The sequence below is a fragment of the Cygnus atratus genome, chromosome 2 (assembly GCF_013377495.2).
Source record: "Cygnus atratus isolate AKBS03 ecotype Queensland, Australia chromosome 2, CAtr_DNAZoo_HiC_assembly, whole genome shotgun sequence".
NCBI classification, from domain to species: Eukaryota; Metazoa; Chordata; class Aves; order Anseriformes; family Anatidae; genus Cygnus; species Cygnus atratus.
The window spans coordinates 87,713,451-87,857,629 of NC_066363.1; positions in this window are offsets into that span (position 1 = coordinate 87,713,451).

Sequence of the window (144,179 nt, forward strand, 5' to 3'; positions counted from 1 at the left end):
AGGCTGCCCAGGGAGGTTGTGGAGTCTCCTTCTCTGGAGATATTCAAGGCCCGTCTGGACGCCTACCTGGGCAGCCTGCTCTAAGGAACCCGCTTTGGCAGGGGGGTTGGACCCGATGATCTTTCGAGGTCCCTTCCAACCCCTGTGATTCTGTGAAATCCCACAGTACTGGAACCAGGGGACACTTGAGGAAATTAGCAGATGGGTTTGGGGTGGATAAAAGGAAGTACTCTCCTCCTTATTCAGGGAGCCTCTGTGATGGGAGGACTGGCAGGTGTGTGGTATCAGCAGTATCAGTGGGTATCAGTACCCACATATTTGGGTAGGCATTCAGATGCAATAGATTTACGCACTAATGGGAGTAAGCAGGGATGGTACCCTTCAACTAGCCTCACTTAAAAAAATATCACAAAAGGAGAAATAATAAAAAAAAAAAGTAGATGTTAGGAAGGTGTGTGGAGGATACACAGCAGAGAGGGGTGGGCTTGCATGCCTTCACTGAATAGCACCTGCAACTACTGAAGACCAAATACTGGGTAGGATAGACCATTGGCCTGATTCAGTAGGGGTTTTCTAATATTCTGCATCTTAAGTCTCACACATCCGTTTACTGGAATAATGAATGTTCATCCTTTAAAGATTTTTTTCTCCTCCTCTGTCCAAAACTATTTCAGGGTGTTTTATAATGCTGAAGAGAGACTGATCAGCTTAAGATGAATCCTGCCTAAACTTGAAGGAGGTTAAATGGTTTACTTCTGTGTCTTTGAATCTGTTCAGAATCCTTCTCTCTTTTTTTTTAAAAAAAAAAAAAAAAAAAAAAGTTTTCCCCTTCGGGGATATATCTCAAGTTATATCTTTGTATCTTTCCCAATATTTGAAGTCACCACAATAACAGTGGCACATCTGGGTCATAAACTTCTGTAATGTTTGGGATTTTCTATTCTGGAGTGAAAGTTTTATGAAATTGTGGATTTGACAGATATTTAGACCAGGGAAAGAATAGGTATTCTTTCTACTGTGGATTCAAGCAGAGCAATTTCAACACATATATGGTTAGACAGCCATAGTTATCACATGGCTCCTTAGAAATCATGCCTTCTTTTGCCTCTTGTGTCTAATTTCAGATATCTCAAGAATATTTCTGTGCACAGAATATTAGAAAGTGATTAACAGCTCAATGTGCTTTCATCACAAGGTTATTATTTTCAGTTCTTTGCTTGCACAAAGCACGGGCAGCTGTGTCCTATTCTTCAGTGATGTAGCAATGCAGTGTCTGGTCATTATACTGTCTTAATATGTCAAATTATACCAATATCATAAAGCAATAGTAATTTAAAAAATAGAACTGTTCAATAAAAAAAAAAAAATCCTCCTCAACAGCTCCCCAAGCTTTTCAAAGGAAGCAACAGATGTTAATGGAGACTGGGAGCCTAATTTGGTCAAACACTCATTTTCCAAATCCTATTTTAAAATAGGATTTTCTTTAAAAGAAGAAGAGGGAAGGGTAGCAGACGACTTCGTGTCCTAGATCTTACTTTTTTTTTCTTTCCTAAATATTCCTAAGCCTCCAATTTTAGGATGCTGTATTGCATTGGTGTCTGGAGTGACAGCCAATTCACATAGTTGTGCTTTCCATTTTGGGTTAGCTTATCCATGCTGTCTAAATTAAGAGAAGGAGATGGCTTCTGCTTTGACATGTCAGCTGGCTGCCCCAGGAGGTAAATTCAAGCCTGAATGGGAACAGATGTCTTGCAGTTAAGTCTTAGATCTTCTTCAGCATGCACAACAGTTCTGACCCCTGTGTCCTGCCATCTCTGCCAGGCCCCTGAGCTTCTGTGCCATGTTATCTAGAGCTCTTCAACTGATATTCCTCATGAGAAATGATCTGATGAGATAGATATGGCTGGATACCTAAATATAATTAGAAATGACCTTAAACTTGCACCTTTGTGAGCCAACTGCATGTACTGTGTTCCTCAATGATAGAATGACATTACATTTTTTTTTTTCTGGTGTGGAACAGGAAAGGATGGAAGAGTTCAGGAGGAGTTACTGCTTGTGCCTGTGAAGATATCGCAGCTTACACAGTTGAGTTCTTTCATGCCAACTCCTACTGAAATGAAGGTCCCAGGGACTTGGCTGGTTGAAGCCATTGCACCCACGTGAATGGAAATTCAACATCTGTCACAAGGAGCTGTTCAAAGAGTTAGGTAGTATTAGGATGGTTGTTTTCAACCTTGTCTTCACTTCCTAACCAATTCTTCACTTTTAACATAACCAGACAAAAAGCCAAGCGGTCAGGAAGATAAAAGCTTCGAATAACAGTCAACTGCTGTCAGATTATCAGGTATTAAGGGGAAGGGAAGGAAAAGTTAGTAGTGTAAGCACAGCCATGTGTGAAAGAATTCATATTGCTGTTCCTAATGCTGATTTTTTCCACTGTGTGGGTTGCTACTTAAAAATGTCTGAATGCTCCTTTTGACTAAGTTACTAAACTTCAGTTGTAAATTTTATGTAAACCTTTGTCAGGTCCAAAATAATTACTAGTCATAATATAAACATGTTTTTGTTTTGTTTTGTTTTGTTTTGTTTTTAAGAAGGTTTCAGTTAGGTGTTTTAATCATAAATTTTCCTGAAAAGTTGACCACCCAAAAAAGATACTGGAATGTATTACGTGTAATAATTACTAATGTTGTTACTAGGCCAGACAAATGAATCACATGTTTTTCACTTCTAGCAGTTTTCTATTTGATTTGGATTTGAGGAAATCAAAGTGAAAGCAAAAAGCCATAGCTGACTGCTCCTAGAAGTACTGAAGGGCATGTGTAAAGAAAGTTTTTTTTTTTTTTCTAAATTTATATATATATATATATAAAGGGGTGGGGTTCTGGTAACTTAGGTGAGTCAGCTCTGCAGGGTATTATAAGAGAAACATGCAAGAGAAAAGAGATGTTATTGGTTTCACAGAACTGGAGAATATTGACGTAAATGGAGAGTATGTGCCAGCGTATTTAATTTTAAAATCATTCTTAAGATCTTCTGTAATTAGGGTTAAAATTGTACCATGATTCTGAAATAGAAATAAATTTGAAACTGCATGTTTTCATTATTAAGTATTGATAAATACTGAAAGATTAAAGAGAAAACAATTTGTGAAAATTAGTTTCCTGAATCAATGCTTTGTTTCATGTGTAGTAATTCAATGGAATGAAACACTTGCCGTTTTTTTTGAGGATTTTAAAGGACCACCTGGAATATCATGAACATGCAGTAACTATTCACTGCATGTCCTATTGAAGAACAGGATTAGTGAAGGAAGTAAAGCAAAGAAGATTTGACTCAGCAAGCGAGAGCCAAGTATAACCTAGACCATTTGCAGTCTTCTAGACAACTATAAAGACATCTTGTCAGTGTAGTGGTATCAGTTTCCATTGAGTTGGATGATCCAGAGCAGTAATGCTGTTCCTTCTTTCTCTAAAGTGTTTGCCAATGGAATGCCTCAGAAAGAATCAGAGTACTGATATTGCTTCAGTAGTTATTTAGAGGAGGTGATACATGTATTCAAATTCAGGCTGCATATTGCTGAAAGAAAAACTTTGTTTATTTTTCAACATTTTATGTAGGCTGTTTTCCTGCTTTTAATTGCTGTAAGAATATTAGAGTTCTGTTTTATGGCTGCCTGGAATGCTGAATTCCCCCTGAATACAAATTACAACAATTATTTACAGGTAGCCTTTAGTACCAACATTTAGCCATATTCCTCTTGTAATTATACTATGTCTGCAGACTAGGGCTTTCTGGATTGATGCACTCTACCAGACAGTTTCAATCTAGCAGTTGTCTCTTGGTGTGCTTTAAATACTAAGATCTTAGATCAGCTGAGGATTATCCTCTTCATGGATCTACCAATAAAGAGATTATTTTTTTTTTTGCTATTAGGAAGTGTTGCTGTTGTTTCCCATCCATAGGAGGCTCATCTTGTTGTTACTCCCCCTACCCCCTGAATATCTGCCTGGAATATCTTTTTAAGAGTGAACACTGCCCCAGGAACCTAGAAAGGCACTTACTCCCCTTAGCAGCTTTTGCAGCTCAACACTTTACATAGCAAAGGGACCACTGTGACTAGGAGGAGAGCTTAGAATTGTCATAATCCTATTTTTTTTTGTCAACAACTCTCTGAAAATAGATATTTTGGATCTCTTTAAGGATTAAAAATGTTTTTTTCACCTCACAGCATCAGTGAAATGCATTCCTTGAAATGAAAAGTAGCATTGTACTTGGTACCAAAATGTGTCACTGGTCCTTTACCATTTCATTAACATCAAGTTACCATTATCTCTAGAAGTATCTCCACCAATGACTGTGTAAATAAGATGCAGGAGCACCAGAATCTAATCACACACTATGCGGAGCATTGTAATGAGTGAAGTCTTACAGGAACTTGTACAGTCACTTCGCAATTAGTGCTGCGTTTGGGAGGGACCTCCAAAAATTACTTCACTTGGCTTCTTCTTTAGCTTGTTTTATAAGTGCTTTCAAGCATACCTGCCACCTGCATTTGATTCACTAATGAATAATGCTCTTCATGGTGTTACTTTGATTTGCAGGTTCATAGTTCTGTAATCTTTTTGTAGGAAGGCAGAAAGAATTCTATTGCAAACCTTAAAAGAACAGAGAAAGTTTCTGCAGTCAATACATACTTAAATATCACTTTTAAGATGTGAAATTTAGCTCACGAATTTGCTTTTAAAAGATTTACTAAGGTTAGTAAGAGGCAGATGAGAAATGGGAATTGGCATTTTTTTCAAAGATTATATGCTTGGGGGAAAAAAGTCTCCTTTTGATAGTCATCTTGCCAGTCTAACGTGCCTTTCAGACTTTGAAACTTTGGAAACAATATGGATGTTAGTACCATTCTCTGCATCTGTGGATGAGGTGGCTGTTATCTTCCTGTTAAGAACTTAATGTTGTAACTGTTCTCATAGTGCAGGCTTCTCTAGTCAGAAGCTTTTGTGCTTATTATACAACTGTTGGGTGTTAAGGTGCTTCTGTCTGACTTTTCATTGAAGATGATGATTCTCAGCTGGAGAAAGTGAAAGATTTTAGAAATTCTTATCACAATCTTCATCTGAAGACAGATTGCTACAACATCTTCATGTGTATTCACAGTGAATTTTCACAGGTTCACAGGGAAGGACAAGTTAATCTTGAATCCATTTACATGAGTACTGAAGATTTCTGCATACTTGCAGAGGGCTGTCACGTCTGGTATCTCCTGGTAATTCACAGATATTCATAAGTGTGATTCAGTAATCCTGGTTTAGTCGCAGGAAATTTCTCTGTGGGTTTCTGAAGTACAGAAATATTCTTTCTGAATGAGCCCAACTGTGAAGGCTTGTGTCAGCATCTCGTATACACAGTTTGATGGGAGTGGCACCTGCAGTATGGTGACTGTGCCTAATGTGGCAGTGTTCACCAGCTAACTATCAGTAATTCGTTGTTCCTAGTCAGGGTTGTGAATGTTAGTAATGTCATTTGGAAAACCAGACTCAGCAGTGGGTAAAGATGGGGATGGGGGGGTGGGAATCAGCACCTGAAATTTTTTATTAGAGGGATCTGGTAACCAGAGAAATACTTTCAAGTTTAAAACTGGATTCAGACCACATTTTGAGCTGTTGCAGCTGTCAGGCTGCCTCTTTTCCTTATACAATGTTGGTGCTGAATTTAGTGCAAGCTGAGTCTGGGGTGTGCAGCCTAGGGTAACACAAGATAGCATCAGGATGAAAATGTGTTTTCTTTCACTGAACTATTAATCTCTTCTTTTCTACATGCTCCACTAAATTGTACACAGTTGCAAGTGCTGCGTTATGCTCAGAGCATTTGCTGTGTGGGATGGGGAATGTTTGTCCTGGTAGTGAACAGAGGAGAAAGCGTGTGAAAAGAGATGGGGGTTGTTAGCCAGTGATTAGTTTGCCTGGAGTAGGAAAAAGTGAGAAGGCTGAACATGGCTGCTGGTCCTCAGTGTCCCTCAAAAAAGAAGGATCAGGCTATAGATACCCTCCTCGGGAGGCTTTTTGCTGATCCTCAGCACAATGAAACACATCAAGTTACCCTGTAAGCAGGAAGGTGAGCCCACCACAGCACATTCATAAAATCAGCGAGGATAAATGAAGCATGGCTTCGTGCAGTGCCCACTGAAGCAAAAATAAGAAACATACAGGATTTATTGGCTTTTCCTTGGGGTACGTGAATGTCTGTTTCCAGGATAGGCAGCACAAAGCGTTCAGAAGGGAACGTGGACTCCTGGGAAGCTCTTAAAAGCATGTCTCTGCCATCCAGTGTACTGCTGCATTACTCAGACTGATAAAACTCAGACTGACCTCTGATTGAGGAGGTGAGTAGTAGTGATGCCCAGCAAATGGCATGGCTTGAATGTTGATATATGATCAGCACATCAGTGTTTGTCCTTTGTATCTCCAGTACCCAAGAAAGTGAGGCAAAACTGGACAGAACCAAAAAAGTCTCATGCAGATGGATGGGGTGCCTTCCAGATGCACACAGAGATTATTTAGTGGCCCTGAGTATATATTAAAGCTTGGTTGCCTAAAGCAGCATGGTGGAAGAAGCAAGAGCTCTTTAGTTACTTACCTGAGCGGCTGCTGCTTCTATGCCTTGAAATACATGGCAGTTCTGCTGGCTGGATAACAGTGACTTGTGAGACCCTTGCTCCTGTAAGCAGAAAGATGTATAAAAGGTGACCAGTCTGTGCATAACCACATTTTTTATTAATTTCTCCAGGGAAAAAAAAGAAAAAGTTTTTATACTACTTAGAACTACTGAGTTTTGTAGCAGTAAAGCCTTTGGTTCCTTTGTCAGAATCACTTTATTTCATATTCAGGGCACAAAACTTTTTCCTCAACTGTATTGGCATATTGATCAAGTCTGAAGGCACGGTTCCCACCGGTACCTCTACGATGAATAAAACCCAAGGATGGCTCAGCAAAACAAATTCATACCAAAAATGCTATGTTTTTTCATTTGTGAATATAAGCGCATAGTTACTTTTAGTTACTTTCATTGTATTTTGCACACTTCAAATTTGTGTTTTTGTTGTTGTTGTTCCGCTGTAATGTGTTTTACTGTTGACCATGAAATCCTGTAATATACTTGTGTATCCTGGTACAACAGCATACAGGGACTATTACCAATGACGTGTTTATATTTTAAAGTTCACACTGCTCCAGACATTATTTCCCTAAGCCTGCAGCTAAAGGTGCAGATTGGATTGTTTTGCTAGTTTAGGTGTATGTGCATGTTTACTCTGTACATAGCATACTGGAAAGCAGCAAAATGACTTTGCAGTCTGCAATTTTTTTGATTTTATGGCATTAATAATTTCTCAGAATGATCCATCAGTCTTGTATTTCATGTGTCTTATCTTTAAATGCTAACTATAGCTTATGCAAAAATGAAGATTATTTCCCTATCTTGCTGCACCACTTATCCATACCCTCCTCCTCCTACTCATACTCACAGTGACATTCAGAAGCTTGCTAAACACTTTTAGCCTGACAAGGTACCCTAGAATAACATACATATATACCCGCCAGCATGACAAGCCTCCTTTCAAACTCTGTTCTAATCTGTAACAAACTAAAAATGCTGAAGCACAAAGTTATGTTTCCAATAGAAATTTCTAAAACAAATTTATAATCTTAAACTTCATCTTGGAACCAAGTAATTTACTCTGCCTTAAATTAGTTGGATTGGAGTCCATGGCTTTTACTATTAGAAGAAAAATAAAAACCAACAATAAAAGATCAGCTGCATGGCTGATGAGATTAGTTTATCAGCCAACATTGTTACTCCTCTGCTAATGTAGATCAATGTAGATCACATGCGTCTCCCAGGTACTGCTTCAAAGAGTTATCATATCTGGGAGTAAAAGCAATTGTTACAACACAATAGAAGGTTCTGCTCAACAAACAAATGACTTAGCTCATGGGGGCCTGCTAATGAGAAAGCTTTACTTCCCGTCCATTCACTTATCAGTGAGATACGGTTCACCATAATGTTCAAATTCGTATTGAGGAGAATGGCAATGAAACTGTGTTATTACCAATATAAATGCTAAATTTGCCTTTTCAATTACAGGCTCATTCTTTCCAGGTGGGAGCAATAGAGCAAAAACGATGATTAATGGGCTCACAACAATGATGTACATAAAATATTCAGTCAAAACCCAAGAGGAGTATGTCTTAAAATGGTTCTGAGAAGCATGTGAATTGCTAAAAGAAACTTGGATATGTATTTAAGTCAATTAGAAGTCCAAGTCCTGTTTTCAAAGGCAGTAAGGTGTTTAAGAGTTTAAGCCTCTTTAAAAATCAATGGTAGTTTCTAGTAAAGGCCTACTACAGCTTTTTTGATGTTTTGACTCTCTTCCTTTAAAAAGCATAATTTCACCTCTACCAAGCTAGAACTAATGACTCACCTAATCTGGGATAAATTCATTGAATAGCAGAACTGAATACTGAAGTACTGAATAGTTCAGCTGAGATGTTTGCCTGGCGAAATGGTGTAAAAACAAAGAAATAAAATTAGAGAACTCTAGTACATTTTTTTTTTTTTTTTGGAACAGCTGTTACATTTCCTGGATTCTAAGTTAGGAACGTGTATTTTGTCTCTTTGAACCAGGCATTTTTAGTTTTTGACTGCAAATTATAGAAGGAGGCAGATTAAAGTTATAGGTGTGCGCTGAAGAGGGAGGTTATTTGACTCTGTCTGTAAAACCAGAGCTGGGGGTTAAACTGTTATTGATATTGAAGAGACAGTATCCCTTTATCAACCCAACTTTCCAAATAGTGTAACAGTAAAGGTGGGTTATTTTGCCACATTCCTTAATGTGCTGTCCTAAACAACTGCTACAGATACAAGAAAATTCAGTGTACATGAATGCAATTGATCTTTCCATATAAAGCTTATTTTGGTAGATACAGTGGTTTCTGCTATTGTATACAGAAGCAAGTCCTTGCTAACCATATCCTGAAAATGAGCATGGGGCCTTTTATTTATGTATTTTTTTTAAGACAACAGTCACTATCAAAAATAGGTACTACATTCCAGATAATACTACATTCCTTTTTTCCTTCAAGTCTCTCAGACTAAAGTGCAAAGTTCAATTAATCAGTTTTGCACCCATGCGAGATACAATGGTAAAGTATCTAAATTTGTTGGCCCTAACTCTGTTTAGGGAGATGCTGCAAAAAATGATTATTTCATCTAATGTCTTAAAGAATCTTTCTGTTAGCATTAAGGAAACTTAATTCAGTTATTAATCTGGACTTACTGAATATGAATAAGTAACAGACATGGCACAGGAAGGTGAAACAAGCAGTGCCAACCAGGAATCCTTTTCATATCCTATGACTACAATCTGAAAAACAGAACTGTTTAGCTAAATATGCTTTCTTCACTCTCCTTTTTCCACATATATTTAAGCATGATTTATTACAAAAAACTACCACAAATGCACACCTTTTTTTCCTCTCTGGCAGGTTCTGTCATGCAATTCTAAACTACACAAAGGCAGAGTATTTCATTTCTTATTGTTGTCCATGTTCCTTTGGGAAACAGCTTATTGTTGTAGAGGAGCTTTCATTACACTTCCTTTTAAACATAGTCTTGAATTCTATAATTAGTGAGCTTGCCTATCACCTAATTTCTTTGCCTTTGAAGCACAGAGTTTATCTGAAGTAAGTTCCCCTGTATCCCTTGGAGAACGTTGGAAAAAGTTGCATATAGAATACATGAAGTGTTTCCTTTTATATCTAAAAAAAAAAAAAAAAAAGTTTGCCTTATTCTACAGCAATCCGAAGTAGACAAAAGGGTTTTCCACTATAAATTGATCTTCATATAGTTTCTATAGGCCTTCACCCTGTGGAAAAGACTGAACTTATGTTTTAATATTTTCTATGTTTTGCTTGGTTTTCTTCCAACTACACCTATTTTTAATCTCACGTCTTAGGTCTCACATTGTGGTTCAAGCAATTACTGTGGATATTTTGCATATCTGTTTCAGAGAATTTTGGAAGAAACATGAAACAACAAAATATATTGAGAGCAAAGGCTTGCAAAGAAAATACATTTCCCAGCAAAAGCTATTTTTCCTCTACAGAAGACAGAAGGTTTTGTTTTTTGAAAGCAGTATGCCTCTGTACTTGTTTGAGGCATTTGCAGAAAAAGACTTAAAACAAAAACAGATATAGAATATTTTCCTGTCTATGTAACGTCCTTATACTTTGTAAATGCTTCATTGCCAGGTTTGACTGAAAAAAAAATGAATATAATAGGAATAATTTATCATCTTGGATGCTTATCTGAATCCTTGATTTGTTATGTAATTGAAAAATTTTCATAAACCATATTCTATTGAGTGTGTGTGTATGTATATATGGTGGGTGAATGGATGGCAGTTTTGGTAATGCATTTTCTAAGCTTTATTAGAACTGTTACTGGAAGTGGGGAGAGCTGCTGGGATCACAGTGAATTTGTCGTCATTTATTAAAGGGTTTGGATCTGTTAATCATTTACTAGCCTTCAGTATAGAAACAGCAATGAATTGGACTGCTTTTTCCCTCCCTGCTTCTGATAACAAGACTGAGACCATTATATAACCAAATTTCATCAAAACCACTGTTTTGATGGTGATTTATTTCCAGTTAGCGGATCTAGAAAATTTAGGTTTTTCCAACAATATTCAATACAACCTTCTCCAAGGAAGTTTCTGTTGTCGTTCTTACTGCTTGGAGTAGTAGTCCTGTGATCAGAACTGCAAAATTTAACAGCAGAATCATATTGCATGCATGACTTTACTACAGTCTGTCTGGTCTCAAAACTTTGTACATTCAAAATGATTTCTTAGTCTTCTAGTACAAATTTAATTCAGAACTAAGATAAATGGAACACTTTTTAAAATGGCTATTTCCCAGAAAAAAAAAAAAAGGTATATGCCCTACATTACTGGAAGGTTTATTATGAATAACTATTCTCCTGAAAGATTTCTGCTTTGTACTTGACCATTTCAGACCTTCTTCTGTAATGTTGCAATAGCTCAAAACAACGTATGATGAAGTAGAAAGTTTAGATGAAGTCTTGTGCTTAAAAAGCAGAAAATACTGAGATTAAAAACTATCGTCCTGCTTTAAAAATTAATGTCTGTAATATTACTCAAGTACACTTTAGAGAAGTGAACTTCTGACAGGTGTCTGCTTCCCTGAAGAGACATCACAGTGATATGAAAATAATGAACTAAACAGCAATGATTAAACAGTTATTTTGATAAGATTCCAACCATTCCAGAGAAATAATGTCATTTAAGAAAAATTAAAGTTATATAAAACTGAATATAAGAAAGATGGTGTTAACATAACACTGAGGTACACCAGATAAAATGCAATCTTTATGTAAGAAAAGAGCAATAAACTGAATATTCAGAACACACAGAAGTTTGATAAGGACTCTGAGCTTCTGTTTAAGATGAAAACTAGCATTTAACAACAGTGCAGTTGGATTTCCCTATATCTTTTTCCTTCCTTACTCTTAGAAATACTTTGAGACAAATATTAAAAAAAAAAACAATACATTAAATTAGTTTTTGAAAGACTGGCATTCCCTAGACAATCATCTGCTAAAATCCTCCTAAGCAGCTCCTGACATAAGGCATGATAATAAAGTATATTTAAATTACAGTTGGCAAAATACTGTAACCAGACATGGTGGATATCATAGCTTACTGTCCTCACTCCATTGTATTTAGTTATTAGTTCACTATTTCTCAAATTGTAGCTATCTGTGATATGTTTTCTAACTAATCAGTGTGATTTAATGAAAATACATGACAATTTTCCCTCAATAAGTCAAGCCTCCCCCAACCCCCCAAAAAAACTATCTCACTGAAATGTGTATCTTTGGGCACAGATTAGATAAGAAAAATGGATGCCAAATATCTGTGGAATGTTCTGTAAAATTATGAGCTCATAATAACAAATTTTTTTCAGCCTTCTAACATCATTGGTGATGCCTGTTTCACCTACAGTTTTAATCCTAAGTGCTATATGGAAAAAACATTTTTTTTTTGAAGCTGGCTGCATCCATTAATATTGTCAGAAACAGATCTGTCAGCTTTAGCTAATTACTTATCTATGTGTCTATTTTTAGCTAATTATGGATGAGGTATGAATATATATTTTTTTGCTATCATATCGTTGCTGTGCTACCTATAATATATAACAGTCAGTATGATTGTTAGTGTAGTTATAACTACTAAATTCTTACACCATACATTTTTTAAACTGAGGTTTAAGAGAAGCTCACTTTCATGGATTCCTGCCAAGTATAATAGAATCAGTAAGTTGCTTCTATCCGGAAAGAAAGGGGAAAATAGAATCATTTTGTATTTTTTACATATATTCTGATGACCTGCAATAATATTCTCTTGCTTTATGTTTATTGATAGAATGCTTTTTCCCCACTAAAGCTTACAATATTTCCATGAGAATCTCTATGAGGTTCACATTCCTCACAAAACAGATTTCTAGGGTTCTTGCAAAAAAGTATCTGAAAAGATACTGAATATCTCTGCTCTAAATCATTTATTCAGTCATCTTGAAGTCCTCAGGAAAATCTGTCAGAACAGATAAGGCCTGGCTGGCCCTGCTGTGCGAGTTGGACTCTGTTGCATCTAAAGTGAGAAGCGTTCTTCTGCAGAGAAGACTCCCCTGGCAGCCATCCTTCCTTAAACTCAGACGGCTGTGCCAGAGGGATCAGTGAAAGACTGGTGATAGGCATAAACTGCAAAATATTAGCTAGATCTCTCGGTCAGTCATGGATATCAGTTTAACTTATCATTTGTTCCACAGCATTCATTTTTCACAAGACTGACTTCCATTTTCTCTGTGCTGAGGTAGGTGGGAGAGCTTTCAGCCAAGCTTCTTTGAACTCAAAGGATGAATGCGTTTTTTCTCTACACTCTCCAGCATACTCAGAAGTAGAAAAGAGACGCATACTGAGAACATGTAGGGCATACCTGCCCTAGGCACCCAAAGACATCACAGCTTTGTGAAGTTATTGGAGCTCCTTGGGGGGCCCTTGTTTTCTTTTTGGTGCAATTGCAGGCCCGACTTAAGCATCCTCATTGAACTTGGATTTTGCAGGTTCTCCCTCTTGCTCGAGACGCGATGATTAAAGAAGTAATGTTGTATCAGGACAGATCTGTTTCTGAGTTCTTAGCACTTGTGGGCCTGATTTTCTTCTCATTCTGACCTACGTAATTCCACGCACCAAAGGGGGTGACTTTTGCTAGCTGAGGGAGAGGAGAATTAGTCTTAATGCATTTGTCTTACTGCATGGGAAGTGTTGATGAAATGGACGTTCCATAGCTAGTAGTGCACCTTCAAAGGCATGCTGCCTTAGAAATATATCAAAGCTAGTTGTATCATCTTGCATACTCAATCAAATCCGAGCTATTAAATCTATCATCAAGCAGTTGCTCAGCTTGCCAAGAGGACATCTTGAACCAAAGTCCAGAGAATGGAGCACATAATTGAATCAGTGCTGACCAGCTGTCACAACAGTCCCCTCCTCCCCCAAATACTAATGAAAGGAAGCAAATGAGACTGTGTGTTTCAAACTCTTATTCTGACGACATCCCATTGTTGTGCTCTAGCACTGAGCCAAGTGGAATTGAAGAGAAATCATCCTCATTACATTTTCCCAAAGATTATTAAAAGCACTTGTATGCTGCTGATATCACTGCAGGAGCTGACTGAAACTTCAAAGATGAAGCCAATGTGTTGTTTGAGATAATGATAATGTATGCAAAACAGCAAGAAAAAGATATTGTCCTAGGAGCCTGAAAAAAAGAACACAATTTTCAGCACACCTGAAGAATCAGAGAGATCTGACTGTTGAGATATTTGTGATCATGTGTACATTGACCTTTATATTATGATACAGTGTATGACCTTTATATTATGGCCTCTCTATAGAACATAACTAATTAATTACATCTCTGCAAAGGCTTATTCTCTATCTACATACCCATATAGAATTAAATACCAGCCACAGCATAGATCTGCTAGAGAATATACATGGAACTCAGACCTACAGTTATGATGCTCTCCGCAGTTATGATGCTGTCCACATGGAAGGTAAGAAGCATCCTTCCCAGAATAAATACCTTGTCTCATCTACATTGTTACTATACAATCCTATTGTATCTGTAATGTAAACTGGCTGGCTGTTGTCATCCTTACAGAAACATAGATTATTTTATTTTATTTTTTTTTAATTTTCCAATGCAACTGGAATATAACAGATAAATATATATATATATATATTTTCCCAAATGCAATTGAGCAACCAAGTAGAGAATCTGACAGCATCATTTTATAACAGGGCACATGAGGTATAGGCATGTCTTCAGAAGGGACAGTCTTTATTTTCTAGCTTTGTGGAAGTCTTGCCCTGCTGATAGAAGCTACATGGCCTTGGAACAGACAAAGCCTTTGGAAGCCACAGCTCTGAAACAGGCTTGTAAGAACAACTAGTAGCTCATGGCGGAGAACTATACCTTTCAGGCTTTGAGAAAAAGGGGGAGAAGGGAAGGACATAGAGAATAAACAACAGGGATTTTTAGCGATTCATATAGTGCCTCCATCAAGTGCTATCTTATTTTTGAAAGGATTGATTGAAAATGGTAACTTCAACACTACTGAAGCTGAACAGATGAGAAAAAAACTGGCAAACTATGTGGCCATTGTTTCTGTTTCACAGAAGATTTAAAATATGAATCTATATCAAACTTAACAAAACAAAGAACTCTGATGTCATTCAACAAAAATGGTTTGAAAATGCACATAAGAAAAACACATCCTTTCTGCTTGCATTTTTTTTCTGACAGCATATTCTGATGCAGATCCATTATTGAGTCTTCTGACAATGAAGGTAGATTGTTTTTAATGATTTATGTCAGTTCAATTAGAGGTGATTTATTACTGTTTTCTTTAAAACAACTGGCTCTAGAATAAGAAAAGGATTCTTTTTTTTTTTCTTTTTTTTTCCTTCTTTTTTTTTTTTCTCTGGTCAGAGAAAAATCATCGTGTTGGTGAATTCACAGTGCTGAGACCACCATAGTACTTGTGTGATTTCAGTCACTTCATTGGACTTTGATTTTAGTGTGTGGAAACTCGGAGCACAGTTGATTCACCGCTTTTCTTCACAAGGATGCACATACTACTTTATCAAAGCAAAATGTGACATTTAGCTGAACACTTGTGAAACACCTATGACATGCAAATGCAGGCAGAGCTATAAATGAGCCAGTTTTATTAGTGTGATTATTTCATCTGAATTTTGTCAGATTTTAGAACCTTACTCAAAATCTGCTAATAAATAATATTCAGATAACGTGAAAATCACTCCCCCCCCCAAAAAAAAAAAAAGTTTTTTTTTTTTTAAAAAGATAACCTGACTTCTTATGGAGTGTAAAAACATGCTTGCTTCCCCCCAGTTTTCAGATTACACTTTTCCACTAACACCCGGTTCCTTTTTTATATAACCTGAGCAGTGCTTACTGTTTAAGAAAATAATTGCAACCATCTTTATTTGTGAGGCGAGAATTCAATTTCTGCTGAGGAATTTAAATAGCAAGTAAGGATAGTTATCCTTCTGATATTTGATAAATGGAAAAAAGATTTAGTTATCTTGAGATGAGATTGCTTTTCAGAGAGGATGACATTTATTACCTCAAGGACATATTTCAGAAAATCCCTATCCTTTATCCAGAGGTGATAGTTCTGTTCATCAGAGAGGAATGCAATTGGGAAAAGAAAAGATTCATTATATTTTTGTGTGCTTGAGCGGGGGCTGCAATTGGTTTATTTCTGTAAAGGACATCAGTGGAATAGCGAGTGTGTTCTGCAGTGAATGAAGAGTTTATCCAGTGAGTCTTTTCCCAACTTCTTTTCAGTTCTGTAGTAAACTTGCCATGCTATAATTCTCATCTGGTAATTCCTTAACAGAGAAACAACCCACATACTGGCTAGTTAGACAAGAATGAAATCACATCCCTTCCCCAGCTCATTACAGGAGCAGCATAATTAATGATTTTCTTTGGTTGCGTGTCCTGTCCACTGCCTCCCCCCTCTCCCCTAATAATTCCAGCCCCCTGTTGTGTCTGCCTTTGACCCTCGTCAGCATACCTACAGCTCCCCTTGCCATCCCTCCACTACCTTCTGCCATTTCTGTTATTATTTCTCCTCTGTGATTCTGTGATCTGCACCCCAAGTTGCCTTCCCCATCCAGCCAAGCCATCAGCCGCAGGTCCTGTGCCTGATCCTGCACTGCGAGAGTGCTTAGTGACTGGCGCTTGCTGCTTGCCCAGTCTACAGGGGAAGATTGCATCGTTGAGTTCATCTCTTCCCTTGCTTTGACCATGGAGCACTAATTCAGTTCTCCACCTTCTCTCAGTCATCTATTTCTCATCTCTGACACAGCTACCTCAGTCACATTAATTGAAATTGGCCAAGACAATAAAAAACATTGGGAGAAAACTGTCAAATGCATAAATAGTACTGTTATGTAACCCTCTCTGTTAGAAATTCAGCCTAAAAATACAGAAAGAAAAAAAATAATACCTTTCTTAGTGCAAGAAATTTATCAATTTCCATGTAGCATGAAATAAAATTGATATATTTTCAAGATGTGAGTAAATATAGCAGAGTAAGCTATCATTTTAGATGACTACTACCTGCATACGTGGTGGTGTTCTGCAGGCTAGTAATAAGCCTTTTGAATTTAGTCCTATTGACTTCATTATACCATGGGAGATGTGCCTCAGGGCTTTCCAGAATACAGCTTTCAGTTTCCCATGGAGCCCAGAGAAGCTGCAAGAGAAGTATACTACTGGCTCAGCAGATTTCTCCCTAACTCATCCTGCATTATCCTACTTTCAAAGCCAGTGTCACTTAGTTTTTGGCCCTAGGTGTCCTCTGCATGATCTTCAGCTGGGGAGAGGTTGCTGTCCCTTTCTGTTGAATACCTTTTCTATAGCGAGATTTCCTGCCTTCAGCATGTATGATGTGTTAGCAGGCATCAGTTCAGGTTGCACAACCTACACGACTTCTCTGTTGACCCCAAGGCTTGCTAATTTTTGACATGTGTCAAGGTCTTCTTGCTATGAAGAGTGAACGTGGCCCAGAACAAGCAAAAGCCATCTTCTGGCTTCTGTTTCTGCTGGGGATGAGCAGTGGTGAAGCTATCTCAGCAATCTCAGGTTGCAACCTCAGGTTGAGAAAGTAAAATAAATCAGATGCCTGCTAATAAGGGAAGTTGGTTGTGAAGGGAGTAGCTAATCCAAGACACCTTTGTAAACAATCTCTAAGAGGGAAGAGAAAAGCTGAATAAAGTCAGACAGGTTGTTCAGTTCTTGATGGTGAATGTTCATAGGATAGATGTGTGAGTAAGGGCTGTTTTATTCCTCGTTAAACTATAATCTTGTGTGGCTTGATAGAATCAAAGAAAGAAATAACGTGTGGGTTTTTTTTCAGTCCTCTCTTAGGAATGAAGGCCTCTTAAACCTGTTTGAGAACTAATAAAGAAGCTAACTGCTTCTCCAGAGGTTACTTAGAAATGACAAAGAAAATATCTGGGACTATTCCAGAGTCCAAAATTACATAGCCGATCTTTTTCTTTGCAAATATTTTGTCATTATAGTTTTAGTCATGTTACTATTTACTACTTTCTGATTCTAATTAGTTGTGTTTTAACATTGTGAAGGTTAATTTTATGCTGCAAACATCTTTCTTTGCAATATTATATCTATTACTTTTTTTTTTTTAAGTTTGTATAGTATTTAATTTAATAAAATACTAGGGAAAGGGACTTTGACATTTCAATAAGCTATTTCCTATTCCAAACAAAACAAAACAAAACAAACCAATATGAACTTATGTTTATTTGGCACCTCTGAAAATATTGAGAGTCAACACACTGCTGCATGTGTTTAAAAGCCAGACTTTGTATTCTGGCCTACAATTCCACGTGAAGAACCTACTAAATATTCTCTCACTTTAAAAATTCCCACTTCAGGTTCTTGGCTGCTGAAGATCATTTCTTCTTAACAAAACTGAAACCAATTAGATCAGCTTTTGTACAGCAAAGAGAATTAACAGAAGACATTTACCATATAGGAAGAGATACTAATAGTGTAAATGAAATAATTATGTAATGTCACCTGCCCATTTTGGTATAACTATCATTGCTCCACCTTTAGTTAGGACAAAATTTCTTCAGCATCTTCATTCTCTTTTTTTTTTTCAATATATATGTCTTATCTCCTTTTCTTACTCTGAACAGTTAATTTAACACAGTGCTTCTTCATTATTTTATATGATATTCAGAATATTTCTGTTTGGTTTAAAAATAAAAGATTAAACTTTTGCTTGAAGAATAAAATGAACGAATCCTTTCTTATGCTATCATATATGTGTTCTATCAATGAGAGTAATAGTAATATCCATTAAATCAATTTCTTCACTCAGAGGGTGGTGAGGCACTGGCACAGGTTGCCCAGAGAAGCTGTGAATGCCCCATCCCTGGAGGTGTACCAGGCCAGGCTGGATGCGGACCTGGCAAACCGGTTCTAGTGGGCAGCACCCCTGCCCATGGCAGGGGGTTGGAACTGGGTGATCTTTAAGGTCCCTTCCAACCCAAACCATTCTGTGATTCTATGAAATCGTCATCATTACTTTCTCTGTCTATACTTTTATATTGTTTCAAACTACTATACTATCAGAATGGGTTCTGTGTAAAAACTGTGTGCAAAAGTGGAATACCTTGTATAAATTCAATTGTGAGACAGGGGTTAAAGTATGTTTGTGGAAGCGATTAATTGGGTCCTCTTTCTGATAAGCAGAGGAGCCTTGCTGTCTCCTGTGAAACTGCAAATGAACAATGCAGGACACTTTTGACCTTTCTCCACTGCCTCTACAGCCTCCCCTGGTTAAAGGGAGTCCCAGGTCAGTGTTTGCAGAGATCTGTGGGTATCGCAAAGGCAAATAGTTTAAAAGCCCTCTAGATAGTGGGAACGTAGAATAAGTTCTCTGTTTTGGAAGACCATTTCAGGTCTACCATTTCAGGAGAGCAACTGCAGGTGCAGCAGAGGCTGGAGGAGGAGGGAGAGTCTGAGAAAGAATGGATGGGATTCAGGGGAGAATCATCAGCTCCGAGATGTCTCACGTGAGGCACTGAAAGCAGAGCTAATCATTCCAGGCTCCCTTTACAGAACAAGGGCTGTTGCTTCCAGGTGATGTCATTTCTCCTCCAAAGACAGTTATTATTAAATGTCTTTCCACTGACTCTCGAGAGAGCCTGGATTGACTAGCTTAGACTTTGTCTGAATGTTCGGAGACTGAAATGAAAACAAGTGAATCTCTCCCAGTCCCAGCACTGCATGTTCTTCTCCTTCACACTCACTTTGGACTCATCTGCTTGCAAGTTTTTGGATGGTTGCTTCAGCACATTCTTTAGTAAGCACAGCCTTTGGTCATTACAGTAGCAATTATTCCCATATAAGAATATGTGTTTAATGGGAGGAGAAAAGTAACAGGGCCATCCTTTCTCCATCAGGAAGGTGATATCATAAAATCATGAAGTTGTGCTAATGCTCAGTTTCATGGGATAATGTTTTTTTTGTTTGTTTGTTTATTTTCTTCAATATTTCTCTGTATTGGGATAACTAATTATTAATATATCAATGTTAGAAATATGCAATTTATGCACCATAGGGCATGGGAAGAAGGCAGAAACTCTCCTTTCTTTTCTCCCTCTGAGAAGAAAGAAGAATTCAAAACAAATGCAGACTGCCACATCACAGGGAGAATTATTTCACCCTTGAATTTATAGAGTTACCTCTCCAGAAGTGATGAGGACTGCAAGCTGCTCTAGCCAGGGAAATTTAGCACCTGTGTTTGGATTTACTAACTGTTTCAAGCTGACTTACTAAAAAAAACCAAGGTGGGGTGAGAGAGAACAAGCATTTGTGATATAACCTTGTGCCTCCTATGCAGCTCTGCTCAGTGTCATACCTGGGTACTATTTTAGATGGCTAGTCCTGATGTATCTCTGTAAAATGCATTTTTTGCTCCCTTGTGGGAGACCTCCACAGACTTGGCGCAGTCTTTTTGGTTATATAATCACCTACATAACCTTGGATACATTAATAGCAAAAGCAGCCTTGAAGGGCTAGCAGTGTGCATCAGTGAAAGCCTCATCATCTCCTTCAATATATATCTACATTTCTGAAATGGCTATAGTAAGATGGATAGGAAAAGACAACTTTGGCTTCCATTTCATTCTCCAGGTCTTCCGTGCATAGTGCTTCTGATGGAAGACTTTCAGCCAGAGTCAAGAATAATTTAATGTCCTTACAAAACCCAAGGTTAGAATTATACCTGGTGTGAGAATTTTTGTGTGGTTTTTCTAACCCACTGATTTTATGCAAATGTATCACACAAATGTGACAAGAATTGTATGGAAATTTTTCATTATGCTGTGATCCTCAACAGGAGTTATGAACTATTAAATTGCCTTGCACAAGAAGCCTATATAAAACATTGGACCCCCAGCATCCAATGCTTTAACACATTTATAGCAATTCCCTTGAAAAATCTTTCTTCACCTCATGTGAAGTAAGGACAGGGGAATAAACTGTGCATGCACTGTTACGTGTGAAACCCAGACATATTATTTCAGAATACTTGGTGATGTTGAGAACTCAAACTGCAGATGCATCTGGAGAGAGACGAAGCACTGCCTATAACCTCAAAGAGGATACTTGCTACTGTTTATTTTATGAGTGCTATTTGTGGTTATTATAACTATTTTATCCATATTTTCTAAATTCTTAGATGTAAGAATACAAACATTTTGGAGCTTTTGTCCAGACTCTTCCAGTTAAAAAATACTCATTAAATATCTTCCTTTGTTGACACCTATTTCTCATCATCTTCACTAATTTTATTTACTTAATCTATTTTGTTATCATCTTCTTTTCTGCAGCATTCAGTGAAGTCTCATCTAAGACAGAAAATCAGGAACAGCTAAACTTGGATAAGGTTTGAATATACCAGTTGCCTCTTACTTTAATTATATTATCAGTTTTCATAAAGAAATTATTATATTTACTTTTTAAAGAGAAAAGGAAGATATGACTACTGAGTTTATTTCAGCACACATCAATTTAGCAGGACATGCTAGTTACTAAACCTTTATCTGGGAACATCTTGGTGTTTGTTGCTGAGATGACTGTGAAGTATCCTATTGATCTCCTTTAAGGTAAAAGTTGGTAAGATCAAAGATGAAAGTCATGGCATAACTCATTCTCCCATGTATGCCCCACAGGGCCCACTGGCCAACTTCACAGCTGCTACTGTTAGAGAAGGGAAAGCACTACTGGCAAGGGAAAAAAGGGTGCAGGAAAAAGGAGTGCACTGAATTTACTCCTTATTGGCGGAGCACAGGGTTGATGGCAGCAGCACCAGTCCAGTTTCCAGGAAGGAATCAGAGGGAGGAGAAATGAGGCAGTGTTCTGGAAATGGAAACACGACTAGGCTGAAAGGTTAGCCCAGTGATCTGCACAAAAGTGGCATCACAAATCCCCTGGTATTATAGTGAAGCCTGCGCCTGATCATTTTAATTGCCATTCATTAGTCTGTAATCCATGCTCTGTGTCTACCACAAGTAATAGGAATGACTTGTGCAGCTCTTTCCCCTGGTCAGGGTTACATCCATTTTGAAGGTGGCGTACATTTAAAACAAGATCGTAAAATTATAACTTGACAGAGGTAATGAGATTTACTGAGTGCCAAAAATACATGCACAACAATTTGCTGATGAAAAATCATGTGGGAAAATTGAAGGCTTTTATGGGTTAGTTGAAGTTGACTTTGCATAGCTTTGCTATCAAGGAAGATATTTTATTTTTTTTATTTGCGTTATCGTAGAGGGTGAAACACTGTATATTACAATTGCATAGTACTGTGCAGTAAGACACTGTCAGAGCAGAGACACAGTATGCACGTTTAAGGAAATGAGGCACTAATATCCTATTAACGACAGATGATTATGAACAAATGTATTCCCTGAGGCCATGAAGAAAGTCAAGAATGAAAATGAGCAATAATTCTCTAGTTAGTTATGGATGCTTAAAGAGGGATCCTAAGAGGAATATCTCACTGTTTCTTCAGCAATAGCTGTAGATACGGTTTTGTCATGAAGGGGCTTTTTGGTAAGAGCCAGAGATTTGTCATAATGTAATGAGCTAAAGTCATGTAAATAAAAATCTGCTTTCATGCAAAACAGAGTGATAATGGTATCATCAGATACAAATATTCTGGTAAAGAAACTGGTGGATGGTAACTTCTATTAAATACATTTTCTGGGAGTTTCAATTAGTTAACATTATGTTCCAGGCTTGGCTTGTCAAAGGTTGTAACTGAATGCTTCAAAACTGGCTAAAGGGAACTGGGGAGTTCACAACCATAGGTTTCTTAGAAAATCAGAAAAAATAATGGCAATATTAGTGAAACACTTTGCATTTGAAGAATTAAGGTATGAGGTAGAGAGGTTAAAATTAAGAAGGAAAACTGCTTTTCCAAAGATCAATGTAATAATCAGTATTTAAATCAAATGACACATTATTAAATTAAAGTGGCATAATAATATGAAATTTGTAATTAGGCTACTTGATTAGTGAAGATGTCATACTGTATTTCTAAACCTGATCAAGGTGCATATTATGATTAAACTGCTACAGGTGGCCTAAATTCCACTTAAGACCCTTGACTTAGAAAGCTGTGTGTTTCTGAGTATCTCTCGGGAGGGAGTCTCATGGTCTAGATGAGATGATGACAGTCACCTGCTAAACAGGAGAACATAAGAGGAATGGGGATTGTCTGGTCAGGCTTTAGTTCTCCACTCCCATTCTTTACAATACAGCATTAAATACAGCAATGCCCCTTACATTAATCTACATTACTATTAATATGCCAGATGTTGTTTTCCTAAATGTAATGCGTTAGACATATAACTTAGTACTATCTGTTTTAATCAATTTAGTCTTTAGCATAACAGAATGTACAAATTTGTACATCAATGATCGAATAATAGTAAAGTGGGGTAAGCATTACGCACTTGCAGATAATTTCTCTATTACCATTTGCCTGAATTAATCATTACTTCTGATTTTATGTATCTACACTTCTTTTACATTTGTTTTCATTTTCATTCTATATCCATGCAAAGATAATTGAAATGGATGACATGCCTCGCTATGGGACATGAATTTGCCATATCATCTCTATACTGTGTTGCATGATTGAGGTCTTAAATCACTGGAAAAAGTAGTTTCTTTAGAGGAGTTTCTATAAACTCTTACAATTTTCCCAATAACGGCAAGAGATCAACAAGTGTCTTATAAGTGAGATGACCAGGGAACATCACTCTGGATTCCTGCTTTTTTAACAGGTTGATGTTTGTTGCTGTGATGGCTTTGAAGGGTCCTGTTCATCTCCTTTGAGGTAAAATTGGATTGGAAGGCTAAAAGATACCAGCCATGCATTGTTACCTAACTGTGAGTCATTTCACCACATGAAAATCATTTTTCCTGTCAATGATCTGCTAGTGCTGCTGTAACACTGGTGTTTTCTAGGAGAAGTATGCAGTTTATGGATAAGAAGGTGGAAGTGCAGGCCACAGCAAGAGGAGGGATCTGCATCTTGGGGAGATAGAGAACTTGTATGTTTAACTCCATCATTTTCTTACATGATTTTCAACTCCTTCCCAAAAGGTGGTGGAGAGCTGTTCTTACAAAATGTGTTACTGATGGCTGTCATTCCAAGAGCCTATGGTTATGGTGTAGAAAGACTTCAGGAAGCTGGTGAAAATGGTACTCAGTCTATACTATGAAGCATGTGAGACTCACTTACTCATCAAACTTCTGCAGCTGTTCTCAATAAATACCATAATTTAATGCCTGTGTCAGAAGGATTCAGGCATAATGGTCCCTCTGCTTAAAGGCTCCTACTGAAGATTTTCCTCGTCAGAAGGGCTCAGTCGTGTTTTTTATAATGCATGTTGACTGAAATGGCAATTACACATTATCTGCTGCTTCTTCCTTACAGCGGTTTCACTGATATGGAGCTATGGGAAGTTTGGAATAAAATGACAATCATTTTATCCTTTCTTCCAGAAAGTCATTGCTTTTTCTTCCACAACATATAGTAGACTTCTCTGATGGTCTGTCTCCCTTTCTCCCTTTCATCTACCACTCTCTGGAGCATTTCTATGTAATGTCATTCCTTTTTGGTGTCATAAGACCAAGGAAAGTCATCTTGTGGCTTATGGACACATCAAGTTGTCATTTCTAAAGCTGTTAATGTGCACTCCCAGACAATATTTGACAGAAAAATTCTAAAAAATACTGTATATTTTCTTTAAAGTACTGGTGTATATACATATATATTATAAATAATGCGTTATATACATATTTTTAAAGCATTGTATACATAAATAAATATGATAGAGCTGATAAGGAGAACTTGAAGAGACTTCATCACAACCTGAAATGTAACGAACCCCTATGGCAAATAAGGACAAAGCTTCCCAAAATTAAAGTCTAGGCATAATGCAGGCAAAACCCTTGTTGTTCCATGTAGTCACCTGAACTGAATTTGACATCTTGTATGCTCAGTGGTAAGAAATGCCCAGCAGATTATCCATTATCTGTAATAAAAGTCATTATCATTAGAAAGGATTCCCTGTAATCATGAACGTCATGTAATACCTAACAGGATTCTTGATAGTTCCCACGTAGCTCTGAGCTCCATTAACTTTTCTGTGGCCAATCAATGCCAATTTTTTCTTACTGCAGCAATCTTGGTTATAGTGTGGTGGTTTTACCCTGGTGGGTAGCTGCGCTCCAGCAGAACCTCTCTCTCACTCCCCCTCCTCAAAGGAGGACAGAGAAAGTATGATGAAAAGGGCTCAAGGATTGTGATAAGGAGAGGGAGATCACTTACTAAGTATTGTCAAAGGCAAAACAGACCAAGCATAGGGGGTTTAATGTAATTTATTACCTACTTCTGACAGGCAAGAACAGTGAGAAACTAAAAGCAAACAAAGAACACCTTCCCTCCCTGTCCCTCCCGATCCCCCTGCCTGCTGTCTCCTCCCCAGAGCAACGCAGGGGAAGGGGGACTGTGGCCAGTCCGTAACACTTTGTCATCTGCTGTTAGTTCACATTCACTCTCTGCCCCCACAGGATGCTGTCTTTCCCAAACTGATCCTGTGTGGACTTCCCACAGGCAGCACCTCTTCCAGAACTGCTCCCACATGGCTCCGTACCACGGGGTCTATCCACCAGGAGCAAACTGCTCCAGCACGGGTCCCCCACGGGTGGCAGCTACCCCCAGAGCCCCTGCTCCTGCGTGCGCTCCTCTCCACGGGCTGCAGCTCCAGCCAGGGGCCTGCTCCTGTGGGGGCTCTCCACGGGCTGCAGCCTCCTCCAGGCCACATCCACCTGCTCCACCGGGGGCTCCTCCACAGGCTGCGGCGTGGAGATCTGCTCTGTGTGGGACCCATGGGCTGCAGGGGGACAGCCTGCTCCACCAGGGGCCTCTCCACAGGCCCCAGGGGAACTGCTGCTGCCTGCCTGGAGCACCTCCTGCCCTCCTACTGCACTGACCTGGAGGTCTGCAGGGCTGCTTCTCACTCCTCTCTCCCAGGTGCTGCTGTCCAGTAGTTTTTTCCCTTTTTTAACTCTGCTCACCCACCGTCACTCCCTGTCTCGGCTGTGGCCAGCAGTGGGTCCCTTTTGGAGCTGGCTGGAGCTGGCTCTGCTCTGACATGGGGCAGCTGCTGGGCTCTGCTCACAGAGGGCGTCCCTGCTACCAAACCCTTACCAGGTAAACTCAATATATATATAGTACCTTATATTTCACAACAGAATATATCCAGAATAAAGTGAACCGCTTAATGACATCCTACATTTCTTCAGTTAGACTGTAGACTGTCTTTATGTATCCCTCAGTATAATCATGATTTCTTCAGTAAAAAAAATGACTCAGATTATTGCTTTTATTGTGGACAGGGGAAAGAGTCAAATCTCATAGTTTGACATGCAGAATCTGAACACGTACCAGTAATTATAGCCACTTCTGTTTGCTTCTCCTCTTAAATATCTTTGGTAAGGCAGCATGGCCTCTTTAGCAGAATACTTTATGGAGACTCGAGAGATTCATTTGGATACCCAGGTCAATGTGTGGGTCAATTTTTGGAAGTTATTTTTCTCTTTCTGAACCACTTTATTCATCTGAAAAGCAGAGGTAGTGATGCTGACTTCATTGTATAGTAGTTTGCGACCAAGTTGTTGAAAGGACTATGCAAGAGCTGGGTGTTAAAATTATGACTGTTCTTCAAAGACTGCATTTTCTTTCTTTAACCAAAACAATGTCAGTAACTTCTAGTTTTAGTATTCTACCTTTTATATTTTATTGCCTTTTTTTTTTTTTTTTTATGGTCAGTTCAATATTCTGACATTATCTCTTAATTTAGAATTCTAGCAAATACATTTACTGTCTTAATAATGTGTTAGTCTTAGAAGAACTAAATAGAAGATTAAAATGCAGATGAGGTGAACTGCCTGAAGAAGTCATTTAATGAACTGTTTTATTATTATAATACAGTAGTTTAGAAACAATTTCTAAAAGTCTATTAATATACATAAAAGCATTGTTAATTTTGTGTTTAAAATAATTCTGAGACCTGTTTGGAAGTTGATGATTAAGAGTTTAGGTGACCTGGGTGAAAATTCTTGGGTTTTATGATTGCCTATTTATTATCTGCTTCTTGTTTGTTTTTATCACACTTCTGGACATACTTATTATTTAAACACATGGCTAACACTTGCAGAATCCTGCTAGGATCTTGGAATTATTCATATGTTGCAGTACTTAGTTTCAAAAGTTTACAAGCAAAATGTCAAAATGCTTCCTTTGTGTATGCAATTTTTGACTTTATTGATCATTTGCTCATTATTTTTGAAGGGAGAAAACATAAATACAGCTCCTAATTTATGTTTTCTGTCTCACAACTACTCTGATGTGAAGTAAAATGCATACTTCCCTGATGATGGTCATCACGTGCCTGTAAACTAAAGGTGATACTGTTTCATGGAGTTTTATAATACCATTCTCTAGAGAATTCTTTATACATCAGTGAGGACATGAGGTTATTAAAGAACTGGTTATATATGTCTGTTTTTATATATGTAATTCATACACACTACTCATACTGTGTAGGAAGCAAGGTAGGCACCATCAGAAAGAGGAAGATGTAATTCGGGTGTAATTTCCATATCAGAGAGGCGACAGGCTTGTGAACGGGGTCAATAGGAATACAGAAAGATGAACAAAAACACAAAGATGAAAACACAAATATGAAAACACAAAGATGAATAGACACAACCCCATCTATACATTACTCAGTCAGCAGCCTACTCGGTCACCTCTTTGTCTTTTTCTCATGTAGTACATCTTACGTGAAGATGTCCGATTCCAGATTTTGTAAACAAAGCTCGTAGCAAACCCTTGTGAATTCAGTTTAATTGTGTTAGGAGGAGAAAAGTGTGAGTCGCATCATGAGGCATTAGCCTTGGATGATTTTTTCTACTCTTCATATTACATGGAGGACAAGTTTTTCAGAAGTTTTCTGTAAGGCCCTGGTGCCTGGCCAGCCCTGCTGGGAGGCAGCCATGGGTCCTGGGCCCCATGGCTGGGAGGAATCTGGGGGGGGAGGGGACTGTGAGGAGCCCCCTTGGGAGCTCCCCCCTGGCTTGGGGGCTGCTCTAAGTTCAGCCCCCGGTCCTGGTGTGTACTGGTCACCTGTCTGGGTGTCACAGAGCTGCAGTCCAGGGGTGAGCGCCTGCCCGGTGGCCTTGTATCACCAGTGGCCCTTGCTCCCTTGCCCAAGGCCCAACCTGCTCCTCTGCTTTCTGACATTTTCTAACTAAATGTTTTCTTGATGACTTTGGATGCAGTCAGCTGGATGTTCTCTCCTGGTAGATATGCAGGACTTGATTAGATTACCTGATTCTACTGCGTTTGAAAAAGATGAGTTTGAAAAATTGGTCAAAGAGAGCAGATCATCAGGAAGGCACTATCTGTTGGAAAGCAAATTTGAAAAGAAACATTGGAAATATATTAAATTTACAGAGAGGAATTTCTCAGAATGTTTAGTTAACCTGTTTACCAAAAACCTCTTGCTCCAAGCTTCTTCATAAACTAATATCCTCAAATTTGTAATGAAGAGATCTGTTACCGAGCTCAAGCATCACGTTTTAGATTCAGTCTCTTAGGAATTGCAACAGGAGTGGACAATAACAGTGGAGTATAATTTAAATTATGAGAGATGCAGTCCCAGTAGGAAGCATGAGGTTATGTCTCCTACCTTACCAATGTCATGAATCCCAGGACAATTGTGAAAAGCCTGTTAAGTATTTTTCAGTCAGAGAAGATCAGAAAATAAGGTGAATTAAAATGCCTCCCATTTTCTGAGGAATCATTAATAGCTCTAGTGGACACATTTATCCCTCACACAGGAATAGAAAATGAAATGATTTAACTAGCTTTTCATTATCAGTAGTTGAAGGAAGGGTGGAATGAATGAAAGAATAACATTCCAAATTGGTAAAAGATTATCTCATCTGTTTTCCTTAATGTTTCCTTCCCCTTTCCCCTTTCCCCTTTCCCTTTCCCTTTTCCTTTTTTCTTTCTTAGGTCTAACCTAATATCCAACAGATAGAAATGCTTAAACAATATGAAAATGTATGGTGGAATCCAGAGGTTTTAAAGATATTTCAAACTAGAAGCTACCATAGGAGTTATTTCAAAGTGAAATGATTGTAGAGGTGAAAACCCCTCCTGAACAGCAGCAAGCAGCACAAGTAACCTGAGTGGGTCAGTGGACCTACAGTGAGCATTTTTCTTCACTAACATAAATGATGGACCCACATACGGGTTTTATGTATTTGTGTTAAAATGCTAATCTTGGTTAGAACAGTTGTAGACATGAAACAAAATTGAAATTACAGATGTCTTCACTGTTTTAATGCATGTGAATATTTTCTAGAAAATAGTGACAAAAGGGAGTATTTGCTCACAGATGTGTCCACTGGAAAAAAATCAGTTTTGCATGTATCCACATTGTACGTGCAGTGTTCTCAGCATATATACACATTTGGGCCTCATACAAAAAGACCTTGTGGTAGATACTTGCAGTATATTTGCACTTGGGCACATAGCAGCAGAATACTCTTAATATTCTGAGATTAATAGTTTTGCCCTGAGATCAGTGTGGAAAAGATGAGATCTACATCTACACCCTGCTATACCACACTGGTGGTATCGTCACCACAGCTGTGTTGTCCAGTCTGTACCAGTGCCTTTGGAGCAAGAAGGTTCTCAAAGCCTGTACCCAGCATCTCTGAGCCAGGGTAAGATTCACCTCCAGCAAGATGCTGGTAATCCAGTGAGACACACCTGGTGTTTGGTGTGCTCCCGTGTCGTGGTTTCTGAGGTGTAACAGCCGGATGATCCCAAAGACCACATCCTGCTGCCCATGGCACCTCTGTACGCATGCCTGTACGCTCTAGCTCCTCTTACCCTTCTCGAGTTCATGAGTGCTCAAGAGGACATGATGGGTTCAGGAGGCTGCAGCAGTGTGGGCAAGAGAGATAAATGAGGTATGATATGGAGCACTTGATAAATTTTATTATAGCGTGCTGCAGGGATGGGGGTTTAGGTGTCACACCTTGGTGTGATCCAGGGGGAACCAAGTGTGGAAGTGAGCAGGGTAGTCAGAAGGCAGTTTGGCCAACAGTTAGGGGGTTATAGGGTTGTTTTGGTTCTTAATTGTCTTCCCTCTTTCCCTCCTTCCTTCCCTCCTTCCTTCCCTCTTTCCTTTGAATAGAAGCTCTTGATTTTTTCAAAAAAAGAATAATTCATATCATTATTTCAGCCATTTCCTGTAGTCAATATTTAGACCCTTTGCCACATGGAGATAGGAAAAGATGGTTTAACCTGAAATTGATGGAGATTGCTGCTGATTTCCACTTATAATTGGAGAGTCATTTAAAGAGCTGAGATATAGTTGAGGTGCAGCCAATCTGTAATTATATTAATTAGAATAAAACCACTAACTCATTATTTATCATTTGGTTCTTTCTTGTCCTTTACATACTTTAGAACAGCTCAGAAATATAGGTAGGAACTGGGTCCAACAAGTACAGTTTAATTACTATAATACATCTTTTTTGACACACACAAAAGTAAAACGGTCAGCAGGCCATTACATTTCCTTTATTTAATAAAACTGCGTATAAATGACAAGATGAAAAATGCCTGCAGGTAGTTTCTTTAGGAGACTAGTAAAGGATGTCAGATGATGATCTCAGGTGCACATTTGGAAGCTATTAGGAGAAGACAGACATCAGAAATACACTGTATAAAACTATATTTCCTTCTTTTCCACTTGTGCTATATTTTTCCCGGCATTTACAGAATACAGTTAGATGGTTTAAGGTTCAGATGCCAGGGAAGTTAATTTTTATATTAATAAAACATAATTAGGATTCTAATTCCTCTATATACCACTCTATGAGTATGTTGAGTCTTTCAAAACTTCTTCAAAATTTCACTTCTGCAAAATGATTCTTTACTGACTATCACCTGGGCAATCAACTTTTGTTTTGTTTTGTTTTGTTTTGATTTTTAAACTGACTTTTAGATTTTGCTGTACATCTGCATTTTCCCACACCGCAACAATAAGGAAAACAGTCCTCGATGAATTGCCTGAAAGTTAGTGGGGTGAAGGTAAAACGAGTGTTTAGATCTTCCCCATCAGCTGGGGCAGGTTTGAAACACGCTTTTGCAAGGTTTAACGCAAACATAGTATTTCAGAGAGATTTGGGCTGTCTATCAGAGCAAACGTAACTGATTTCTTTCCATTATAGAAACCAATCAGAGAACATACCATGCAGAGGAACAGACACCATACACCATACACAGAAGCTTTCATTTCAGAAGTCTTAAGCCCCAGGAGTAATTCATTCTCAGGAACTGATTTTAATCACAGTGGAAGACAGCTGTCCTGCTGCTCACAGATAGCCTCCCGTAAGCAACATTGTCTCTACACAGAGCCTTGCAAAACTCAGAATACAGAGTGCCTGATGCCAAATTATTATGTGATTGACTGCTAAATAATTCCTTGAATGTCATACACAGCAGCATGTTTACTACCAGTTTGCGCAATTCAAATTGTTTGTATTTGTCTGCGGAAAAGCAGAAATGAAACAGAATTTTGTATATTTTAAAAGTATTTTTATCTACTCTATGAAATGCAGTAGTAAAAAATGAGCAACATAGCACATTATGTTATATATGTCAAGGAGGGTAGATGAGTTTTACCATGCAGTGGTTGAAATATGTGCCAGAATCAAGCACATAGCATAACTACAAGCATAGGTTGTTAGCTGGGACTGACTTAACCCATACAGCTAAGTGGGAGAAGAAATGGTAACCATCTACTTTATCCACAGATTAATGAATGTGCACAAGTTTTGATTCACATATCAACTTTTTAGTTGATTCACATATCAACTTTTTAGTTTTTACTTTTTGCTTCCCCTCAGACAAAGGAAATGTTAGGGTTTATTACTAAATTGATGAAGAGCTACATGTAAAGTTTAAAAAAATCTGATGCATTTTTTTCTCCAAATATGTGCAGACATATCACACACAAGAATATATTTCATATTATAAATGTGTCCTACTTCTTTTAAATTTTGTAAGTATTATCTAGTTCTTGTGTTGAATTAATTTAGGATAAAAATTAAAATTAAATGAAAAACATAAGCTACTATTTGATAAAAAGAAATATAATAATGGATATGTATATATAAAAAGAAGAGTTACTAATAAAGTGTTTGGCATTGCTTTTTTTTAAACCACAAAGCTGTGCACCTTTTGTGTGATTCAAGATTTTTAAACTAGTAGAATTCAGCTTTTCATATTTGCTTCATAACTCTCTTTTTAGTGAAAGAAAACACTTTCAGTTTCTCAATTTAAAAATCATTTTCTAACTTTAAAGTATTAATGGATGCAAGTATTAAAAAACCACCTAAGCTAGAGAAAAAATAAAGAAATATTTATATATATATTCATCCTGAACCTTCTAAAGTTGCTGTACGTTCCTTTTAACAAATTCTCATATTTTATAATAAATATTCTTAATTTTGCTAGTTGATCATAAAAATGTAGGTAATAAGTGCTTAAATGTAATAGTAAGTTAAATAATTTGTAGCTTATACTGACATTGGGCTTGAGATAGGTTACAATGATGTCAACTAATAATATAGTTATAATAACTATAATAAACATATAATAACAGAAAAATATAATTTAAAATATTAGGCTTTTTTTGGGGTGGTGGTGGTAGTAAAGATCAGAGATCTGAAACATATTTTCATTTTGGTTTTGCTGAAATGTCAGCAAACTTCCCCTCACTGGTGACACAGACAAATGCAAAAGACCAAGCCTCATCTATTCCATAAGTCCATATTAAGTAAATTTAAATATAACAAACCATAGTTACCCTTGTAAATGTAGTTGCTTCATATTTAGGAATCCTATTGTAGTGGGTTTACGTGGCAAGGTTTTGGTAGCAGGGGGCCATAGGGGTGGCTTTTCTGAGAAGAATCTAGAAGCTGCCCCATGTTTGGTAAGGGCCCCACTGCTGACCAGAGCTGAGCCAATAATTGATGTTGTTTTGCACCTCTGTGAGAGAATATTTAAGACAGGGAAAAAAAAAACGCTGCGCCACACAGCAGCTGGGAGAGTGAGAGGAGTGAGGAACAGCCTTGCAGGCGCCAAGGGCAGTGAAGAAGGAGGGGGAGGGGTGCTCCAGGCGCCAGAGCAGCAGAAGTCCCTTGTGGTCTGTAGTGAGGACCATGGTGAAGCAGGCTGTCCCCCTGCAGCCCATGGAGTACCACGGTGGAGCAGGGTTCCACGCTGCAGCCCGTGGAGGAGACCACGGTGGAGCAGGTGGACTTGCACCGACGGAGGCTGCAGCCTGTGGAAGACCCCGGTCGGAGCAGATTCCAGGCCGGACCTGTAGCCCATGGAGAGGAGACCATGCAGGAGCAGGTGACCTGGCAGGAGCTGCTGCCGTGGCGGATCCAGGTTGGAGCAGTTCGCTCCTGAGGGATGGACCCTGTGGTACTGACCCATACCTGGAGCAGTTCTTGAAGAGCTGCTGCCTGTGGGAAGCCCACGCCGGATCAGTTCAGCAAAGACTGCATCCTGTGGGAGGGACCCCACAGCACAGGGGACGAGAGTGACTGAGAAGGAGCAGCGGCGAAGAAGCGCTATAGACCGCTATATGATATATAATATATATAATATATATACATATATATATATATATAATATATATATATATATCATACATATATATATAATATATCATATATGTATATTATATGTATTATATATATATAATATATGTAGAGAGCACTATATAATCCCCATTCCCCCGTTCCCCTGCACTGCTCGGGGGGAGGAGGTGGAAGAGGGTGGATGGGGGGAAGGTGCTTTTGGTTTCTTTCCTTTGTTTCTCGCTTCTCCGGCTTGTTAGTAATAGGCAATAAATCTTACTATCTCCCTATGCTGAGTCTGTTTTGCCCATCACGATAATTACTGCGTGATCTCCCTGTCCTTACCTCAACCCTTGAGCCCTTTTCATCGTATTTTCTCCCGTTCCTCTCTGAGGAGGGGGAGTGAGAGAGCGGTTGTGGTGGAACTCAGCCGCCCACCCGAGTAAAACCACCACACCTATCAAACAGAAGATGCAAAATATTACTGATGCTGTTTGTGTATAGACAACCTCTAAAGTACAGTCAGTTATGCAAAACCCTCTTGTTGCTAACACTCACAGAAAGAACTCAATATCCATTTTCTATTTAAGGGCAGATTTTTAACCTCTGAGTCTCTTTACCAACCTCTGTGTCCTGCTATATAAGAAATTTTTGAGATATTTATGGCTTTCATTGCCCATGAACTTTGACAGTTATGTTTTAGCCAGTGAGTTATTAACAAAATACCCCTATATTAACATGACACCTTCTCAAAGACCAGTAAGAAGTTATATACAAATTTTATTCAGACATTTGTCATCATATCAAAAAATATAGGAAGAGTTTTTATTATAGCTGAAACAGTCACTTCAATTTCAACAGTGATCTCAAATATTACTAAATATTTGTGATTTCAGTTAAAAAAATAAACAAGTTTTGCTATCCTTTACCTTCATTTTAAAATCATATATATACATATCAATATATAAGAAAAAAAGGTGGTTTTTTTTTTTTTGTTTGTTTTGTTTTGTTTTCAGTGTCTGTTTCATGGGACCTTCAATCAAATATTTTCAAATGTATCTTTATTCTCTTTACAGGATTTTAGGGGTAGGATGACTATTTCTTACAAATGAACTGATGGTGACAGCTGCCAGTCAACTGGATCCCATTTAAGAGCTATCATGGAGGTACTGAATGTATCTACAGTGTGTATGTTCTCCACTGTGATTTGTGTTCCCTGCTGCGTGATCTGTGAAAAAATTTTTACAAAACTGTGACAATTTTAAGTCATTTTGACAATTCTTTGATGTAGGCATCTGCAAAAGGGCTATGAAATGCTGAAGTGGCATAGTCTTTTATTTTCGTGATTGTATAAATTTATCTAGTATATATTAAAGAGATTGCTGTAAATGAGCACAGAGTGATTTCTTCCGGAGTTATTGTCTCCACTTTGTCATTTGAACTATGTAATTTGTCAAGCTTTGACTCTGTGCTATTGAAATTTTATTTTATTTTTTTTCAACACCAGCAAAGGAACTCCCACAATTTAGACTTTCAGTGGCAACTGTGCAAACATTTGTTATTTCTTCACATGCCTGTCTCTTTATTCTGTGTTTTCTCTGTATTTTATGTTTTCTCATTTTACCTTGCATTTTTCAGACACAATATTGTTACTAGAATAAGGGCAGTTTTAAATGACTGCAAAGGACCTGGTTTCTTCACTGCAGCACTTTTTCAGTGCTCTGTGGAGATTGTAGAAGAAACCTGAGCCTGAAAACTACTCCATAGGCTTACATTTTATCTGTAGTTTATTTCTGTAGCCAACTGTAACAAGACCCATTGTGTGAATAATGAAAGATTTTGAAATGCCTTTAAAGTCCCACAGAGGAGTATAAATAACTACTGTGGAAAAAGATTATTTTGGTAGTTAGATAAGCAAGTTTCTTACTAAAGACTGTTCTGGAAAACAATTTCTATTGTTGTTACCTATTCTGTCTCATTTTTTTCTCAGCGTGTCTGTGGGTGTAGCACAGGCTGTTGAGAGTTCCTTGTACCCAATACAAGCTTGCAACAAGCAAGTACGCCTCCGCTTGTGCTGCTCCTTCTAAATGCTTAGCAGAATTTGTTTCTGTAGACCTGTGGATATATTCTAGCAGAATGGATCCAAGCAAATATGAAATTCTTGGACAGGTTTTATATACATATGTGTTTAACATCCCATTGCTAGCTGAGCAGAGCTGGGTTGGGGAACAGAGTCTTATGATACATCTTTCTCTCTCTCACTCCTAAATGGCACTGTTAGTGGGCATGGACACCAGCCATGACTTTCAGAGACTTCTGTTAAGAAAGCCAGTACTAGCAGAGATATGACAGAAGCCTGGTCTCATAATCCTTGGGCTCTTGACAGAACTTAATGCCATCGCTCACCCAAATGTTGCCCTGTCAGTGAGCATGTGGCCTGTGCTTGGGTCACCCTCATCAAACAAATTAGCACTGTGAGGGTGAAAACTGCAGCCTTTAATTGCTAGGTATATGAGGTAGAAACTAAAGTCACGTTACCCATTCCAAGAGGGGTCATTTCCTTAGTTGGGACCAAAAGCTGGGGATGCACAGCTGTATTTTGAGAAACAGCAGCAGGTTTTCCTGTGCTGCTTTCGGTTTTTAACAGGCATTTCAGTCATAATCTGAAAATGCTTACCAGGGCTCGTATGCACCAGAGCACTTAAAGTAAAAAAACAGAAAATGATTTTAGATCTCAGTCAAACTTGGATGCAAACTGCACCCTGGGTGATTCAACTGAGATGCATAGGAGCAAGTAAAGAAGAGGAATTTGAAGTGGCCAGGAACAATGCGGTTAATAAGTGAAGATGCTAAAATTCTGCCTAGATTGCCTCAAAATTTGTTTTGCAATGAAAGGGTTTTATTTTTACTGTGAAGAATGAAACAAATGTCCCTTTTCACTGTGGGGATTTGGGAATAAAGAAAGTTAGGATAGAGGTTGATTGGCAGCAAAAATGCCCAATTGTAATTTTATGGATCACTGATAAATGCCTGCTTCAGCCTTACCCAGAAGCTAGGAGAAATTAAATAGGGCTGTCTGGGGCTCAGTAAGCTCCATTTTTTCACTTTCAGATAAGAATCAGTTGATTTGATGAAAAGTAATATACTGGGGGCTAAGGGGAAGGGCCACAGGATAATTTACAGTGCAATGAGATGATTTGCCATCCCTAAAATTGCTTTCCTGAAATACGAAACTACGTACAATCCTCTTGTTGGTAAAGCTATTTTAGTGGGGGCTGGTCTTTGCTTTCCTTTGCTTTGACCACACAGCCTTCTTCCAGTACACACATGCCAGGTCTCCATCATGTCTCATACCCTGCTTTGCCAGGTCTGGATCCTAGCAGCAGCTGGCTGTGTAGTTCAAGCCACTTGGCCACTGGTCCCCCACACTGTGCCAGTGCTCCATCACCTGTGCAATAAAGAAGCGCTTCCTGACATTTAGACAGACGGTTCCCAATGTGGGGCTCCTTTTTGTTGACAAAAATACCTCTGTTGAAACACCACTTGTAAATATTTTAGGCATGTCTGTTTTTATCGTTTCACAAATCTCCTCTGTATGTCTGATGACAGATGAATACTATTTCTTTTCTCCGGAAGAAGATAGTTTTTTAAAGCTTGAGACATGGAACTTACCCCTGTGGAGGAAGTAATGCTGTTTTCAGTCATTACTCAATTTTGATGCTTCAGCTGTTCACTGAAAATGGCCTTCAACTACTATTTAGAAAACACCCAAGATTCCCAGCTTTTTACTGTGGTTAAATTATCTTAACACAGTTGTTTTTACAGCTTGCTTTCAGTTGTTCCTTTTTATTACATTCGTCCAGACTTAATGTTCTTGAACCCATTAATTAAATGTATCTGTAAGAGTTTGCTTATTTTAAGCCTAAGAACTAGAAAAGATCCTAGGGCTCTTTCTGAACCATACGTCGTGAAAAAAATCCTCAAAACACTGGTACAGAAAGCCCTGATATGTCCTTTAGGCAAACAGTTCAGCTCCTTGAATTTTAACTGATAACACAAAATTCCGTACCAAGTTGCTGAGTGCATTTAAAATTTTTATTGCTTTATTCTGCTATATACAAAAAGTAATATTCCCTTCCCAGGCTAGATGAGAATATAACTGTTTTCAGAGCTTTTCTGTGGACAGAATTAATTTAGCAAGATTTCTCTCTCATTTTTTCTCTTATTCCCTGCCTGACTACCTTTTGTCCCCCTCTGCCACTACTATCTGAAGAGATATTTTAAATTGTATTCAGCCTGGGTGAGAGAAATAAACGGGGAAAACAAAGAGCAACGCAGTTTGCCTTAATGGAGATGAGCTGAGAATTTCCTTGGAAATTGTGGTTTGAGGGTTGAGTAAAGGATAAATTGAAGTTGTTACAATTTAAGGGAACAATCAGCATATTCCATAACTGAGATCAAAACATTTGTACTGCAATATACATCTTCTTAAACAGAAGTGGTTGCATTTCTATTTTTTGGAAACTAATTAACTCCACTGCTTCATGACAGAAAATTAAAGCCAGATTTTTTTTCCAATGCTGGAACAAAGACAGAATCTCAGAACAGTTCTTTCCTCTGTAATATTTACTTATGCGCTTAAGGACAGGAATAGGAGATGTAAACAAGTTCACTTTTTTTCTTTCTCTGTATCTCCAATTTTCATACAGAGACCTCTTCTTTAGGCCTTGTTTTTATATTTATTCTTCCTTTTCTTCCAGCAATCATTCCAATTTTTATGTATATCTGCTCTTCTTTCTTTTGTGTAATTTACCTTTGCTTACAAAAAAGATAATTCTCTTTTTAAAAGTTTTTCAAGTATTTTGAGTTCTGATAGATCTTTTGATGAAAGTTTTTCATCTTTTTTTTTTTCTAATTTTGTTTTATTAAGCTTACTACTTCAGCAGTATTAAGTGCAACAAGAATGCTTTTTTTACATTTCATACTGTCTCCTGAACGTATTATTTTGGGTAGGAAGAATGGAACAGAGAATTAGGAGTTTTGGTGTGACAGTCTTAGGAATTTATATGTAAAAACAGAGAACAGAATTGGACAGGGGCAGCATTTTAAGTTATCTTTTGTGATATGATATTATAATAGTAGGAGGTGCAATCAATGCCAAAAGCAGACAAAAATAGTCATTGATTAGGTATGTAACATCAATCTCTATGTATAGTCTTTGATACTAAAAATCACTCTAATTAAACTGCTAGGGGATTCCAAAATTCAGCAAGTGTAATATCTACATCTAACAGAGCTACATTAAAAAAAATAAAATAAACACACACATACCTATTCTATGTAATAAAGAATGTATATGGCAGTGAAATCTCAACATTCATCCTTCTACCAGCATGTCCAAAATAGATATGTTTCCGGGCAGGTAGGAGAACTTAATGTGTTATGTGAATACTTTAGCTTTGCAAGTAACATTACTGATTCAAGAATTTCTAAATTACAAATAAATAAAGTAATTAGAGGCTACCAGAATCAGTGAAATGACTCAGAGAATCACTCTATCTCTAGTTAAAGCCATTGCCATTCCTTCTTCTCTTCAGAAAAGAGAAAGAGAGCACAATATTTTAAAACTTTTTAAACAGGAAATGCTAACATACTCTTTTCTCTCTCTCTTTTTTTTAATTTTTTTTTGTGTGTGTGATGAATATAGTGGCATTGTGTCATTCGGTTAACAGTATTACTTCTTTTTCTATTGATATTGCTACAAAATTTACAAAGTACTCAAAACAAACCAAAAAATTAACCCTGATGAGACAATGAAAGAAATACGTTTGTATTTCCTTGCTGAACTAATTATATAGCCCTTTTAAAGAAAAAGAAAACATCGGTGAATAAACATGTTCAGAATATTTTGGGGTGTAAGAATTGCTTCTTTTCTCTGGACTCTTGTTGGGATACTGGTCACTTCAATGCTTCACAAAAGGTCTTGTTGATTACACCATTTCTTTTGGAGACTGGCGATTTATCATTGAGGCAGTGACATTAACTTGTTGGGTAGGAGCATCTTTCTTCCACATTGAATACTCTTTGTATCTGTGGCAAATCTGCAATATCAGATGCTCAAAATCTTGGCCATTCTGGTTTCAATTAATGCCTCACCCATGTGTATTTATAAGCCACAAACATTTCCTATTCATTATTTAATACATAGAATCTGACCCAAAAGACCCAGAAGACCTTGGTGAGTATGAGGCCTCCCTGGGACATTGGTAGATACAGGGAAAGTCTGATCTCAGGAGAGCTTCCAGAAAGGTAAATCAAGAGAGCAAACAAAAGAAAATCGAGGTTTGATGTGATTTGACCAAGTCTGCAGGGAAGGTCACTGGAGGAATGTGGAATAAAACACAACTGTCTTGGCTCACAGTTTGCTACCCTTATAACTAGAATGTGTTAGGTTTTGTAGATACCTCATAATATCCTTTTCATTGTCAGTGAAACAGCAGAGAAAAAATATTACTAAAAAGGATAAGGCAGATTATCATACAAAAGCTAGAAAAGATTCAGCTAGTTTTATGAAAGTTTTGCAGTGCAATATAGCCAATTGCAATATGCAATATTCCCTTTGAAGGGAATTTTATGAATTGGAAGAAGATTTAAGTGTGACACAGTATAAGTTTGTATATATATATATATAAGTGTGTAAGTTTGATGTGCTTTGAGTTGTATATGAGGATAATCACGGTCTTTCAAAGGAAATATCTCCTGAAATGTCTGGCAAATAAAAGCATCTTTCAGGTTTCAGTGGTGCTAATGAGCGCCTCTTGTAAGTTAAGGACATGTTTACAGGCTGCTGAAATTAACATCTGATATATTGAAGGGCCTAGAAGTTCTGGTACAAAAAAGTTCAAAAATATTGAGTATATTGGGGTAGAGATTATTGAGGAAAGGGAGTTTTGGAAAAAAACACACACACAGGTTTTATTTTTGTTTGATTCAGAAGCAGAAAAATCTACTTTTGCTTTGAGAACAGAATCTTTACTGTTTTTTGCCATTCAGGGTCTTGTGTTTCTTTCTCTTGTTAATTTTTAATAATTTATTTTGCTGTTATAAAAATCATTGCTTTAATATAATCAAGGTGTAATTGAATTGTGATATAATGTCCTGAAATCTCCAGGAAAGTTCAGTAATTTTTCTATTCCTTTCGTCTGCTTTTCTGGTCTTACTGTCAATACAATGAGCTGATACTGAAGTGAACAGGATTAGTCTTCCTGTTCTTCCTGTTCTTAGGCATTTTACAGGAAACCGCACTTGAAGAATATGATAGACATTGGTGATTAAATATTAATCTGGGTGAAGAAAGCCAGCGAAAATTATGAAGCAGCTCAACTATTTTGGTAATACATATCTTAATGTTTAACACAAAAAGTTCTCTTTGGTGGTCGTGTTAATTGGTATATTGATAGACATGCTTTCACATGTATTTTACAGAATATATTCTAATATTTTCATAAAGTGAACATTGGAAAGAATGCTGGGTCTCCCAACCCTCATAGCTTTTGATTAACTCTAAGGCCAGACCTTCAGAAATTGTCGATGCTCTAAAAGTACTGTTGTTATATTGCATTGGTTTCTGATGTTGGTTTAGGGACCAGTCTCACAAACAGTGTACATAAGGAACACTCCTTGAAACTGCTGAGTCATTTCAGATTGAATAATATTTTAAACGAATTGTGAAAATGTAGTCTCTGTATACTTCATATTGAAATTATGGTATGAGGATGTTGTGATACTGTAAGTCTTCCAGGTTCTGTATAGTACCTTTGTCTATTTTATCTGTCTTTGAATTGATGGATATTCACCCCTCCAAGAGGGACTACAAAGGGCCAACTTTCATGACTGTATCATTGTTGTGGTTTAGCCCGGCTGGCAGCCAAACACCACACAGCCGTTCGCTCACCCTCCCCCCTCCCTCTCCGGGATGGGGGAGAGAAACGGGAAAGTGAAGCCTGTGAGTTGAGATAAGGACAGTTTATTAAGACAGGGAAAATAATAACAATAATAATAACAATAATAATAATAATAGTAATAATGTGTACAAAGTGATGCACAATGCAATTGCTCACCACCCGCTGACCGATGCCCAGCCTATCCCCGAGCAGCCGGCCCCCCCACCCCGGCTAGAACTAGAGCTACTAATACGTGTTTTTTCTGTACAGGTATCCCTTCTGCGAGTGAATTAGCTCGAATTAGCTGAAGCAGATGTGTTCCTGGTTTTGGCAAAATTAACCTATGGAAAATGAAAATAAGTCAATTAGTAGTAAGCTAACTCAATCTATAGAATAATCTTAAATTTGTCTCTAGACTGATCTAACGAAAGCTCTGGATGCAGGGTTGGGTTGTATGTTTTAGCAGCTAATTTGCATCTTAGCTGGTATTTTCCTTGCTTCGGTGGAGGAATAATTGGAAATGTATGCACTGTATTAAATGTGTCGACTGAAGCTGTAAATTGGAAGAGATTGTGTTTGGTATATAAATCTAGAGAGTACTGCCAGGTTTGGTCATAAATATGTAACTTCCAGAATTCTATGACATACAATAAGAAACATGTCAATAAGTGATGAAATGAAGGTTTCCAATTATTTTAACAAAAATAAACTGGCATTTTTGGGATGTATTTATTACAAAAGTTTCATCATTTCTAGTTGAAAGAATAGGATGGAGAGTGCATAACTGGAGGGGTTTCCTGGATGAATAGCAAACTAATGTGTTTAAAATTCCAGTGGGAAAAGGAAGACTTACGTTTGTCTTTTGCAATAAGAATTAATTCACTCTTTTGTTGTTTTGTTTCTACTGCTGTTTTGAGGGGAGAAAAGATGTTTTTTAGTATTCCGATGGAAGGAATTTATGAATCTGGTCTGTCTGAGACACTGCAATAAAAACATTTTAAATTATAAATAATTCTCTTTCTGATATGTTTAAAATTGTACCAAAAGATTGAAAAGAGCTAAGGCTATGTTTCAGGGAGGACGCAAGAAGGATAGCAGCCTGTCATCATCAAAGCTAGACACTGACAGCTTTGTTATGAGGCTATCTAGTTTAACTTTCACGAATTCTCTAGGAAGTTGTAGAAATTTAATGTTGGAGAAAACAGCCACCTCTTAGAGGAGAAAAGAGTTTTATCTTAATGATCAGCCATGTGAACGTATACCTATGTTAAGTTATATTGTGGTGTCTCATAAAAACAATTTCTGCCTTATTACCCAGAATTCAGGTTGGTACATTAGGGGTGTAAGGAGTGCCTAGAAGCTGTCCTCAGGAGCTGGCTACTTGTTCTGCTGGGATTCCTCTCCTAAAGGTTGTACCATTTTCTTCATACAGTGTCTGTAAAAATCCTGAGCTAATTAAGTGTCCCAAATAAGCATCACTGATTCCTGGCTTTGGCTGAGGGTTGGGAGCATGAGATCTTGCTAGTTTTATATCTACTAAGGGGGGAAAAAAAAGAGCTTTTTGCATTCTGCTGTTTTTATTCAGGTACTTTCAGAAGCTGGATACAACCCAGATTTGCATGGATTGCACTATGATGATAGTATCTTTCCCTAAGTACTTTGGTGTTATAACAAACTTCAGCTAATGAATGAAAAGGAGTGCTGTTCTATCTGGGGAGACTAGGGGAACTGTTATTACTTTATATTGTCACTATAGTAGGAACACTGCTACTGAGTAAGGGATACCTGACTGGCATGGGAGAGAATTCATCAACATTTAAAAGCTTGATTTAGATTCCTTTTTAAGTCAGCAGCAATAACGACCAAACCTGATGAGACATGGCACCCTGTCTTTGTGCTTAGGAATGTGTTACAGCTCCACGTATCCTTACTGAGACTCATTTCAAATATGAATACCTGGTTTTATAGTCAGGGCTAATAAACATAAAACATTTTTTTTTTAAATACATACTACACACAAAACCTTTGCCTTTCCTAGCAGTTTTATCCTACTGTTTTGTCTGTAACTGCCTCTCTGTAACCAAAGCCTTATGTTGAAGAACATGAACAATTGCGCTTTATTGAGCAATTATTTTTTATTGACTCTTGTAGGAGGCCCCTGTATCAAACACATGCATGAGATAGGAAGGCAGTTGTGTAGGTGAAGACCAATATGAAACACAAAGATTATGCAGATCACATAAAAAGGTCCTACCTTTACATATATCACAATGCAATGCCTTTTCTAAATATGTTATTTTGGGTGATGCTGGGCTACTATACTATTAACCTTTATTATATTTGCTATTACAGTGACCTACATACTGTGAGTTATTTTACCCAAGCATAAATGTGCTTTGGAACACAGTCTTGTAGCATATGCTATTGAAATTTTGTTTTATTTTTTCTTCAGTTAAAATATATGCCAAAATGTGTTTTGTTTTGAAAGTTATATAGAGATTTTTATACCTAATTCTCTATTTTGGCTATAATTACATTCACCTGGAAAGTAGGTAAACCTAAATATTTTTTTTTCCTAACTTTCTTTTGTCTGTGGTATATTTTTAAGATTCCCCATTTTGGAGGGCACCTGTCTTTCAAATGGCCATTCTTAAAAAAAATACACAGAATTAATTTGTACCAAAATGAGATGTGTCTACAGGTCACTCACAGAAGGAATACCTGTACAGAAAAAACACGTATTAGTAGCTCTAGTTCATGCAAATGGAACTAGAAGTTCTGAATTACTCTTGCAAAAAAATCCAAGTAAGCTAAAAACATGATACAGTCATGAAAGTTGGCCCTTTGTAGTCCCTCTTGGAGGGGTGAATATCCATCAATTCAAAGACAGATAAAATAGACAAAGGTACTATACAGAACCTGGAAGACTTACAGTATCACAACATCCTCATACCATAATTTCAATATGAAGTATACAGAGACTACATTTTCACAACTTTACTGGTTACAAGTTCACCTCTTAACTGTGGCTTGTTCTTCTTTATTTGAAAATACTCATATTTAAAAGTTACTACACAAGATATGACAGCATATTCATCTTGTACAAGCAAATGGGTGGGGTAACCTTTTCCTGATTCAGTAATTATAGTCTAAATCAAATGCCATTTTGATTTGAACTAACTAACAAAACCAAAGAAACAAGCAAACGAACAAAAAAACCCACCTTCTTTTTAATTTGCATGTCACATCAGTTGAATATTATGTTACAACAGAGGAAAGGGAAACAGCAACATTTTCAAAGCTCAAGTGCCTTTTTACTAACTGTTGTCATGAAGAATAGCAAGGTTGCTATTCATAAGCACTCATTGATCAGGAACCGGCAGAAGAATGAGCTCAGTCGTGGTTCTCAGACTAGCCAAAAAGCTCATCTAGCTTTGATTCCTTGCTGCCTGCTCCTCTTTTTTCTTCATTGGAAAATGCGTACCGAGGGACAGGCAGGTGTCTGCAGTGACTCAGGAATGCAGGGAGGAACAGCTGATCCATCCACAAGTTGAACAAGTTTCATCCTCAACTCTGAGCCATCTATTTCAGTAGAGGCTCATTTAAGAAAGGTGGAGAGCTCTACTGGACCTGGACTAAATGAAAAAAATGCAATTAAAATTATGAAAAATGATTTTAATGACCAGAGTTGCTTTCTGCATTATCTGAAATTCATTAGACTGTGTCATTACATTATAACTGCTGCAGTGAATTTAGTTTTTGTGTTAGTTACTTTTTTTCTTCTTTTTGTAAAGCAATAAGATTTCTATTATTTTGTCCACTGATAAAGATATAGTACTTTTTTTTTCTTTTTTTTGTCTGATAAAAGGAGGAGAAATTCCTTCCTGCCCTTGAACCACTGATAGGAAATCCTAAGCAAAATCCTTTGATGAGAAGAAAACCCTGAAGTATGCTTTATAAAAGCCCTTTGGTGAAGAAGCTACATGAATGATAGATACACAGCTGGACATCAGTGCCCTGAGAATACTGACTGGCATTAATGGTCCTGAGCAGACTCACCTGGGACTGTCTACCCACCCATGAGCCTGGGGGCCTTATTGCAGCTCTGGATGGGACATCTGCCTGGGCCTGACCAATGTTGTATGTCCTATGCCTTTGTAGTTGTGCACCTGCAAAAATAAATAGTTTTGTCTCTACTGCGTATATTAATTCATGGAACTGTGAGACAATGCAGGAAAGAGAGGGGTAATCCTTAGACATGTGCTGTTGTACAAGGGACTAGGAGTAGATTCAGCTGCACCTAGTCTCCTTACCTCTTTGGTTCAAAGGGGTCCACTCTGAACCTTGTGACTCAGTGGGAGGGTCTCCCTGATGTGTATGACATACCCCGTCCTCTAGGCTGTAAATAATTAAGTGTACCTTGCCATCTTGTATCTTGTTAAGTTGCTGTCTTATTTATGATTAAGCTTTGTTAGATCACTACATTATATCAATAAATACATTGCTGCTTCTCTCTTATGAGGGAAGTCTATAATTTAATCCCTGAAACACGTCAATTAAATTATCTAGTCAAAATACTCACACCTAGGTATCTACAGACAGACATTAAGTGCCTAAAGAAAAAGAATGAATTATTCAATAAATGAAGGAAATTAAGTCTTGTTGAGATCAGTGGAAGTACTGCCAGTATTCAGATCTGTTAGGGGCAGTAAGAAGGAAATAAGGACTTCTTGCCCTGAGATCTGAGAAATTTATTCTAAGTAGTTAACTTTAATTTCCTATGAAACATCCACCTGCAGAAGTGAAGGACAGGCTTTCATATTTCAATCATTAAGTGATGTGGGTGAGGTCCTGAATCTTACCCCAGAAGTATTTCCAGTGAAGGCTATGTTCCAAGAGAGCTTTCTGCTGGTTGCTTTGCATCTCTGCAGGGTTGGGATTTGCTCTTGGTTTTTATGTTGGGCTGCTTTTGGTGGGCTAGGTGACCTTTCAGGGAGAATGGGAAGCGATGTTGCATGCTCTGGGAGAGCTTGTTGATGCTGGTAGGGAACAGGAGAGACACTTGAAAGATCTGGGAGCTCAAGGTCCAAAGGGAGAGGAACAGAGCTAGCCAATTTGGAGGCTGGGAATAGGCAAGGGACCCTCAGGGGTGATAAAAGCAGAGGGACCTTGTGAGGACTTGTTGCAACTCAGTCATTGGGAGGAAGGCTGTATGTACACTGCAAAAAGGGAAAACTTGCATATAAACCTTGCTATTATTGCCTTAGTTGCCTAGATTATTTTGCAAAGTTATTTATTCAAGTGTATTCTAGTGAAATATAGCTTTTTTATTTTAAAGGCTTTTGGTGTTTTTACAGTAAGGGAAAAGGTCTAGGCAGACATAGTTCAAAGCCCTTGACTTGGTATTCTGCTGCAGAACAAATAAAATCCTAGATGCATGAAATGCATAGATTTTGTGTGATATTTGCAAATTATTGGAAAATATGTATTGTATTCTGTGATCAGAGCTCAGAAAATGAGAATCTGTTATGGCTAGACTGAGAGACTCTTACACTTTAAATCCAAGCTGGGCCTATTGGAACGGTCCTTTTTAGCCCTGGCTAAAGGGGTGGCTGGTGTATATTTAAGCTTCTCTTGTTTGATAGAATATACTATAGAATGGGTGAATCACCAGTGCTAACTCAGGGATGAAACTAAAATTTTTGATTCATCAGCTCATTTCGCTTACAAGAAGTAAATTTAGCTAGTATAGTATTTTCCAAGACCTTAAGTGTTCCATGTCTTAATCCAGTAGAAGTTTTTTTTTTTTTTTTGATTACTTTAGAATTTGGTACCTTATTGTTAATAGCATTAAGAAAAGTAATTACACTTGAAAGCTGAGGACACCTGATGTGGAAATCATCTGTAGACAATAAATATGGAATGTGACAACTGTTTTCAGAATGAAATCATCTTTAAAGGTCGTCATTAAGTATGTCATTGATCATTTTGTAGAATCATCTTACCAATGTGACTTATTTGGCATGATGGATTTAATTAAAATGTGTTCTGAAAGAATAATGCTGTGGCTCTTGCAGCTGCAAGCCAATAGCTGTGTTAACTGTTTAAGGAATTTTGTATCTTTATTAGAAAGCTTTGTCAGTGAAAAGGGAATGGAATATGTTTAAGAGGTAACAGAAAAACTGAGATATAACATGGGTTGTAACATAACCCATTGCAGTAAACTTGGCCTGAGTTCTGACTTTTGGACAAAGCCAAACAAATCTTTAGTGTGTTCAAGTATTTTTAGTGCCGTTAAAAACGTCTTGCAGTTGAGAGACATTGTTTCTACTTAAAACCATGAGGATTATTTTCTGCTACAAATCTCCTTTTCAGTTTACTTTTTTTTTTTAAGTGGAGGTGTTTGGTGTCTGGAGGAGGTTTCCTAATATGGAATTTTTTTTTTTTTAATGTATTACCAATCTTTAAAACTTATAAATTACCCCACTTCTAAGAAGGAAAAAAAAAAAGCATGAATTTGCTCCAAAAGATAGGCAAAGCTTAGCATAAAGCTTTCCTCTGTCAACTTTGCATCAATTTTTTGCCTCTTGTAGAACTAATATGGCTCTTGTTGTGATTGCTTATGCTTTATAGAAGAATGTTGATTGCGTTTTGTAATAATTTTTCTATAAGATGTTAAAAGAATTAAATTAGAATTGGATTGTGACAGCCTTACTTTTCTTCGTTGTAACACTGCAAAAACAATTTGATTGTAGAAATGCTGTAGTTTACTACTTTTGATATATTCTGTTCTTTTGCAGTTTCTAGTTGCTATTATTATCTTGTGTGTATGGGATGGTTTCTTACTTAATGTCTGCTCTCCCCCTCCCCTAACTAGCTCTTATGACTACCTTCCAACTCTGACTTTAATTTGTATTTAAGTAGTGTTGAAGCTGGCTATCTTTGTTTCCTTCACTAAACTGCTGAGCATTCAGCAGCTGTCACTGAAGAGTATGGGTAATCACATATTTGTAAATATCACTTATATCCCGTAAACACAGATTTAAGAAGTGGAATTCTGAAAACCTTTTGTGACTACCAGGTCTCATGCAGACACATTGAAGACTTTTTTGGGGGACAGAAGGAACTTTTCTGAGAGAATCTGCAATGTGTCTTAGAATATTCACTTAAACATTTCAGCAGTTAAGACAGTCCCTTTTCTGGGATGTGTTTAAGAGGTTCTCACCTGCTCCACCGCTGTTCGTATATGCTTCAGTTGCTGCAAATACCATGTGAAGTTTCTTCAGGAGCATAATCTTTTGCTGTGTACAGAAACAAGCAGAGGCAAATTTACTGGAAAATGCCATAAAACTTTTATGTAAGAGGAAGAAGTAGACTGCCAGTACAACGACATGGTCTTAGGGGCGAGCACTGGATGTTTGAAGCTATGCAAGATGCATGTGGTCTGTTGTAATGAGTTCGCCAAATCCTCAGCTAGTGCTGCTCCTGCCAGGACATCTGTTCTGGCTGGAGCATCCAATAAGAAATGTTGCTACTCTGCTCATCCCAAGGTCAGCCTTGCTTTCTTAAACTAAAATGTTTTTCGACAAGATGAAACATAATTTGGCCAATTGTTGTACATTAAAATTGTAAATTATGTAAATACATTCTGTATATGACAGCTGTATTTGAAGGCTGCTTTTGTTTTTTTTTTCATCTTCCTTCAGTTAATTATACAAGTCTGGCAGCAAAAGGCCTTTCTTAGTGACATGTGTGTCTAGTGGATGTTCATACCTGGTGATGTTGTGCCTAAGAAGAAAATCAGTCATGTTCACCAGAAATGCTCATTAAACAAGCTTAAATTGGTTCCATTGTCTGAAACTTGACTGTCCCCACTGGACTGTGATGAATGCTGCTCATTAGTTAGATTAAGCTTTCAGCTTTGGGAAGACTACCATGTTGTGAATTGTTTCACATTATTAGGCAAAGAAAAGGTAGTCATGTAGACAAATGATAATGTTTTAATCAATTAACGTGAAAAGTCTAGATGTACTACATAATGCCAGATTTATAATAGTTTACAATTAACACTGGGCATGGATGCATTTTCCTTTCCACAGGGGAGAAAAAGTTGTCACTAGGGATGTTCCCTGCTGGCTGAAAAAGGTCCTGAAATTACATCTGTCCTTTTTGGGGACAACAAAGCAGATGTCCTTGGCCATGCAGTTGCCCAAGTGACATTTTCAGTACTGAATCCAATCTGAAACAGTCTATTGTTCACTGTAGATCAGGTAATACTGTGAGCTTTTAATTGGGCAATGAATATGAGAATGTCAGCTATAACTTAAAATTTTTATATGTATCAATACAGCATACAAGTTCCCTGTTATGGTTTATAAATAAAAGAACAAATAACACAAAAGCCTTCTTATGATTGCACACGCACTAGTAATACTGAATGATTACTCTATAACAGCATCTTTCTTTGCACAGTTTTCATTTCTTGTGTTTTAATTGTTAGGAGTACTTAGTGAACTGGTTCTGGAACTTGTAAGTTTTATGCAGCAGCAATATAAGTAAGAAAACAGGAAGAAAAGCAATGCTTTTGTTGAGATTTCCACTATGCCATTGAAGTTGTAATTAAAAGGAGAAAGAGAAGACAATGGCATTAAGTTGTAATTAAAGATGCGGATTGTGAGTGTATGGTGGTGTGTTTTTTTTTTTTTTCTGGACCTAGGCACCCTGAATAGAAAAACATTTAGGAATCTTAATATTACCTTCTAATGCTTGCAAAACATGTTTTGGTCCAACAAGAGACAGCAGGTTAGAATAAGTGTCATATACAAGTACGTTACAGTTGAATGTATCTTTGCTTCAAAATCAGGATTAAAAGAAAGGTTTTTTAAAGCAATCATTCCCTGGTGGATGTTCTTGGTTATCCATACATGTTTAAAATATTTTTACAATTTTTTGTATTGTTGTTTGTTTTTGTTTTCTTTTTAAACAAAAATTAGGAAAAAATTGTGAGGCTTATGGTAATATTGTAAGTAGTAGCTATATGATCTTATGGAAAGACATTAATACGAAAAGGCGTTATTTTATGTAGTTATCTTAATCAGTGGCATGTTGCACAAGTATAGTAATTTGTGTTGGTGGTTTTCAGCCTTATTAGTATTCATTCTGAACAGAAGCCTTGGCTTTTTTTTTTTTTTTTTTTAAACTCCCACTGCCTGATAATTCATCATAATTTGGCTCCAGGTCACTTTGGCATAATGGACCAGAGTTATCTTTGTTGTACTTCTGCTGAAGTCAGTAGAGTAAGCATAGGGTAAGCCTGGTCAGTAATACTACCATTTATTTAAAAATAAAGTGTCTTGCCATGTTATTAAGCAGACAGAAAGGAATATACTTTTTTTTTCTTTTTTTCTTTTTTCAGTAAGATAAATACAGTTTTGGTGGACATTTCCAGTATTGTAAATACTGAGAATGTATTTGAGCAAATAACAGCCCTTTGAAAGGAAAACAATTGTTTCTCAGGAATAGTAGACTAGTGCTAGCTATTTTGTTACATGTTTTAATTCAGATTAAAAGCTCCTAAATTATCATTTTTCCCATAAGAAAACATGTTACACATCATTGTGTGATGAGGCATTAATTTATTAAACATAGATATGAGTAAAATAAATGATAATTTTTTACAGACTCTACTTTCTTTTGAAAATGGAGTGGTCACCCATGTCTTTGCGACATAGCTGATTACTTTCTGGTCTCAGCAGGTGATGGAGACTGCAATGTTTTCGTCTCTCTGGGCATGAATCTGGAACTATGTATTAATAAAACTGGATGTAGTGTTTATTTTTATTTGCTTTGTAAACGGGATCCCCAGATGAAGACACTTGTATCTAGTTTGCAGAAGACTTATATAGTCTTCACACCATAGATTAGTGGTTTCCTCAGAAAAGGAGGGTAGCCTATGGTTGAATATTGTACATCTTTGTTCAGGTTTATTTGACTTATTCTAGTACAAAATCTGGTTTGTATATACAAAAGTTGTATGATCTGTCAAGCATCGCAGATGAACTACACAGCTTTATGAATTATTGTTCCTCATCTGAGCCAGAGTAACTGTTCACGAATGCATCCTTAACGGCACTTACCACTGCAGATACACTGTAAAACACATTAGATTAAACCTTTCATTAGCATGATTGAGTTGTAATGGCTTAACAAGTTTCCTCCCTTCAGCTAACCTTTGCTATCCATTAGTTGGGTGCATGCTTTGCCTGTCAAATTGAGAGATAATGCAGTTTAGTTTCAGATTTAAGAGAAGTCATGTTATCTCACATTTAGCTCTTACGCTGAAGATTAAGCTAAATTGTGTTATCTCCTAATTGAAGTGGGCTAAAAGCGTGCAGGCAGATGGCTACTTCAGCTTGGCAGCATAACCCATTAAGATCATGATAACTTGCTTGTGCCTGAGCCAGCAGTGCTCTCTCCATTAGTTCTGCTGGAAAAGGGAGGGGAAAGATGAGCGGGATATGGAGTTGCAGCAGCAGGTAGGACAGTGGTGTGGCAGCAATCTGCAGGCAGCTAGTGTATGTGGCTTTCCTGAATTGGCGGCTTTGTACAAAGATCCAAGGCTACCCCTTGGCTTAAAGTTGTGCTCTTTACACTTCAGAGTGTTTTTGTTTCTTCTTCTTTTTTATTTTTTTTTTATTGTGTTCTTTTAAAGACTGAGGTGTATAGGGCAGTTACAGTAATAACTGTGCTGTTCTAGGGTATCCTGACAAAGGAGCATATCAAAATGTTGCGCAGAAAACTGTTTAAAAGCCTGAAGGGAAAGGAGCTGGAGAGTCTAGTAATGAAAGAACTGGAGGAGAATGATAGTCCTTATTCAGCTTTATCTCAGGCCTGCCAATTTCTGTAGCAGCAGTAAGCTTGAAATATATGCATATACGTGCCTGAGCCTCAGGACACATTTTTATCACTAATAACCGTAGTACCTGGCCAAGAGTATTCTGTCAATACTTGCTAGATTTGAAAGGCCAACTAAAGATGTTTTTATGTTATAAAGGAACAATAAGAGTATCAACCAACTGACCTGCCTTTAGAGTTTATCGGAGAATTTTTCGTTTTGTACTCTTTTGTCCATGTTTCTCAGTTTTTGACTTTTTTTTTTTTTTTTAGGTGCACTCTTTTACTCTGCAAAAGAGTAAAACAAGTATGAACAAGTATCACCCAAACAAACTTTTCATTTCTGGGAAGTGTTTCATCTTGTCATGAAGGCTTTCTGATTCAGGTGCTTCTTATTCTTTTTCACCTCCTTGGGTGTTCTGCATCTCCCATGAGAAGATCCATAGTATCTCCTCTCAAGCTGGAGTTGCTATGATGGAACAGGGGACAGATATTCCAGGTGGGAAGCCTAGCATATGCATGAAAACAAGATCACAGGTGTATTTGTCAAATACAAAAATACAAGCCCCACCCCCCAAAAAAGATGCCATTGAATACACAAAGTCATCAATGCTTTTGAAAATAGAAAGCCTTACGAGGTAAGAAATTGGAGTTTGTTGGGGTAAAATAAGAAAACAGAATGCAAGTGACATCTTTGAGAGCTGAGCCCAAGCTCAACTTTAGCATCTTCTTTCCAGGTACTGAAGGCATCATCTAATAGCTAGAGCAGGGGTTCAGTGTGTCTCTGTGATCTTGCCCTGTATTTGGGATCAGCACTGACTTGGTAGCATTAGGTAAGTTGGTCTCTTTCTGACATTTACAAAAAGGACATATCAAAACCCCATGACAGTACTTTTTTATTTTATTTTTTTAATTCATATTAACTGAAGTAATTTGAAGTAGTGATATTAAAAAGTGATAGAGCAAGCCAAGTATTTCCTATAAACTTAATCAATTTTGGAAGGTAATGCTTGCTGTGGATGAAATTCAAGAACTTCGAGATTTCCTTTTATGTTATGAAATTTTCTTAGTGCAAATGAGAATAAGTTTCTGCTGTCCATAGAAGCTGTTATGTAGTCATCGTACATGGAAAGTATGTGCCAGGATAGCTCCTAAATGAATAGGATTAAAACATACACTTTTAAAGAGAAGGTATGGGATAATGTACAGAAGCATATTTTAAATTCAAGTAATCTGTAAGCTTCTAGGAGACCCAAGAGTGGGATGGAAATCAATTTCTCTGCACAAAATAGGCATCCCCATGAATGATAGCATATGGACTGTGGTAGTATGAATATTTCTTTCTCCACCCTCTCCCTTTTGGTTCATAACAGCCTAACTTTTTGTGATGAGGTAGAGCACTTGCAAGACCTTATAAACCTATGAGAATGTCACAGATGTGTACAATGCTTTATATAAATCTTTATATGAAATTTCATAGTGGTGTTTCTTTCGGTAGTAATGAGTTATCTTTATATAAGATAACATGAAGGATGGCTGAAAACGTTCAGTTTATTGTGATGTATTTACCACTGTGGCCTGTTTTAGTGTCTAAAATCTTCACTGGATAGAGTTCGAGGCTGGTCCCACATTTATTTCTGCTGTGTGACTTCCACAAATAATTCTGATGGCAGAATCTTTGTGGATATTTCAGTTATTTCCATGATTAAAAAGCTAAACAAAACAAACAAACAAAACACCAACAACGTTGAAGCTGATGTATTTCTTTAGTATTAAAGGACTGCAAAGTAATCAGTCAACCACAACTGTACAGTAACTGAGATAAATAATCCATTAATCCATTAAGCAAGGCTGAGAAACTAGTCAGTTTTTAGAAGTGACTTCTGAAACCAAAAGGCAAATACTATGAGAAATATTAATCACTGTAGAGATACAAAACTTTCAAACAGAGTAGTAAATATGAATAAACTGTTAATTGTAAATATCCTGAATATCATACAACTGATTCCATCCTCATGAAAGAGGCAAAAGGTATCCTTAGATAAACAATTTCTATTTACTCCTAACCTTAGGCCTTTCTATGAAGTGCCTACATATGTACTCTGACTTCTTCTGCAACTTCACATGTCAAAGAAGTAAAATCATTTTGTGCTTCTTTTCCCCAGTCAATACGTATAAAGAAAAGATTATTGCTATCCTGTTGAAAATATTTGAAAAGGTAGTATGATTTGCTCATTGTAGAGTACTTAAAGCAGTGCAAATTACTTATGTTGGGTTAAGAGATGGAGGCCTGGCATGGGGCTGCCTTTTTTCATACTTATCACATCCTTTTATTCCTAAATTAAACTTCAATTCTTATGAAATGTAAGCTGAAAATTCTGATGGGGTCTTATACACCATGTTTTTTCTGTGTAATCTACTAACCACCAGCTTTACCAACAGCCCAACAGTTTGTTTTGAAGCCAGTAGCCATTTAAGATGTCTTTGCTTTTTTTGTGCACGTGTATATGCATATACACACACAGGCATGCACACACTTGTAAGAAGAATTATATCTGTTATAACGATGCATGCATTTCTTCTAAACAAACCATAATTGATGTATAAGTTATGCTACATACGCTAAAGGTAACAGTTTGAGTATCTTTTGTTGAACTAATTTATTAGAATGTAATTAATAAGTAAAAAAAATTTTGGTGATTTTGGTTATCTGTTTAAATTCTGAATAGATTATTTGCATTTGGAATAATTTAAATGGGAACAGGTATTCAAGGAAGAAGGATAGTTCTGAACAATTTATTGGTGGTTTGAGTCCATGAATAATTCAGGACCTACATATCTTTAAATGACATGCTATGAACTAGATTGCTGCAAATTACAAGAGTATGAGAATGATATAATATCACGTAAATTTGATATTCATCTATAAAGGTTGGTTGTTTGTCAAGCTGTTTGTGGGTTTGCAGCTGACCTTTAAAAACTTGAGGATGAATCAAACTAATAGCCTGAACAATGAAAGTCTTTCAACATGTGAGCATAATAAATCTTTCCACATTGAGAGGGAGGCAAGTATAATATATAAAACTAAAGACAAGCTTTAATAGACACACAGAATACAGGGAATTAATTCTGAATATAGAAAGATTAATTATAGCTATGGTCACATTGAGGGTACAAAATGTATGAATATATTTGAGGATTCAGGATTACATACCCTACTTCTAATTGTATCTTCGAAACCAATCATTCTAAAAGTTGCTGTTGTGAAGCAGGGAACTTCATTGCCTTTACCTTTCAAAGCCATGTCTTAGACAAGATAATTATGCTGTGAAGTAGGAAACTGTAAATTTGTGTAGTTCTGGTTGAATTGTGAGAGTGTGGGGAATAAAGACCTGATTAAAAAAAATAAAAAAGCAATGCCAATTGTAAATTTCTGACAGCTGTTTTTTAGGCCCTTGTCAGTGAGGATGAAATGCAGATCATAGGACAAAGATTCACTGTGCAAAGCAAACCTTGGGTCATGATTGGGGCTCTTCAGTACAAAGATTAGGAAAATCTAATCTTCACACTAATGTCTGGATTTCTGATGATGAAGCATTTCTGTGCTTGAAATATCAGTTTAAAGGGGATGGGTTCTAATTGCCATGGTCTGGAACCTCAGTAAACACATATACAACTCTTCAGCATTTCTGTTTGGTAGGGTAGAGTGGTATAATTTTAAGTATGTACACAATGTCTAGGACAATATGGCAAAAGCAATGTTATGTTCCTCTTAGGAGCAGTAAGCATTAAAAAAGGGGGGAAAAACACCATTAAGAATGAGTAAACAAATAGGATTATTAAAAATGAGAATTAAAAATTTAGAACGTAGTCCTCCACTTCTAGTGCAAATTGTAACATTTATTTCGTTATAGTTGCCAACTGCAGAACATGTACTCTGTGTGCAGCTTACATGTGATAACAAATGTATTGCATAAGCGTATATATCTTAAAAGATATGCTTACATATCTTTTTTGAACAAGTTGCTTATTTTTCTGCAGAAGTTCAGAATTGATTTAGATGGCAAGAAAAAGTCAAAAGGTAGTTATATAAGTGTGAATTTCTGTGCATGGAGAGATGAATGTGTTTAAAGTATCAACGTGGGAAGTTAAATTTAGATTTAACATCACGTTTGCTAGCTGATGTGATATCACACTTAATCCATCTGTGTCTGAACTGCAGGTTGTGTTTAGTGTTGTGCTTAGTTAAAATGATTGTGCTAAATCAAAACTCAATTTTCAGTGAGGTACATGCAGCCAAACACCAAATATAATCATGTTTAAGTTGGGGCTATAAACCGTGGTTCCTATGAAATGTGAAGCTGGGCAGAAGTTATTTGGCTCTGTCCTTCATGAACTCTGGCTACGAGAACTGAGCTGTATGAACATTTTGAACAAATACCAGTGACTGAATTTCTCCCTAGGCATTCCAAGGTGATTTTATTCTGCTCAAAATTGTGGAGAGTTTGGTAATGTTTATGAACTTGGTGTTTTTCAGGCTTACTTGGACACCAAATATGAAATGAAACCACCCGAGCATCTCGAAGAATCAAACGATTTTTAAGTGTACATGATGCTCTGTAGCATATTTGATTGTACCTGCAGCGTCCCAACCGTTAACACTAACACCCCCTACCCCCACATGTAATAGGGGCATACATTTATATGGCTTGCTGTAGCTTAAATGGTTGTCAAATTATAAGTGCTAAATGTAATTCCTACCTATAATATTGGAAAGGGATTTTCCTGTCACCATGGAGATCTCTGTATCACATATGATAGTTCAGTAACTGTCATGCTTTAATTTTAGACTCTTTCATGCAATATACGACTATGTTAATCTTTTGGTTATGAATGGGTATAGGGTTTGTTCACTTAAAATGAGAATTCACATAAAAGGTGCATGCTGTGCTTACACACTGTTTAGCACAACAAGCTTATGAACGCAGAGTTATGGAATAGATTATTACTTGATGCTTATTTACTTGGAATGGTAAAGCAGTAAAAATGCTCTGAATGCAGTGAACATGTGTGCAAGACACAACATGAACATTGGAGAGAATGACAAAATGTCGTTACATTTAGTCATAACAGTGAAATATTTGCACAGACTGTTTTTTCCAACCTAAATGTAAAGACTTCCTCTCCTTTGAAAGCTGTTCTTGTCACCGTAGTCAGGGTTGTGCCAGATGATGATGCTTAGGTACAGTACTACAGTCTGACTACAGTTGTGCCTTGATCTTTATCTAGCTTCCCTTTCAGTCTTGCAGAGCTGTGCTGTCAAAAGTACTTAATGGGTTAGAATGAGTGTAACTCTAAGCTGTTCTAGTTACCTAAGCAGGCTATCATGGCTTGCACAAAGCAAGATACAGGACAAAGTTTCGTACCAACCTTATGGTTTTACCCTGCTGGGCAGCTGAGCTTCACCACAACCTCTCTCTCACTCTCTCTCCTCAAAGGAAAAGGAGGAGAAAATACGATGAAAAAGGCTCAAGGGTTGAGATGAGAACAGGGAGATCACTCACCAATTATAGTCATGGGCAAAACAGACTCAGCATAGGGATATTAATGTAATTTATTGCCTGCCACTAGCAATAAATTCTCACAGACTAGAACAGTGAGAAACTAAAAGCAAACTAAAAGCACCTCCCCCCACCCCCCCCCATCCACTCTGTGCTGTCTCCTGCCCCGAGTGGCACAGGGGAACTGGGAATGAGGACTGTGGTCAGTCCATGATGCTTTGCCTCCAATGTCTCCACCACTCCTTCACACTCACTCTCTGCCCCTGCTCCATGTGGGGTCCCTCCCACGGGAACTGATCCTGCGTGGGCTTCCCACAGGCAGCAGCTCTTCCAGAACTGCTCCCATATGGCTCCATACCATGGGGTCCATCCCCCAGGAGCAAACTGCTCCAGCACAGGTCCCCCACAGGCGGCAGCTCCCCCCAGACGCCCCTGCTCCTGCGTGGGCTCCTCTCCACGGGCTGCAGCTCCAGCCAGGGGCCTGCTCCTGTGGGGGCTCCCCATGGGCCGCAGCCTCATCCAGGCCACATCCACCTGCTCCACCGGGGGCTCCTCCACGGGGGGGCTGCAGCGTGGAGATCTGCTCCATGTGGGACCCATGGGCTGCAGAGGGACAGCCTGCTCCACCAGGGGCCTCTCCACAGGCCGCAGGGGAACTGCTGCTGCCTGCCTGGAGCACCTCCTGCCCTCCTGCTGCACTCACCTTGGAGGCTGCAGGGCTGCTTCTCACTCCTCTCTCCCCTCTCCCAACTGCTGTAGCACAGCATTTTTTTTTTTTCCCGTCTCAACTCTGCCCTCCCAGAGGCCCAACCAGCATCGTTCCCTGGCTTGGCTCTGGCCAGCAGTGTGTTCCTTTTGGATCTGGCTGGAGCTGGCTCTGACCTGACATGGGGCAGCTGCTGGGCTCTGCTCACAGAGGGCGCCCCTGCAGCCCCCCTGCTACCACAACCTTACCACGGAAACCCAATACAACTAGTTATGCCATTAGCTACTTTTGGCCACACTATCCAATTGACACTGTCTGTACTAGAAGGTCTTCCCAGGATTTTTCAAAAGACAATGACTATTTTGGGAGGTGAAAGCTCCCAAATTACGCAGACAGGACTGCTATTCACAGTGTTGGCATTTGAACTTGCAGAAAGTTAAAAAGTAGCTCACCTTTTATTCTGAAGTGTAGGAATGCTACTATGAATGCTTTGTGTATGGACATGTGCTTGAGAAACCAGTTGTTGCTAGTGTAGAGCCTCCACGTTGTTCTAAGGAGCTGAAATTTTAGAGTCCTTCCTTTCAATTATAAACCAACACTGTCTTTTTTTTTTTTTTTCCAACTGTTGATTCATTTAAAAAACTTCAGTTAAAAATCTTTTGTTTCCATCGCTTGAGTGTCACAACTTAATACCATGAGAAGATGGAAGCACAATAAAAAAGATTGTACTTAAAGATAATTCACAGCAAGGTCACTATGTTTTTTGTTTGTTTGTTTGTTTGTTTTTAGTTTAGTTTTTTTTTTTCCTGTTAAATCAGGCTTTAACCAACATTTAGGAGGCTATGTATGAATATTCTGATGTAGACATCAAATGCTTCAGAAAAGATGGTATTTCCATCTCTATCACGGAGTATTGGGTAGTTGTTGCTGTTTGGAACAACAAAAGAGAAATAGGCTTTAACAGTCGCTTGTATATCAAACTTCTTCAAAGTCCTATCTGAATAGCATTACAAGTTTTGGAGAGCTTCTATAACAGCAAGGAAGCAGTGTCTCTAAAGTATGCTAATAACATTTGCTCTTGACTTTCTGATGAATGACAATGTGCTTGTTTGGGAAAGCATCCTAAAATAGCTTTGCAGGATAATACTAATGCTAATCAATCACTATATTGCTGTCTTTCAGAAATAAGCTGTAAGATGTCAGAATGCAGTTTGGGTTCTAAAGGTGGAATAGCTGGAAGGAAATACTCGCACTTACTCAATACCTGACCAGACCTGATCATATCTGAATGACAGGCTATCCAGGCCTTCTTGTTTAAGATGTCATTAGCATTTCTGCAGATAACTAATTTAAATTGTTTCTGGAACTGTTGTAATTTGATGTGGAGTTCCACTAAAATTATGGAAAGATGAGCTGTGCTGAAACTCTACTGGAGGGTTAGACCAGAGACATTATTTTTAAATAGTTTCACTTTGTAATATCTTGATATATTTTCTTTAACTCATGCCTCATAGTAATGAGAGAACATTATTAAGCTTTGATTAGTTTTCTGAATTTTCTTAAAAAAAACAAAAGCTAAGGATGAAGGAAAAGGCTTTTATAGAATGAAAATGTAACTTTATTATGCTCATCTATGTAATATTTAAAAAACTCTTTTTCCCTGTGGCTAGCAAAAATAATTAGTTCAGAGTCTTAAACCTGAAGTTTCTAAGAAGCAGGGCTCAGAGATGGGAGAGCACTGGAAGCAGCTGTGTAGTACATGGAGTTAGGTGAGAGTGACACCTACAGCTGTCCCAGTGACATGTTCTGCCTTGGAAATGGAGAACTGCTGGGTGGTAGCCAGACTACTAAAGATCAGCTGGACCTCACTGCAACAAAGATAGATACTATTACTCTAATTTTAAATGTGTGTGAAGATGATCTTGCCTTCCTGGATAGGCTCTAAACAAATGGACAGGCTTAAAGAGCATATTTTAAACAGGGGAAAGATTTGAAGCTCAGTCTCATTTCTAAATATGGTAGTTGAGTAATAAAACAGATGACTTGGCTGAGAATTTTTTTTTTGGTCACTTTGATTATTTCTGCCTGTGCCACCCCCAACCCTTATGGCAATAGCATCTGGGTTTTCCCTTTGCTCCCCCCTGCCACAGTCTTTTCTACACTTTGTATGAGCATCCTGGAAAGTATACAAATACTCTGTCCCATCAAAGTCAAAATTCCTTATGCTATCACTCTGTGCCTGGCAGTCTTCCCACTGAAGAGTGGGTTGTATGTGAGTGTGTATAAGTGCTCATTTTGTGAACAGAATCAATAGTTCTCTTTATTTCCATTATCATTTTATCTTATGAACTTCAGATTGACATATTCAGTCTATTACATCTGGGATTAGCTTCCAGAAGATTTAAATGCCTTATTTTCAGGGCTTCTTTTGTTTTAAACTGCTGTGCCTTCATCAGTAATCTCATCCCCTCTGCATTCTTCTCTATAATAGATGTAAAAATTGCTTATCTAAAGACTGTAGGGTGCATAGTGACATTAGTAATTATCAAGGCAATGTTACTAGTGACTAATGAGATGAAAGGGAAGAACAAATGCTTTAGAATTGTTGAGGTTTTTCTTACTTTTAGATACATTTGTTTTTCATGTGGTAGTCCACTGATATTAAGAGTTTAGTATTTCTGAAAAACATTTTAACAGGTTTGTGCTCAAAACAGGAAGTGATATTTTGTCTCAGCCTTGCCTTCCAAGATGGATGAATCCATATTTTGGAAATAAAACACCAAAATTGAGCAAGCATGCTCAGTGAATGACTCGATCATAGTGCTAGGTTTCTTGACTAATATGCCTGTACATGGGTTTCTATGAGTACTATTTAATAGCATGGTACAAAATTGAATTCTAAGATCCTAATTTGACCCATATAATAGGTCAAAAAGTTTAAATATGAATAAAAAAAGAATGCACAGAACCTACCTGTATTAGATCAGTGTTCCTAATGTGTCATTTAGTGTGTGCCTAATGTCTCAGATCTATAACTTCTAGGAATAAATTTTCAATTTGTGTTCTTATTTCTGACAAACTAACACTTTTTAAAAAAACAAACAAACAAACAAAATTCTGAGATTATAAAGGCTTCACCTCAAGTATATCCTGCAGAGATACAACACCATAAGAAGCATTTGAACTCACAGAGAGTAATTATTCCAGAAAGCAATCTACTGCATTCCAGAAGGATGCCTTCTTGGTGTTAAGGGCGAGTGGCTATTCTGTTATGTTACTCTAATGTTACTGTTAACTTCCAAAGTAAATAATGTGTTTATCTTTCCCTGTGTATTCATCAAGGCACTGTGCAGTGTGTCTAGTTTATAGAATTTGGTTTTACTACTTCCATTCATCTTCTACTTGTCATGCAATGTCTAGTACAAGGGTAATTGATAAAGAAGTGTGAACTCAACTGAGTAAGATATATAGAGAGACCATGCTTTGAAAAATGTGTACGATGTTACTTGCTGATAATAAATATACTTAAGGAATAGTTTGTCATTTCTGGATGACAGATGACGGTTCTGGGTTGGTGCTGTGAGGAAGGTTACTACAGCTATGAGATACAAATGACTGGGCTGAACTGTATTGGGATTGTAAGAAGACAAAGGTTTTTGTTATTTGTTTTACATATTAGCTCTCAATTTCAGAGGAAAATAACACTTGTAGATTATTGCATCAGATGTCAGCCAGGAGAAAACCTGTCTCTTAAAACAATAGAAATTAGGTGGTGTCTGGAATAAGCATGCCTTTCTCTAAATGGTAAGCTATTTACCTCAGAAAGGACTTTCAAAGACAGAACATGATTACTATCCCCTTTTGAGGATTTGTTGCTCATAAGCAAGCTGGGTTGTCAAAAGAGCCTTTTGAAAATAGTTTTCTGATAGTATGTGAAAACGTTAAAGTATGGAAGTGCTTGTCCTGTTAGTGTCGGGTTTTTGTTTGTGCTGCTCCACATTCCCTCCTGAATAGGAGGCCATGTGGCAGAGTATCTGAGGGGACAGTTCAGCTCTGTAGTTAGTGTTGAAAAAGTTGTGTGTTGTGCCACTTTAATAAATATGTTTATCCGTTTGGTTTAATTCACTTTTTGTTATTTTCTTATTTAGGAATGAAAGAACTTTCACTGCATAAAATAATGTATTCTGTAGTGGTTTTATGTTACATATAAGGCATGAGCTTTTATTTTAATATAGATGTAAGACAGGATTGTGTGTATACCAGCTATAATCAAATTGTATCAAACTTCTTGTATAAGATACCGTGCCTTGAAAATTTTGTAACATTGCATAACGTTTTATAAACTTGTTTGCATAATATCACAATTCTTCTAAATATTACACTGGCATGTATTAAAATGTTTGAGAAGGGCTAAGTTGCTGCAAGTTTTGGAATAGATACATCATGTGGAATCCAAAGTATCTTTCATCCTCCATACTGCCTACTCACTTCGCTTTTCTTTCTTTATTACTAATCCATGTTTTTGTAGCCATTCACTTGTTAAAAAGCATACATACTGACTGGGAATTTAAATCTTATTCTTTATTTAATATTTCATTTAATTCCTAAAAGTTTTGATTTAAATTGCTCTGCTTAATAAGGTACAGTGGTCTATTAGTATGAGACACAAATGATGAGTTTTTTGCTGGTGGATATTTCAATTCAAATAAGATTCTCCATGGTATGAATAAAACATCAGTCTTTTATGCTAAATCTCAGCTTATTGCTTAACTTTCAAAGGTCTTTAAGCTATTTGGTAGATGGAGGCTAAAATATGCATTTGATAACACCCCATTTTCTTGAATTGGCTATGAGTTTCCACTTTCTTTTTCAATTCTCAGGATAACTTTACTGTCATTAAATTATCACTGGAATAGCTGGGGACAAAGTTCCCAAGAAAATGGTCACAGAGTATTAAAACTCTGAAGTTTAATACAAGCCATAAAATTGTGAGAAGCAAAGCTCTTATTTAAAATAAAGCCAAAGTGAGACTCTCCCAGATTCTTGGTAGAAAACTACTATCAGAATGCATTCATCTTTTAACAACAGAGAAGACTAAATTTTTGTATTTATCATATTTGTTTCTAATGGATTTTTGCAATAGGCAGAGTTGATGCTGGGTGTAAAAGTATCTAATGGAGAAGTACATAGATACAAACAACCGAAGTATGCAGTCTGAACAAGAAATCAGGAAGAACAAATATTATTGTTCTTAATGATACAGTTTGACTTTGTGAAATAGCATTTACGCTTTACAGCTATTTATGTATTTATTTAGTAGTATAGTTGAAACCCTTGTTTTCTTTACTTCTCCCTAGGATTTCTGTGGTGTGCCTTTTGCCTACCTGTTTCTGAGTTGCTACTGTTACAGTTCTGAATAAGTTCTGGAGTTCTTGCTTTAGATGTTAATTTTTTTGAGCATTTTATTTGTTCAGTGTTGGTTGTGTTGTTTGTTTTTTTTTAATCCCTAGATCTTGACCATACCCTGTACACACAAGCAGGTAAGTAGAAATAAAAAGAAATCCATGTTTATTAAAAAAATATAGTTCTAAACACAAGCAGTTGTATTTCAAATATAAAATAATGAGGTGCCTAATGTAGCTTCATATTCTTTTTGTCCCTGCCCTACCATTTGTAGGCTGCTTTGCATTTTAAATTCAATATGCTTTAAAGCAAACATTCTTCACTTACTGATGACATGTCAGTCCGATAAAACTCTTCAATGCAAAACAATGATAGTAGTCTTTGCTTTGTTTCCAAATAGCTTTAAAACCTATAATTTTAAACCACCTGCAGTTACAGTAAATACCAGTTTCACAGACTGATCTACTGCTAGATTTTACTTTCATGTGCGTGTTTGGATGCACATCTATTTCCTTCTCCGTAGAAGTGTCACAGTTTTCTGTAGTGACTTCCTGTTTAATTGGCTTCGCTACAAGTAAATATGAAGCATAAGATTGTGGCTTGTTGCTTGGTCTTCTCTTTTAGTGTCATCTTTTGCTGAGATGCCAGGCTGACCCCTGACAGAGGTAAATTAGAAATGTAAAGTGGCAACAGGAGTTTTAACTGAAAAAAATGTGTTAAGGAGTGGGGAACTTGTAGCTGTCACTTATTCAGACCTTAAACAGCACCTGCTACTTTTGAATGGGTTTGTTTGGATTTTTGTAGCCCAGATCGACAGATTTCTCTTCTGGAAACTTTCTTTTCATATGAAGTAGGTATTATTAATTCAGCCTAAAAATGTATTACAGTCTGAGAAAATGGAGACAAGAAGATAGAAATCTGCCTCTTTGATGTCCCCTGTGCTTAGGAGTAAGAATGATTCACTTTCCTCTTGGTTGAAATGCTAGTCTAAACTTTCATGTTGGCCTTCATGTCAAGATAAGGAGCTGATAGTTTTGCACCCTGGGATGATCTACTGAAGCTGGTAACAATATCGATGCAGGCACCCATCAGTACCCATGGAATACTAATGGCAGAGGCTGTGAAACTAAATTGGAGAAGAAAGGAAGGGATTGTTAAAAGAGGAAGTCAACTTTGAATTTTATGATTTTGCTTGCTAACATAACTTTGACCTTGAGGCAGAGCTGTGTCTAATTCTTAGGTGAGTTCTTTTGCACTGGATGTTCAGTAGTGTAGCACTTAAATGGTGTCACTGGCAGCCTTTAGTGAGGGGTAACAATCTTCCTCTTCAAGATGAAGTTTTATTTCATAGAATCATCAAATCTTTGGGCCTGGCCACCCAGCCAAATTTTAACCCAACGAAGTGTACACCCATCCAGGCCTAAGTTTCTTCAGGAGAATGCTGTGGGAAATGGTGTCAAAAGCCTTACTGAAGTCTAGGTAGACCACATCCACAGCCTTTCCCTAGTCCACTGAGTGTGTCACCTTGTCATAGAAGGAGATCAAGCTTGTCAAACAGGATCTGCCTTTGATAAAGCCACAATGACTGGGCCTGATCTCATGATTGTCCTGTATGTGCCACATGATGACACTCAGAATAATCTGCTCCATGAGCTTCCCCAGCACCAAGGTCAGACTGACAGGCCTCTAGTTTCCTGGATCCTCCTTCTGGCCCTTCTTGTAGATGAGTGTCCCATTTGCTAGCCACCAGTTGACTGGACCTCCCCTGATAGCCAGGACTGCTGATATATGATGGAAAGCAGCTTGGCAAGCACTTCCACCAGCTCCCTCAGTACGCTCAGGTGGATCCCATCTGGCACCATGGACTTGCATACATCTAAGTGCTATATCAGGTCGCTAACTGCTTCCTCGTGGATTACGAGAGCTTCATTCTGCTCCCTGTCCCTATCTACCAGCTCAGGGGGCTGGGCACCTGGAGAACAACTGGTCTTGCTGCTAAAGACTGAGGCAAAGAAGGCATTAAGTACCTCAGCCTTTTCCTCATCTTTTGTCACTATGCAATAAAGGATGGAGGTTCTCCTTAGTCCTCCTTTTCTTGTTTATGTATTTATAAAAACATTTTTTGTTATCTTTAAGAATAGTAGCCAGATTGAGCTCCAGATGGGCTTTGGCCCTTCTAATTTTCTCCCTGCACAGCCTCACGACATCTCTGCTGTCCTCCTGAGTGGCCTACCCCTTCTTCCAAATGTCATAAACCCTCTTTTTCTTCCTGAGCAATAGCTGCAGCTCTCTGTTCAACCAGCCTGGTCTTCCGCACCGGCTCATCTTTCAACATATTTTGTGCTTGTTCTGAAGGGGGTGAAATAAAAATAAATAAATAAATAAAATAATAATAATAATGAAAAGTTTGCTGCTTCTGCAAGTATATAAAAGCAAAATTAAAATGTCCATCCAACCTAATCAAGTGCAGTCTTGGATCAGACAGATTATAGATCTAATTCTGCAATTGTTCTACCCTGTTCTGAGAAGGCTTGATTTGCCTCTGAAAACAAAACAAGCCTACAAAACCACCATGTTTCAAATGGACTATATTCTTCCTGCTGCTCAAAAAATGAGGGAAACAGCAGTACCGTTGTGCAGTCAAATCAATCATTTTTGATTATAAAGGAATATTTTGCTGGCAAATGTTTTCTTTTAAATTCCACACTACTGAAATCCAGAGCATTTTTTTTTTTAAATCAGCAAAAGACGTATTGCTTTGTCTTTTTCAAGGTATAATATTTCAAGCTATGATACTGTCTTGTGTCTATTTGCTTGCTTGTGGACACATCAAGGTGTATTTATGATCATCTTATAGATCACTAAAGGAAGTGCTAATTGTTCTTGGAAAAGCTAATAAAGTTTCTTCAGAAATAAACAAAGAATTGCAGATTTCCTCATGCTGATACTGAATTTAGAGATTTTATTAGTTTTATGCCCATACTTGGAGAAAATGACCACTTCCTGTATATTTGAGTAGAGCAAATTAGGGAAAGATGTTTATTTGCTTTTCTGGTAAGAAAGTGTCAGAACTAACACCCAAGCTACAAAGTTATAAACAAATTGAGGACTGCTAGACTGGGCTGCCTACTGCAGGAGCGTGCATCAGTGTTGGCCCCTGTAGCCTCCTGGAGTGCTTGCCAGTTACTGCTTAATGGAAATGAGCAAAGAAATCCCTACAGAGAGGGTGCACACTGGGTTCTCAGCTCTGACTTCATTATCAAAGCCTGTAGGATACACAAGATAGTCTTTGCATCTATGAAAGATAAGTGAATTCTAATGAAAGTGAAGCCTTATCCTTTGGTGGCTCCCCAGCTCCTTGTGGTATTTCTTGGTGTTAAGACCATCTTTCTTCTGGTTTCTTTTCTCCAGTCCTCACCACTTGCTTTTCATAGGTTCCTAATTGTTTTGTGCACCCAGTTCTTTGTCCTCTAAGGTGCTTTGACAAGCCCCCACCCTTCTGATCCTTATTTCTAATTCTTTCTCGGTTTTGACCAGGATAGCAGGAAAAGGGAGCAGATAATTTTCAGTGGTTTTCAAATTGACCTGCTGGTCTGTGGTAATACTGTGTTAGGCTACATACAGTTTGAGCACTCTTTTACTACAAAGTTTCCTATTTGAGGGCCTATATTTAGCCTCCAATTGGTTTCTATAAATGACCTTAAATATCATAACATAAAATATATTCGGGTCAAATAAAAGGTCCAGTAGACAGCTAAGACTGGATTAAGATTCTTCCATCATAACCTTTCAGTACTCAGCAGTAAGACAGCAGTCTTCTGTGATTTAAGTTTCCGCAGAGCCAGTGTTTTTATCTGTATCTGCACTAACTCCAGGTTCAAATTTGCTCAAGTTCTATCATGTTTTTCCAGATATGAATGAGTTTCAGATACTGTGGCTTTCTGCAAATAAAATGTAAAGGCAGCTTCACTTTAATTTAGAAGTAAAATTATTAGAAGGTAGTTTGTTACAAAGGGCAGTATGATGGGCTATGATCTTTGCTCAAAACACACATGAAAATAAAAATCTGTTTCAGCCTCTTTTCTGTCAAAATAGGAAAATGTGAACTTTTGATTCTGTTTAAGAAAAATGTGGCTAGATTTTTTCGAAGGAAGATTTTGCTGATTAAACTGCAGAGTGAAATATTTTGTTCAGCTGAAATAGCAGAGGTATATATTCATAAATATGCTTTATGGCATATACTGACTACTTGACACCATTTTATGAATCACGAGGTACTTTTCTGTATAGAGAACAAAGAAATTTGTAATTAAATACTGAAACTAACTAGGAAATTAATTACTTAGTGATGATTAAGCAACTCTTCACCAAATCAGGAAGATAAGAGCTATCTCTTCAGATTAAGAAAAATAATACCGTCTTGAGCATTTTAAGTTTAAAGGCTTAATAGCAGTCATTTCATTTTTAAAAGACTACTTAAAGAGTAAGGAGACTTAGTTTTTTGGGGAAAAAAAAGAGAATGTATGCACTCATTTGATTCAGAATTATAACTATTAAAACCTGGTTGAAATAGCAGTATCGAAGGAAAAAGACTAAATCTCTTTGAAAATATCATAAAACCAGTGTATTACAGCCCTGCTATAATGTATTAATAGGCTGAATATTCATGCACCAGGATTACAGTTTAATTGCAAGAAGTATTGAGCTAAAGAAACCCAAAACTTGGAATGAGACATTGGCAAGTAAATTCCTTTTATGACACCTGTTGTCCCTTGGAAAAGTAGAATATGGAGAGTAAAGATTGCTTGTGAAGCATCTTGCTCTTATTCCTTTGCTTCTCTTTGCATGCTTCCAATTTTTTTCTCTTTTGTACACTACTTTGCTCTTACTATTTTTATTTTGGTCTATCCTTCTCATCTTTCCAGGCAACAAAGATCAGCAACAAAAAGATGGTTAAAAGAAAACCCCAAAGAAACATTTGGGCCATCCAGAACTGTCTCTTGAATCTAAAGAGAGGTTCCTACACAAAGTCATGGTGATTTTGCTGTACCAATGAACACGAACTCATTTTAAGGCTTCTCTCCCTTAGTGAGGTAGTCCGCATGCAAAAACATGAAGGTCCTATGTGAGAGTCTGCTGGGTTTGTGTTTTGGTGGTGTTGTTGTTTTGTTCTTTTTTTGTTTTTCTTGCTTCTAATATGAAGTTGCAGAAGATAAATAGCCAGTATTTTAATCTGATCCTTATATTTCATTGTGTGTGTGCGTATGTGTGTGTGTATGTAAACACACCAAAGAGTTAGTGGCTATTTCAGGAGCAAGATATTTCTACCCTTTAGACGTGTAAGAATTTTACTTTATTTTCTCTGAACAGAAAACAATTATATGGTGAATTTCCATTCACTTGGCAAGGGATACTTCTGCATATAAACTGTAATATCTCCAATATATGTTACAGACATTTTGTATAACTTGCTCCAGTGCTATTGCATTTAAGCTACCTGATAACCGTAGGTAACAGCATCTTTCATAAGGCTGTTATTAATTTAAATATAGTTAGAAATTGCTCCTGGATGTCCAAATCGCAGCATGCAGTGGATGCAGGTTTTACAATATCAGTGATGAGTTTGTGCTGGGAAGATGTTATTCTTTTAGTTACTCTCCTGTGCTTTAAATTTCCAGTCTCTGTTGGAGTTTTGTAACTTCCAAATGCAATGCAGTCTTTCCAATTAAAATGGAATATTGAGTGTTTGTCCTCCCTTTCCACCTACAAATAAGGAAAATGAAAGAGAATTGCTTCTCTGTATTTCACACCTTGGGGAGTGATACCTGGGGTCCTCCTGATGCCTTGGGGGGAATCCAAGAAGTGATATGAAGTTGTATTTGAGTGTGTAGCTGATTACATGAAGCAGAAGGGGGCAAAGGAAAAGAATATGACTATGAAACTGTATTTTTGCTATATTTCTGGTGGGGTTATTATGGTGAACTCTAAAATGCTGAATGACTTGGGTAATTGTGAGAAAATAATATATTAAGAGTAAATAATTGCTGTAGGCTATTATATTGTTCAGAAGGGATATTAGAGGCACTGGGAATTATCCAAGCACCTCAGGTGCTGGGCATCACTGTAGAGTTAGGTAATCTTCATGCAGGAAGTTCATATGAAAGGTTGAGCTTGCAACTACTGCTAAAACAATAATTAGTAACAGCGAAAAGAAAAGAAGAGAAAAGAAAAGAGAAAAGAAAAGAAAAGAAAAGAAAAGAAAAGAAAAGAAAAGAAAAGAAAAGAGAAAAGAAAAGAAAAGAAAAAAGGACTAGTCAGTTGTATATGCTGACTTAAAATTTCCTGAATAAGGAAAAAAAAAAAAAAGGAGTAAAGAATAATGTTCTTGTCTGAAATATGAATTGTTGAGAGGAACTGAAGGCTATTGAGGCCAGTTCTGAAATAAAATGTCAAAATAAAGCATAATCTTTGAGATTTCCCCTGCCCACCTTCATTTTTAAGTAGAACTGCAATTCTGGTGAGTGCAGTATTGCTCGTTTCCCTTTTCTCTTATGCTTTCAGAGCTTCCCTGTCTGCAAGCTGTATACTCCCAGCTGGTCTGGAGACAACAACTACTCTAAAGTCTAAGCCATATCACTGGAAAACAGTAATTGGGCACCTATATATATTCACAAATAATATCAAGTGTTTAGCCTGCATCTCATTAACCTGAAATGATTGCTTGGGGTAGCACAAAGGTTGTCAAACGTCGGCACAGTTGCATGGGCATGACAGATGAAAGACACAGGAGGAACAAGGAGAGATAGGTAAAACCTTGTGTGAGAGCACAGAAACCTGATGTCAGGGCTGTGACCAGGAAATCAAAACTATTGATAGAGCTAAATGTGTTTCAACACAGATGAGCTATTTTGGCAGTCATGCCACTTCCCTGCCTTGTGTGTGTAATGCTGGGTGATGTGGAGTTGTATTGCAGGCACATACAGAGGGGTATCTTCTCTGTTATCTTTTGAAAGATGTTTGGTAAAACACTTGGGGAACCAATGGAGCAAATTGTTTGATGGCTGAAATAATTCCTACCCATCAAATGCCCAGAGGGAATGCGAACACTGATGTGAAATTGCAGCTTTTATAGGGGATTACAGCACTCCTTTCATTTCTAAGAAGAAGGAGTCTGTATCCCTAGCTTATTTTTCTTCTCTCTTATGCACTGGTCTACATAGCAATATACAGTTTTGGTGCTATATTAAGATTCTCTTATTAGCAGTAGTAGTAGTAGTTTGTCAATGTGGGAATGAGGACCAATCTCAACTCTTCTCAGTTGGCCTCATAATGCTGATAATGATCATGTGGATAATTTTAAATGAACTCAAGCAGATTTTGGGTGTGTAAATCCCAAACTGATCCAGAAAGACCCTGTTTTGCAGCTTGCTAGTCTCTCAGGAGGTGAACCTACATGGCCACTTATTAAGTACCTATTAACAATTAAGTACCTATGAAGAACACAGGAACAGGCAATTCTAAAATGTTGGAATTCAAGCAGGTGGGGCAGAAAGTCAGCTTGTCAGAGCAGAGATCTTCTTCCAGAGCTTATTTAGAAAAGGAATGTATGAAATTGGGAAGTTAGTTAAGGTAACGTGGGAGGATTATAGACATGCTGTTCACCATTGTAGGGAGATAATTTGTATGGCCTGAGCTCAATTAGAATTGAAGTTGGCCAATAATGTGGGCGACATTAAAAAGGCCTTTTAAAAATACGTTAATACCAGAGATAATATTGTCCTTTACTTGATGCGGATTGTCACCTCACAAAAAGGGATGTAGAAAAATCAGAGAAAATCAGAAAAAGCAGAGGCATTAACGCTTTCTTCACCACTATCCTCAACAGCAGTGATGGACCCTGGGACCCCCAGAGCCCTGAGCTGGTTGATGGTGACTGTGGTAACAATAAACTTCTGGCCAACCCCAAATCTGTGTGGGATTTGCTGCTCCACCTGGATATATATAATTCTACTTATATACTGGGGCCTACTAGGTCCCAAGGTACTCAGAGAGATGTCATTGCAAGACCTATCTCAATTACTTTTTAATGGTTTTGGGAATCTGGAGAGACCCCAGTCAACTGGAAGCTGGCAAACATTGTCCCAGTTTTCAAGAGGGGCTATAAAGATGACCCTGGTAATTACAGGCCTGTCAGTCTCACTTCCAGTGTCTAGTAAAAGTTATGGAGAAGATTATTTTGGGAGTTATTTAAAAACACCTGAAGTTAAATGCACTCATTGGTCACAGCCAACATGAGCTCATGATGGGAAGGTCCTGCTTAACAAACTTCCTTTTATGACAAGGTCACCCATGTAGTTGACCAAGGGAAGCCAGTTTATGTAATCATTTGGATTTAAGCAAAGCTTTTGATACTGTTTCTCACAGTATTCTTCTGGACAAAATATCCAGCATACAACTGGATAAAATCATAATACAATGGGTGAACAACTGACTGATGGGTTGGGCTCAAAGGGTTATAATAAATGGATGCAGTAAATACATCAGGCTGCTGGCTAGGTGGGTTTCCAAGGGGCTCCATTTTAGGGAAAGTTCTCGTTAATATTTTTATAAATGATCTGGATGCAGGAAATGAATGTATACTAAGTAAGTTTTAAAATGGCACTAAATTAGGAGGAGCTGTTGACTCTCTGAAGGGTAGAGAAGCCTTGCAACGAGATCATGACAAATGAGAAGGAAGGGGAATCACCAGCCGCATGAAACTGAACTAGAGCAAGTGCCAAATTCTGCATTTGGGACGGGGCAACCCTAGATATACATACAGACTGGGGGATGAGAGGCTGGAGAGCCCCCACAGAAAGGGGAGGGGGTCGGTGGCCAGTTGAATGTGAGTCAACGGTGTGCCCTGGAGGCTAAAAGGGCCAGCCGTACCCTGGGGTGCACCAGGCACAGCATTGCTAGCTGGTCGAGGGATGGGATTGTCCTGCTCTGCTCTGCTCTGCGCTGGTGCGGCCTCACCCAATGTACCGTGTGTGGTTTGGGACACCACAGTATGAGAAGGACATAAAGTTATTAGAGAGTGTCCAAAGGAGAGCTACAAAGATGGGGAAGACATGTGAGGAGCAGCTGAGATCACCTGGTTTATTCAGCCCAGAGCAGAGCAGACTGAGGGGAGGCCTCATGGCAGCCTGCAGCTCCTTCACGAGGGGAGTGGAGGGGCAGGCGCTGAGCTCTGCTCTCTGGGGACAGCGACAGGACCCGAGGGAACGGCATGGAGCTGGGACAGGGGAGGGTCAGGCTGGGTGTTAGGGAAAGGTTCTGCACCCGGGGGGTGGTCGGGCACTGGGACGGGCCCCACAGGGCAGTGGTCACGGCACCGAACTGCTGGAGTTCAAGAAGCGTTTGGGCAATGCTCTCAGGCACATGGTCTGATTTTGGGGTGGTCCTGTGTGGAGCCAGGAGTTGACTCATTGATCCCTGTGGGTCCCTTCCAACTTAGGATATTCTATGATTCTATGGTTTCAGTGTTTTGGTCCCTAAGCTCAGATACTGAACCGATTGATAGTATTGGGGATAAGGACTGCGAGTATATATGTATGTATATAATCTAGAAACTGATTTCCAGCATCTCGAAAATCCTCTTTTTTTTTTTTTTTTTTTTTTTTTCTTCACAGTAGGAAGAGATGAATATTTTAGCGGTGTAAAATGAGGCACCAAGTTCAGTAACATTACCATACAGGCAGGCTAGCACAGTTCCCCAAGATCACAAGCTGCAATAGCCTATCAACACAAAAACTAAGTGAAACAAAGTCTAATAGTTTGTGTCTTCTTACTGTGCTGATTTTCTAGGTTTGGTCATTGACCAGTGAGGTTTATTTTCTTGAGTTTTGCTCTGTGCCAGTGTCCACAGGTGCTTGTCATGGTGGAGACAGATAAATCTCTGGGAGGACTGGGCTCTGTTACTGAGTGGAGTTTTGGAAAGGGGGAAAAAAAAAGTCCCTAAAGATAACTAACTTGCAGAACAACAGAACCTTAGATATCACTTTCTGATGCCTAACAAATCTGATAGAATTTAGATAGTTCCTTCTTAGATTTGTTATCCAAATTCTCTTTTGTTTTTTAACTGATACGGATATAACAATTACAGAAGGAGGGAGGTAACATACATTGCAGAGAGGTGTTGGGAAATATTTTTCCATATAGGCATGTTCTGGCAGCCACTTTTATGATGAACTGACAATTTTCTGGCAGAGGGAGGGGTGTTAAACTGATCAAAACATTTCATTACTACTTTCTAAAAATACAGAACCTTAATAAAATAAGGGGCATTGCTTTGTATAAATCTCTGTAAATCTGAGTCCTTCATAGACTAATAGTGCTGTATATCCTACGGAATCAGTCGCTTTTTCTCCTACCCTTCTGCAGCAAAAATGTGAGGATGCCAGGATGATGTAATCTTTAATGCTTCAAATCATTTTACCAAGGGCGTTGTTTTGTTTTGTTTTGTTTTGTTTTGTTTTTAATTTTTCTTTCTTGAGCAACTATATGAGCAATTATCTCTTTATCCACCTGACTGGGTTTGCAGTGAAACTGGAAGGGAATGCAATACAGTTAATAAGGGACACATTCCTTTATAGGAAGGAAATAATAGAGCCTTCTGTATCACACTGGTACCAATCTGCCAATTAAATTTTAGTGATGCTTTTTTGCATTTTATATCTTGACTCCATCTCTTGTTTTATATATACTGTGCAGCTGAGACTATAAGATAGGTTTCAGCTTTTGGATGACTTCTGAGGCTTTGCTTCATTTTTATCTACCACTACATTAGCTGTATGGCTCACTATACTTCTGTGAGCCTTGTCCGACTAAAGGTGTGTGACTGATCCAGTTGATCAGCCAGGTAGGCGACAGGGTGACAAGTGGTAGCAGAGCAGCGGTGCAGTGATGGTCTTTCCTGTTCTGGAGCTGAGCAGAGCTGTGCTTGCTCTTGCAGAGGAGGCATGTGCAGACCTGTGTAGTGAGAACATGGTCAGCAGCTTGATTCTAGAGCTTTTCAGCATCTGGAGCCAGAGTTAGCCATAGCCATAAGCTGACTCACACAGCTGCAGAGACAGTAGTACATGATTTTTATTTTCTTGCTGCTCTTCCCTTCTTTCTCTCATCTGCCCTACTGTCCCCTTAAAATCCCTTTTGACATGGATCCCTAGGTGCCTGACAGACTTGTATCCATTCCCATCCTTCCCTGCATGTAAGTTCATGCCATGAAGCTGCTGCTTCTGCACTGCTTGAGCTCGTGCAAGAGGCAGTATTGATTGTTCAGGGCAGACCATCTCTCTGCTTGCCATTTCTTTATCTGAGGTACAGAATGGAGATGAGAACACAAGGAACTGAAACCTAAAGTGCACTTTTTTTTTTTTAATTTTTCTGTATGTATGGGTCAGATGCAGTTGTCATGAGATGCTACAGTTCTCAAAGGTATCTAGTGTAACACAGTCTTTGAACAAATGCAGCTGTATAGTTAACAAATGTCTAAATCCTTGTAAAACTGAAGTGTAAGATGTATAACTTGCCCAAACTGGAGAAAAAATTTCCACAGAATGAAGAAAAACTGAATTTTCTACCATGAAGACAAACCCTCATTGTCTTAAGCCCCTGTTGAAAATAATTGGGCTATTTTATTTTACTTTTTAAATTATTATTATTTTTTTAAAGTAGTTTAGTTTAAAAATCCCATCTGTGGAAATTTCAGTGAAACATATCCAAATAGCTACACTTGGCTAAGTCATAAGTGGCTGAAAATAAGGCTGTGAAAGGAAACAGAAGATGTTACTGACTATGCTTTCTCTAAGTTTTGCGTTCTATGCTGTAGTTGCAATGAAAGCATATGTAGAGTTATGTGTTTTAAAACAGAATGCAAGTGGAGCTATAGCTCCCATAGCCTCCCATAAGCTTTAGCAAAAATAATGCTTTATTTTTATAACTATTAATCAGGATGTATTTATAGACATCTCTATTCAGCATAAAATAATAAAAGTTTTTATGTATTTGAAAACTGTTATCATTAGCCATTTTTTGTTGTAAATGTCATAGTGCATTAGAAGAAGTTGTAACAAGTAGCTTTATTTTACAAATAGTGGTGTAAATATAGCTTTCTTTACCATATTGGCTCATTAACATTATGAAATGCAAAAATGATGCAGCTGTCCACGTTATCTTCAAAGAATCTAGCTCATTTATATATTTATCAGACTTTAGACATCAGTTACTTTTTCTGCAAACATAATGCATTTTTTTACTGTGTATACAGTCAGCACAGTTGACTGAAAAAGCAACCCTTCTCGCCCTTACAGTGATTCACTTATTCAGGGTAAAAGGAAGCCATTATACAAGAAAAACAATTTTCCAAAATGTGTTTTCCAAAATCCTTGCAAGAAATATGCCCTTTGTTCTTCCTCTTACTGAGGGGTTTTACTAGCCTCCTCAGCCCAGCTTTAAAATTGGAGTATGCCATGCTTTGTGCTATCTTCACATAATATACTGTAATCGGTACAAACTAATAAAATTTATCATCCTCAGGAGAGCTACATGTGCTTGATACGTTTGATAGTTGTCTGTTTCAAATGTGGACTTGTTATGGACCCAGGCAGGCTCACAAATTTCTGAGAAACAGACTTACTCTTTGGAGTTATTTTTGCTCTCAAATTTACCATTTGTCTTTGGAGCACCTTTAAACCATAAATGCAAGCTTCCTTCTTTATGTGAATTTTGAAATACCTCATTTGTGCCTGTACAATCAAAGTACTTGGATAACCATAATTAATTTTCTAGGCATAAAAATATGTATGACAGGTGCAGTTTTTGCTTGTGCAGTCTGGAACCAAATATTGGACTTCATTCAAATGCAAACCTTTAATTTCATGGCATTAATTGTTGTATCTTAATGGTGAATCTCTCCTTTTATAAAACACAACATTAACATATTACTGGGTAGTAAAAAAGAGGCTAGTGGAATCTAAATGTAGCTGATAGATTTTTCTGTGTGGAGAAACACCATAAGGTACTCAGTTTAATTGCATGTACTGCTCCCTTTTCTCTCATGTTCAGGAAGTAAAGAAGGAAGAGAACTTAATCTTACCATCTAATGAGTAAGGTAAATCAGAAGTAAAACTAAGAGGCTTGAGCAGAATGTTTAAAGAATGTCAAGCTTGGTAGAATAAAGGTGATACCACTAACATTGATCTCTCTTTAACTTCTTATTGCTTAACACCCTTGTGAGTGTGAGCTACCCAGCCACTCACTCACCTCAGGAGGGTAGGGGGAAGAATCATAGAATAATAAGAGCAAAAGCAAAGAAACTCGTTGTTGAGACAAAGACAGTTTAATGAGTGAATGGAAGAGGAATGATGCAATTGCTCATCATCTCCCACAAGGAGGCCAATACCCAGCCAATCTACACTCAGTGGCTACCTTGTAAGACTTAAAAGACCCCTTTTTTTTTTTTTTTTGGTAATCCTAAGCATGATGTTATATGGAATATCCCTTTGGCCAATTCAGGTCAGCTGTCTCCTCCTTGTTGGGGGCTAGAAAGGAAGGCAGATTGAGAAAAAGAAGAAGCCTTGATGCTGTACAAATGATGTTCAGCAGTAGCCAAAACAGTGATGTGTTATCAGTGCTGTTTTAGTCATATATCCAAAATGCAGAACCATAGGCATAGCTATGAAGAAAGTTAACTCCATCGCAGTCAGAGACAATACAAGAGTACAGTTAAAGAACAGATTCTTTCCTGTTTTAAATACATCTTTTTTGTTGTTTTCCCTTCCTCTTCACAAGAATTTTTTTCTGCTTTGATTAACTACCTGCATCACCCTGCTATCATTAAGGATTCCATCATCCTTTTTTCTCCAGTAAGAGGAGAAGAATTGAGGTACAAGTTCCTTTTCCAGAGCTATGGGTAGATAGTTTTGCATGTTATGATTATTTTTCTTGTAGTACATAATCATCTTTTGGCCCCTGTCGAAACACTGTGTAAATCTGCTGTGTCTAATGGCTCTTTGACAGACTCAAGAGGTTCATGGTAACAATCTAATTTTCCCACAGGACATCTGTCAATGCTAAGGCAACACTACATTTGAAGAAGGAATCCTGAAATTGAGAAAAAGTTCTGTGAATGTGCAGCAGTCTTGACAGTCGGGAATTATGGGCCAAGAAGGGCAAAATAGTAAGAAAAATATTATTTTATTTTAGTCTTACGAATGAATATAGTTCTACCTGAGCTTGTTTTAATTGCCCACTGCTTTTATTCTTTTTTAATACTGAAAGTGAAGTTGCATTGGCAACTGTTTTGTTTTGTAGCACTAGCCTTAGAATAATGCCTGTCAATTAAACCTCACCCATGCCAATACTTCTTTCTGTGTACACCCAGAAGCATGGTACCCTGTTGAGCAGAGAAGAAAATGCATGCAAGACAATGTTTTACTCACATCTACTGATATGGATGGACATAAAAAGACCTGTGCATTTATTTTCTATCTTCTCACTTTGAGGATGTTTGCAAAATCTGCAAATGGCAGAGAGCAGTAACCTGCAGATAGAATGGTAGTTCAGGCTTTTCAGAACAGAGCTAAAACACCTGGTGTTGGGGAAACCAGGAGTACATTGTAAAAGCTACAATATTTAGTGCTTCCAGCAATCACTTAATTTATAGTAGCAATCAAGTACCAGTGATACACTCTTTCTTCCTCCTTCAGTTTTCAGAAAACTTAAGTTTATAGTGTAGAGAAAAAAAAAATGGAACAAAATAATCAAATTGTTGTTTGCACTTGAAAATATTTCAGATGGTTTGATCTGACAATTATGTCTATCACTGCTAAAGGCAGGTATGTTTTTAGCAGTTGAACTGCATATTTTGATCATAATTGTATGCTAGTATCTTTTGATTTTGCGTAATTCATTAAATACTTGGTTTTGTAATCAGCTAGTCCACATATGTAAGTTTTGTGTTCAAGTACAGAATTTGAGGAGGCTTAAGGCTATTGCTGTTCTTTTTCTAATAATAAGCAAATGTATCTCTTAAGAAAAGTGGTCACATTTGGTCACAGCTAGATGCGTAAAATCTTAGTCGTGTAAATAGATGTGTATGATAGGACTTTGTAGATCTATTTATAGAGAAATAAATTCTTTTCCAAATATTTATGGACTCCTGGGTCTGTAAATGCAGTTTGAAATGATGGCTTTGAAAAATATCATCTCCTTCATGGATGTCTCAAAAGTGTTTGGTGCTAAAGATTACTGGGTAGTTTAAGGAGGGCAGTTTGAATGTCAATAAAGCTTTATTCATTTGCATCTGTAATCATTCGACTAGACTGCATTTTTAAATTTTAATTATAATTTTTATAAAGCTTGTAGAGTAGTTAGACTTACAGAGCAAGCCTTGGCCTCGTTAAGGTGGTCATTGTGATGACAATGACACCTTCGCAGCAGGAGGAAGGTTTGTCTGCATCCAGACAAGGACTTCCCCTCTGAGGGATATGCGATGACAAGCAAAGTGGTGCAAGGGACGCAATGGAGGATGGATAAGTATACTGCAGTTCAGGAGTCCAAAGGTCTGTCTGACCTAATAGCAGGTCTTTGACAAAAAATCCTTCAGGGAAGGATGTGGGAACAGCATGGGTAGAGAGTAATCCTTCTCCTCATAAATATGCTTAGCTTCTGCCAACCTATACCTTTGGATGGTAGTCTGTATGTGAGTATATGGATGCAGTTAATGGTATTTAAGGGAAATGAGCACAAATTGTTTTCTCACTCTAGTTTGCACTAGGGTAGTGGAACTGTGTACTACAATCATGAAGAGTAAAGTGCATCCCTCTTGCAAAATTGCCATTTTGAATGTACTTCCAGAAACGGTTTGCACTATATGGCTGCAGTTCTGTAACACTCCTGTTATATTTGTAGAAATGCTTTACTGTTTTTTTAATGGAATACATTAATTTAAAGAGCAGGTAAGACAGGTCTTTAATTTGGAGTTCTGCATAAGGAAAAAAAATAATGAAGTAAATTACTTCAGTATTTCCTTGCAACTAAAGTTTCTGTTGATTGATATTAGCTACAAGGAGCCTACAGTGGTATTTTCGTTGACTAGATTCTTTTTCCTGTTAACCTGGCTATGTACATAACAGAGTTCATACAAGAAAGTGTTTCTAACCTTTCTGGGGCTTGGAAACTTTAGAAAAGTTAGATATCTCAAGCTGTACAGTTGCCAGATTATATCCTGTTTCCTGATATGTATAGGACAGATACATTTAAGCTCCCGTTTTCTTCTCCTTCTGTGTTGAATTTTGCATATTTCTGTTGTAGAATAAGAGAAAATGTTTAAGCATTTTCTAGGTATACTGCTCTATGGCTTCATTTTGTCCTTAGTTTCCAAGAAGAAACATTAAATGCAAATCATTTTTCTTTATTTGCAATAGGTCAAACTAATTTAGCTAAAGTTCACAACCATCTGCATAGAAGATTATTGTAAACACAATAAAATTCAAAGGTCATTTCTGTGACTAAAAGAGGATCAAAGGTGCTTTCTGTGCTATTTTAATCCACTTCAGAGAGTTGTAATGAGTTTAGTAAAGGGTGAAAGGTCAAGGCTTTCCCTTGCTATTGCCTTTTATTTAATGCTATTAACTATTCACTGGTCTATCATTATAACATGTTCAATGGTGTATGAAGGAGAATCTGGCAAGGGGAACTTAGTTAGAGTATGAGACCTTCTTATGTATGCTGATTTTGTTGATATGTTTCATCAGTTGAACAGCAGCAGCTTAGAAAGCAGCAGTCAATCTTACTCCTGATTATGAAGTCTGAATACTTACAGCCCATTACAAAAGTAAATGATGAACTCTAAAACACAGTGGTTTTGAACTCTGACTCTGCACAGTTCTAAAATTAATCCCGAATAACAGACTGTAAATGGGATCTTAAGGCGTTTCCCATTGCTTAAGGAGTTATATGAATTGCCCGGTTTTGGTAAACTGCTGATGTTGCCAGGTTGTTCTTTTATCTGTCTTTTACTTTATACTCAGTCAGAATATTTGCTGTGGAGCTGGTTTAGCACAGCTATGCTCTTGAAGCAATCTATGTGGAAGCTAGTAGGCCATGATACTATTCATGGAGTAAAGAAGTGGCCTGAATCATGAATAAATTTGTCTCACTACCTGCAGGTAATGGTCTCTTTAGAAACTGTGGCTTGCAGTGCATATAATCAGAAAAATCTACTGAAGATTGCCTGGGATGGTTTGACAGCACCATAAATGAAGAGGACTAGTTGAAGTAACACATAATGGAGTTTTTTATATAACGCTGAACTTATCACTTGCTCTACAGCTATCTGTGATGAAGTTTAACTTTGTTTCTATAATATGAATGTGCAGTAACATATTATATTGCACAATCAAAAGGTTAACAGTAATTAAATATATTTGCTGAAGAACAATGAATTACAGAGAAATACTTAGGTTTATTTCATTTAGTTGTGAGCTGGCAGAATGACCTCTGCCAAAGAGATACATAAAAGACTACAGTCGTGTAGATTAATAGGGAGATTTCGTTCCTGATGTAGATGGATTGCTTCGGTATGTAACTCTTCCAACTAGCAAAATGCCAATCTGAAATTACTGTGTTCAACTGATTAAGTCCATTGCAAAGAAACTAGCGAAGTTTCCTCAGAAAAGCATGGACTCCATCAGTAAGCTTTCTAAGCTTTATAGTACTACCCAAAAGGGAATTACCCTTGAGCAGATGAGGCAATTAATCTGTTTCTATTTCTTCACTTGGAAACTTCTAGCTGGAGCGTACAAAGCCCTTTAAAAGCAATAAAAAAGGGTTGCTCCCTGACCACTTGTATTGAAATTTATAGGGTATTGTCCTTACAGAGACATTTCGCAATGGAATGTCTCTTTTTCACTGGAAGCCTTTGGAAATTGCAAGAACTGCAAAGTATGCACCTACCTGTACCTGCTGCTCTATGACTGGAGTGTGTTAGTATTCTGCAGGAACAGGATACGAGATACTCTGTACTATGTACTATGTACTATATTCAGACTATTCTCCCAGCCACGTCCTGAAAGTATGAAATGAGGATGCTAGTAAATGTGACAGCTTAACAACAACAGTATTTGATTTCACATTAATATATCTCTTGTGGAGAACAGATATTGTTCTTCAGACACATCTGTATTCCTCAAAGAAAACCAATTCAACTTGGAAGAAAGTTTAAATGCCAGGTATAAGATCATTAGGTGTGATAGATGCATCTCTGAATGATCTTACTGTGCCTGCTGAAAGGAAGAATTTCATGGAAGACAGGCAGAAATTAAAGTTTTCAGCTCTGAAAAGTCTCTTGTTTGAGTGACAACTAACATGTCTCAGAGCCATCACTGAAAAAGCTGGAAAGTATTTCCTCTTTTGCTATAGCCCTTTCTCTTGGGAAGCAAAATGGACAAATGGATTCTGGTGTGATTAAAAGTAAATGTTCAATTTAATTCGCATTAGCTCTGCAGGCCAAAATCCTATGTAGGGTAGATAGATCAATATAGATGAAATTTTATCAGAGTAGAAACTTCATCCGAGTATCACTTGCCGAGGCGATCGGCTCCGGGGCAGACGCGTTCTGCAGCGGAGCGGGGGATCGAGATAGGCAGGGCTTTTTTTTTCAGCATCGAGGCCCCTCGAAGCAGCTGAGGGAGCTGCCAGGACCTGGCAGCCCTCCCGCGGGAGGCTGACGAGGTGTAGGTGGAGCCAGCAGCGCCCCCTCCCCAGCCGTTCAAAAGCAGCCCCTAGGGCGTGCGAGCGACCAGGAGTGCAGTGACCAGGGCGGGCAAACAGGGTGTGGCATGTCAGAAGGGCGGGGCGCGGCAGTGCGTGCAGGCAGGGTGAGCAGGGAGGGCTCCTCGCCGCGCTTTTGCAGCAGTCTTTCCCTTCGGTACTTGTAACCTGCCTGCGAGGAACCTGGTCATGGTATCAACCAGGCAGAAAAACATGGCCTCCATATCTCTTGCGGCCTCTCCAGCCACAGTCACCAATGTGGCTACTCAGACGGAGGGCTTGGGGAAACACACCGTTGTCCAGGTCTTGGGCTGCAGGGTTTGCCCGAGTCTTCTTTCGGTATCCGACAGCAGCAGTGAGGAGTATGCCTGTGGGAGGTATGCCCAGGTTGAAGAGCTGCTCAGCCAGGTAGCGGAGCTTCGGGTGGAGGTGAGCAGGCTCAGGAGCATCAGGGAGTCAGAGAGGGAAATTGACTGGTGGAGGTGTACTCTACCCTCTCTGAGACAGACTCGGAAGCCTGCCACAGCACAAGTGTCTCCTGCTGCGGAGAAGACAAAAGTTCCCTCATCCCGCCAGGCAGTAGGAGGAGACCTAGGCCAAGGTGGGGAATGGAGGCAGGTTCCTGTTCGGGGTGGTAGGCGAGCCCTGTCCCTGCCCACCTCACCTTCCCATCTACCCTTATATAACAGGTATGAGGGTCTAGAACACGACAGTCAGAACAACGAAGTAGACGAAAGCCCGTCCCAGTTGGAGGGGGTGCCTAAGACAAGGCAACCTACCCCCCGCATTGCTACATCAATTGTCAAAAAAGAAAGGGTTATTGTCATGGGGGACTCCCTTTTGAAAGGGACAGAGGGCCCAGTATGCCGACCGGACCCAACCCACAGGGAAGTCTGTTGCCTCCCTGGGGCTCGGGTGAGAGACTTCGCTAAGAATGTCAAGCGCCTGGTACGGCCCACTGACTACTACCTGCTACTGGTCTTTCAGGCTGGTAATGACGAGGTAGCAACGAGAAGTCTGAGAGTGATCAAAAGGGACTTTAAGGCTTTGGGGCGACTGCTTAAAGGATCAGGGGCACAGGTTGTGTTTGCCTCTGTCCTTCCACTAGGGGGGATCGATGTTGACAAGCAGACTCATCACATTAACACGTGGCTTTGGGACTGGTGCAACTGGCAGAATTTCGGGTTTTTCGATCACGGGAAGGTCTACGCGACACCGGGCCTGCTGGCGCCAGGTGGAATGTGCCTCTCTCAGAGAGGGGTAAGGATTTTTGCTTAGGAGTTGGCAGGGTTGATAGATAGGGCTTTAAACTAGAGTCAAAGGGGGAAGGGGATAAAACCAGGCACGCTGGTGATGAGCTAAGGGATGGTGTGCTAGAATCAGAGGGACTGTGTGCTAGTGAGGCCCTTCGGTCGGCTACACAAGGTGCTGCATGTGGGGAGGCGCATTTGAAGTGCTTCTACACAAACGCACGCAGTATGAGGAATAAAATGGATGAGCTAGAAGTCTTGGCCCAGTCCCACAGCTATGACATCACTGGCATAAGTGAAACCTGGTGGGATGAGTCCTGTGGCTGGTGTGTTGCAATAGATGGTTACAGGCTCTTCAGGAGGGACAGGCAGGGTAGGCAGCATGGTGGGGTGGTGATGTATGTGAAGCATGGGCTGGACAGTGTGGAACTTCAAGTTGGCGATGGCAAAGTTGAGAGCCTCTGGGTAAGGATTAAGGGATGAACAAATAAAGGGGATGTCGTTGTGGGAGTCTATTACAGACCACCTGGCCAGGACGACAACGCCGATGAATTATTCTTTGCAGAACTAAGAGATGCCTTGAGATCAACTCCCCTTGTCCTTATGGGGGATTTCAACTTGCCAGACGTCAACTGGGATCACCACACGGCTGACACGAGCAAGTCCAGGAGGTTCATAAAGCACCTAGATGATAACTTCTTGGTGCAGGTGCTAAGAGAGCCAACTAGGAAAGGTGCCCTCCTAGATCTGTTGCTGGAGAACAGAGAGGGTCTTGTGGGAGACGTGGCAATTGGCGGCCATCTCCGTCATAGTGACCATGAAGTGGTTGAGTTTAGAATTTATGGTGACAGAAGGAAAACTGTCACCAAAACTTCAGCCCTGGATATGGGGAAAGCAGACTTCAGGCTGCTCAGGGAACTAGTCAGCAAGGTCCCCTGGGAAACTGCTTTTGAAGGCATTGGCGTCCATCAGTGCTGGTCAATCTTTAAGTACTGCCTCCTAAAAGCACAAGATCAGGCGATTCCAAAATATTGGAAGTCAGGCAGGCAGGGCAGAAGGCTGGCCTGGCTGACCAGGGATCTTCTCCTGGAGCTTAGGTGAAAAAAGAAAGTGTATGTCTGCTGGAAGGAGGGTCAGGTGATGAAGAAGGAATACAGGGATGCTGTTCGTGCTTGTAGGGAGAAAATTTGTGTGGCCAAAGCCCAACTAGAGTTGAAGCTGGCCATGTCTGTAGGAGACAATAAAAAGGTTTTTTTAGATATGTGAGCAGAAAAAGGAGAACCAAAGAAAACATAGGTCCGCTACTAGATGGGGAAGGTCTCCTCACAGACAATGACATAGGCAAAGCAGAGACGTTTAATGCCTTTTTCGCCTCTGTCTTCAACACTGATGATGGGCTTCGGGACCCAGGGTGCCCTGAGCTGGAGGACCATGACGGTGGGAACGACAAACTCCCAGCCGACCCTGAACGTGTGTGGGATTTGCTGCTCCACCTGGATCCATACAATTCCATGGGTCCGGATGGGATTCATCCCGGGGTGCTTAAAGAGCTGGCTGACATCATCATGGGACCTCTCTCAATTATTTTCCAACGATCTTGGGAATCTGGAGAGGTCCCAGTGAACTGGAAGTTGGCAAATGTTGTGCCAATTTTCAAGAAGGGTAAGAGAGAAGACCCTAGCAATTACAGGCCTGTCAGTCCCACGTCAGTGCCTGGTAAAATTATGGAGAGGATGAGCCTTGAAGTTATTGAAGCGCACATGGGGGACAATGCAGTCATTGGTCCCAGCCAACATGGGTTCATGAGGGGTAGGTCCTGCCTAACAAATTTGATTTCCTTTTATGGTAAGATCACCCATCTAGTCAATCAAGGGAAACCAGCTGATGTGATCTTTTTGGACTTCAGCAAAGCTTTTGACACGGTTTCCCATAGGATCCTACTAGACAAAATGTCCAGCATACAACTTAACAAAAACATCATATGATGGGTGAGCAATTGGCTGACAGGCAGGGCTCAAAGGGTTGCAGTAAACGGGGCCACATCAGGCTGGTGGATGGTCACTAGTGGGGTCCCTCAAAGCTCCATTTTAGGGCCAGTCCTCTTCAATGTTTTTGTAAATGATTTGGGTGTAAGACTAGAAGGTGTTTTGAGCAAATTTGCTGACAACACCAAACTTGGAGGAGTTGTGGACTCGGATGAGGGTGGAAAGGCCTTGCAGAGAGATCTGGACAGACTGGAGAGCTGGGCGATCACCAACCACATGAAGTTTAACAAAAGCAAGTGCCAGGTCCTGCACCTGGGACGGGGCAACCCTGGCTATACGTACAGACTGGGCAACGAGATGCTGGAGAGCAGCCCCGCAGAGGGGGATCTGGGGGTTGTGGTTGACAGCAAGTTGAATATGAGCCAGCAGTGTGCCCTGGCAGCCAGGAGGGCCAACCGTATCCTGGGATGCATCAAGCACGGCATTGCTAGTCAGTCGAGGGAAGTGATTGTCCCGCTTTACTCTGCGCTGGTGCGCCCTCACCTCGAGTACTGTGTGCAGTTCTGGGTGTCACAGTACAGAAAGGACATTAAACTGTTGGAGAGTGTCCAGAGGAGGGCAACGAAGATGGTGAAGGGCCTAGAGGGGAAGACATATGAGGAGCGGCTGAGGTCACTGGGCCTGTGCAGCCTGGAGAAGAGGAGGCTGAGGGGGGACCTCATCGCAGTCTACAACTTCCTCGCGAGGGGGAGTGGAGAGGCAGGTGACCTATTCTCCGTTATCACCAGTGATAGGACCCGCAGGAATGGTGTCAAGCTGAGGCAGGGGAAGTTTAGGATGGACATCAGGAAGAGGTTCTTCACCGAGAGGGTGGTTGCACACTGGAACAGGCTCCCCAGGGAAGTAGTCACTGCACCAAGCCTGTCTGAATTTAAGAAGCGATTGGACTGTGCACTTAGTCACGTGGTCTAAACTTTTGGGTAGATCTGTGTGGTGCCGGGAGTTGGACTTGATGATCCTTGTGGGTCCCTTCCAACTTGGGATATTCTGTGATTCTAGTTTGTATGTGGTACATACTTGTCCTGTAACTCTGTTTAAATGAACAGGTTAAAGCTTCTTATACTTCCTCTCGATTTGAACTGTGAAAAGGAAAAGACTTGTAAAAAGCAGGAGAAGTTAAATTCAGATAAGATATTCAGTTTTCATTTTATATTTATTAGTATTTTTTTCCCAAAGAAAATTTAATTTCCATTTAGCCCCTGTGGAGCCTGAGGTATGGTAGAAGTATACCACACTGCACTATAATGTTCTGGGAGATAATCTTTCATCTTTATCATCCAGATCTTTTTTGGGTCACTGGTGGAGGAAAAGGAAGTTCTCAGTTAATGGGTAGTGTTTCCTATTCCACTGGCGCAATTTAACCTGAGTTACATCAGTGATACCAAATGTAAAGATAAATACGTGGAATGGCTTCAAGCAATGCTCAAACATAAAAAGTTATTTGTAAAATAATCTTTTTGCTTGCAACTTACAGGCACCTTTCAATTTGCAGTAATGCTCAGTAATCTGTGGTATTTTAAAGTTGCTTAGATCTATTGTTGCATATGTTCTTGTGTTGCGTATGTCTTAACATAAGAAACAAGGGTGTTGAGGCACTGGCATAGGTTTCCCAGAGGAGCTGTGGATGCCCCCTCCCTGGAAGTATTGAAGGCCAGGTTGGATGGGGCTTTGGGCAACCTGGTCTAGTGGGTTATTTTTCCCTGTAAATCTCTCAATGCATAGTATGGCTTTTTGAAATACAACTTTTGTAAGCAAAGCTTTGCTACAAGCAGCTGGGACTCAAAGTAAACAATGACTTTTAATGTGGGTCCAAGCTAGCTACATGGCTGGTTCCTGTGATGAATTTGGATGCACCTCTTCCAAACGTCAGGCATAGATATAACTTGCCTGGATGTGTGAGCAGGGAGCTGTTTTGCTGCTTCTTTCTGAGCCTAAGCTTAGCTTTAGGAGGACAAACCCTTCTTGGCTGGAAAGAAGCAGTCAGTTTTCTGTGTTGACAGCATCTTAACTTTCTCAAAGTTGTATAGCTGAGACGTGCTTGCTGCATTACTTCTCCAGTCACTTCTTTAGAAATTACTTCATTGCCTCCTTTTGACCTTGGTCAAACAGCAAGGCCAAGATGAAGAAGACAGGCGTCACTATATAGTGTCCTTGGGAAATACAGTGCAGACATTTTCCTACTTTTTTTTTTTTTTGGTGGTGGTTGTTTTTACTATTTCGAAAAGGTACTTACTAATCCTCTAATATCATCTTCTAGGCAATCAGTCTTTGCAGGAAAACTCTCCTGGAAATTTTGTGTTACATAGAAAATTGGCATATATAGTCTATTCATGACTATTAAATGCTTAATGCTTTGAAATGAAACAGCATTAGTGACATTTAGTAGTTCTATCAGAAACCTGCCCAAACACTGAATTTTGTCACAGCTTGTGAACTGACAACTGAGCCATGGCGTGTTATGCTGATTTTGCCTACCTGTTTTCCAGCCCCAGCCCTATCAAAAAGTTGCGGGCTAAAACTGTATTTTATGCACTGGTGGCATATCTAAGTTTGGCTACAGAGGGACAGCTGTGAAAGAGACGATTGGATTTGGAGAGTCTGCCGTCAACCTTCCCAGTTTCCTCAATTGCCTTGGCAGGGGGATGCCTTGGCAGGGGGACTGCTAATAGAGTGCCCTGACAAGGGAGGGCTCTGGCACTGGAAGTCTTGGAAACCTTGGGCCCTGAGAATCCAGTTCCTCTGCAGTTCTCTTTAAAGTTCATAACATATACAGACAAAAATATCAAGTAGAAAACGGTAAGTAAAATATTCTCTAGGGAAGCTGGTGGTCATGTAGTCAAGCTTTACAAGTTGTGTTTATTTATTTTTTTAAATCAGGTAACTGTAAAATTTTAGGATTACTTCATCATTAGAACAACTAGTTTTCCTCAATGAAAACAACAACCAACCAGCCAACCACCAACCAAACAAAAACACTCAAAAAGGAAACAAAAAATAACCACCAAAGAATAAGAACGATAATAATAATAATAAAAACACTTTTTCCTTTCTTGACCAAAAATTAGTTTGGAGGAGCGTAGTAACATTATAGGGAATTTTGTTGTCTAGCTGACTGTACCAGAAGAAATGACTTTTTTTTTTTTTTCTAACTTCACAGATGATTTCTTGAATTTAAGGGTAATGACTTTTTTTTTTCCTCAAAAGCAAAAATCTGATTTCCCTGTTATCACAACTAGATGAGGCACAAACTACCCTAAAAGGAAACTGAAAACAACACAGAGGAGTGTGGCCATGTCCTGATGTGAATAACTTGCAGAAGGAAATGAGCTCAATATGTTTAGCTAGCAGTTACACAATGAATTGGATTGTAATGGCTGCTCACATTGTGGGGTGGGAGATTATTATTATTTTTTCTAACTCAAGAAGCTTACAGTTTAAAAATGATTATTATTCCAGTGAACAAATCTTGAATCTTGGATCCTGTTCCATGTCTACTTTAAGACTGTGGGCACTTCTGCAACCCTGGGACTGACTCAATTTAAATGGGCATTATCATTGTTTTCTTCAAAAAGTATGGTAAATATTTGTTCTTTCACCTTGAAAGGTTTGTAAAGGTTGTAAAGTTGCAGTAAAAATGTTTAAGTTAGTGAAAGTGGAAACGAGAAAATATATAATTTTCAAGCATATCATTCCCTTGTGTGGGAATTTGGAATGCAGGTTATCTGCTAAATATCACCAATCTTATCTGAGTCTGAGCATATTATTTTGGGTTTTCTGATGCACTTGTTAAGCTATTATGTGTACTTCATTATTTTCCTTCCCCTGAAGTCATTGGCAATTTGAAACGCTCCTTTTGGTATTTATTACAGCATGTCTGGAGGGTAATAATTTTGTTTGTTTTTTTTCCAGATTGTGTAAAATGTGCAAGTGAGCAACCTGTAGGAAAGATGGAGGCTGTTTTTGTACTTCTTGCGTAGAAGTAACAACAAAATACATGCCTGTGTGAACACTGCTTGAGGATGGCACAGGTGGCCTGTATACAATGTAGGGTGCAATGTCCTGGAAGTGCTGGGTTTACTTGCCCCTGTGCAGGCTATGTAATGTGCTTACAACACACCAGGTTTGATATAGACTAGATATGGCGTGTGTCATGGTTATTACTGAGGTATGTGGTGGATGAAATGGGATTGCTGCACCTGGAAACTCTGGTAGCCAAAGTTTATAGATTTTGACAGCAGAACTTGAAATGAAAGAAAATGCCTGGGGGAGGGCCTTAATATGCAGGAGCTACTGTGGAATAATCCTATAGCAAGTGGGATGTGCCCCAGAAGAGAAACTATGGGAGAGAAAGCAATTAAAACCGGAGCTAATCAAATATAATGCCAGTTGGTGCAAGAAATAATAATTCAATATTTACAATCTGTTCTGGTGTTGTAGAACTCACCGTGGGGCTGATACACAGCACAAAATATTTTCTGTAGCAGAGTCCAAGTAAAATGATGGTATGGATTTTAATTTCTAGGGCTATGAATAGTTTCCTTTGAAAGTACTTTCCTTTTCCTCCGATCCCCTGCTATCGTCTTGTCTTATGTGCTTCAACCTTACAAAGCATTGCAGGAAGAATGAAATTGTTCCCTTTCAACTTTTTCCGAGGTGACAAGACTGCTATCATCTGTCAGTACAGTATAGCGGAAACAATGACATTTAAACAAACTGCTCCAAATTGGCAGTTTTACTTACATCAGCCTTCCCTTGTGTTTTCTGTGCCAAGCATGATGGCTCTTCCCCTGCTGAATTTTGTCAGGGTGAAATGTGTTTATCAAGTTGTGTTTTTTGAATATTATTCTTTTTAGATATTGTAGAACTTCTTTTGTGGTTAGTAATGTTCTTTGGAGGGATGGCCAACAGAGGTAATGGATTAAAACCAAACATTTTAATATAATTAACAATATATGGAGATAGCTGGTCTGATATATTCACTTCGAAAGTTAGTTTTTCCAAGTTCATGTGACATGCAGTTTCTTACATAAACTCTTGCTTTGTAAAGGTGAAGTTAATAGCTTTTATGTAACTGAGGTGAATGTATTTCTTACCTTTTCAAGAAAAAGAAAAACTGTGGGTGTTAAGTTGTAATGTAAGCTGCTGATAGGGATTCTTCATTTGGTACAGACATTTTAATAAACCTATTCACCTTAGAATATAATTTAGAAAAAAAAGGGAGAAGTCTTTTGTAAATAACTGCAATGCTTGTTTTTCACTGTGGTTTGAAACTGTGTTGGAGTTTGTTTGCATTTCCACTGGCTTTAATGAGAGATGGGTGTATGTTCAAAATTTCTTCTAACCGTGAAGTTCGACCTCATCACGTATGTGCAGAAAGTGTAATTGATTTTCATGCATTATTGACCAGAGCAAGACTCAAATGGGATGGTCTCAAGAGCAAATAAGGTGCTTATCATAAAGAAATCCCTGTGTTTTGTATGTTAAAATCCACTCTAATTACTACACTCAATTGTCGACATTTCTTGCATTTCTGGGAGTAGGTACTACTGTCTTAGGTAGGTACTACTTTGTGTAGTTCAAAATATTTTTAAAAACATATGCTGCTAAAAAAAAAAACAAAAAAAAAGAGCTTTGTCTGTTATTTTCATTTTTTCAGCAAACAGTTTCATTAAGAATATCTGCTGTTTGTGGTTCAGACTAGGTTATCCCTGACCTAGTTCTCTGAAACTATACTGAATCGACAGATTAAATCACTAGGGAGAAGGAAGCTAATTTAATGTGAGAGATCCTTGAGAAAACTTTGACAGACTTATGGAAATTTCTACTCAAAGTATCTTATCTTTGGCTTTGTGAACTTAAAACTAAACTTTAAAAAAAAAAATAATCCCAAGGATAGAAGAAGTGAAGTGCTGAGTGAGCAAATGTGCTCTAGGAGTTCTGTGATGGAAAGCAGAGGTAAAAACTTCTTTCAGCTGTCACTTGAAAAGCAAGGAGTAACCCTTTAAAAAGGAAAGGAAACTTAATATTTCACACAGTAGATGACATACAAAAAGACAAATGCAAGGGCATTCAGTATTCATTTACAAAGGTGTATGCTACTGTTCATGTATGTAGGTTTTCAATTATTAATGAAGATTTTTTTTTTTTCTGGGATAAAAAAGGGAGTGAGTAGGGTGAGTGAATGTGAGAATAATGTTAGGTTTGGGTAGGGTGGTTTTGCACTGCCCTGTCCTGTGCTGTAAGGGAGCTGTGTATGATGGTAGGTATTTCAAAACTGATTTGTAATGTCAGAAATCAAGAAAGAAGGCATTTAGTAGGTTGATGTGTTGTAGTTGTTAAAATCATCTGGGCCTTCTATTAAAACATATAGTGGACAACTGAAGAACTACCGATGCCTCTTTTTAATATGATAAGTGCTGTGCTAAAACTTTCTGAGGAAGCCATTGCTTTTGTGGACTTGTGTTTTCTAGCATTTCCTGACATACTTGAGTTCTTCTGTGATCTTTCAGTAATTTTTCCTGGCAGAAGTGGAAAAAATGATTAAAAATAGATTGATTTTGTAGCATTCAATGTTATGCCATGTGTTTATTGTATCCTAAGTACAAGGTGGACCACTTTGTTTTATCTTTAAAAAGTATTAAAAATATTATTTTGAATTGGAAGTTATATTACTGTATATTTAACATGAAAACTAAACAGTGGATGGCTTAAGTTACCCCCGTTGTTGTTGTTTTATTTTTGGTTATACAGGTATAGAATAGATTATACAATTATGCAGTTTTTTTAATGCACTGTGTTTTAGAAATTTACTATTCTCCAACATGGTGATGTGGATTATTGATACATAGTTATATTAGTATCTCTCAAACAAATGACAAAGGGGTGTAGGAGGAAATTCTTCACTGTGAGGGTGGTGAGGCAGTGGCACAGGTTGCTCAGAGAAGCTGTGAATGCCCCATCCCTGGAAGTGTTCAAGGCCAGGTTGGATGGGTCTTTTGGGCAACCTGGTCTGGTGAGAGGTGTCCCTGCCCATGGCAGGGGGTTGGAACTGGGTGATCTTTAAGGTTCCTTCCAACCCAAGCTGTTCTGTGGTTCTGTTAAATCAGACTATACAAGAAGGTAGTGAAAGTCAAGTACATTGTTGAAGGTTTTATAAAGCAAAAAAAAAGTTTGAAGGCATGTATGCATGAAGAATGAAGGCATGTATGGCTGTAGAGTTATGTATTGGAAAATGTTGGCATCAGTAGTATCCAGAATATGACAAGAATGCTGAATTTATCTTTGAATTTCTGAGCTATCTTTATGAACTCTAAGCCATTTCTCTGCTTCCCTATGCTCTTGTTTTAACATTTAAGCCCTAAGTACAGTGTATGTTTAGATCCTTCATGTGTGACAGTGACAGAATAGTTATTGTGCCTTACTGACAGAGTAAGGTGAAATTCATATGCCTGACACAAAATTCAAACTCACGACTTCCTGCAAGCTTTAGAGAGGTTTAATTCCACATTAATTAATTAATTAAATAATTTCTTATTTATTAAAATTGTCTTCAAGTCTTACCTTGTGGTGCCACCCTGTTTTATGACTCCTCTACATCATGGAATTCAAGAAATTTTCAATGGAACTGTTCTGTAGATGAGTTTGCTGCTTTAATCAAAGCATGTAGCAGGTTTTAAGCCTTGAGCCTCTCAGGCTGCTTTCCAAGCAAGAAATAAACAAGTTATTTCTTCATTGAGATGAGTTGGTGCATGCTCCCCAGTGGTGTTCTGAACGGTCTTTGATTAGCAAGTTATCATTCTTCTTTCTTTCAGAAGTTTCTGTTTTTCACAATACTTTTTGATCTCTTAAAGGTATTCAGTGCTCCATAATGTTCTCTTGCTCACTGTCTTCTCTTTTTGTGGCAATTGGTATGTCTTTTTTCTTCATGAGTTTCTGGGATGTTTCTGCTATGTTTCTGTACACTGACAAAGGTCAGGGTCAAAATTTACCTATTGCTGGTAAATTTTACACAAGCAATCCTGATAGCTGTGGTGCTAACTATAGCATTCGAATGTAGCAAGGAGGGTGTTAAACCAGTTGCAAAATGTACATGTGAGGAGAATCACTGCAGTCATTTAGAGTTATTCTGGTAAAATTTTATTTGTGTGAAGCTCCACTGGAAATGGTTCGAATTTTGAAGAAACAAAGGAAAAAGGAAAATGGCTTGTTTTGGTAGTCATTAAATTGGTCAAAGGCATGTTTCTCCTCAGAATTTCAGTACATTAAGTATATTTACAGATGTCTAACCTCTGTCATTTTCTCAAATACCAATGTGACTTTTAAATGCTATGCATGTTTGTGAATTCAGCTGTGTTAATGCTAAAATTAACTTTTTTTTTTTTTCCAAAGAATTTTACTCTCCCCATCCACAGTGTATTCCAAATACAATTGGCAAGGCAGGAACTTTTTTAGCATTCAGATCCTTCCTGTAAACTACCTTCTATAGAAGTATCCATGTGAAATTAACTTTGACTCATCCTGGCTTGTAAATATTTGGATTATGTGGCTGGAATCTCTTTATAAAATAAAAGTGTCCAGTGCAATTATTTATTCTGGTCAATTATCTAAGCTTTTTTTTTTTTTTTTTCTTCTACATGCTGTTTATGCTGGTGATAGTGAAGAAAAAGTAAACCAATGTGTTTGAAACAAAGTCAGGATGACTCAAAGGCTGCAAAGTCATAATGGTGTCATGAACTAGTGTACACCCAGCTTTATGGATTGTGGATAGCAACTCAAGACCTCACATCAGTCTTCAAGAACAAACAGATCTAATGCTTTTAAATAGTCAAGTGTCTTCCTGTGGTGATTTATTTTGTTGGAACAGCAGTTTTTGACCAGAAATGGAGGATTAAAGTCACAATGTCCTGCTGTTTTTAGAAAGAAAAGGTACATGTAGGTCATCACTATTCGGCCAAAGGAGAAAGCTTATAAAATACATTATCATTTGGATTGATCACCTCTCCAGGAAGTTCTCCTGATGAATAGTGGGGACACTGCAACATTCACAGGAGAAAAAGGTAGAGAGGTCAGAGCTGAGGCACAGGATTTGGAGTTGGAAGTTCTGTATTTAATTCTTGTGTGTGAAATAACTCCTGTGTGACCATAAAGTACTCACTAGTCATCCTGTGTGTCCTGGAGTAAAGAGATAGCAGTTATAGCTGCTTTACAGAATTTCTATGAAGCTAAATTTCTAGGTGTTTCCATCCACCATCATGATAACAGAAGGCTCAGTACAAGAATAACTAACCATCCTGCTACCTTGTTCATTAAGGAGGAATGATTAAACAAATCTAACAGCAATATTATACCTGCAGTTACATCTCAGCTAAGAATTGTGGCTTGAACTCCACATTTGTAGAGCTGTATTTGTTTATAACACTTGTTTCTATGAAGCTGAGCATGTTGTTGCTGCTTTAATTGCTTAATTTGAAGGTGCTCATTTATTGGTACAATTGCATTTCCTTCCTTGGTATAATGGCAAGAATGTTGAGATATTATACCTTTAAAGCAACGCTTGTCATATAGCATTGTCTTAGTGTTTCTGGTGTTCAGGAAATAGTCTGTAAAAATCTTTTAAAAATACTGTAAAAGACATATTAAAGGTTGTGTTCAGTTACTAGGAACAAGGTTTTTGACAGAAATTATTGAACACACAGCTGTTATCTGTGCATCTATTATCTGGAGCATGTCCTCAGCAACTAGCTGTGGGAAATTCAGCACCTTCTTACAGAGGACAAATGGACCTATAGCCTCTTCATTCCTGGGAACAGAACCTCTAGGCAATATGCTGCATTTTTTTTTTTTTACCTCCTCTGGGGGATAGCCTTAACTGTTCTTCATGCTTACTTACCTCTTTAACATCCTACTTTATAGTTTTTTTTTTTTTTTTTTAAATACAACATCCTACAAAGCTAATATGCTTCTAAATCGTTTTTTTTTGACTCTGAGCAGAAGCAATGAGAAGAAACTGCTATCTTCACAGAGACTTTAAATCTGCAGCATTGCTATGTGGATTCCGTTAACTCTGCTCAACCCTGTTTTATACTGTTTGTAGTATATTTACATCTGACTCTTTTTTTTTTTTTTTAAGTGAAAATCTTACATGCATACATCTCTAAAGATCATCAAATATGCTTTTGTTTTCATGTTGCCAATAGGGGAATAATTTACCTCATCCACACAAACATGCATATATAAATATATAGTTCCACATATTAGATGCAGAAGCTAATAAGAGCATTAGGTCTTCTTAGACAAAAATTAGATGAAGAAAACTGTGAGTAGTAAAACAAATAAAAGACTTATATTACATTCAGATTATCTTATATACAGCAGCTGAAATAATATATGTATGATTTCTCTCTCTATTCTTCCATGTTTCCCACTTCAGTGAATCTCTGTTGCCACAGCCCCCCTCTTTCCCTGCTATAGTACTTTCAGCTCCTTTCCTTACCTACCTTCATGCAGGCTACTGATTCGGCAAGAGGCAGAAGGTTCTATAGCATTTTAAAGCATTGCTAGTTGATCAGTGAGTCCGTCTGCAGTCTTCAGCCACAAAGGTTGGCTAGAGCAAATCACATCATTGTTTTTCCTCCCAGTGGAAACTTTAAAGTTACGTTTGGACTCCTATGTCAGATTTGGTTGAAATGACCAAGTTTTAATATGAGGGCTGACAACTGTGGTTATGCAAGTCTTACTTTCAGAGAGGCAAGCTACCGTATTTGAAGCCTTTACTCTCAAAGCTCATATGTTTATGAGAATCTGACTTGCCAGTGCATTTTTTGTGTGTGTTAGAGATGATGAAAGCAGTATTATCAAAATGGTTATCTATTTATTTATTTATTTTTGTAGCCATCTAGTGTGACGTTGTGCAGAATGAAATACATAAGGCAGTTGTAAACTGACAGTAGACAAATGAGCTAAGTATGAGTGAACTGTTATGGAGCTGTAGGAATGCGCTTTCTTGACTTTGAGCACTGTCTCCCCAAGAGATCTGGAAGCTTTACTGTCAGGTGAAGAAAGGAAGAGTCCTGTAAATGATCAAATTCTTTTAATAGCTGAAAATGATAATCAACTTATTTGATATCTGTTCTAATATATGAGATGATACAGTACATATGATATAAGAATAGAATGTATTTAAGATACATATTTGTAAGGTTATATAGGTGATAGCAGACTTTAGAAAAAATCCAAGTGAATGATTTATGTGATGCATGATATGGCTACTATGTGTAAATCTTAATAGAAACACAGAACAAAGTAGGTAGGAAGGGAATTCTGGAAATGATATAGTACAAAGCACTTGTTCAGAGCAGGGCCACCCTCAGCATAAAAATCCAACATCAAAGTATTTATAGGAAAGTACTCGTGAGGAAAAGGCAACAACCCTTCTTCACCAGGACTTCCACTGGAAGAAATGCAAAAGATAAAAAATGGAAGAGTTTTCTTATTTTATTCCTTTTAAAGATAACAAAGAAATTGAAAAGTTACCTGCTTTCAGGTGAATAGGCAGCTATTTGTGTAATAATTTTAGCAGATCCTGAGATCTGGTATGCAGCTAAAACACAACCCTTCAGTAGCAAGGCTTTTTTTTGTTGTTTCATTTGGCCTCAAGGTCAGCAATTTTGTAGCCATTCAGATTCTTGGACTGTTTTCTTTGTTTTAAACCGGAAAGAAGCAAACACTGTAGAAACTGAGAAGTTTCATTTTCCTCCAGGTCAGTTGTTAGTGACTTAAGCATATTTCTTTCAACATGAATTAAAATAGAACATTGTTAGAGTTGAGATGAAAATATTTAGGGATTAAGAAAAGGGGCTCTAAGAGGTGGAAAATACCTTTTCAATGTCAAATATAGAAGAAGAGTATTTATTTGAAGTTCTCCTTCTTCTTCCAATCATTCTTCAGAGCTGCAAGGTGTTAATATACTACCCTAGTCGTAAAGTGTAGCCAGTACTTCTGATACATGGGATACTTGTGTATATCCTATTGGAGAAAGGAGAACATATGTCTTATTGCCCCTTCAAAATCAATAAAGTAGCTCCATGTGTGCCTTTGGCTGAAAGAAATCTTAATATAGCTCCCTATGTATCTCATTGATACCATTCCAGGGTTCACAAGGGAGGAAGCAGTTTAACTGTGACAATCCTTAAGGCTTGGATACAGAGACTCCGTGAAAATTTCTTTGCATGGAAAGAATAGATTTTTAAAACAAAACTATTCTTTCTGTGAGCATCCATTTTGCTTAGGGAAGAAGAAATCAATAGTTGCCATGTACTTAGGATATATTGTTTGTAAAAACACTGATTTAAACCTATTTGCTGACCAAATATTTTTTATTTTTTTCCCTCTTTTTCTCCTATGCTCAAAATTTCCTTTGTGCAAGGGAGGGTTTTGGCGATACCTGACTCCTACTATTCTTTGAACCTCATTCATTCCTTTCATGCACTTTCCTGTGAAATCTACATTGAAAATTGGGTGGTTTGTTATTTTTGCATTTTATGCATGTAGACTATTGCTTTTAGACAGCTGTTAATGCTGTAAGATAATAACATAAAAAAAAAATCTAAAATTCTGACAATCTCAATGTTTTCACCACCTAACAACCTTGCTTTAAGTTTTTATAATTATTCCATTGATTCAGTGCAAATGGAGCTTAGTAAAACTGCAGAGGTGGTAAATCACCCAGAATATGCAGAATGGAAAGCATTTTCTGTGCTGTTTGTATCAGAAAAATTTGTTTTTCTAAGTTCGAACAAAGTCCCTTCAAAGTGCATCTAGGTTAAGAAGTATTTAGGAACATTTGCTGTGTTGCTTGGTTGTGAATTTTAAACACCTTTACACTTTGCTACTATGCTGATTCCTGCTGTGGTAATTTTGAGAATGTGTTAAGAAGTAAGACAAAGAATATGTAAAAGCATGTATTGGTTTCCTGTTACCTTATATTTCTGAGTGAAGAGTTATCATTTTAGTGAAGGAAGCATTTTTGGTTTTCTTCCCAGAAAGCCTTTTACTTTCAGTTGGGAATCACTGAGCATAGCATTTTATTTCATAAATGGTTGCATGCCTCGCAAATGACGCAGTTATGGAACTGTAAAGTCTAAGCAGATATGCAGCATTCCATATGTTTTCTCCAATGGGGTGGAAAAATGAATTTGAAAGGTCTGTGCAGTGCCACAGGAGTTCTTTTGTATTTGAGAGAGCCTTAGACATCCATGAAATTAGGGTTGGAAAAGAAAAGCTGTGTTGGGATAAGTGTATATATTTTCTACATCGTTGTCTCTTGCTCACGTTGCAAGTTCACCAGGCTGTGCTAGGAAGCCCTTTGGGAGCTCTTTAGAAAAAGAGTGTTTTTGCATATCTCTGTAATGCTGGCCTTGACCTGTCCCTGATTTCTTCTGGACAGATCAGACATCAACAGTGCTGGGTTTCAGTTTCCTAAGCTCAGGTCTTGCTAAGAATTGGGTGATTCCTCCAAGCCCAAGCTACAGCCAACAATATGAATATAAACACATTTTACATAGGTCTGAGCTAAACTGGGCTCTCTTTATACTTCGCAAGCTAGACATACAGTATAGACAGAATATTTAGTTAAACTCCTATATTCTCTACATGGTTCTTGGTGAGTATTGTCATCACAGAGTAGGATTTAAAACATCAGATTGCTGAATACTGATATGTATTACACTGCTACCCTTCAGTATGTAGTTGTACAGATTTAGTCAAAAGGAAAATAATGAGATAGAAGATCTTATAATCCCCTGAAAGAGCATCTGTAGTTCCCCAGACCTCAGCTTGCAGTTTGGAGATGCTGTTCTGCCAGCTCAAAAGCTACACCTCAACTTTCTCAAAGGCCTTAAAAAAATATTTAAGAGAGATGATTAGATTTCATCCAGCTCTTTAAAAATGAAACTGAAGGAAATCAATATCATTTTTTCCCGTCTGTTGTTTTGTAGTAGCTTCATGGTTCAGTGTTTGAGCCAAGGAATATCACTAGGTAAATGCCATTTTGTGTCTCTTACAGCACAAGTTTTCAAAGTTTTAAAGCAGGAGATACAAATATCCGTAAATTTAAAGATATAAAATATGTTTGAAAATAGAAGTGAATTAAAGGCAACTGGATAACATCATTTATTTTTATCACAAGGGGGGAAAACCTGTCATGGGAATGGACTTAAAAATCTGTATTCTCTTCTCGTTGCCTGTGCAGTCTATTGATTTTTGCCTGAAATATAGTTTCTTATTACAATTTTTGCTAATCATAGCAAAAAAAAAAAAAAGTATTTTCATCAATTTTCCTTGAAAAATAGCAGAATATAAATAATCTGAAGTTTTGTTCTTCTGTGGGAGAATTGTGAGAGCTCTTCCACATTGGTGCAGTGCTGTAGTAGGGATGGCTGAACAAAGATGTCTTTCCCTGTCGCACAGGAGAGAATGTGCTCTTGGAAATTAGAAGTTAAAACACAATCTCCGTTTAAGTAAAATCCCACAGAACATAATTGGCTAACTTTTATGATAATTTACCAATGAAATATATGTTTGCATATTTATTGTTTCCTTGATTGAAGTGTTGGGACAAGAATATTTGAAAATGGTGTCTGACTTTCAGATGTTATCAGCAGCCCAGTATCTAATGGAATGGTTATAACTCCAGCTTGGCATGTTTACATATAAAAGTTTTATGAACTTTTTAATAACAATTCAACCATTCCTTCACAGAAATAGAGATTAATTTCATCTTCCTTTTCATAAGACATTTATTTAACAGTAAAGGTAGCTACTTACAAATGGGCTTTGCAAGTGTGTGCTGCATGAACGTGCATAAAATTATTTTGTTTTGCAAAATATTTCACAAATCTAAATGTTTTCAAGATTAGGTATTAATACTGAACTGGACAAATGAAGGGATGGTTGGCAAAATAAAAGTAGTTATGGTAAGGAGAAGTGTGGTGGTGCCCTCCTTCTAGAGTATCCTCATGCTACCGTAGATGTATTCAATATTATTAATGGTGTTGGAACTAAGCAAATGAATGTCACTTGGGAGGATTAATCTAATAAAATTTGTCTTGGTTATCTGCACTGGAGCAGTCTGTATACAGACCAAGACTTTTACAGTGGGAATGGTTTTTATTTCGTGAATCCATGCTTTAGCACGTATTGTGTTTATTCATTCTCTTCAGATAATGTTTCCTCTCAACAGTTGAGCTGTATGATAAAGCTGTATGTTATAAGGAATTTTTCTGTTCTTCTGTGATATGTAGGAACATTGAATTTCCAATAACATACAGTGCAGTATCCAGAGCTTACTCTCAGCTGCCTGCAAATCATGTTGTAATAACACTGGATTGTAACCAGTGTTACAATCCAACTGGTGTTAAAAGTGGATGATGCATTAAAACCCAATGTACTGTAAGTAATCAAATTCCAAAGAAAAACATTTAATACAGCTGTCCAGTGTACCTAAAATATCTATTCAGAAGATCAGAGATGATATGTTGTAAGAGGATTTTAAACCAGCTATTGAAAATCATTGATACAAATTGAACAGAACTTCCTGCAGGCAGGAAGGCAGATGACAGCTCCCTCCAGTACTGGGCTAAGCTGGGTCAAATACTTTGTACATGTACAACTTTTTGTGCTGAAGTTTTAGTACTTGTTTTTCTTGCCTGCACAGTAATTATATAAATTGTGAATACTGCTTTTATGAAGCATACTGGACTCTGTCAGAGAACCATTTTGAAGAGTACAAGAGTTGCACCTCATTTGAACACTATGTAGAAATATATATATATATATTTTCAATGAGGCTATTTTCTGAATTATTAAGCAGAAACAGTGGAAGTATAAATCAGATAGAAGACAGAACTGTGATCTTAATGAAGAGGGGGAGACTGCAGTGAAGAATGGGGTTGTATGGAAGAAACTGAATACTGAGTCCATGTCAAAAATAAAGAAAAGAAATCAGGTTTTCATAATGTCTTCTGAATGAAATATAAAAAACACATGATAAAGAATTATTGTTGAGACTGTGAAAGAGAAAAGACAATGCTTTTACATCCATGGATTATTCAAATTAGGTTTTTCAAAGAATTATGGCAAAACCCAGTAACACTAAGTTTCTGGGGCTGTTTTATATAGCTGTGGATTCTACTCTCTAGGTATTAGAAAAATGTCTGCAAAGTGTTGAATAAAAGGTGTGTGAGAAACACTGTAAAGTACAAACCTGTAATTCTTTTTCAGTGTATGATGACATCTAAAAGATTTGGAAAGCTTTAGTAAGATCTTGGTCTGCAAAAATGTGGCAGTCTCTCCATAGTAGCTTAATTTTCACTATAAATCAGGAAACCAAGTATCCCCCACTTTCCTTATGTTGGTATCATGAGGTTAGCTACTAATGTCAAAATAGGTATTCCTGAAGAAAGGAAGAATTGTTCAACCTCTGCAGAATGAAAAGGTATGCTATAATAGAGGTTCCTTATGATTTTCTGTATAGTCAGGCTCTGAAGAAATCTGGTATTGCTTACTTTATTTTTACAGTTTAAAAAAAAAAAAAAAAGGAAATAAGAAAATCTCACAATTTGGGATACTTGGTGAAAATTATTTTTTCCAGCACCTTCTTGGCAGGGATCAAAGTTGACTGGAGTTCTGCATACAGATAAATATATAATAATTTTATTATGTTTCACAATTATTATTTCTAGAATAGACAAAATAACTATTTGGTGCACAAAGATTAATGTATATATGAAAGAAAATATATGTTTTCTGTAGTTCTGTCTTTTAGCATGCTTTATCACAATACCATATCTGCATGATACCTAACAATCGCTGTAACACATACTGGGCTGAAGGCTATCTGTAGTGTGGCACAGAGGCGTGTTGCCATAGCAAGAGCTCTTATAGACACTGTGCTCCAGGCAAGCTCATTGCCTACAGCATTATACCTACAGAAAGAATTTCAGAGTAAGTTCAGGAAATCCCAGTGAGAAAACTTCCTAAAATTCGTGGGGATGTCAAGGTGAAGGATGCTAGGGGAGCACTGTTGCTGCTGCAGTGTGTGGCATGATGTGGCTTTTCCAAATGTTTTCCAGCTACCCAGGGGTCAGAAACCGGTTTAGAGGGATGCTGGAAACATCAGGTCAGGTCCCCGAGGTCAGCTTAGCACTGTTCCTGGAAGTTTTTGTGAGTTTTTGAGCAGGTGAAAGGCAGAGGCCAGGCTATTACAGGAGCAACTTGATGGGTGGATCATGAGGCTGAGTGGCTTTGGGAAATGGTGCTGTATGTTGGCTCTTCAGCGAGCTGCTGTTCTTTCAGTGTGGTCTCTGTATCAAGAGAGCCAATGTGTTAGTGTATGTTATTTTATTTTTAATGAATGATGCATATCTATACTGGAAGAGGGAACATAGTGAGCAGTAAAATATCATGAAGTGGGGACTTAAACGTCTTACATGAAAAAATGCAAGTAGATTTTATTTATTTATTTACGGTAATAGCTTGTACAGAAGTACTAGGAGTCTGTATTTCAAATGAAATAATTGGTAATTTTCAATTTGTAAACAAAATTCTGACTTTGGTGTTATCACAGTCATGTTTGATGGCTAACAGGACTGAAGTTCTCAAAAAAAAATGTTACTTGTGCAATATTTTTAGGAAAGATATATCTTCTTCCAAAACCAAAAAAGACATTACCACGTTCAAGGAACTGACAAGTCAGAAGCATAAACAATCTTTAATTGCTTATGGAAAAATGTCATAACAGATAATATGCAAGATGAACTATAATTTAGGTAGTGCTCCAGGCCTCCAGTCTGCCTGATAATAACAGATTAAAAATGAGTGAGAGGAAAAAAAGCTATGTAACTACAGGGCTTCTCTTCAGGTGATAACGTTAGAAATTTTGTACAGCTAATACCAAAACATGCTTGACATTTTTAAGTGCTCTGAAACTAACTTTCTGTTTTCATTTTGCACCCAGCACAGCATAAAGCTTCGGAGACCTGATCTTAACAGTTAAGGAGAAATTGATTTCAGAACAGAGAATAACAGATAAGTAAATAGAAATCATCAAGACTTGACCTCAGATGGCTTTGGTAAACAGAATAAAATCCAAACAAATGATATATGTATTTGGAATTTTAAACCTGCTCATCTAAAGCTGAAAGCAATAGATGCCAATCATTTTGGATAGACTATTTATTGAGGAAAAAGTGTGAATAATGCTTTGAAAATGAGCACTTCCTAAGTATTTAGATATTTAGATATATGCTTTTTAGATATTTTAAAAGATGCAGTCTTGAAAATGACAAGACAAGCTAGTTGTAAAAGTTGTTGTAATTACTTTTTTTTTTTTTAATTATAAACTCTTTAACTGTCCAGCAAGAGTGCAGCCTTTTTAGAAGACGAACCCTGATTCATATGAGAACTGTATATTAGATAATATAAAGTTGGTGCTTATGTTAAATGCCATAAATCAGGAGCTAGGAACTGTAGAAAAAATAGGAGGAAACCTTGCTAAGCTGGACTTGTTTCAACCAGCAATCCTTCCTGATTTGATTCCAGAAGCTGTAGAAGGGTTGAAAAAACTGGAGCACTAGATAATTAATATTAATTTTAATATATAAATACTAAACAAATATTAGGTTTGAAGAAAAGAAATAGTTAAAAACAAATCCAGGAAGAGAGGTTAGTCCATGCACAAAAGTTCCTGTCCTGTACTTAGAGAAAGGGTAACTCTCGAATCTAGATAGTTAATTCTCACTAGTTCCCAGTATGACATTAGGATCATAGGGACTAATCTGGTCTTTTAATATTCATCAGAAATCTTCAGACACCAGTAAGGCCATTTTGTTACTATATCCAGTATTAGTTTAATGCCTAAAATAGTGTCTGTGTCTTGCATGAGAAATTCATAAAGGGTTTTTGATAAAATGGAAAGACCATGGATAAAAATCAGCCAGATATGCATCCGTCACTACACACGCAACTCCAGCCAGAGCTTCAAGGGGAAAAATGACCATTTTTTAATGACCATATAAGACACCAAAAAGGTGTCTTATAAGCAGATAGCCTATATACAAACAGTTTAGCTTATATATGGCATTATTATTATTTTACAATTGTAATTGTTCAACTTGCTGATGGAGGAAAAGGAAAGAAGAATAAGGTCTCCAATTGTTTTTTAATTTCTGTCATTTTTGTTTGTTTGTTTCAGAACTAGATATTAGTTAGCTGCTATAGCATGTACCCTAAAATCATTTTACACTGATCCAACTTTTTTCCTCTGGCCATTAATCCTGTTTACCTTTCCAAAATTTAAAATTATCTTTTAGAATCCATTTTCATTAAAACTTGCTGGTGAAGGAATATGGTCACAATTCAGCATAAAATACATCAAATAACTATAATGAAAGCAATATTTAATTGTTCTGTCACATAATTCATGCTTAATATTATGGAAGTTGCTATGGTATTTGATTTGATTTGATTTGATTTGATTTGTCACATTATATTTATTTTTAATTTGCTTGCATCTCATTTCCATTTTAAAGGCCTTTTACATCTATGGCTTATTCGAAAGACCAATTGTCACAGTAGTTTTGAGGTGTTCTGCTGGGGATCTGCTGTTTGCAGTGATCAGGAAGTTTTGTCACAATTAATTTCAGGTCTCACGTAAATAAAGTCTTACAATTATTGCATCAATCTATGGTAGCTTTTAATTTTAAGAGATGCAGCCAATTTGCTGTAGACTAGACCTGAAGTTTGATGAGTTAATTAGACTTCCTAACCTGTTATCTTACCTTTCATAATTAATACCATAATCACATTCATCTAAACTCAATTATATGGAAGACACTGCGTGAATGTTTATTAAAAATACTGGAACAAAACGTGGGCACAGTAAGACATCTGTACGCTCCTCAAGGGTGCAAGCTCTTTAGCAACTGGTGCTGTAATTAAGAGGGGGATCCCATGTCTCTAGTAATTTGGGAAATTGCTTTTGCATTTATTGGAAATTCTGGGCAGTGTTGACCAAATAACTACAGCCTGTAATTAGAAGGTCTATATGTATGTGAAGCCAAGGAATCTCTGCTATGCACAGGGTATGACTCATTGCATAGGGTCTGCTTGCTGATGTGGATAATGTTTGGGGCTGGGATGTTTGAGTCAGGCCCAGTCAAAAATTTGATTCTATAATGGCTGAAATTTTGAATGGGTGTTAGAGACACCTCTTAAGATTTCAGTTATTTGAATAAAGAAATGTATTTTGAGTCCGTGACAGAGTCTGTACTAGAGTTTTCTTTCACAGCTCAGGAAGGATTTTTTAAGCCTTGATTGGAAGTTCTCACTAATAGAAAATATGACCTTTTGAGCATAAAAATAATGTTTTGGTTGGTAAGTCCTGGAAGCAAATCCAAGCTGTTTGAAATTATTTCCAACTGTGTGCACTCCTTCCAGTGCACTAGGATGATAACTCTCGTTGGTACGTTCTAAGCAAGTGAAATTTGTGAAGTATTGTTGGTTTGAATAACTCATGCATGGGGTAGAATCTGGAGGCCGCTGAGAAAATGAGCTGTTCTTTTGGCCTGTCAGAAGAAGACGCCCTGAAAGAAGAAAAAGCGCATGATGTGTGTCCACGATTAGGGACAAGGCACAACTGACACAATAGCCCTTTAATTTGTTTGCTTATGGGTAGGATGTTTGTCTTAAAGGAATGTTTGGCCTTGGCATAGGGGAAGACTTCTGACAGTATTGCAAGGAATGGTTAGGAGGTGACACAGGTGTGTTGGTCATGGAGCAATTTCCAGTGCTCTGGGATGAGAACTGACCTCAAGAGAATGCTGCATGAGGGGATGACACAAGTTTTTGAGGATTTAGCAATGTACCTGCCAATCTCTCAGTGCAATAACTGATAACAATGCAAATTAATTGTTGAGAAGACATCACCAGGAATTTTTGCCTGTTTCTTTTGTATCTCGTAAATTAGTATCAATTTTTCCTAACGTGTGTCTGGTGGCAAACTTGAAATCCCAGAAGTACTATGAGAAATGAGTAGCCCATGGTAATAAGGTTGGTCCAAATGAAGACTTTTACTCTGACCTCTAGTATGCACTAATATTAGAAAGAATACTGGGTTATTTGGTATAGAAATTAGATTTAAAGCTCATTGTCTCTTGAAATCTTTGCCATTATCTCAAGGAAAAGAAGAAATCAAAATGTCAAGTAAAGGTGATAATTAATTACTAATTTATTTTTTAAAACAACTGGTGTGCCTGTAAACTTTTTCCTAACTTCTGCAAACTGAGTAAATACCAAAAGGAAAGTAGTCAATCAGTTGCTTGAAATAATATTCATTTAAGATATTATCTTATTTAGCACTGAGTTCAGGTCTTTGTCCAGCTGTGATGGTCTGTTCCTATGATCCTACTTTATCCTTTCAGCAGCTGCTGATGCTTCCTATATTTTGCACATAGCTCCTGTAATGCCACTGCTGGAATTTTGTGTGTTGTTTACCATTCAAAATATGATTGCATATGAAAGCTTTATAATGCAGTTAGAATGGCTTCTTTGATAGTGGATATCAAGTTTTATTAATAAAAATAAAAGGGAGATGATTTATCTAAATTACCTCGGTTTCATCAGTTTCAGAACTAGCTGAAAACTTACTGTAAGACTTGTCATACTGTATTTGTTCAATAAAGTGTTGTAGGCATAAGCTTACAGGTGCAGAAATATTGCGAAACTCTCCCTAGTCCTAAGAGGACTGTGTCCTATTTCATTTTTAGTCACTATTATGCTGTTATTCTTTCTGAAGCTGCTCTGAGACTGAGAACACATGCTTCGTGTTGCATAAACATTGTTACTTTGCTGAGCTTTTCTGAAAGTGTTATTATTGGAAATAGCTGCAGCTGACAGAGGGAAACTGTAGGGCTTTCACAATTCTGCCCGGCACCTACCACCCTCCCTGAGAAGTAACACCTACCTGAAAACTGAAATAAATTGTCAGGACCTGTGTATTCATTATTTTTCTACTTTCAGTCTTTCAAAGAGCGTAGAGTGAGAGAGATGGAATGAAAACAGACTTTTTGAGAACATAAGTAGATATTTGATATAAATTGGTATTGCTACTGATATTAGTAGTGATACAAAATATGTATGTATTTAACTTTTAGTAATGTAATGATTTTAATGTTTTAAGGAAATAATGTTGTACTTTAGAAAGTGACAATTTTCATGTTTGGAAATTTATTTTTGCTTTTATTCTTATTGGCTTTGACTCCAACTTGTCTTATTTATTATTTCCAGGCAAGGCAAAAGCAGTGATATGGGTTGTGAAATGAAAAATATGTATCTGTGCTTTGTGTATCTACTAAGATTACCTGTAGGTGCAGATGCAGTAAAAATGATTGATTCATCTAGAATATCCATGGACCACTTGGTCCATGTATAAGGATGTGTACCAAATTGGAATGGATATGCTAAATTCTTTTGTATGCAATGTACAATTTAAACAGTTACAGTGGCTATTTTCTTGGGATCTCTGGATATCTGGCAACATGGTTGGAGATGCAGTGTTTTCTGGCAGCAACAGCACTGCAACTTCTAATGTCCTCATCAGAACCCTTAAGTTCACCAGCCCAAGATTTCCAAATGGAAAAATGTAATTGTGGAAGATGGTATGTTTGGGGACCTTAGAGAAATGACAGTATTGAAAGAAAATTGAATGAATTTAAGCCAAAAGCTGTTTAATGTCTTACTAGTAACAGCTTTGGAAGGTACTTCAGCTCTCCATGGAACTCAAAACCAGGGATACAGCATATTCAGTTTTGTATTTTAATCTCACTAAAATTTGAGTTTACCATTCAAAACAAACAATTCTTTGGATTGCCCTTGAACATCTTCTACTGAAGAAAATCATAAGGGTTCTAGACTACTATCAATACAACTACAGTAAAGATAAATTCAGAACTGTACAGTATTATGTTCTTGAAAGCGTCGCATTTCTGTTAATAATTTATAAGTGCTAGCAGTGCTAGAATAGTTGCCCTATTAATATTATTTATTTATTTGTTTGTTTGTTTGTTTGTTTATTTATTTATTTTTTATTGTAGGCCCTTGTTTTCTGATCCTTAGAATTTAACCTTGGACTTAATCCAGAAAAAAGGTAAAGCCAGTAGCTGAGTCACAACACTCATTTGCAGAGAGGTTCTCAGGACCCTCCAGGAAGCTTTTAGGACTGGTCCCTTAAATAATCTGAGTTACAGCTCTGTGTGGTTATGAACTCTGCCAATTTATCTTTCCAGCTAGTGTCCACAGTTTGTGACCGGAGAGTTTGTGTATGATACTCTGAGACATCTTTATTGCTGTTATTCCTAAAGTGAGTGAGGAAAAAATAGTGTGAGTGCAATTACCTGTGCTGCAGCCAAAATTTCCATTTTGGTATCAACATCTATGAATTCCTTGTCTACTGTCTGAGAAAGAAACCTTTCTTTTAACTCATTGACCCCAGAAATTTCATAGTATTACTAGATTTTTTTTTGAAACTTTTCATCCAGTACTCTGGGAAGATGTTTGACTTTTGTCAACAAGAGCTTTAATGGAATCACTTTCGATAGATTTTTGACTAAGGAAAAGGAAACAGAATAAACATTAGATATTACCTGTATGTAAGATATTTAATTTTGAATAAAGCTTCTAATTTGAGAAACTTAAATTCTTTTCAGTAAATCATTTCTTCAACTTTCTTCTGGAAAATAGAACACAAAATGAAGGAAGCTACAAAGAAAATATTCTATAAAAATAAGTTTTTTGTCTTATACTTTCAGCCCCCATTTTCTCCTCAGCTTCTCAAGTTATTATGGAAACTGCAGTTTGAATTGACTCTAAACCTGAAATTTGTTTCAGTGTTAGTTTGTCAGCTTAATTTTTGACAAATACATTATTTTCTGCTCAAAAATGATCCTTTTTAAAGAAAAAAAGAAGGAAAATATTCATCTTCTATGATCAATAGAGTTCTGTCCTGGTCTTGAAGTATTTGAAAAATAATTATTTTTCTTCAGACACAAATCTGAAAGCATTGCAAAAAATACATTCTGTTTTTAGTTTGGCTAAACAGCAGGTACATTATACAGCTATTAGAGATGCAAGCTGAATGAAGCATATGGATTGCCCGTTATAATAAAAGTAATTTACTCTATCTGACTAATTTAAGCATAAAAAATTATAATGATCAATCTTGTATAAAATAGACAGGGATAACTCAGCAATATAATGTTAATTGTCTTAACATTCCAAAGCCCATATCGATTTTTAAATTACATTTTCCAAATGCCTGGTAAGGTCCAAGACCTAATGAATTATGTACATGACATCTACTTTAAACTTACAGAAAGAGATTTCTGGTCATAAAGCCAGCTGGTCAGAAATTTCACAAAGCAGGCAGTTTTGTATTCAAAGTTGCAAGCAATCTAGCTTTTTTTTTTTTTCTTTAAAATTAAAAAAGAAAAAGAAAAAAGAGAAAGAGAGAGAGAGAGAGAGAGAGAAATGCTGCTGAAGTTACAAAAATTAGCCAGGAGTACTTGTGCTGAGGCAGTCTGGCCCTGTAGACTCCTAAACAGCACAGGATTTTCAAAGGGTGAATGGTTTGTACTATCTTCTATTCTAACTTCTGAAGGGACCTGTTGGGGTGCTGTCATCATGACATAGTTTTCACAATTCTGTCCACAATATTTCTCTGAGAAATTGAGCAGGCAGTGCATTGACTTGTCCAGGTGCTCTAGTTATGTGTCTTTGGATAGGTTCTTTGTGTGATGAAAAATCTACTCTTTGAGAAATAGCAAGGTGAATTGAGAATGACATAGTAATGAGGAAAGGACTGAAGCTTATTGCCATCACAAATAATATAAATGTAAGTTTCTATCTGCCAGCCACCTCCCTTATAAAATAATAGTAGCTGTCAAGTAGTGAAGCTGCAAGGAATGATGATGTTGTTTAAAAAAGCATTTCACTGCTATGTTTTCTCTTATGAGCAATGTTGATGTATGTAGTTCATGGTGTTCACATGATAAACAATGTGCCCTCTTTATGAAATCAAGTTGTTGTATATCACACCCTCAGAAGCAGCAGCGTAGGAAAAGAAAGAAATAACAATGCAACGGGAACAATCAAGTTGTAGGTTTGTCCTTGCAATTAATCAGTAAGGCATGACAGACTGTGTGCCAGTGCTGCTTAATCACCTCTTGGGTGCTTGGTGAGGCGTGGTACAAAGTTAAAGCCTTCCAGCACATCCAAACTGAACATTAATCACCAGTGCAGGGCAGCCTGTGTGACACAGCCATGTTACAGAAGGGTTGCTGTGAAGCTCTGACTCACTTCAAGGAGCAGCCTTGGCCTCCCTGATGTGTGGGACAGATCTGACACAGACGCTGCAGGTTGCTTGGTCCCCCACAGGCACAAAATCTTGGGGCTGACTCCTAACCACTGCCTCACTGTGCTGTCTTCCCCCACAGCATCCCTTGCTCTCGCCTCCCCAGGTTGGCTGACAGCCAGGTGAAGCAGGCTTCTGCCATCAGATGGGTAGGGATATACTTCACCTGTCCAAACAACAGGGCTCAGTTTTAGGGGCTTTTATGGGCTTTTGTTTCCTTTGGTTTTGGCTTTATCTTGTAGGCTCCACAGAAGGGGCTGATGGTCTTGGAGCAGTAGGTGATAACTGCATCCCTGGGGGGCAGGAACTCAACTGCTCCCATGTGGCTTTTCCATCATTGTTGACACAGAGATGAAATTGTGCTCGTCCAGCCCAACAAACCATACTGGTTAGGCCTTTCTGAAAGGATTGCCTCTGTTGATAGGTATCTCAGGCCTTTTAACTAAATCTCGTTTTCACAGAAATATCCTGGGGCCCATTTTAAAAATCAAGCTTAAAACAAAACTTCAGCAAGATGATGACAGAGGGTATAGGAAGAGATAAAATGAAAGGCAAGATGAGAAGGTAATAGGTTAAAGCAGACCTTTTACTTAACAGTGCCAGCGTTTCGTATCAGAAACAGCTGACAATCCTTTTTAGCCCTGTTACTTTGGCTTTGTAGACAGGAGTAAATTTACTGTAGTCAACACAACTCAGTCTGAAGTAATTTGGCTATCATGACTTCTTAACTATGATAAAAATGCTCCCTCTGAGGTGCCCAAAAATTTGTAAGGAAACATTATATGGAACTGGGAACTCTGTCCAAATATGTTAATAAGAAACACTTAAAGTAAAAAAAATACTGTTCCTGATTTCTCAAGGTGCAGAAGATTGGTAGAGTGGAGAGTCTGACATCAAAGATGTTCCCATCAAGAAAGAAACATTTAAAAGAAACAACAACAACACAGGAGCAATGTAAGAGGCAAGATAAGAAGGGAAGCTGTGTAGTTGTCTGCAAATGAAGGTGGTGGTTCTGAAATATCAGTGTTAAGTTTAAAGGTCATTTTTCCAGTGTACAAACAATAACAAAGCTACAAGGCTCAGAAACGCAGTTCAGTGATGTTCAGAAATGCACTCCTGTTTCTTTTCTTTCCAAAAATCTCTTGAATTTGGCTGCTCTGCAGGTGATTTCTCCAGTGTAGAGACTCTCGAGACTGACTCACAAGAAGGACAGATAGTATAAGAGTTACATTGCTGTCCATCAGCCATCTTTTAAGTGTGCTAGTTTAAGATTTAACTTAAAAAGAATTTATTGCTATTCTTCCCTTAGCATTGAAAAAAATCTTGTATCACTAAGGTCCAGGAACATGTCAACAGTCTCTTCATGGGAGAACTTGCCTAAGGGAGTGAATGTATTTTTGCTGGGCTAATGGTTGGCTCTGGGGAGAATGTTACATATCAGCCCACAGAGATTATTTCATTTTTTGTCAGTTGCAGGAAAAAGATATACTTGGGTCACTGAGAGCAAAAATTAAAGGTCATGCAAATTGAGCCCCAGTCATGCTTGCTTCTCTTCACTGCCATTCTGCTCCCATTGAATGAGCGGTGAGATCTCACCTATGAGTAGACACCAAGAGAGAAAATCTTTTCTTGCTTTTATGGAGACAGCAACAAAGCACAGGAAATCTCCGAACTTCAGGGTTTACCACTGAACACCAGGGCTTCACTCATGGTCTCCAGTCAGTGAAGCAGAAAGAAGAGTCCAGCAGTGGTTAGGTGGATGCTCTCTGAATTAGAACAGAAATGGGAAACCTTTCAGTCTATCAAAGAAGCACTTTTGTCTTTCAGTCAAGACATACTATTACTAAAATTAAAGAAGAGAGTTAACGTGTTGCCAGAGAATTGTAATAAATATTAAAAATGTGTATGGATTTTCTGATTATTTTCATTTTTATTAATACTGATTTATTTTTAGCTAATTATGTCAGACCATTTCTGTCTGTCTGGTTCCTTTGCATGTCTTTGACCAACTCCTTTTCCCTTGCACATAATCAGAGCTATCTCATTTCTTACATTGGTTCATGAAACAGAAGTTGGAAGTACTGCTAAAGGGATCCATCAAAGAGATTCAGTCCTTGTAGGAGCTGAACCTGAACTTAGACTTTTGAAATCTGAGTATGTTTGGAGATATATTGATGTCAGTCAAATATCTAAGCCATAATTTCTAGGCATATCAATCAGATAGTCTTTCCTCTGCAAATCATATCATTTAAGTGCTGTTATAAGTGATGTCAGATAAAAAAAATATCAAAAACAGAACAATAATCATTCCCAGCCAACATGGGTTCATGAGGGGTAGGTCCTGCCTAACAAATTTGATTTCCTTTTATGATAAGATCACCCATCTAGTCGATCAAGGGAAACCAGCTGATGTGATCTTTTTGGACTTCAGCAAAGCTTTTGACACGGTTTCCCATAGGATCCTACTAGACAAAATGTCCAGCATACAACTTAACAAAAACATCATATGATGGGTGAGCAATTGGCTGACGGGCAGGGCTCAAAGGGTTGCGGTAAACGGGGCCACATCTGGCTGATGGATGGTCACTAGTGGGGTCCCTCAAGGCTCCATTTTAGGGCCAGTCCTCTTCAATGTTTTTGTAAATGATTTGGGTGTAAGACTAGAAGGTGTTTTGAGCAAATTTGCTGACAACACCAAACTTGGAGGAGTTGTGGACTCGGATGAGGGTGGAAAGGCCTTGCAGAGAGATCTGGACAGACTGGAGAGCTGGGCGATCACCAACCACATGAAGTTTAACAAAAGCAAGTGCCAGGTCCTGCACCTGGGACGGGGCAACCCTGGCTATACGTACAGACTGGGCAACGAGATGCTGGAGAGCAGCCCCGCAGAGGGGGATCTGGGGGTTGTGGTTGACAGCAAGTTGAATATGAGCCAGCAGTGTGCCCTGGCAGCCAGGAGGGCCAACCGTATCCTGGGATGCATCAAGCACGGCATTGCTAGTCAGTCGAGGGAAGTGATTGTCCCGCTTTACTCTGCGCTGGTGCGGCCTCACCTCAAGTACTGTGTGCAGTTCTGGGCGTCACAGTACAGAAAGGACATTAAACTGTTGGAGAGTGTCCAGAGGAGGGCGACGAAGATGGTGAAGGGCCTAGAGGGGAAGACATATGAGGAGCGGCTGAGGTCACTGGGCCTGTTCAGCCTGGAGAAGAGGAGGCTGAGGGGGGACCTCATCACAGTCTACAACTTCCTCGCGAGGGGGAGTGGAGAGGCAGGTGACCTATTCTCCGTTATCACCAGTGATAGGACCCGCAGGAATGGTGTGAAGCTGAGGCAGGGGAAGTTTAGGCTGGACATCAGGAAGAGGTTCTTCACCGAGAGGGTGGTTGCACACTGGAACAGGCTCCCCAGTGAAGTAGTCACTGCACCAAGCCTGTCTGAATTTAAGAAGCGATTGGACTGTGCACTTAGTCACGTGGTCTAAACTTTTGGGTAGATCTGTGTGGTGCCAGGAGTTGGACTTGATGATCCTTGTGGGTCCCTTCCAACTCGGGATATTCTATGATTCTATGATTTAAAAATCAGTGAGCTTACAGGCAACAGCTTTTGCTGTTATTTTTTTTTTTTTTTAATTTTTTTTTTCAGTTGCCTGAACTGTTTTCTTGCTTACTATTGTTGTTTTTTATTATTATTTTATTTTTCTTTAACCTAGTATGGAATGTAAGAAATCAATCTTGTTCCCGTACTTAAAATAAAAGTAAAACTAATGCCAAATGGTTAAGATCATCCAGTAATTCTGCACATCTGTTTGGCCTAACTGCTTTACAAGGGCATAATATCTTCTCTAGTTATTTGGTTAGTCGTCTATGTTTATCCCTATTTGAAAGGCACATGGTGATGGAGTTTGTCCCCAGAAGAGGTGAGGTTTGAATACATGAACAAAAGCCTGTGAGTAACAGGCACATATGTTAATCTCAGGAAAAAAGGCCCTTAGTTTGGCCTGATAGAAAAATGTGTTAAGTAAGTACCATGATGAAATGACAGTACCTCTAAAATCTAAAGCTGTTTTGCAACAGTAAGAAAGAAAAAGGAAAAAGAGGAAAAAAAAAAAAAAAAAGGAAAGCAAATGTTGATAAGGAGAAAAAAAAATCAAATTTATACTGATCTTGGTAATGTAAGTTCCTTTGGAACAGTTTAATTTTAGCCCACAGATGCTATTTAATTTCACCTCCAGTCTCTATTTCCAACAATATTTTTAGCTATGCAATTATAAGAGGGATACATTCTCTTGTAATGCTCTTTTGTATGAATTGTCTATGTCAGAAATATCTGGGCCCTTGTACTTCAAAAAAATTGTTTGTGATGCTCATTCAGTGTCAGAGAAGATTGGGAGGTCAGGGATTTCCTTTGTTTTCAGGACACAGTGAAGCTATATCACCCACCTGCTGTCAGGCTGTGGGTCAGTGCAAGATCCAGTAATAGAAGCTATATGTCTCCAGATGTTTGCTCTTGTAGCCTGACTAATGGACCATAAATTAACTTCTCTGGGTTAATTCCTAAGAGGTCAAGTTCCTACACCTCCTGTTGGTGGCAGTGATTTTTGTAGATGCTTGATTGGTTGATCCTTCATTTAATAGCTGACTTGAAGGAGAAGACAATTTGTACTGAGTTACTGATGAAGAACAATTGATTCAGCAGCTTTGTTTTGTTTCACTTAAAACCTTTTTTGCAAAAGAGAGTGTCAGTAGCACTGTCAATATGTCCAACCAGAGGCCAACGGACCTGAAAGTGGATCTGAACAGCTGCGTGTCAGGTAAAGCTAAAGGAGACCTGCACACAGAATGTATACGGTGAACATGGGAAGATTCAAACTGAAACGTCTACTTTGACCTGTCTCTGATAGCAATATCTTTATTTAGGCATCCAAAAGCTTTTCCTGATTCATTTAACATTAGTGCTTTGCAGCAGGGCACTAGGAGCGAGAGAAGGATGCAAGTTGTCTCTCCATTGTCTCTCCCATGCATTGAGCTCCCTGGAAATAAAGCGAACTCTTATTCCTGTCTTTACCATTGTGATCACTTGTCTTCCAGCCACAGAAGTTTGGAGAAGAAAAACTGAAGTTTAGTTTCTTAAAAAAAAAAATCCTTTAAAATTTGTTTTGTGATTTCTTTTTATATGTAGAGATCTTATCTGCACTCCTAATGTTGCAGACTTCCACTACCATATATCTGTAATTGGTTTCAATATAATTTAGTTGTCTCAAATGTTGCTATGCCTGATTTCTCCTCAGATTAATGATAGTGCAAACCTGTTATTTTTATCTTGAAATGCATACATAGAATGGAGGCTGGGGGACACCCTCCCTTCATGTGTAATGCTGTTTAATTTACTCAGTTGAAATGCGTTTGTGAGAAAGTAGGTGTTATTATTTTCTTCTTTATTTCTTTCTGACTTGTCAGTGATGACAGATGGGGAATGTCTTCCTAGTAGTTTTCTAAATCTTGCAGTCTAAGAGATAAATATGTTGAAATGGTGATTTGTGTGAAAATTACTTTAATCTTATAGGGCAGGACAATACTCTTTGGCTTTCATCCCTACCTCCCCTTTTGCTCCATAATTTGTGCTTTATCTTGTGGTCTGAATAAAAAAGTAATGGACATTTCTGAAATGATCAGTAAAATCAGAAATGTTTCCTGAATTGTAGCGGTTGTTGCTTGCACAATATCAATGTCTGAGGTCTTCCTTTTCCTGAATGATCTTGCTGTTACTATGAATTTAAAATAATCTTGTTTATTTTACTTGTGCTTCATTTGCTTTTTTTCTTTCTGCAAAATTGTGCAGTTGTGATTAAATGCTTATAGCAAGCTCTGAATTTTTCTGCCTCCTGCTTCTTGTTTCATCCTTGCATTTTTTTTTTTTTTTCATAGCAGGCAGCCAGTGAAAGCCAGTAAGCATCAGGCATATTTGCTTTTAGTGCTGTCATCCTCACCATCCTACCAGCTTCCTTTCCTCCACCTTACCTTATTTATTTATTTATTTACTTATTCTATGACACTTGTACTGAGCTTTATTTCTGTTTAAACAACTGGTTATTTGCTTGCTCCCTGGTCACTGTGTAATTATAACTACTTCTGAGGTCATCAGTATTGTAGTCCATTCATGTGATTTATTCAAGAAGAGGAAAAATTCCTGAAATTTATGTCCATTTTTCTGTCTTTTGGGATATGGGAGATGGATGATGCTGCTGGATGAATGGTTGCTTTCACTTGCAAACCTCTTTTTTTTTTATTTTTGTTAAGTATTGCAGGCATATACGCAATATTTGTATGTCTTGAAACTCCTTGAAAACTTGTCTTTCTCATGCTAGGTATTTATATTTCAAAAATCTACAGTTGAATTTTTCTGTGCTTAATAGAAAGATTTATCAATTTAATATTGTACACTGATTATGCACACTAAATGGAATGCAAGAGACGTCAATCCCTCTTTTAGTCTGATTGCAATGGGAAGAAACATTTTCATGAGAGAGTCTGTATTAATAGTTGATAAGGGTATAATGCGGAGTTCAGTTATTTTTAACTTTCCTTTTAACAAGCTGCTGTGAAGAGCATATGGAATGAAATCCTGACTAAAGATTAAAGTTGGTCAGAAATATCAGGATCTCTCTCTGAAGAAATAACCATGTCTGTTTTTGCCATCTTGAGATAAGATCTGGATTTCATCTTTAATTGGTGTGTCCAAGCAACCATCTAATTGCCCTGCCCCTCTTTATTTTATTTATTTTTTAAGTCCTTTCCTTTCACTGGGGATAAGTCATCCCTGTAATATATGGAGTTGGGGCCACACTCCTCCCCCCAACACCTGGTAAGAGAAGAACTGAGATTTTTAAATTAAAGATGATTCCAAAGTCATGTCAGCCTCAAAGGTGAGGGAGAATCCTTCAGCTTCCTCTTGCAGCTTCTTGCCTGACTGCTCCTGGCCACCTGTGCCTGGTCTCTCTGAAGCTCATACAATGCCTGAGACCATGTGGAAGTAGACAGCTGATTCTTTTACTGGCATTAATAGAAAAGATAATATTCTCTTTGTTTATAATCCTGGTGGAGGGCTCTTTCATGTTTCTTTGCTTTCTTTTGGTTTAATTTGACAAAATTTCCTTTCATAGGGAAAGGCATAGGGAATAAATTTGCTTAGGGTTTGGAAGCAGTCCCTACACACTAGGGACATGCAAGTGATTATATTGCTTGTTAGCACAATATTTATGTGGGTGTGATGAGTACAAGGACGTGGGAGGGCATGGTGCTGATAGAGTGAGAGGGAGCAATGCTCTGCGTGTGCTAATCAGGGAAGCTGGAAATCCCTTGCGCTCTATTACTAGGGTCAGTATCTTGTGGTAGTGAAGCAATTGGGGAGTGATTGCTGTCATATTTCAGCATCTCTAGGAGTGACATTAGAGGTGAATTTGATGTCATAGGCAAACTCTCTTCAAGATAGTGCTCATGCAGAAGGAAATATTTGGGGCTTGAATGTGTTTCTGTGTCTCCTAGTAAGGACCTTTGACAGAAAAAAAAAAGCCTAATTGAATTCTACAAATATGAGAATACATAATTGTCTTCCTTTTCTCATAGGAATATATGGATGAAACCTCACCATTGCTCTGTCCATTTGTGTTTGAAGGTCTGGTTGTCAAGTTCTAAGATATTTTGCCAGCCCTCCTCCCCATTTCCCACATTTAAAAGTGAGTGTAAATGTGTTAGACTGCATAAGGAATGTAACTATCTTTTAAAAGTGTCTTTCCAGTGATTTAACTTCTTTTTTCTTTCCTACAGCATTTATAGTGCTACTCTGAAATGCCAAAATCTTTTGTAGTTCTTAAAATAAATGTGTGCTAAATCAATACTTGTTTACATCCTTGGATGAAATCTTCAAAAGCATCTTGGCAATTATTTGAAAAGGAAGAAATGAATCTGAAGAGAGTTTTAATTTAATATTTAATTTCATTAAGGACCTTGGAGCACAAAGTAAGAGAGCATTATTTATAACACAAAGCTCTGAGTGCTCCTTAGTGAAGAGAAGGATCAGAATATCACATAGCAGAATAGGGTCACCTAGAGGAGACAGTAATAGAAATATAATGATATTCACTAGGGCAAAGTCCCAAGGTTGTGTTGTTCCTGCTATTATTCTTTAAGGACGGAAATAGATGCTGGAGAAAAAAGATGTAAGAAATATGAGGCAATGACAGAATGAATGAGAAACCAAAATGATATGGTAAAGAAAAAAGTAAGTGTAGTTTTAGTATGTATCAGGTGAGATTTCTAGTGAAGACTGGGAACTCTTAAGACTATATTAAAGAAACTGATGAGACTTCACCTGGAATTTTATGTGTGTTTCTGTCATGCATTGCTTAACTGGAGCTGGAACAGACTATTAGGATGATCAGAGGAATAGAGAGCATCCTCTGTTATGAAAGAAAACTAGTGGCTTGAAGTTGCTGAAATGTAGGTTTCCAAATAATGGGAATTGGATAGTAGCTAGGGTAAAGAACTACTTAAACTTCCCATAAATGTTGATTTGACTTCTTAGCTTTGAGGAGCACTAAGAACAAGAAAATAAAATGAGTCACTTCCTATTTAGAAAGTTTGGGCAGCAGTGGTCAACCTTGTCTGCTCTTTTGTCTCTGATAGATTTTCGGGGAATACAAGTGACTTGCTCACTTTGTGGTTTGTTCTCTGCACTATTCCACCACCTCTAGTAGTTGTTTCAGGCATGTTAGGGAAAATACTTCTGGGTATTATCTTTAGTATTAAACAATTGTTGATACTTGTTATTGTTTGAAAGTTATATGCATTTAAACCTAGAATTAAACTGTTTCGACACATAAAGAACTTTAATTAATCTGAACATCTGCCATCTAAAATGTATACATTTAAATATTCTGAAAATCATAAATCAGGACATTTGTCTTCTATGTTGGCCAGAAGACTTCAGTGCTGGCTAGTGCTGGAGATTTCTCAAGGGTTCTGAATAGAACACCTATTAATCTATAGGTCAGTTAAGTGTTAATAGTTGTGTCTCTGTGCTTGCTCAGAAACGTCCCAGTCATGAAAGCATTGAGCAGCCCAGCTCCTACTCCTCACTTTGCTAGCTCAAAGTCCAAAAGAATGAGGATCCTTCTCCAGCTAGGCATTTTTCAATCACCTCATGTGCAAATAGGCTTCTCAGAACATGAAGCTGATGGTTTCACATATGCTGAAAGTGATGTCTTCTGCAAAAGCCTTTTATTTAGAGGTCTCAGTCTGGCATTTGGAGACATTTAAATGATGTTCTCTGTCTCAAAATGACCAAAGGAGAGAAAATAAGTAGTCTTGTGCTGAAGTGATGAGAAAAGGCCAGGCTCAGGATCTATCAGGAGATATAGTTACCTGGTCTAGTGTGATGTTATTCTGCTTGCAATTGCTATGAGAACCCCATAATCTTGTAGTGATAGTTACAGTTTTGGAAGGTGAATGAATAAAAGTTTCCTACTTTGAGTGACAATCAGAGTAGGAAGTCTGTGTGTGAATGCTCTCAAAGGAAGAAGGGAAAAGAAGACAGATCACTGTGTTACTGAGCAAGTACTGTAACCGCTTAAGGTTACAGTATAGGGGATAAGGGAATAGAGGGACTTCTGTGCATGTGCTTTGAAGTAAAAATGCTGCCTTTGGTCAAGCTGTGAGAAATACCTACATTCAAGTGTCTGTCTTCTGAAGTCGCATTTAAGAAATGGGTTTAGACTGTGGGTTTACTTAAAACTTCAAAGGGAAGTGTGAAATTCCAGGCTCTGCCTCAAGTCTGTTCCAAGTCTTACTTTTCTTCAGAAGATGGTAACTGACCAGTCCTTTCCCATCTCTCAAGCTGGCCACTGGAAATAAGAAGATATGCTGTAAAAATCTACTATCATGTCCAGTAGAAAATGCTTTAAAAATCAAAATCAAAATAATAAACTATTAAATCCCCGTAAATTTAAGATGTTGGAAATAAAGGTGTTTTTTTTTTTTTTTTTTTGCAGTTGAATACTTGTCATCTTCAGAAAACTGTTTGTTTGTTTGTTTTCTCCATATGGAGATGGTCCACCACTTAAGGTAGCATCTTAGCATTGTGCACACAGAGTTGAGAAGTGGGACAGCTTGGAAGCAGAGGTGGGATAGAAATGCCAGTTAACAAGCCCAGATCATACTTCTACAACTCAGCAATTAAAGAGGACAGTCTCACTGGAGAACTCGGGATTCCTGAAACCACTGCTTTTCTGAGTTGCTTGTCTGGAGAACACAACTGGCCCTGCTTTCTGCTGGTCTGTCTGGCTACTGTGGCTATGTAAGTTTTTTCTTTGCCTGGATATAAATTTCAGTCTGATATTACTCGGTTTACTGAACTTACTCTTGTTTTGACACACATAATGGTAGTGCTGGTCTATGTTTGTTATTCTGAAATAGACTTTCAGGGCCACCGTAAGCCCCTTACCAGGGGGACTCAGAATATTTTGTACATCTGTTTTGTATGCCCCGCACTGAATGGCTGTATGTTTTCTAAGAGAAACCGATTAATAATAACCTATATACTTTCGTTTTTATTTTGTAATTTTCCTTGTTGTTACTTAATGGCTGTTTTGAAATAATATCATCAAATTTTGTTTGTTTCACTGAAATCTTTGAACAGTAACTATTGAAAAAATAGTTTGTGGTTTTTGTTAGGTTCATTTACAATTTTTGTTCAAACAGTATTTGAGATTCAATAGAGATTGGGATCTCTGTAACAAGATACAAGAAAATTTGAATTTGTCAATTTGTTGGGCTGGTTTAGTTTCTGGGAAAAGTACACAGTATTCACTAAGCAGGTGTAACAGGGCTATGATAGAAGCATCCTGGAAAAGGCCACAAATCTCTTCTATAGTATAAAATGAACTGGTTGCTTGGCTACCAGATTTTTGTCTGGCTTTGAAAAGTAGTTTCTGACTCGCATTAGTTCTGTCTTGGGGTTAATTCCTTAGCCAGTATAAAAGTCACAGCTCTGTTACAGCCTCAGATAATAGAACTAAAACTGAAATCGGAAATCCAGTAACAGAAGATTTTCTTTCCTTCTCTTCTTCCCTTTGTCATTCATGTATCAAGTCAAGCTATTTGGTTATGAATAAAGTTAGATTTCTTTGTCATTTATTGCTGAAATATTCCTATGGTAAAGTTAATAGAACATTCAGTACAAGAAGCTCTTTATACATATATGTGTATATATATATAAATGTTAATGAGCTCAATGAAAAGAACAAGGAAAACAATACAGGGAAGAGATTGACAAGCTGGAACAAACCCAGCAGGAGGCCACCATCAAGCTTCAGCACATGATGAAAGGCTCGGGTAACTAAACTTGTATAGCCTTGAGGAAAGAAAACTAAGGGGGAATCTTACTACTTTCAAACTGCTTAATAGGTATAGAGAAAGTGGAGCCAGACTTCTCAGGTGCATTGTGGTAGGGAAGGAGGCAAAGGGACTCAAGATGAAATTCAGGCAACTTTAGTTAGATAGGAGGAATTATTTTTCTTTTACCCGTGAGGATGGTCAAAAACTGGAAAGATTTCCACAGACAGAGAGGCTATGGGAATTCACATTTTGGGTGGAAACTTGTATCCTTATTTGTATGCTTTCCTAAAAGAAAGATGGAGGTCTAAAAATTCAGTTATAGAACAAATTCTGATAAGATTTCCATGATCTGAACCGATAAACCTTCTTACAAGAAATATCCTAAAACATACCTGTCATAATGATATATAAACTACTCGTGCGCTTAATAGACTAAACTGAGGTGTGTCTCTGTAATCCTTATTTCAAGTACAGGTTTTCACCCAGTTCACTTTTTACTAAATAACAGAGTTGCTTTTTTTTTGTTGTTGTTTGTTTTTTCTGATAGGTTGAGGTTAGTGAAAGTTTATTAGTAGTTATTTGTAACTTTTTGTTGTTGTTGTGTTGTTAAAGTTACTGATCCATTCCTCAGCTATGGTTTTACTGAAGAGGGTTGATCTCTTTTTTTAAACTTCTGGCAACTAGAATAAAAGAAACCTGTTCCTTAACTGACAAATGTCAAATTCGGCAAACTGGTAGCTAAGGAAGTTCAGCTGAAGCTCTACTTTTTATGGGAGAAGTATGTGTTAAGTAGTGAGCAATGATGTATATAAAAGCCTTCTAATTTTCTTTTTAAAAACTAACTTGATAATCTGCGTATTTTCTCATAAAACAAAGCAGTGGTTTGTGCTTATTTTACCTTTACAAACACTTTCATTTTGTAAAGAAGAATTGTTTGACAGAGAAATCAAAAGCTTTTCAAACAGCTTTTCAAAATGACTGTCTTTATCCAGTAAATAGAAGTTCCCTCCCAGATAGATAACTATGGCTTGCTCTCTTGCCACTACTACAGAAATCTAATACCGAATATGTCAGCTTTTTCATATTCTTTGTCTCCTCAAATAAAAACAAATTTTTGTTTTCTCTTACCTTGTTTGGCCAGTGAAATCTGGCCAGCTCATGATGGTGAATTGCCATAAATATCAATAAATCACATGGAAAGTGGTTGTTCTTAGTAAGGATTACTAATGTTGCTGTGAATTCAACAATATCATGAGAGCTTTTTCTCAGTAGTTGCATGTAGAGTAAGTAGAGAAATCCAATAAGTACCATTTGGTGCAGAAAGCTTTTGAAATTGCGGTCCTACTTCTGAGCTAGAGAAGATATGCATTTACCCTCTATTTGTCAATAAAGTTCTGTGGGTGTTATGTGCTAAACCTGGGTATCTCACAGTTCTGTCTGTCCATTTTCCATCGGTTACACTTTGAAGTCTTGGGCTTGTCAAAGATTTTTCTCTTTGGGCTTTCAATTCAATTACCTCCCATTCTAACTCTTCTTAATAAAAATGTCTTCTCCAACTTCTAAAGCTATGACTTTTTCATTTTTTTTTATTTTTTATTTTTAAATGCTTGTATATCAGAGGAATATAAAATTGATTGTTGCCCTTGCTGAAATATGATATTCTCCTACTTTTTTTTTTTTTAAATGGCTGCTTGACTGTGCAGATTATTATTCAGATCAGTTTTCTTGTCTTATTTCTTGCTCTTTCTTGTGATATTCCTGCTTGTTTTCCGTAGTGCTTAGAGGCCTCCTTACTCCTTATTGAATCTTTCCCAGTTCATTTTTCCAGCTCTACTTGCCAGTTCTTCCTGTAAAGGTTACTTTTGACACCTGTATTTGATTTAGGAAGTCAGAAGGAACAGAGAGCAGAATTAATTCCTTATCAGAGAAATACATTAATTTAAATTTTAGGCATTTTACGATTATTGTTTTTCACATACTTTGCAGTGGTTGTAACCTTACAGTTTTGATAGCAACAGAACTATCTTGTGAGGAGGAATTTTTTGAACCTGTATTTACTTGGGACTCATAAAAAAAAAAAAACATGTTGCAGAAGATATCAGAAACATGAAACAGTGGAAAAACTTTTTTTGTTGTTGTTTTTGTTTTGTTTTTACATATCGGTGTCGACAGTAAAATACTGAGGGGCTTTAAAAAAGAGAAAATAGTAAAAAATAACACACAGATTTTTCAGTATTCCCTTTTGGAGGGATGTATAGATTTGCCCTCACATCTGTGTTCAATTAAACAATATCGTGGTAAGGTCTACAAATAATTCTATAAATACATTAAGAAATAAAATAGTTCCAGTCTCAAATCTCTAAAAATATGTAATAGTTTCATCAGAATAGGTTATTCTCAGAACTACCAGAGCTATGATGTATATTTTTGTTTTTCAGAATTGCTCTCCTTTCTCTACCCATAATGTCAAGCAAACTGGTCAAGGATTATCTGAAAGCAGACAAACATTTTTTGGACTTGACATCAGAGTTGACCTGGAGTTTTGAGTTTATGGGACTTCAGGAGTTATGTTCAGGCAAAGTAAACTTCTGTGGGTTTCTGCAGTGTTTTTATGGGATTACTAAAATGTTATAGGTTTCATGTACCATAAGAAGAAGGTCAAGAGTTTACAAATGAATACATTTACTTCAAAGTTATAAATAAAATGCATATCTAGAAGTGTTATCATCTATCTTGGAAGTGAGGTTGCATTCTCTCCCCTCTAACATAACAGTTAAGGAATATTTTTGTCTGAGTCATCAGTGGGGACTAGGAGGGATAGGAATAGGTGCTTGTTTCTAGACATAATAACATAGGGCATAGGGCAGTACTGCATAGCAGAGATGGTCTGTCATCACAGGTTACAAATGTCTTGATGATGATGATGACTTTATGAGGTTACAGCTATACAAAGAGGTTTTTAAGAATATATAAATTCTGTGTTAATGCTGACCTAAATGTAATCTGCACGTCATATTTGACAATTTCTATAACCTGCTTTCCTTCTTTTCTCTTGAAGCATCTTACCCTTTTTCCCATGCAGAGTGCTTTCTTCACCGTAGGACAAGACATTTATCCACAGAAGAGACAGGTTTTCATCATGTGAGCTGGAAGTACTATGATAGCCATACGTGTTTCAGTTGTTCCTGATAATCCCTTTAAACATCATCTTTGCTTCTAGGCACTTCCTTATCATGTTCCTATATTCAAAAAACGAAGCAGACAAAGCAAATAAACACACACTGAAAAAGGAAAAAAAAAAACAAAAAACACCAACAAAAACCCCTACAAATTGCTCCACTTCACTGTAAGAATATGCAAGGAGTGTTTACTGTTGCCTCCCTTCCTCACCATGGTTTCTACTAATCACTTACTTAAGAGAAACTTTGTTGCATATTTCTTTTCACATTATCTTCCACATAAATATTCTTAAAAACAAACAAACAAACAAAAACACAAAACCACACACAACAAAACAATACAGAGGACATTTTTCCAATGTGTAATAATATCTATGGGAGAAAGCTGTAGGTTCCACTGAATGTAATGATAAAAAATGAATGCCTGGAGTGTAAATTTCCATTTTACTTATTTGAAATCACCTTAGATACTAAGGGATAGCCTTCCAAAAATCTAGTGATCATGACAATGCAGTGGCTGAGTGGAAGGAGAGGATGGAAAGAGTATTAATTTCTTCAGAGGATCTTCGGGGATTTTGGCACTGTAAGAAACTAAATTAGCAATCTCATCTTTTTTTCTTAACCTTAGTAGTTTGTTTCAGGATACATAGGCCACCAAAATGCCAAGAGGGAAATGGGGTGATAACCTGAAGTCATTCAAAACAATTAAGTGATGTGTTTACCTCCCTAAAGAAGATTAAGACACTCTGCAAATTATTTTATAATGTCATTGTTATTATTGCTACAATTCTGCTCTTGGGATTCATGAGGAGGAGTAGACTTGTACCCATAGTTGTCTTGAATGGTGCGATGTCGAGTGTTTGGAAAGATGCCGTTGCTTCCCCTTTCTAGGGAACTTCAGACAGTGTTTTTATCTACTGAAAAGGCATTATGGAGAAGAGAAGCAGCTTTTAGTCATTGAGAGATAAGTGACGGAAGGACAGTCAGCCTTGTAATATGCAGAGACTTTAAATAGCAGATAAAACTTACAAAAGGTTACAGGGTTTATCAGTGACAGCCTGGAATTTCACTGAATTGCTCTGGAGAGAAAGTTGAAGTTCATACATGCAAACATACCTTTTATGAAGGTCTAGGATACTATATATACTCCCATGGCCTATATGCATTTCTCTCTCCTTTTTTTTTTTTTTTCCTTTTTAATAATAGAGTCAATATTTCACAATATTTCATTTGGGAAGGAATTATGGCTGCTAAAAATTAATGAGTCACTGGAAAGCAGTTTCAGCATAAATATATTTCTAAGGAACTTTGATTTGCCGATTTTGTTACTGAACGTTATTTTTTCTTGAATAGGAAATTTCACGTATGAAAGTGTTATGACATATTATTTCGACTCTGGGATGCTCATCTTCTCTGGAAAGTGTTTTTTAAAAAAATGATTTTTTTTATTTCAATTTTTTAGTTATCTATCTGAAAATTGGGCTCCATAACTCAATTATGTTTGAAATTCATAGTGACAAAATGAAGATAGCTGTAACTGCAGAAAGTCTTCTTGGGCTTTTGATTTATGTATGCCCACTGAAAAGTATTGTGGGGAGATTCACTTATTATGTTTGTTATAAATACTCACCAACCTGTAAGGGTGTTGGAACTAATTCACAAAACATTTTCACCTTCTCACATGTGCTCTGTTTGGTCTCCTAGCTTCTTGCCATAGAACTTTTTGGAGATGAATGAAGAGAACGCTCTTCACAGAAATTGGCTTTAAGTCAATCATCTGGCAGTGAAACCTCTTTCTGGGTACATTTAGAGAAGGTATTACTTTTTTAAGGCAAAACTTAGTCTAAAATCCAGTTAATGGATTGGAAGACCATTTTTTGTTAGATGGTAATGAAACTGCGATATGTCCTGAGCACTAGAATGTGAGACATCTACCTTACAAGCACCAAATTGCAATTGTTCGAGTCTTAGAGGAGTGATAAAGGAAAAAATCTCTTCAAGGGCTATACTTCTCCCCTCTGCACTCTTCAAAGGGCTGTCTGCAAGTCTGTTGCAGCTTCCCACTCTTGCAGCATGTATTTGTCTAATACGTTTTCATATAATGAATAATTTGAGGAGGCAGTGTACCCAGAGAGGAGTCAAAGAGACACTGGTTGAGACAGAAAGCTCTGGCAAGCCCACAGGAGAGGAAATGTTAGTAATAATGCTCTCTCTTACTGGGAACAGGTGAGTGCCTTATCTTCTGCAGAGAGACTGCATTCTTAGGTGCCTAAAAGTCACTTTGTCATTTAAGTCTGTTCTGTTCAGTCTAATATGATCTGCAGTCAAGTCCTGTGAAACCAGAAATAGGGAGCATGGTTTTCAGAGAAAAATGAAGCAATGTTACTGCCAGATGGAAATACCAAGGTGCTGAGACAAATTTTAAAGTTAAGCAGAAACACACAAAAAAGTTTGAGTAAACTGACAAAGTAAGCTGACCAGGAGAGGGGTTAATGTGTATTGCTGTCCAGTCAGGGTAAGCAATTTCAAATTGAAATTGCTGTTCTGTGTTTTTTGGGCAGGGTGGGTAATGCTCCCTTCCTTCTCCCTGGCCTGGACAGTGGGAAGGTGTTTGTCTTTTCTCAGGCGCTGTATTTTTTTGCATTGGATGGAACAGATACCAGAGTCTGGCTCTGAACTCTCATCAAATAACAAAGCAGTCTTCATGCAGCTCATTGCATGGGTGTGCTGTATATTTAATTAGACTTCTCTGAGGATTTCAACCCAATGCAATGAAATTGATCTTCAGTTCAGCATTATGTTTTAGTCCTTATTCTCTGTACAGGTTTATTCTAAAAGGAATTCTCCTAGTTTTCTAATGGAAAACTTCCTTTGTCATCTACATCATATTTATTCTGTAGCTCCAAGTTGTTCCAGGTGTACCCCAGTGTAAATATGTGCAGAACACGTCCCTGAAATTGTAACAAGCCATGTCCCCAAAGAATGGGTAGACTCAACAGTAGAATTAATAGATGTGATCACACTTTCAGAGAGTGTGAACATTTTTAAGGATGAATTTCAAATACAGACTTCAGAGGAGAAAACAGGGATCCAGGGACTTAATCTTTATCCTTAGAACTTGAAATACGATTTATAGAAAAACATATAGCTGGACAGAAGGCTATGCAGGGGATCAAATGAACCGAGATTTTAACCAACCCTGCTGCATGAATAACTATTACATTTTCATTTCCATAATACTAATTGCCTTTAAAAGTGGACAGAAATCTAATTTTACAAGTTAAAACCACATAAAGAATTGTATTTCCTTCTATTTGAGAATATACAGAGATATGTAATGCTGCCACCATGTTGTTAGAATGGAATTTGTCATGTAATGACTGGAATTATGGATGTTTTGTAGCATTTTTTGACTGTTTTACCTGCAGACATATTTTGAAACTAGGACTTTTATGCAACTGTTGTAGGAAAAAAAAAAAAAAGGTGGATTTTTTAAGAGTTAGTTTGCCCTCTGTCCTCAGATATGTCCTATTGATCAGGTTATTATGAAGGATAAATTTTTGTCACTGCATGATGCTGCATCCCTGGATTCATCTGGGGGAAATTAGAACAACTAAATAATAGTTTTACATTTCCCTAGGGTGTTATGATGGATGCAACTGTTAGAAAGCAAACTGGATTTAAGAACCAATGTCTCAATAAGTTCAGTTGTAAAAATGGGCAGGTAGTTTTTTCTTCAAGTGCTTCTCCAAATGCACACTCATAGTGCAGTTATCTGAGCTTGTAGACTTTTTATTTGACTTTGCTATACATACCTGGTCTCTGGGCAGGCATAATGTACTCTGCAATTCCTCTCAGCTGTTCTAGATTAAAGACAGAGTGTCCATTTGATGCATTCTGCTTCTGTAAATGTATACATATTGAATGTTTTGTTTCCTTGTAGCTTTTTTTCATGAATGCTCTTATATGTTTGATTCCCATGAATTGATTCACATAGTTTAAAAAAAGAAAAAAAAACAAAAAAAAACAGTCTGTCTAATGCTTCCTGGAAGCATTAGCCTAGCACTTGACCTCGAAGTTTCCCTAAGGTCTGGGCTTGCTACTTGTGCATTATTTCTAAATAAACTGCTGGGCATTGCAAAATCCCAAGCAAATGCTAAACACTAACCCTCTACCAGAGAAACAAATGAGGAAAAAAAAAGCAAAAAAAGCAACAAAACCCCAAACCAGAAAAAAACACACCAACCAAACCCACTTTCATTCTACCCAGCCAGAATTTCCAACTAGACAAAGAGAAGCCATCCAGGGAAGCTTAGGTGAGGGGTTATTCATGCACTGCTGAAAAGAGCATCCTGCGGGATGTCCAGAGTTGGGGCTGGTTTCTCAACATCGGTATGATATTGGTCATTTGGGTTGAGCTTTTCCCTTCCCTGTAGCACCATTTCTGCTTTGACCTTTGCCAATCATGTCTGGTTAGGCTATAACTGTTTTGAAGCCCAACATTCATCATTTTTGTCTGGCAGAAAGGAGCCCTTGTCTCATTTAATTGCTCAGATGCACCTCAAATACTGCCAATACACAAGAAATATAGAATTAATACTACTGTGAGTTCAAGCTAAACACATTTGAATTGTGTTTTGCAAAGTCATGTTTTGATTAAAAAAAAAAAATCCAAAAATATGAAAACAAATGTGAAAACAGTTAACTCTCATGTCATTTCTGTACTCTTGCAGCATCTCCCTTTAGCCTTGAAAAGTATAACAAAAAAGAACGTTTTTCCATTCATTATCTCTAGATTATCAGGTTGTTACATCATTTTTTTCATCAGTCTCAGATGTCTTTAGGCAGAGACACAGTTCATACAAAAAAAAGGTACTTATATTGTTACTGTCCTGTTGATTTTTATTTAAACATCAGTGGATTACTTACTCTTGGCTTTGGAATACAGAGAAGTAGGAAACTAAAATTGAGTGTCTTTTCAACCCACTCCAATGGTGTTTCATTCACTTCTTTCTGAAAGAGAGGGTGATGGCAGAGGAATTGAAGTCTTATATGATAGGTGGTACTGTTTGATAGATGCTACTGTGTTTTCTTTTCTGTTCACAAAAGGGACTGTGCAGCACAATGGAAAAATACTTTCTTGTCCTTTGTTGACTGCTGCATGGGGGATTGAGTTAAATCTTATGGAGTATGAAGAAATTGTGCCCTCCCAAAAAACAACTGAGTATGCACAGCTGGAAGAAGTTTCTAATGTGCAGCACAGACTGAAAATCGTGGCAGGCATGGGAACCTGTGATATAAGTATCATTTGGAGAATTACTGAATAAAGGAGGGAACAGACCTCTGAGGTGAAGGGAAAATATATTTTTTTTCCTGTGGACTTGGATAGGAATGGGTGGAGACTCCTTGAATTCTGAGACTGGTAAAGGTGAATGTACAGAGTAAGTGGAGGGAAGCACCTCTCCTTTTAAGGTGTCGGCAAACACAGGAGAGATTTATTTACAACCATATTTATATTTAACCTGTTACAGAGAACAGATCTGAGACATTTCTATTACAAAGATTATTTCCTAGATTGTACAGTAATAAACCAAAGCAACAGAGGTAGAAGAAGTTCCTGGATGCTTCTGATGTGTTCATTTTAAGAAAAGGATGGATCATTTCAATTTCAAAGCTTTGGTCAACCTAATGAATGATTGCCATGCTTACAGTAAATAAAACATGTTAAGTTCTACTCAGGAATAAAATCTGCCATTCTGTTTGGTTTTCTGACATAGGTTGTCATAAATCGTACCTTTAAAAATATTTTTCCACTTTTAAGAATGAGAATTTACTCTGATTTTCTTTTGATCAGGAATCTGACCTAGTCCTCGTTGTTATACTGAACTGCAACAGAGGAAAAGTATACATGGTAGTATTTCTTTAAACATTCCCAAATTCTTTGGGAAACCTCTTTATTGGAACAAAGTGGAAACTTTCAAAATTTCCATAATGTAAAAACTCCAGTTTTATTCAAAACTGTGATAAAAGTAGATGACAGCACATTTTTTCAGCAGTCTATAAGTTGTACAATCCACTCATCCTTTGTAATACTTATGGTTTTGAGGGTGACGTGGGGTGCACTATTATTGTCTCTAATAAATTGTTACTAAACAAACTCATGTCCTTGGGTTTTTGAGTGGATTCTGGTGCTGCAGAGAATGTTTTACTATCCAGAAAGCCGGATCTTGTCTCATGACATGTAGGGGTGCTATTCTCGTGTATTTAGCTGGCTTGGAGAATACTTGATGGGAATGAGAGCTCTTTCAATGCCAACATCCTGAAGACTGTAGGAAGTGAGGGTAAAGTGTAAAATGGTTTACTGGGTCATTGTTAGTGTCAACAAGTATTAAACAGTAGCACTGGCCTCCACTGGTGCTGAAATATAATGTTCAAGCTGATGATAAAATAGATGAAATTGTAAGATTTTCCTGGAATATGCATAGCATTATAAATATTTTTAAACATGCAGGTCTTTGTTGCACTAAAGACTTAAGAAATCATATTATCGCTTTTAACACTATTTGATGAACAGTACTTTGTTTAATGTCCTGCCAGGTCTTTTTACAGAAGCAAAACAGGACTAATAAAAACGAGGGAGGGAGGATTAAATAATTCAATGACTTTGTTAGTTTAAACATGCACTTTATTCAGAAGAGGAGATATGATGCTGGCTTGTTTTCAATAACTGGATTTGTTGCTCCTGTTACATCTATCTGTGAAGAACTCGGTTCTCTTTGTCCTGTGCCAAAAATATTAAGCAGCAAGTGAAAACCGTTCTGTGTTGTTATTTACAGTCTGTTATTTAGAGTCAATTTAATGAATGGAGGTTTTCTCTATAACCTGTTAAGGTCAACGATCAAAGTTTCATTTACAGCTATGGACTGCTGATTGTCACAGATTGACTCTAACAGTCTTCTGCCTTTACTCCCTGCCATGTGTGAACATGCTTTCCTGTTTGCTTGTTCATTCATTCTTGTATCGTGTGTGGATCTATATATAAGTATATATATATGTAGTTCTTATAGTTCTGTCTGCCTCCAAATACATTTGTGCATAGTTGTGAATAATTTGATGATCTCTTTAGTTCCAAGTATATACCCACATTAAGGAAAAATCCACTAGTGCACTTGGCGTGATTCCTTCTTCATTTGTGATCTTCATCTGTTGTCAGACTTTGACTTCACTGTAGGAAAAAATCTTTTTTTTTTTTTTCTTTTCCCCAGTAGGGAGAGATGCTTTATATTTATACTGGTAATGGAATATATTAGAGACTTAATATTTATATAATACGCAAGAAGCCTTTCCAAACTTTTATAAGAGCAGTAATAACTCTATGAGACTTTTCTTTCTCCTAGACAAACTCATCTCCTTGTTAATTAATGTTTTAGAGTGAAAAATGACCAGCATAAATTTCACAAAGTAATCTCTGATTAGACTTCATACAATAGAAAGAACCTCTTTTCCCCAAGGGCTGCATAGTATTTTGGTGTACAGAAATATGCAGCCTGCCTATAACCTTAGCAAAATTCAATTACTCAGAGAGGTGTAAACCACATTTTATGAAAGCAGTAAGACATGACTCTTGGTGATTTCTGTGGGAGGCTGCTACACAATTTAGAAGTGTTTGCAGCCCCACACTGAAGGCTGAGTGGATTTAACCAGCTGAGAAGCACAGTAATCTCCCAGAAGCATATTACCTGAAATATATCTTTGCTATTAATTTAAAGTTGTTTTCAAAAGCAATGGATCCAAATCATCAGAACAGCAATAAATTTAGTCAAATCAATAATGTAATTCTGGTGATTTTTACATGGAATATTGATGCAGACATTGCATTACTCACAACTCACTTGAGAAATCTCCATTATAGTTAGCAATTCCATGACTGTTTATTGGCTGTGTGATCTGTCACCTGAATTTTCCACAAAAATCTCTCTCCAGTCATGAATGTATGAACTATACTAAAAGTATCCTATCTCTTAAATTAAAAAAAAAGAAGTGCTTTGTGCCTGTCTTCCCTTATATAGGTCAAATCCCTATGAAATAATATTAAGGCCTTATAGAAGTTGTGTTCTTCGCCTGTGAGTCAAAAAATCTTAATCAAAAAAATCTTACTCTTCTTCTGCTCTTATGCATTTATTACAGGGATGGACAGCACTGAAATAGATATGGTATGGTGTAATAAGTACTTTTCTAGTGGCATCTAGTGTCTAGAAAATAAAGGAGATTTTCATTCAGGTGAGTAATGATGAGCTTTTCAACTCAGAATTATGGGATCACTCTAGCAAAGAATTTGCATACGTGAGAAGCCTGATAACTTAAACACAGAATTTCTAGCAGGGCAATCAATCTAGCCTTGCCTGTTCCTCACACAGTTTTATCCCTCACATACATATATGCATACATACACCCCATGTCCCAAAATCTGGGATGAACAATTTATCTTATTAGCATTACAATGGTATGGAGATTTAAATATATACCTACAGACATTTCAGTGACACAAAATGTTTTTGTGATCATTGGCCTAAAATTACTTATTCAAATCAATAAGTTTTATCAGTTACATTCACTAAAAACCCTGAAGTATGAACATAATTGCACTCCAAACAAAAACAAAACCAAACAAAAACACCTGAAAGCAATTGCCTTTAGATAATATAAGTGTATTTGTTAGTTTGTAGTTTTAGTTTTTCTTGCTTTGTAAGGAACTTACGTGTGTCCATAGCTGTTTGGATGTACTATGGTTGCTGCTCTGGATGTGGTATGTTCACTGCTGGAACAAAGCAAAGTTGTTACATTTCCAGGTAGAATATGGGACCCCCATGCTGAGTTTTACAGCAGATAGCCTTCAGTATCTGGTGCACAAAGTGTATTCTAATATCTTGTATTAGGCACCTTTATGTAGTATAGGAGAGGCAGTCATATCTGTACATGAATTTCTACAAATACATAGTCACTGTGTCTGAACATTTCATGAGTATGATCTTATTTTTATCAAAGGAACAGTATTACTTTCCATTTTAGACTATGGAACAGGCATCAGAAAAGAACTGATCTATAATGAAAAAATGATTACAGCATCTTGGGCTCATTAGGAGGAGTGCTCCCAACAGGTCAAGGGAGGGAAACCTTCTTTTCTACTTAGCACTGGTGAACTCACACCTGGAGTAATGGTTCTGGTTCTTGGCTCAAGAAAGATATGTACGGATCAAGTCCAGTGCTGGACCACAAAGATGATTCAGGTTTTGGAACATCTTTTTGGAGAGGCTGAGTGATGTGGGACTGCTAAGCCTAGAGAAGAGAATACTCATGTAGGATCTTACTAGTGTGTATAAATACCTAATTGGAAGGAAAGCAGAGGGAGACATTCTCCTCAGTGGTGTTCAGTGTCACTGACAGAGACAGGCAATAGATACAATCTAAGAAGTACAAAATTCCATATGAACAGATGGGATAAGAAAACACTAAAACATTGGGTAGGGCATTTTATTCTTATTTACTTTAGTTTACTTTATTTTACTTTATTTATTTTATTTTATTTTTTCAAACTTCATTGATGATTACCAACAGTGGAACAGATTGCCTGTAGAGTTTGTGGCTTCTTCATACATGGAGATATTCAATACCTGAATGAACATGCTGCTGGCAACTTACTGTAGCTGACAATGGTTGAGCAGGAGGTTTCCTTCAATCCTCAGTGGTTCTGTGATTCAGTGACTTAAAATTGAAGAAATTAGCTAATATTGTTTTGAACTGTGCTTGAACCCTTCAACCCTATGCTTGAACTTCAAGAGTATTTCCTAACATTCTTTACAGGTTTGTTGCATCATACTAGAAATCATAAGATTATCAATCAATAGGAATCTTGCTAATCCTTTAAAGGCATGTGTCCAATTAGGACCAAGTCAATATGCTCAGATCATGAGCACAGGTCTTGATGCTAATAAACTGTTTTTTTTCCATTGTTGCACTTGCCATAGTTGTCATGTGGTACATTGTCATCTTTATGGCAAGGGATCTAAAGATAATCTTGTGTGGCTAAATGCTTGTCTTTTTTTTACAACCGTATCAGTTGATGATAGGATTTCTTCTTCCTCTAGACTTTGCTTTGCTCATTTCTTTAGACTAGCACATTTATGTGACAACACAACTTCTCTATAATAGCAAGTATAGTATTGAGACTATGCATTGTTTTATATTAGCTTGGAAGTAGGATGAATGAGTGTGTTGGTAGTTCTTAACCACAGTTTCCTCTTGTGTTGAGTGTGTATTCCACACACTGAAGTATTATCAGGAAATGCAGTGCACCAGAAGTGTAGCTAATGGGATGTTGCCTTTCTGGATTGAAGTTTCTTCACTATTCAGCTGCCAGATCCACAGGTGTTTTTCTGGCACTCCTAATCTTCCCTTGCAGACAGCTCTTTGTGTTTCTGAATAGGTTCTGTCCACTTGGAGACATAAATAACTGATAAACAGAATTTAAAATCAAGCCAGTTAGCTTTTAATATGTCATATGACTTGGGAAAAAGTTCTCTTGATACTATCTACAACATAAACCAAAAAGTTAGTTATTTGAAAAACTCATACTATTGAATAGAAAGTGATTGCCCATGTATATAATATGCACGTTAAGCATTTGCTATTAAAAAATATATTGACACTTAGTAAGCATAAAAGCTCTAAGTGGGTTAAGGAATATGGCCAAATATAATTTAACCTTTCATTTTAACAGCTTTGTAGGATCCATCTTGCATTCCTGAGATTCCCTTTAGTAGGGTATCATCTATCATCTATTTCTGAAGGACAGTATCAATACGAATATATTTTCATTCTGTAATTTTTTCTAGCATTGCAAAAGGTTAGAAATAGAATTCTCAAAACAATGTCTTGTCAGCTTTGAATGCTAAGAGCATGCTTTCCAATTAAAACAAGTGTCTGAAACATCAGCTCTTACCTGATGTATTAAGTATTCACTCTTTGATTGACATAGTTGTTATAGCACCTTAGGACGTGGGAGCAACTTATGATCCAACCTGTCAAGCATTAATTATTCTGAATATTCCTAATCTTCACTGTTAATGCTATTACTACTTTTAAAACATGTCAGAGAATCCAGATGGAGCTGTGGCTCTCATTCATCACACAGTGCAACCACTGCTTGGGAAGGAGGTTTCAAGTTATATCTGTCTTCATGCTGCCTCTGTGCTCCCTCTGTTCTTTGAGCTGTCTTGAGTTGGATGAGCTGGTATGTGTGCAAGAAGGAGGTTCCCACCAGCAGTGACTGCCTATTGATGCTTTAAAATTCTTTCCTGTTGTCAGCTTTTCAGCAACTCTAAATTAAGAGTAAACCTGAAAGTGGCTTGTATTTTCCTCCCACTTATTAAAAAAAATAATGATAAAATAGTGTTTCACATTCTTCTTCTGTTTCTCAATAGAGCAAAACACTGAAATTCATAGTGAGAAGAAATTTTAAGTGATTCTCAGTAAGGCAGAATCTTGTATTTGCATAGGCTAAAAATATAAAAAGAAAACAAACAAACAAAAAACCAGAAGTCCAATTCTTTCTTTCTTCCCTCCCTCCCTTCCTCTCTTCCTCCCTTCCTTCCTTCCCTCTTTCTCTGTTTCCCTGTTTCCCTCCTTCTTTCCTTCCTCTCTCTCTTTCTTTCTCTCTTTCTTTCATTTTGAACAAATAAAAGCCAAACAAGACCCCAAAGCATAGGAGTAAGTGAGCTAATGCTGCATAAGGACACCTGTGGCTTTGGTGTCTAAGAAGATGGGAGACTTTTCTGCTGTCAGGAATTACATAGGTCTCTGCCACTTTGCAGTGACTTCTCCCCCCCTCCCCCCCCATGAAATTGCAGCAGTTTTCGGTCATTTCCTTTTTACTTTTGCCACTTTTGTTTGTAATCATTGTCTGTCTCAAAAGTTATTCAGGGATTTTCATGAATGTGGAGAGGCAGCAGTGCTTTGGTGTAATCACGCTGGCATCATTTCCTTAGCAATCAAACTCAAATAAATAAATGTTCTTTGACAAGCCACTTCACAATGGTAAATCGATAATTTCCTACAGGAAAATATGACTTTTTTTTTTTTTCAGCGTAGAGGTACCTTTTGCTTTTGATTATTTTGAGCAGAGTAGATTAAAAACTGATGAACCTTTTCTTTTTAAGAATAAATGATTTCATTTTTGTTTAAAAATTTTTAATGATCCCATCTAGAGAAAATAAAAATGGGGAGGATAGGGCAAAGTTTAAGCACACAACATTGCTCACTTGTAACTTTGGAGAATAAAACATACAGGAAGGAGTCGGCAACTGCTATATTTGATGTGTTTTATGCAAGCTGGGGTACAAGTCATCAAGAATATACTGCAGGTAACATTTTTTTTGGGGGGGGGGCAAAGTATGTGATTTGCTTTTCCTTTTTAGTGCTTGTTTAAATGCCAGGTGGTCATTTATGTCTGTGTGTTTAAACTGAATGTAAACGGTATTAGATGCTGGTAGGAGATTCTCATCTGGTGGTATCTATACTTCTTTTGTTCAAGTATAGATTTATGAATGAAATACTATGATTATTAGGTTGTTTAGAATTTCTGCTGGCACTATCCTGATTGTTCCTGCAAACTGCATTGTAAATTTTATTTTTTCTGTTGTCTTTTTTTTTTTTAATTCTTTTCAGTTTAAAACCTGATATATTCTGCTCAAATTAGCATGATGTATGTTTTAGCATGCTTTTTTGTTTGTTTGTTTGGAGAACACTTAATTTATATTATATGGAGAGAAATCTGCCAGCATTACTTCTGTATTTTGAAAGGGGACAAAAATGAAAACAAACAAACAAAACAAACTCCAGACAAACAAACAAAAAGCACAACACCCTGTGCTACCAAATAAGTAATAGATCCAAAAGGATCCGTTCCTTTTTCGTTATTCCAGCAGACTGTGAACATGCTCAGCTGGCTGAGAACAGACCAACAGAATAAGAGGCAACCCATAAACCCTGTAGCTCACTCTTGTGTTGTCCCAGGCATTTGACAACTGATTTTGAGATATCAAGTTTGGCAGGTGCTATGCTAAGGCTCGTTGGCATTGCAATATTTTTACCTGTTTGTGTCAAGAAAAAAAAAAAAGTATTTTAATATCAACAGTGTTTGCAGATTACCTGGAACTGTAAGAAAACTGTAATTTTCCATGTTATTATTTTTCAATATGTTTTACATGTGGCTTTGTGCTCCTGTTTCCTGCCCTATCAACCCTCATTGTTCGCCAGTCATTCCTATAACATCCTTTCATCGCTCTTCTCAAAATGCCACTGTTCAAGTATTTACCTTTCTCGGACAGACAAGGGAAATGCATTTCTCCTGTTTAAGGAAGGAAATAATATATCTCCAATTTAAATAAAGAAGCATCCGTAGGCAGCTCATCGTGTACTGCTTCCAGATCTCAGTCTGAATGTTTCTACATCTCTCAAAATAAAACATATTGATTGAACCGATAGATTTCTCAGACCATCTGCATTTAACTGATTAAATTAAATCCCCAAATCCTTCAAGCTGAATATGGACACAACTTTTTCCCAGTATTAGCTATTAAGTCTTTGAAAAGTGTTTATTATTGCTTGTTTCTTTTTGAATTCCAGTGAAGTTTTACAATTCTATTGTTTGGAGGCGAGCTGTTTCAAGCTGTTTCAAGGGGAATCAGTGTAGGTCCTGCAGTATACTACTAACCTGTTAAACATAAAAGTGTTGTACCTCTATCCTGCAGCTAGATGAAGAACATGAACAAAAAGAGGTGGAGGAGTTACAGGTAACTCCCCAGGGCTACTGCTCAGCAAGGAAAATATCACACACACAGATCTGCAAACCCAGATTTGCAAAAGCTGAATGTGATACATCATACACACCTGAGGATAGATCAGCTTTTTTAAGAAAAGAGATGTAGTCTCTTGAAAGTTCAGCTGTGCAGCCTATTGCTATGTTATATGACCTGCTATGCAGTGCAGGAAAATTAGAAATTGGCCAGTCATTAGCTAACTTTTTCTTACCATAAACAGCCAGAATCTATGATGGTTGATTATTTATTTATTTTATTAGTGATGAAGTTTTAAGGTAAGGCAGGACTGTGGATGATAGATCTGATATCAGTGGAGATAGGATGTCAGGAAATGGATAATTAAATAGATGTGTAAGTCAAAATTCAGCTTCATATAAAAAAAAAAAGAAGTGGTACCTGAGAGATTCCAACTAATAATAACGTTTGAAAATGCATAGGACTAAGGAAAGATTGCAGTTCCAAGTCTTTCAAAAGGGTTTCAAACCTTCTGAAATATTCTAAACTTTTAAAAATGTCATTTAGTGTTTTCAAGTTTTGCAAATACTGGATTTCAGACATCTGTAGATGTCTGAAACAGACCTGCTTATAAAGGTTTTTCAAAAATAAGGAAATTATAAAATTCATTGTTTCGCTTCAGGTTTAAAAAGACTGTTTAAAAAGAAAGAAAAAGTTTATGGTTCTTGCTTACCTCACAGTCACGTTTAGGCTAATATCTGGAGTATGGTGTAATTTTTTCCTTTATTAAAACTATTAAATATGTAAGTCTTTTTCTTCATATGTTTCATAAATTCAAGATAAAAAGTCCAACATTTTCTTCCTCTTACAGTAATAGCTATTTCATCTTCTCCAAAATCCCACTACTATTGCCTATAATTTTGCATTCTTTATCTTCCATATCAGCTAACATCAGCAGGGCTCTAAAGATATAAGGACATAATTTGTTCTTCTTTGTATTGCTGTAAATGAAAAATATGGTTAAAATTATGAAGCTGGTGAGGGGGAAGAAAGAACTGACTATCTAAAGACTTTCCAGACAATTTACTGCTGATGTTCATGTGGTAAGAAGCCATTCACATGCATTTATCTCTTCATAGAACACAAGCGGCACAAGAGTTTTTTCATATTTCTGTTGTTGCAGTATGAAGGGGATTGTTATACAAAAAGGATTGTTTCAAATCCATGGTCTACTTGGTCACTGGGTATTATTGGGGTGAAGGGCCTTTTTTTTTTTTTTTTTTTTTTTTAGTGGCTGATGACAAAGAGCTTTTTGTGGGTTTTAAGCAGAGCAAAGATTAAGGATTAAACAGGTAGCATCAAGATTCTCTTAGTTTATGGCAAACTTCTGCAATAACCTGTTTACTGGAAGCTTGAGGTAACAAGTTGTCAATATACAATTTGATTTCCCATCTGCTTATATTCAAAAGCCACGCAATTCATGTCAGAATGAGAATATAAAGGGCACATATTAGGCAAGAATTACTTCTCATTTTTGTTGTTTTGTTAAATGACATCATGACAGCACTAGACAGCACTAGACTGCCCATGTCTACTTCGGTTAGAAACCGGTAATTCAAATTTTTTTTTTTTGAAGAAATTATGTTTTTTTATGTAAAAATGTGTGTACATGTTCTTGTTTCTTTGAGCAAAGAGAGACAGACAACTTTCTCATTCAGGAAGTCTTCCAATGTGCTACTTCAGGAACTTATCACAACAGCATATCAGCGTCTTCAAACCTACTCTGATCCACGCTGTATTATTTTGGTCTTGCTTCTTGAAAAAAAAATATATGTTGTGCTATGTATGATCTAAGATCTCACACAGTATTTGGTCTGGTTTTATGACAGGCTGTATAAAAGAGGTGACTGCTCCTTTTTAGTAGATATCTTTTCAGGAAGCCAGCTACTTAAGATTTCTGACTTACATAACTCAATATCTGTAGTTACATTTCTGTAGCAAGTATCCTTTCAATTCATGCAATTGGAAATCATAAGCTGAAACTAAAAAGATTGCTACTCTATTACTCCTGCTGATTATCCAGATAAGTATTCTTTGCCAGACTCCTAATGTTGTTGATCTGTGCAGGGAATTTTTTGGCATCTCTCTCAAAAGAATGTTGATATTGCTGTTTGGAAACAAAGAATGTGCTTTATTATCTTCTCAGGTACTTATTCCAATATGTACGTGTGCAGAGGTACATTTTGCACTGCAGAAAATAAAAGGGTATCAGTAGCCTAAACTCGTTGATTGCTTTTTCTTTACTGAACACAGCAAATCCTGCCAGCTGAAGGGGAATCTGACTTTTAAAAAGCAATAAACAAAAAACTAACTTGAGACAGAGCAGCCTTAACATCAGAGAGTGTGGCCTTGTAAGACTCTAGAACTCACATCTCAGCCAAAATCTGCTTGAATAAACCTGTGAAACAGGCAAATAAAGAATGATTGTATATTTAAGAATGTATTGCAGACTAGTCATGTACTGACTTAACAAACCATACAGATTTTGATCCTGAATTGTTGTGTGAAGTTCTTTTGACAGCTGTCCAGAGGCTCTTTGATCCATTTGAAATTGGTTTGGACTCAGAATACAACACTAAATGGTTTTATTCAGCAGCTTTCTCAGTCTTCCATTCGGCTTCTTTGTTTCTGCACAAAATCTATTCTCCCCATAAGTCTTGCAATAATGCCCTCCCCCACAAAGTCTTTGCACGCTGTTTCATTTGTATTTGCAAAATAGAATGGCAAGCGAATTCAGCACTATTTGTGGCAAATTATGTACATGGAAGACCTAATTTTCTCATAGTTTGAAGTACCATACAAATATATTGTCTTCAAAAATGGAGTAGCTCTGGAAAACCATCTCCTAAGACAGTAGGGAGTTATCAAGTTGTATCAAGTTATTATATCAGGTTATCTAAAGTCTCACATTCAGATAAAATGCCTTTTAATAAAATGTGTAAGGGAGGGAAGAGGAGATCTGACTGACTCACAGAGACTTTAAGTAGTGATACAATATCTTGTTGATGTGAAAGAGATACAGGTAATAAATGGAAGGTAATAAAGATGCACTGAAAGTGGCTTCTGTGCTGCTCATCTTTCTGCATGGTATGGCGTACAGTTAGGTTGTTTTGTGAAAAGCAAAACAAATTGAACTTGGCATTCTGTCCCCATTGTTCAAATCTTCCCAAAGCATAACCTAACCTCCTGCTCCATTGTTACACAAGAGATAACACAGGCCCTGACACCCCTGCGTACAAGGTGACTGACTGGCTGCTGTGCTGTAAACTGCCTAATTAACTGGTTTACAGCTGTCAAAATGAATGTATAAGAGCTGAGTTTCTCCTAATCTGCATCTCCATTCTCTACCTAGCTGCAAATTTCCATGGAAAATAATAATTGTTTAATTTTCTGCCATTCTTCTAAATCTGTGTGGTATTAGCAAGCAAGTTTAAGGGTAACTGGGAGTAGGTGAGGGGAAACAGACAGCAAACTGTATGGACCTTGAATTCTCTACCACATCTGTACAAAGGCTGATCTGAACAAGATCACCGTCTACAAGAGGCATTATGCGCGAAGGCTGCAAAATTTCTTTTCAGCAGTAGTGAAACTATCATTCATTATTAACATTGACAACAAGATATTTTTTCAATAAATTTCTGCATATTCGGTCTCAACGTGACTGACTTCTCCATTTATTTCTGAAATACCACATGAAATATATTTTGCTGGCCATCATAGTGAAAAATGATCAGGGCTAAAAGTGGCCAGTATTTAAAAGATGCATGACCTAATTTAAAAGATAAGTAATTTCCCTATACGAAGGAAATGCTTAGTTTCTTCTTGCATTTCAAATGCTTGTGACACTGCCAAACTTCAAGGGTTCAGACTTAAAATTTCCATGCTGAGTGTTTGTCTCAACATGAATTGTTTTTTGAATACTTCATTATTCTGTGATTCCAGAGCTGATGCAAGAAAAAAAAAAGTCTCAAGCCTGACTGGGAGAGAGGGGAAGCCAAAAGATTATTTATGTGTTTGTTTGTTTGTTTTTACCAGCTTTGGAGCTTTGAAGGAGGAGCTTCTTGAGCATGAAACCAGTAAAAAGTTTTGAAGTA